This window comes from Phascolarctos cinereus, unplaced genomic scaffold, assembly GCF_003287225.1.
Source record: "Phascolarctos cinereus isolate Bilbo 61053 unplaced genomic scaffold, phaCin_HiC Scaffold_5;HRSCAF=322, whole genome shotgun sequence".
NCBI lineage: Eukaryota > Metazoa > Chordata > Mammalia > Diprotodontia > Phascolarctidae > Phascolarctos > Phascolarctos cinereus.
The window spans coordinates 58765625-58909803 of NW_027555958.1; the positions used below are offsets into that span (position 1 = coordinate 58765625).

The 144179-nt window shown below is 41.3% G+C and overlaps 1 long non-coding RNA gene across 2 annotated transcripts; it reads right to left on the reverse strand.

The window, feature by feature from the left end:
* Positions 1-11724: 11724 nt before the first annotated feature.
* LOC110218489 (uncharacterized) lies at positions 11725-68641 on the reverse strand. 2 transcript variants are annotated; one of them, XR_002327314.2, is made up of 4 exons: positions 68568-68641; positions 68372-68448; positions 18988-19144; positions 11725-12139 (listed from the first exon to the last, which is right to left on the reverse strand). It is a non-coding gene; the product is annotated as an uncharacterized LOC110218489 (long non-coding RNA). The 2 variants fall into 2 exon arrangements; XR_013487490.1 differs by having other exon boundaries at positions 68372-68632.
* Between the last annotated feature and the right edge of the window lie 75538 nt (positions 68642-144179).

Sequence of the window (144179 nt, forward strand, 5' to 3'; positions counted from 1 at the left end):
TCAGCAATAAACGTTAAGCAGCCACCATGAAGCTGGTACTAGACTGGGCAGCAATTGGAAGGGTAGAGGTATATATGATTTTGAGATACAATGCTTTTCAGAACTAGTTTGCAAGACAAGATGCATATTCATATACATACATACATATATATGATATATATATATGATATATATATATATATATATATATATATATATATGCAGGGCAGTGAATAAAAAAAGTACAAAATTAGGTATAATCAAGGACCAAAATTCATGAGACAAATGGTAAGTACTACAAGTTTATCAGTTAAGTGTGGGTTTAAGATTTAACCCAAATGGGCACATTGAGGTGTACCTCACGAGGGAGGCAGCATGGATGGGATAGTGGAAGGAGTCCTGGATCTGTAGTCAGAGAACCTGAGCTTGAATCCTGTCTTTGCTACTTGCTACTCAACTGATAAATTTGATCACCTTTTCTCAGGCTCCTCAGCATCGTTTGACATTGCTGACTACTCTCTGTACCCAGATACCTATTCTCTCCCCTCTGGGTTTTTGAAACATTGCTCTTCCTTGGTTCTCCTCCTGTCTATCTGACCACTCTGCCTCATTCTCCTAACTGTGGATATGCTCCAAAGTTCTGTCCTGGGCTTCCTTCTCTCCTCTCTCCGAACACTCTCTCAGTGATCTCATCAACCCTCATGGATCTAATTATCACTTCTAAGTAGATGGTTCCCAGATCTATATAAACAGCCCCAATTTCTCCCCTGAGTTCCAATCTCGAATCAAGAACTGCCGACTGGACCTTTTGAAGCGCATGGCCCCTTGACATCTCTAACTCAACATATCCTAAAAGGAGTTCATCTTTCCCCTCTTCCCTCCAGGCATACAGGTTCCTGAGCTCAGTCATTCTCTGCCATTTACTCATCGAACATACGAATCAGTTGAAAAATCTTGCTGGTTCTACCTCCACAACATTTCTCTCATCCATCTCCTTCCCTCCATTCACCCAGACACCACTCTGGCTCAGGTGCTCATCCACACTATAGCAATCAGTAAATTATTATACCTGACACAAGTCTCTCTCCTCTCCAATCTCTTCTCTACACAACTATCAAAGTGATTTTCTTTCTTTCTTTCTTTTTTAGTTTTTAGGCAATTGGGGTTAAGTTACTTGCCCAGGGGCACACAGCTAATAAGCATCAAGTGTTTGGACGGTTTTGAACTCAGGTCCTCCTGACTCCAGGGCCGGTGCTCTAACCACTGCACCACCTAGCTGCCCCTCAAAGTGATTTTCCTAATGCACTGATCTTACTCTGCCATGCCCCTTCTCATTAAATTTTGGTGGCCCTATAACTATTACCTATGTTACCTGTAGGATCAAATACATCCTTCTCTGTATGTAGACAACAAGTGTGTATACCTACTTGCATATATCACTCTGGACCCTCCTTACCTCCAATCACCTTATGTACATTCTATCTATCTCTATTTATCTCTCCATCTGTTTATCTATCTATCTAATCTATCTATATCTATCTATCTATCCATCTGATACAAGGTGATTGGAGGTGGGGAAGGCCCAAGGTTATATGTATACACAAATGTTGTCTTGCTTGATTGGGAGTAGGGTAGGGAGCAAGCATTTATTAAGTGCCTACTGTATGCCAGGCACTATGCAAAGCACTTTACAAATGTTATTTCATAAACTTCCTTGAGGGGTGGGGTCATTTCACTTTTGTATATCTACCTTCATGACTTTGGCAAGTGACTTCACCAACCTGGGTCTCATTTTCCTCTTCTGTAAAATGAGGGAGTCAGACTAGATTCTACATCTATGATCCTATGATACTGTGATATGCTGTGACTGGGTCCTGTGGTCTCACCACCAATTTCTGCCTGACTAGCCCTGTGATCTTAGCTGAGTAGGTTTGGGTAGCTCTTAGCTGAGTAACTGGAACTTTGTGTCTTGTGGCAGAATGGGCTTTCATGAGTCATGTATACATATGTCCTGGGGTTTTCATGTGTGTATGTTTGTTTGTTGTGTTGCACTCACCAATGCATACATACAAATCAATTGTCAATAAACACTTATTAAGCACCTACTATGTGCCAAGCACTGGGAATACAAATGCAAAAAATAGAAAAAAAAACCAGTCCCTGCCCTCAATGAGCTTACAATCTAATGGAGTAAGACCACACAAAGAGAAGCTGAAGGATGTGTGTTGGGGTGGGGGTGGGGGAGTCTGTGTTCATATGGGAGTGAAGAAATCTTAAAGTCATTGAATTGTAGAGCAGGAAGGGCTCCTCCAACTTCTGTGGTTGGTCCGTTAGTCAACACAAATGTATAAGGCACTAAGAGCTGTGGATTTAAAGAAAGGTAAAAATATAGTAGCCCAACCCTACTCATACAGATAAGGAAAATGGGGCCCAGAGAAGCAAAAACGTTTTTCCAGGGTCACATAGCTAACTAGTGTCAGGGATGGGATTAAGAACCTAGGTGTCCTGATTCCCCAGTGCAGTCAACCATCGTTTGTTCCCTGGCCTCCTGAGTTGGGGGGGTGGGGAGGGGACTTGCAAATGTTGGAAATGAGGTTCCAGGTCCTCCCGTAGCTGCCAGTTTAGTTGCCCTCCTTTCCTGACACAACCAGCTTGCAACATTCCATACCTTGTCATATCAGGAGTCTGGGGAAGGGGAATTTGCAATTGGCAGGGTATGTGGGAGGAATTTTAAATGGCTAAAGGCTTGGGGATTTTCAAAGGCACAGTCAATAAGAAAGGAAAGGTTCAGTTGACCCAGGAGGAGGGAACATACCATAGAAATGGGGGGGGGGTGAGAAAGGTAGGATGGGAAGATGAAGAGAGAGAGAGAGAGAGATTGAAATAGATGGCAGGAAGTGGGAAGAAAACCTCCTGTGACTGCTGTCGAAATGCCATTTCCTTGAAATAATTTGACAGGCAATTTCCCTAGAGTGGGCTCTCTTCTAGAATCTTGGCTTCTGCTGAGGAAGATTTTTTTTTTTTTTTTGCGACAGAGTCTCGGTCATCTCAGTCCTCCATTTGAGCGTGGCAGCTGGGGTGAGGAGCAGGACCTCTTAAGAGAGGTTGGGGCCATGTGCAGAGTTGTCCCCAAGGTAGAGGAAATCAAGATAATTGCCTTCAGTAGCTCTGTGTGTGTGTGTGTGTGTGTGTGTGTGTGTGTGAGAGAGAGAGAGAGAGAGAGAGAGAGAGAGATTGATATACTCATGGGCCAGGAGGGAAGGTTGAGGCTAACTGCCTGGAAACCACAACCATTCCTCAACATGTCCTCAGATGGCATGCTGTCCTTCTGTAACACCTCTCCATGTCCCCTTCAAGAGGATGTTCTTTTTAACAGGGTTTCACTGAGACAAAAATGTTAAGGAGCCCGGATGGGGGAATGGGGAAGGGTCACACCATATGATTACCCAACACCCTTCTTAGACATAGCTCCGGCAACAAGTCTAGCCTGAGGGAGTCAGGCCTCCTAATGAAGCAATTCCCTCCCCAGCACCCGGAAGCTGCGCTGTGTGGGCCACCCTGCCTAGGAGAGTCACTCGCTCCCTTCCCTGTGGTTCTTGTACAGTGGATAGAGAGCTGAATTTGGAGATAGAAAGGCCTGAGTTCAAATTCTGTCTCAGACACCTACGAGTTGATTAACCTGAGTCTAATCACGTAACCTCTCCCAGCCTCAGTTCCTCATCTGTAAAATGGGGATTATAATAGTACCTACTTCCCAGAGTTGTTGTGAGGATCAGCTGAGATAAATCACTTTGGAAACCTTAGAGTGCTAAACAGGGTGCCCTTAAAGGCTTTTCCATTCTGCTAGCTATTTTATTATTATTATTATTATTATTATTATTATTATTATTATTATTCCTGTGCCCACCTTCCCCCACCCCTCATCCTCTCCATCCCTCCACTGCCTCCTTCCTGCTGTTACCACGGCTCTGGCTGCTGGCGCACAAAGTGTCCATGTTTAAACATGGCTGTGGTCCAAACAGCGTCTGCTGAGTTTGGGTTCTTAGGAGGATGCTAGGGGCTGTTCAGAAACCTAACCCAAAAATCAAGAAATAAATATAGCTATCACAAAGTCCTTTGTGGTCAATTTTGCCCTGAGAGTGGTCAGTTCCCCTTCCCCCAGCCAACTTTGACTTCAGAGGAGTATACTCAGAGAATAAAAATAATTTTAGCTTTAGCCTGAGCAAAATATAATTAGAAAGGCAAATTTTCTTTGGGGGTGAGGGGGAGGTTTAAAAAAACAGACAAAATTCTAATAGAAATTACTTTAGGGTTATGCATACATGCAAATACCAGGATAACTAAAAATTGACTTTAAAATTTTAGACAACTGAGGGTGGATTGGAAGGAAAAAGGAGGAAAATCCAGAATCTGAGGACTTTACCTGGAGGGAACCCGAAGAGAAGTATGTGTTCATGGAGGAGGCAAGGGGGAAGGGAGGTTGTTTAAGGTTTTGAGGCCAGAGTGAGGGAAGTAAGTCAAGAGGGACCAGAAGTCATCTAGCCAAGCAGCCGAATTGGTGGACTCAAAATTTGATTTTCTCTCACTCTAGTTACTTCTTTTAACTCAGATTGGGAGGGTCAGGGGAAGAACTGAGAAAAGCAAGAGAGTTGAATGGGGATGGAAAGGAAGAGGGCGATCAGGTGAGAGGGAGAGCCTTACAGATTGGGGGTCAGGTCATTTGGGGGTAAGAGGGGGAAACTTTAGCTAAGGAGAATGACATGTAGTCAAGGAAACTGAAGCCTCAATCCCTAGCAGTGGCATGACTAGGGAAGTGGGGTGAAGAGCGCTTAGCAGAGTCACCCTAGGTGCAGCCCTAGAGGGGATGGGAGTACCCTATAGGAGCCATCAACCTCTCCATGAGGGCCTGGATTGAATGATGCTTCCTGGGGAATTCCACCTCTACACAAGTCAGCTGAAAGTTGTTGTTGTTTGACCTTCGCTCTGGAAGAGGACAGTGACATCAGGAAGATGATGCCATGACTTGCAAGGGAGTTGGATTTAAGTGAAGGAGGGCTGTGCAAGGTCCTTTCTCCTCTGAAGCCATCTGGGTGTAGTGGTAAGACATAGATAAGGATGACTAGAGGTGGCCACGCCAGCTAAAAGTGCTAGCTGTATCACTGTCCTAAAGTCCCTGGCCTGAACCAATCACGTGGCATGGGGTTACCAATCTTGTCCTAGGGTCTGGAAATCATCAATTCTCACCACGGGATGGGAGTGTCAGGATGGTCCTCAGGGATGATAATGACTCACATTAAATAAAAACCTCCTATTACATGTTTACATAGTGTCTCCCTCGTATAACTGTGGAGTAGGCAGTGCAAGTAATATCTGCTCCACTTTTTAGATGAGGAATGTGAGGCTCAGAGAGGCTAATAATTTGCCCATAGTCACACAGCCAGTGTGTATCTGAGCTGGGGTGTGAACTATGTCCCCTTTCTTCATGTCTAACACACTTTTCCATGGAATAAACCAGCCAGATCTAGGACCCATGAAAGTTATAGAATGTGCCAATTTCAACTCAACCATAGGAAAAAAGTGGAAGGGGCTCTTATCACACTAGGGAGTAGAAGCCAAATGGCCTCTTGTTGGGGATATTGTGGACAGGATTTGTGATTTGAGTAAAAGCTGGGAGAGATGACCCTTCCAATTCTAGCAACCTATGATACTGTGCTTTCTTTTCCAAGCTCTGTCTTTGGTTTTGCGAACCCTGGCTGTTCCACTTTTGATTATAACAAGGTTGGGCAAAGGGAATCCACTGTAACTTGGGATCAAGTTGGGAACTCTAGCTGGGTGACATCTGACCTCTGTTCTCAGTCTTTGTTTCTATTATTCTGAGAACTCAGGAACCAGGGCCTTAGAAAGATCACCAGTCTCAATGGCCTCACAGCAGACTGAACTAAAAGAGTCAGAGATCTACTGCACTGAGAAACCTCCATGTGAAAGAGAAAGAGCCCAGGGAGGGAAACAGATCGTTTGTACTAAGGAAGTCTTAGCCAGCATCTATTCCTCAGTGTGAATACATCAACATCCTCTTTATTACAGATAACAGGCTCTTGGAAGCCCTAGTACAATATAATCTGTCTCCCTCCACCTACACACCCACTCTACCCTTTATCCTGAAGTGCCAAACAATGAAATCTAACAAACAATGGAAAAGAATCTTGGCCTATGGCCTATGCTCTTACCAGGGGGTACAGAGTGGCTCATGAGAGAGAGAGAGAGTCTGGACACTGCCAGGACCTTGTCATAGCACCTTTGGAAAATCCCCAACCCTCTTTTGGACCTCATAGTCTCCACTTTCTCATCTATAAAATGAGGGCCAATCTTTAAAGTCCCTTGCTGCTCTCTATGATTCCTCACTTCAAATTACAGATGATCTCCCCTTGAAGGGTCAGGAAGAATAATGGAGGGACAAGAAGTGTTCTCAGAAAATATAGATGGAGTGTTCTGAGTACTAAGACCAGGAAGGTGAAGAGCTTTCTGGATTACCTGCTTTCTACCCCAAGTTAGTATCTCCAAGTTCTCACTTCTATAAAGAGGAAATATTCTCTAAGAAGCTTCCCAGCCAGGTTTTGAGAAGTCCTTATATATAACTTCCTCATAATCTTCAGTCAACTGGAAATTAGAAAACCTTTACATGGCCTCCCCAGCCATGATTCATCCCAGATTCTACCCTTCCTCCCCCATTCACCTCTACTACTTTATTCCCACATTGTCTTTGGAGGAATAATCTGAAGAAAGAAGCTATGAGAACTCATGAACTCATGCTGAGTTCAGAACTCTGCAGAATCCAACCCAAAAGTTATTTGTTGTGTAAGATTGGACCCTTTGGCCTGGCTCACCATGGTCAGCTTAGAAGGATCTTGCCCTTCACCCCATGGCCTTCTCCTTTTCACTCTTTTCTAAATTTTACTGATCTCTGAACCCAAGTTCCACAAATGACCAAAGTCTCCTGGCTCCCTGGGCTCAGAGATCTGTCACAGCTGATCACCAACGATCTTTAGCTTTTTCAGCTGATGCTACTTCAAGAGGATGCCCACTTCAAGCACTTGCTTCCTTTTTCCTTTTTTTTTTTATCACTGCTGCTATGTACGTTAGACCACAGAAGTGTATTTTCTAGATAACTAGAAGTAGATAAAACAGTAAAGCTAGAGTCACTAGACCTAGAGTGTCAGCCAACTGCCTTTTTCAGCTTTCATTAGCTGTGGGACCTCAAGCAAACGATTTTACCTCCCTTTTTATATCTGCAAAATGGGGATAATACTTAATACAACCAACCTCATGGGACCGATGGGAGAAAGTGATCTGTATACTTTAAGGCTGTAGAGATGTGAATCATTAGGCTTTGTGTAGAAAAGGAAGAATAATAGACAGAAATAACAAAAATAGTTTTGCTAGGTAAATAAGACTTAAATCTTATAAAAGATTTCTTCTCAGACTAACTAGGTGTGCCTAGGCTTTTCAGCTAATTTAATTTTTAAATTAATTCAATTGTTTCCTATGAATTTCTCTGGTGCTGGAGCCCACATCCCAGCCTGATGCTTGCTTGTGGCTTCTCCCTCCTTACTCATCCCCTCTCCCAAACAAATGTTGGCCCACATTCCAGAGCAATCTCTTTATACACACACACATACACATGGAACATAAGCTTGGTATTTGTCCAGACACTTTACCAGATTTACTCATCTATTCTTTAATTCTAGGCTTACTCTCAATCAGGAAGCTTACTGATAATTGGCAGGTCCACCCTTTTGGAGTTCTGCTCACATTTACATATAGTAGGGAGCAGAATTCTTCTGATTAATTCATTTCCTACCAGCCCAGCTGACGAAACCACAGAATATGAGATAAACAACAGAGACAGTGATGTGCTAGGGTTGTGTTTTTTTTTTCATTCTCTATTGACCGCCATCCCACATTCCCAGCAGTACATCTTTATTTTTCTCAGGGGACTCAGTCTCCAAGGTCAGTAGGTTCTCTTGCTTATGAGCCCTTCAGTCAAAGTCTGCTGGGCCTATGTCATTCACACTGAATGGGGACGAGGTCAGACAGCAGCTCTTGGAGCTGAAAACAAGGCTAGAAAGATCCTTAATAAACATCATTCTTTTTCCTTTTTTTCTGTCTTGCTGATGTTGAGGCAGGAGGTTAAGGCTTAGGACTCCCAGTTACTGTTTCCTGGAGGGGATAGAGTTCTCATCTCCCTCACATTTAAGGAATAGAGAGGCCCAGACAGATGAGTAAAAAAAGGAGAGTGTATATATTTATAAATGCCAAATAAATATCAGAAGCTGCCTGGCATCTGCCTCCCAAGCAGAGCTGCCTGCTTCCCCTGACCCCCAACTAAAGAGCCATTGGCTCTAGGGCCTAGAGGCAGCATGTCCCCAGCTTGCCCTCCCCTGTCAGGCCTAGCCACAATGTTCTAGGCACAGCTGCTGGTCTGGGTTACAAAGGACCTCCTACCCCTTCCAAGCAGAGTGAATCTATCCAGCTGGTTAAAGGTCTGCCATATGTCTGATGTACCCATGTGTCCAGATGGGTTTTGGGGAAAGTGAAGGGCAAGGGGTGCCAGGCTCAAGGGGAGAAGGTGGTCATGTCAGGTGATACACGGTACCACAGCATCTTGGTCAGCTTGCCGTGTTTGAGATTCTGCAGGACATTGTTGGACTGCATCATGCCCATAGGGGTCAGGTAAAAAGCACTGTGATTGCATTGACAAAGTCATAACAGTTGGCAGGGGTCAAATAGATCAGCTGGTGGTAGATGTGCTGGTGTATGCCTGCTGGCGTTGCTGGGCCAATTGATGGAAAGCTGAGGTGCACAGGCGGGTGTGCACATGAGTAGGATTCAGCCACTACATGTCTTTGTAATGATCTTCTGTAGCACAAAGGAGCTCAACACCCCTTTGGCTGCCTCCATACAGAACTGGTGTGTATTAAGGCATTCAAGGGAGTGCAAAGGTATGTCTACCCCCTGCTACTCCTTTACAAGATACAAAGAAGTTCTCCAATTTAAACTGATGGAATTCAAGGACAGCTAGCCATTGGATGGCCAAGGATCAGCCACCTTCCTGGTGACCCTTTAAAAAGCATGGCACACTCTCTAGAGAGTCCATTGAGAGTCCAAGGAAGAAAGAGTTCTGAGAAATGCAGGCTGTGTGAATTGAGAAAAGAAAACCTAGCCCTTGAGATTTCTCTTCCTCTATCCCTCAATCATTAGCTATAGGGATTTGCAACAGAACTACTCACCTGGTTGGAAGCCACCACATCTAACAGGCAGCAGGCCCAGTCAAGGCATGAGACTAGAGTTGAGACTGTTTGAGAATACAGAATAGAGATTATCTGAGTTCAGAGAGTTGTTAATTCTTTTTTCTTTTTTTTTTAGGCAATTGGGGTTAAGTGACTTGCCCAGGGTCACACAGCTAGTAAGTGTCAAGTGTTTGGTCTGAGGCCAGATTTGAACTCAGGTTCTCCTGACTTCAGAGCCAGTGCTCTATCCACTGCACCACTTAGCTGCCCCGAGAGTGTTAATTCTTGCCTGTCAAGAGTTAGGCTGTGGAGAGGAAGATGCCCAGATAAGCAACCTGCCCATCAGAGATGCTGCACTGGGAGGGACACCATAAGAATACTATGAAAAGAGAAAAGACATTGGGACCTTGAAGTCCTGGAGGTGTGAGCTGATTTGTCCACATATTCCCTAAGTCTGCACCTTTCTACTACCATAGCCTCTGTGGGTACTTACTCTTCCCATTGACAATGTAAGCATTTGTGGGAGACTGTGCTCCAGATTGATGGGGGAATGTTTTGTTGCTATTGTTCATCCTATGTTATTTTGGTGAATCTCTTTGCTTTAAGACAATTATGTCAATTGGCTGATTATTGAAGGCAAGTGCACCAGTTGGGGCTCATGAGCTGCATAGTTTTAAAAGTATGGACCCACAGAGTACCTTAAAGCTGAGGTAGCTATTCTTTGGGGAACCCAATCCAGGAATGAGGGTACTCCAGAGGGGCTGCTACATATGGATATTTACTTTTCTAACTAGATATCTCCCTTCCTCTACCCAATGGAGCCTGGGGATAAATACAACTCAGATACTATTAAAATGTTCCTCTTACCTAGGAAACAGGGCAATTCAATATACTACCCACTTTGCCCACTAAAGACAACTTTTTGTTAACTCTAGAAATGCTCTCCCACTCTTCTCCTCTCTGTTCTCTTATTCCTAGCTATTTGGGGGACTCACTCTGAGGCCTCGGATGTTTTTACTCCTCCCTTTTCTTACAAGAGTCCCCTTGGTAGTCCCCATGAGTTCATCTGAGGCCCTGATTCAGAAAGGAAGATCCCAGCAAACCTCTCTGACTCTTCTTCATTGTCAGGATTTAAAAGTCAGTTGAAAGGGTATACTTTGAGGTACCATCTTTTACTCATCAAGTCAATCACATAGATAAAAAAAGAATTAAAAAGATATGCTGTTGGAGGAGCTATAAACTGGTGCCATCTTTTTTGCAGGGCTACCATATCAGATATATTTTTGGAGGGAGTGGTTTCAAAGGAATGAGAGCCTGCCTTCCATGGCATGAAATCTCTTTCCCCTCATGCAGATCAGCAACATATCTGTAAATTGTAATCCTAGAGGTATTCCTGAGGCACTGACAGGTTAAATAGCTTGACCGTGGTCCTCGCGCTAGTACGGGTCAGAGGAGGGATCTGAATATGGGTCTCCTTACTCTTAGGCTAGGCCCTTATCCATGACTCCACCCTACCTCTCAAAATAACTTTTATGAGGCCAGAAGCAATAAGAGTTTTAAAATTGGCCCCAGTATAATAATACTCACATAACCTAACCCACAGGCCTCCTATGGGGAATGAAAATGCTTTGTAAACATTAGAGAACTATAGAAATGCCAGTTATTATTAGGATTGATTCAATGATCTCACAATTATGACTAAATAGCAAGGAATCTATTTAAAAGGAAAAAGTTGTACAGAAATGTGCATCACGTAACACACACCCTAAGGCGTACTCTCACAGCTTAAATTGGACCAGCAGGTTAGGTTCCCAGTTGAGGGGTTTACTGCTGCTCCCCCTCAGGATCCTAGGGATAATTCTGAGAAGACAGGGCTGGTTTCTAGAACCTGGAGTTATGTTGGACTTTGAAAGGCCAGCTTGGACACCATTTAGCTTGTACTGTACTCAATCAGCCATCTTTCCTGTTTCCTTCCCACCTGAGAATGGGATTCTATCCTAGAGACTCACTGAGCTTTCATAGCCAGTGTTGGCCTTATCTTGCTCAGTTCTAGGCCTCTATGTCACATTCAAGATATCTCCAAAAATGCTACCAGCCTCTTAACCCTACCCCAACTTTCAGATCCCCCTTATGTATTGTGGTCCTTATTTGAATTTAAGCTCCTTGAGAGCAAGAATTGTTTTGTTTGCTTTTATTTGCACCCCTAATGCTTAGTACAGTACTTAATAAATCAATCAATCTATCTATCTATCTATCTATCTATCTATCTATCTATCTGTCTTTCTTCATCTCTCTATCATCTCTCTATCTATCTATTAATCTCTATCATCTCCCTATCTATATGTCAAATTATCAATCCTCTACTATTATTCATGAGTCCCCAATCTGGTATATTCCCCCAATGTCTTGTAACCAGTAGATTATTCCCCAATTCACTAATTAACACCAATTAGCCTTCACAAAGGGATATTTAGTGAGAAGGTATAGCAAGGATCAAAGAACAAAACCCAAGGGGTACACTTTTCTATACACCCACACAGTTCCTGAGGAGAGTGGATTCAAACTTACAGTGAGTTCTACAAAACATTCCCTGTTCCAACCTGGGGTTGGGGGTGGGGTGACCATGGAAGTCCTTTTCCCCTTTCTCAGAGTCCTCAGGGAGTTCATTTCTGGCTGTGGCACAGCTGATGGCTCAGTTCCTTGCTGGGCTGGGTCGAAGACTTCACTCCTCAGAGCTGACTCCTTACCAAACTCAGCTGCTATCATCAGTCTCTGCTACCAATTACATTTACTGGACCTCTGATGGCTTTTTCCATCTTTTGAAGTTCACAAGGTTATGATCTGATCTGTCCCATTTGCAGATACTCATTCACCTAAGATCAAGAAAGGTTAGATACATAAAAGTCAATATAAACAGAATGCTAAATGCATTCATGGACACACAGCAACCAAGTCAGGGAGAGGGACTGATATCCCTTTCCCATTCAGAGTTCTTCCTCCTCTTTCAAAATCTACCAAAGAGAACAAAAGATTGTTTGCTTGAACCCTCTGTATGAACACTCAATCCTGTCTCAGCAATAAATTAAAAGACTTTTCACCACCAGGAAGCAGCCAGAGGAAACATACTCTTGCCCAAAAGAGAGGGGAAGGGTCTCTCCATTATACATGCCCAGAAGTATGTTCACCAAGCCTTGCCACTGACCATTCCCCACATTAATTGCTCCCCTCTGTTATTAAAAATTTTGGCAAAAAATTTGGCAAATCAACCAGGGTGCATTTTTAACACATTGTCTATAGTGTTAATCTAGAAGAGTTTTCTGGGGTCCCAGAGAAGCATAAGCATTGTCTTCTTACTAGTTTCCTTAATGCCATATAGGAAAAAAGTCTCAAAATGGTCAACCTGGCATAAATCATACAGTTACACACATACACACAAAACACTTTTCACACTAATACAAACAAATCTAAACAATTAGTGAAATATTCATTGTCCATGGGTAAGCCCAGCCAACATAATGAAAATGATAGAAATCATAATTTCTCTACCACAGAGCCGTGCAGATTCAATAAATAACATTTTGCAATGTTTATCAGAGGCTACTGATTGTTGAGTACTTAACAACATACTCTAAAATTCCTTCCCAGAGTCAAAGGTAAAGAAAAGACAAAGAATATCAAGTGTCCTATCTCAAAAGGAAACCTAATCCCTTTAGAGCTTCCTAGGTCATGTGAGGCTCTTCCTGCAGAGATTTAGGACATGGGGTTGACTGGTCATCCCCTCACCCTTAAGTGAAAATCCAGCTGATTTGGCTTGATGCCTGCGCAACAACACTTAGATACCAAGAGCTACAACATACAAACACAGAGTCCAAAGGTGAAATTGGGATGCCTCTTTTCACAAATGGCCCACGCGCACAAACTGGGTTTAATCCTATAAAATTCTTTTGAATCTCTGCAACTACTTAGAACACTCTTTTTTTTTTTCCTCTGGGGATCTCTGTGACACATAGGGAATCCGACTGGGAGTCCAGTTGAAATCTCTAGGTGTCTCTTTCTACACAGGACACACCTTTGGAATTGTCATGGGTCATTATACTGATTAGAGTAGCTAATTTTTTTTTTACAATTGATTATCATTACAATATTACTATTACTGTGTACAATGTTCTGGTTCTGCTGACTTCACTTTGCATCAGTTTACATAAGTATTCCCAGGTTTTTCTGAAACCATTCTCCTTGTCATTTCTTCTAGCTCCACAGTATTCTATCACATTCATATACTACAACTTGTTCAGCCATTCCCCAATTGATGGACATCCTCTCAATGTCCAAATCTTTGCCGCCACAGAAAAATGCGCTGTAAATATTTTAGTGCACATAAGTCCTTTTTTTTTTCTTTGATCTCTTTGGGATAGAGACCTTATAGTGGTGTTGCTGGGTATGCACCATTTTAAAGCCCTTTGGACATAGTTCCAAATTGCTCTTCAGAATGTTTGGATCAGTTCGCAACTCTACCAACTGCACATAAATGTCCCAATTTTTCCACATTCCCTTTGGCATATGTAATTTTCCTTTCTTTTCACGTTAGTCAATCTGTTAGGTGTGAGACAGTACCTCAGAATTATTTTAATTTGCATTACTCTAGTAATTTAGAGCATTTTTTTTCACATGACTATTGGTAGCTTTGATTTCTTCTTCTGAAAATGGCCTGTTCATGGCTCTAATTTTTATAAATTAGGTTCAGTTTCCTATATATTTGAGAAATGAAGGCCTTTGTCAGAGGAACTTTCTATAAAAAATATTTTCCAGTTTCCTGCTTTCCTTGTACTTTTGGCAGCATTGATTTTGTTTGTACAAAACCTTTTTTAATTTCATGAAATCAGAATTATCCATTTTACTTTCTGTGATCCTCTCTATTTCTTATTTGATCATAAACTCTTCCCTTATCCATAAATCTGATAGGTAAAATTTCCCATCCTCCCCTAACTTGCTTATGGTATCACCCTTTATGTCTCAATCATGTGCCCATTTTGACCTTATCTTGGTATATTGTGTGATATTGTAATCTATGCCAAGTTTCTGCCACACTGCTTTCCATTTTTCTCAGCAGTTTTTGTCAAATATTGAATTATTGCCGCCAAAGCTTAGATCTCTGGGTTTATTAAACATAAGATCACAATGGTTTTTTTGCTACTGTATATTATGTAACTAATCTATCCTGTGATCTACCCCTCTTTCTTAGCCAGTATTAGGCTGTTTCGATGATTACTGATTTCTAATATAGTTTGGGATCTGGTACTGCTAGGCCCCCTTCCTTTACATTATTTCCCATTGATCCTCATGATATCCTTGACCCTCTGTTTTCCCATTATACTATTCTTTTTTTTTTCTAGCTGTACTACAAAATTCTTTGGTAATTTGATTTTATCGAACTGAAAAAGTAAACTAGTTTAGGTTGAATTATCGTTTTCATTATGTTGGCTGGACTTACCCATGGACAATGAATGTTCCACCAGTTGTTTAGAACTGTTTTTATGTGAAAAGTGTTTTATAATTGTGTTTATATATATCTTCCCAAATATTTTATACTGTCTGAAGTGATTTTAAATGGAATTCTCTATCTCTTTCTGCTTGGTTTTGTTAGTAATATGTAGAAAAGCTGATATTTTATGTGGGTTTATTTTAAATCCTGCAACTTTCCTAAAGTTGTTAATTATTTAAACTAGTTGTTTTTAGTTTTTGCTGCTAAGGTTCTCTAGGTATACCATCATATCATCTACAAAGAGTGATAGGTTTTTTTTTCATTGCCTATTCTTATTCCTTCAATGTATTTGTTTTTCTCTTATGACCATAGCTAGCATTTCTAGTACAATATTGAATGACAATGGTGATAGCAGACATCCTTGCTTAACCTATCTGATCTTATTAGGAAGGCTTCCAGTTTATCCCCATTATAGATAATGCTTACTGATGGTAGAATACTATTTATATAGATAGATACTACTTATCATTTTAAGGAAAGCTCCATTTTTTCCCTATGCTTTCTTGTGTTTTTAATAAAAATGGGTGCTGTATTTTGTCAAAAGTTTTTTCTGCATCTATTGATATAATCTTATGGTTTTTGTTGTTTTTTTAATTGGCAGGTTCAACTAAGCTTATAGTTTTCCTAATATTGAATTCAGCCTGGCATAAATCCCACCTGGTCATAGTGTATGATCTTTGTGATATACTGCTGTAATTTAAACTTTTGGTATCGATATTCATTAGGGAAACTGGTCCATAGTTTTCTAACTCTGTTTTTGTTCTCCTTGGTTTAGGTATCAAAGCCATATTTGTGTCTGTATTAAAATTGTAGCTTGTTCTGGTCCCCCTGTCCACCACCCTTCCCCTTCTAGACAGTAAAGTAAGCTTATAAGTAGCCAGTATAAAGAGGCAATAGCAGGAAATAAGATTGCAAAGGAGAATTCATGTACAAACCACTGCAAAGATCAAATAAGCATAATTTACAAATTTTATCAGATAGTAACCAAAATTCACATGCTGATAATATGTTATGAATCAGCAAAAGCCTTCCATGTGTTGCTTATCAAGGTTTCTGGTCCTATGTTATGGAGATTTCAAACAAAATCTAGTCCTCCACAGTTCCAAGTCAACGGAACATCAAAAAGGTGCTGATAACTTTGAGATGTAACTTTGAAGTTTTACTTATAACTTTGAGATGATATGGATATGTTAATGAACTAACTCCAAGGTGGCACAGGTAGGAGTTGGTCTATTTCTCCCCCACAAAAAAAAAACCCCTAGAAAAGTGAGACCTCAAACTCCTGCTTCTCAGCACTTTTCCATCCCCATCAGGTCCATGCTGCCTAGTGCTCCCAACTTTAATCCATGGTAACATGAATGATATTCTCTGCCTCTCCCCCCTCCATCCTCTTCCCCATGCTGCCTATCTTACTTCATCATTCTGTCCCATGTTCCCACAGTTCCATCTGCCTCTGTATCCCTCCCCACTTTTTGTCAGTTGTCTCTGTGCTTTATCAAAGTGTGATCACAGCCCTGTTTCCCCATGCCAATTGTGGTCTTTCATAATAAGTACCCACAGAACTGGGTATGCCTGTCCCCATTTCATAGTTTCATAAATTATCAATTCAGTGTTATGGAAAGAATTTGCTAGGACTCCTTCTTTGCCTGTTTTCCCAAGTAATTTATATAGTATTGGAATTAATTATTCTTTATGTATTTAGTAGAATTCATTTATAAATCCTTCTGGTCCTAGGGATTTTTTTCTTAGGGAACTCATTTATATCTTGTTCATTTTTTTAAAAGATGTGGTTATTTAAGCATTGCGTTTTCTCTCCTGTTAATCTAGGCAATTTATATTTTTGTAACTATTCATCCATTTCACTTGGATTGTCAGTTTTATTTGCATATAATTGGGCAAAATAGCTCCTAATCATTGCCTTAATTTCATATTCATTAGAAGTAAATATAACCTTTTCCATTTTGATCCAATTTGTTTTTCTTCTTTCCTTTTTAAAATCAAATTAACCAATGGTTCATCTATTTTATTTTATTTTTCATAAAGCCAGCTCCTAGCTTTATTTATTAGTTTAATGGGGTTTTTTTGTAATTTCAATTTTATAAACCTATCCCTATGATTTTTCAGGATTTCTATTTTGTTATTAAATTGGGGTTTTTTAAGTTGTTCTTTTTTTTTAGTTTCTTTTTTTCAGTTGCATGCCCAGTTCATTGATCTGTCTTTTCTCTCTTTTATTGATGTAAGCATTTAGAGATATAAATATTCCCCTGGTTCCCCTAAATAATTCTTACTGCTTTGGTCAAATCCCACAAATTTTGGTATGTTGTCTCATTGTTGTCATTGTCTTTAATGTAATTATTGATTGTTTTCTATGGTTTGTTCTTTGACTCACTCATTCTTTTGGATTCAATCATTTAGTTTCTGGTGGATTTTAGTCTATACTTCCAAGGCCCTTTATTGAATGTAGTTTTTATTCCATTATGCTTTGAAAAGGGTGCACTTAATATTTCTGCTTTTCTGCATTTGGTTGTGAGATTTTTGTGCCCTAATGCATCATCAATTTTTGTGAATATGCCATGTACAGCTAAGAAAATGATATATTCCTTTCTATTCCCATTCAGTTTTCTTCAGAGATCTATCATATTTAACTTTTCTAAAATTCTACTCATCTCCTTAACTTCTTTCTTATTTTATGGTTAGATTTATCTAGTTCTGAAACAGGTAAGCTGAGGTCCCCTCACTAGTATAGTTTTACTGTCTATTTCCTCCTGTGATTCATTTAACTCTTCATTTAAGAATTTGGATGCTATGCCATTTAGTGCATATATGTTTAGCACTGATATTATTTCATTATTTATAATGCCTTTTGGAGGCAGTTAGGTGGCTCAGTGAGCACTGAGCCTGGAGTCAAAAAGACTTGAATTCAAATCCAGACTCAGACACTTACTAGCTGTATGACCGTAGGCAAGTGACTTAACCTCTGTTTGCCTTAATCAACTAGAGAAGGAAATGGCAAACTGCTCCAGCATCTTTACCAAGAAAAGCCCATAGCCAGTAGTGGTGTGCTACAGTCCACAGGGTCACAAAGAATTGAACATGACTGAATAACAACAACAACAATGGTACCTTTCAGCAAAAAATAGTTTCCCTGATTATCTCTTTTAATTAGACCTATTTTTCCTTTTGCTCTGTTTGAGATCATGATTGCTATACCTGCCTTTTTTACTTCAGCTGAAGTATAACAGATTCTGCTCTGGTCCCTTATTTTCACTCTGTATGTGTCTTTCTGTTTCAAGTGTATTTCTTGTAAACAACATATTCTTGGATTCTGGTTTCTAATCTATTCTGCTATCTGCTTCCATTTTATGGGTGAGTTCATTCATCCTATTCACTGTTATGATATTAACTATGTATTTCCCTCAATCATATTTTCTTCTATTTATCTGTCTCTCTCTGTCAGTCTGTCTCTCTGTCTCCCCTAACCTTCTTCAAAAGTCTATTTGTTTTTGACCTCTCTTAATCTATCCTCCCTCTTATCCATTTCCCTTCCTTTCTGTTAGATCCTTCTCCTACTTTCCTATTGGTAAAATAGATTTCTATACCCACCTGAGTGTGTATATGTATATGTATATGTATATGTATATGTATATGTATATGTATATGTATATGTATATGTATATGTATATGTATATGTATATGTATATGTATATGTATATGTATATGTATATGTATATGTATATGTATATGTATATGTATATGTATATGTATATGTATATGTATGTGTATATGTATGTGTATATATATGTATATGTATATGTATATATGTTCTTACCTCTTTGAACCAGTTCAAATGAGAATGAGGTTCCAGCATTGCCCACCCCACTCGCATTTTCCTCTTCACTGTAAAACTTCTTCCTTTTGAGCCTCTTTTATGTGAGATTATTTTCCCCATTCTTCCTCTCTCTTTCTCCTTCTCCCAGTGAATTCCTCTTTCTCACCTCTCTATTTTTTGAAGATCATCCCAGTATAATCAACTCATACCAGCGACCTCTGTGTACATAGACTCCTTCTAACCACCCTAATAATGACAACATTCTTAGGAGTTACATGTATCATTTTCCCATATAGGAACGTGAACAGTTTAATCTTATTCATCACTTATGATTTCTCTTTCATGTTTACCTTTTTAATAGTCTTCTTTCTTTCTCCCAGGGCGTCTTGTCTTTTCAGCTATGCTATTTTCTTATCTTATAGGTGACAACACAGCTTTCTACTGCTAAGATTTGAAGATGCATCTGAATACATACTCCATAGAGATTGTCCAATAGAAGGTGTAGCTCTAACAGACAGTATAAATGGACAATGAGTTAGACCCAGAGTTGAAAAGGAAGAGGATAGTGATTGAATTACTTTGGGAAAATTTGTAAAGGCCACTATCTCTTTTTTGGTTAAGCATTCATCCCTTAGCTATATCTGTGAACAGCATATGATCTGCTTCTTTTCCATTTTTTAATGGTGTGAGTTTTAATATTTGGGTCACAAATCAATTTTGAATTTTTTGAAGAATATGGTATAAGATGTTGGTCTAGGGCTTGCCAGATTGCTATCCCATTTTCCCATTAGTACTTATCAGGTAAGGAATTCTTTCCTAAGTATTTATGTTTTAGAGTTTTTCAAACACTGGGGTTATAAATTTCATTTTTCATTCTTCATTATATATCTATCTTCCTTATCTAGTCCATTGATTTTTCTGTTTTTTAGCTAGTGCCAAATGGTTTTGATGATGCTGGTCTGTAACAATAGTTTGAAGTCTGGAAGTTCTGCCTGCTTTCTAAGGAACAAACTATCTTTAAGTCTTTTCCTTTTTTGCTGTCATCATCTTGTACTCATCAAGACTTGGCTCCTATCTGATGAAACGGCATCCCTGGCCACCCTTGCATCACTGATTACATTTTCCCTTGTGTCCCAGCCTCTAACTCACTGGTCATGAGAAGGGAGTTGGAATACCCCTTCCTTTCTATTGCCACTTCCAAACTCTATCTCTAATATCATCACTCAGTAACTTCTTCTTTTCTGAGGTTCATTCAATCCATATTTATCACCCAATCAAGATTCTGGTAGCTATTATCTACTGAACCCAAGATGCTCTCCTTCCTTGTTTGATGAATTCAGTGCCTGGCTCAGTCTTTCTCTCCTTCCCATCTCCTGTGCTCATAATAGGAGATTAAAACATATAATACTTCCTCAAACACTCTAATCTCCCAGTTCCTCAATGTACTCATTTCCCATGACCTCCTCTTTCTCCACCCCACACCAACTATATCCAGAGATGGTCATGTCCTTGATCTTACCATCACCCACAAGTATTAAACTTCCTTTTTAATGAACTCTGAAATTCCTTTTTCTGATCATAATCTTTTGTAATTTCATCTTTCTTTTTGTCTTATAATGTCTATGTTCTTTGTCCTCACTATAGTTGTCTAACTACATTCTCCTCCTTTCCCCAAAAAGACCTCTTGGTGAACCAGTTCAACACTATCCAGTGTTCTCAGGTCCTTTGCCCCATTAGTCTATCACTGATCTTATTTTGCAAATCTTTAGCTTTGGATCCTTTCTACCATTTGCTGCCTTCAGTCCTTCACATGTGCTGCTGAATGAAGCTGGAGAAAATCATGAAACATGCTCATTGCACCCATTACAAATTTATGTTATATTATCTCAAATGGGCCCTTACTGCTGCAAAATAATCCTTTTGCATCTCCCTAATTAACTCACTATCCCACTTACCACAGCAGCTTTTCCAAACTTTTTCACCCCACCTCAACCCCACCTCCATTGTACCCCCTCATTGAACTCACCTCATATTTCACTGAAATAACAGAGGCCATTCAGTGAGAGCTTCTTCTTCTCCCCTCTTCCTCACTCAGCTACCCTCAACTACTCTCTCCTCCTTCACCCTCTTTTCACATGAGAAGTGGACCCTCCATATGTACATGTGATTCTATTCTACCCCATCTTCTTCAGAAGACTGTGACCTCAGTTATCTTCACTCTGTCAATTATCTTCCATCTCTCCTGGCTACTGGCTGCTTGCCTACTGTCTTCAAAAAGGTCCATCTTCAAAAAGCCCTCAGCTGATTCACCTATCCCTGATAGCTATTATCCTACATCTCTCCTCCCTTCCGTAGTTAACTTCCTTGAGAAAGCCATCCACTTCATACCTCTCTGTCCTTGCCTCTTACTTTTTTCCTAACTCTTTGTAGTCTGCCTTATGTAGTCATCATTTGACCAAAATGGCTGTCTCCAGAGTCATCTGTGGTCTCTTAATCTACAAATCTAATGGCTTTTTTCAATCCTCATCCTTCTGGACCTCTTTGCAGACTTTAACACTATTGATCCACCCCCTTTTCCTTGATTTGAGCTTTTCTCTAGGTTTTCTAGACAGTACTATGCCCTAGTTCTCCTCCTACTTGTCTGACCATTCCTTCTCAGCTTCTTTCAATGACTCTTCATCCAGGTCACTCCCACTAACTGTGGCTGTCCCCCAAGACTCTGACTTGGGCCCTGTTCTCTTATCCCTCTATACTATTTCATGTGATAATCTAGTAAGTGCCCATGGAGTCAATTGTGTTTTATGTAGATGATTCCAAGATAAATTTATCCAGCCTTAACCTCTGAATTGACCTCTAGTCTTGCATGTCCAAGTGTGTATTGAATATTTAAACTGCAAGTCCCATAGACCTCTTAAACTCAACATGTCCAGAACTGAATTCATTATCTTTCCTCCAAAATCCTTCCCTCTTCCTAACTTCCCTATTAATATTAAGGGTACCACTATCTCCCAATTACCTGGACTCATAAACTAGGTTTCATCTTAGCCTCTTGATTCTTAACTGCCTTGAAGGATTTGGAATATCTCTTTTTTCTGTTATCAGCTTCAACTCCCACAGGCTATAGTCTCCCTATTTTCAGGGAGCCAGAAGCTAGCTCTCAAGTCCCCTAACTATTTAACATCATTTGGCTTTTACAAGGGGATATTTATTTCCGAGATTTAGCAAGAACAAACATACAGAATTTCTTCCAACACCTCAGGAACATGATACCACACTATGCAACTTTGGTGGTTGGAAGAGGAATTAATTAGGCTCACAGCTTAGATCCATTCCTGCATGACATTTGGTCCCATCAAGTTCATGCCTAATATTGGCATCACGTTGGCTGGCTACAACACTCAGTTTGCATTCATGGGTCCCCGTGACTCACATTCCTGGCTCAGATTGGAGACTCCACCATCTGTACCTAGATTATAAAAGAATAAAGGCAAAGACCAAAGACCTGGGCCCATTTTGGGGAAGGGAGAAGGGTACCAGGTGGGAGGTGGTATAAAGCCTGGGAGGGAGGGAAAGACCTGACCAGTTAGTTCCATAGAAGCCACTAGTAAAGGAATCACCTTGTTTCCTCAGACACAAATGCAGCAAAAGCCTTAGCCACTGCTGACTTGGGACCTTTGAAGATTCTCAGTTCCAAAAATACCACCAATGTCTACGTGATAGGCTAATCAGAAACTGTTACCAAATGTCTACACATATTCCGGTCCTCATTATTCTCTCAGAGGCAGCTTCCTGGCAGCCTCCACATGGATGATGCCATTTGAGCAAACTGATGGGTCCTAAGAATATATTTGACCCCTATTACATATATAGCGGTAGTAATAGCAGCAGCAGCAGCAGTAGAAAGAGCTAGCACTTATATAATACTTTAAGGTTTGCAAAGCAGTTTACAAATATGATCTCATTTGATCCTCACAACAATTCTGTGCAGTAGGTGGTATTATTATCCCCATTTTCCAGATGAGCAAACAGGCTGAGAGAGGTGAAGTGACTCTCCCAGAGTCACACAGCCAATAAGTATCTGAGGCAAGATTTGAACTCAGATCTTCCTAACTCCAAGTCCAACATTCTATCTATTGTGCCATCCATCTGCCTTTCGCACATAGGTATAGACACACACTTATATATGTGCTTATATGTATTAAATGTATATGTATACGTGTGTAGGCATATACAAAATGAGTATGAGGTAGTTTGGGCAAGGGGTGTACTAACATCTAGGGGGATCAGGAAATGCTTCTTGTAGAAGATGGCTCTGAGGCCACACCTCAGAGGTATTTTAATTTGCATTTCCCTTATTATTAGTGATTTGACACTATCATTCTTATGTTTGTTAATTCTTTGGGAACTATTTAGTCATATCCTTTGACTACTTATCTCTCCCCTGGGGAATGGCATAGCCAAGGAGGAGAATGTCTGGGGGAGTCACATGGAGGTGGAGTTGGTCAGCTGGGTAGTCAAGTGATACTCCCTTTCCAGGAGCAATGGCGATTTGATTACTGATCCCAGAGTAAGAGGGGGAAAGGAGGCCTGGGGGAGGGGGGGAAGGCTGGAAGAGATGTGAAGCACAGTCTGGAGCTGGCTAAATAATGTGAGCTAGCTGAGTGGGCCCTCATTCATCAGCAAAGACAGTTCAGTTCGGGGCTAGAATTTAAAAATGAGTCAGTCAATTCCTCTGGGGATTGGGAGCATTTTTTTGGAAGACCCATAGAATTATATTGTGGTTATGCTTACTAAATCATGATGTTCAAGGATCTCTCTCCAGCCACTGATACTTTGCTTGTACTCATTCTTCAACAGTTAGCTCTCTCGCTCTCTCTCCCTCTCTCTCTCTCTCTCTCTCTCTCTCTCTCTCTCTCTCTCTCTCTCTCCCTCCCTCCCTCTCTCTCTCTCTCTTTCTCTCTCTCTCTCTCTCTCTCCCTCTCTCTCCCTCTCTCTCCCTCTCTCTCCCTCTCTCTCCCTCTCTCTCTCTCTCTTTCTCTCTCTTTCTCTCTCTCCCTCTCTCTCCCTCTCTCTCTCTCTCTCTCTCTCTCTCTCTCTCTCTCTCTCTCTCTCTCTCTCTCTCTCTCTCTCTCTCTCCCTCTCTCTCTCTCTCTCTCTCTCTCTCTCTCTCTCTCTCTCTCTCTCTCTCTCTCTCTCTCTCTCTCTCTCTCTCTCTCTCTCTCTCTCTCCCCATATTCCTCCCACACCAGTAATTCTGAAGCCCTGACTACTGCTGTACAAACCCTGCTGTACCCCATCCCCACCTGTCCTGTCTCATACTTCCATCCACCTTATCTCTTCACCTTTGGCTTATTCTTGCCTACTTCTCCTAACAGTAATAACAATAGTAATGACAGCTAACATTTATATAGCACCTACTAAGTTTCAGGCGCTGTGCTAAGCACTTCGCAGTTATTTCATCTGATCCTCATAATAACCCTGGGAGGTAGGCGCTATTATTATCCCCACTTTACAGTTGAGGAAGCTGAAGCAAACAAAGGTGAAGTGACCTTCCCAGAGTAGCACAGCTAGTAAGTATGGGAGGCTGGATTCGAACTCAGGTCATCCTGACTGCAGGCCCCTCACTCTCTCCACCTGCCACCTGGAAGATCTGATTCACAATGGACAAACTTCCTTTTGTCTTATACCTCTTTCTCTCTGTGCTTCCATCTTCTGGCACTCCCTGAGACCTGGCTCTCTCCTGATGACACCCTTTCCATCACTGTTTGAACTTTCACTCGTTCCTCTCCCTTTCCCACCCCAAACTCGATGATCATGATTGGGGAGTCAGAATATCCTCATGCTCTCCTCTGTCCTCTACCAACATTGCTCAGCCTACTAGGCTATTCCTGGCCCACAATATTCCATAGTCTCTGTATGGCTGTTCTCTATGCCTGGGACCTCCTCATCTCTGTCTCTTGGAATCACAGAATTTGTGATTTTGAAGGGGCTTCAACAGATATCTAATCCAATCCACAGGTGAAAGGAATTCCCTTTGTAACAACTTTCACAAGTAAATGTCCAAACTTTGTTTGGAGACCTTCAAGTTAGGGAATATACCACTTCTCTAGGCAGTCCATTCAATTTTTTGAAAGTTCTAATTGTTAGGAATTTTCCCCCTGATATTGAGGCAAAATTTTTTTTTCCAACTTCTACCCCTTGCTCCTGATTCTATCCTCTGGGGTCCAGTGGAACAGGTCCAGCCCCTCCATATCACAGATTTTCAAATACTTGAAGATAACTGTCATATTCCCCCTAAGTCTAATCTAAGCTGAGCGTTATGGGTTCTCTGAAGTGATCCTCAAAGAACTATGGTCTCCTAGACTTTCACTGTCCTGTTTGATCTCCTCTGACCACTCACCAGTTTACGACTGTCCTCTTAAACTGTGGTGCTCAGAATTGAACATAATACTAAAGATGAGTTCTGGGGAGAGCAGAGCACGCTGGTGTTCCTTTCTAACCTTACCTGTATGTATCGTGTATGTATGAATTTATTCACATGTTATATTGCAAGTTCCTTGAGGACAGGAATGATTTTTTTTTTTGCCTTCCTTTGTATGCCCAGGGGTCCAGTAGAACCCAGTGCTTACCACTATACCTGGCACATAGTAGGCACTTAATTGATATTTTTTGATGCATTAATTGATAATAATTTTTCAATCTTATTACACCAACTATGCAATTTTTTGGTTGAAATTTGACTAGTCAATTTCTTTCTTTCATGATGTCTATCAGTTCATAAAAGTTGACTGCAAGGTGTTTGTATTATCTGTCACCAGGTACGAAGCATGTTTCATCACCGGTTCTTTGGCCATTTCATTAATCAGAGTTTGTAAGTCTTGCTTAGTTGTTTTTTCCTCACCATGCTGTAATTCATATATTGTTCTTTGGGTTCTGCTCACTTTACTCTGCACTAGTCAACATAGTCTTCCACAGTTTTTCTTATTTTCTTTTTTTTTTGCTCTTCTATCATTTCTTATGATGCAGTAATATTATATTACTTCCATATACCATACTTTGTTTAACCATCTCCAGCTGACAGGCATATTCTTAGTTTCCAGTTCTTCGTCACCACAAAAAGAGCTGCTTGCGTTGCTTTTGTACATATGGACCTTTTGATTTTTCTTTGAATTCTTTTGGCTATTAAGCTTGTTTTCTCAACAGTTTTTGTCAAATTGTGAGTTCCTACTCAGTCAAATTGTGATTTTTACCCTAGTCACTAGGGCCTTTGGGGTTATCAACATGAGACTACTAGTTACCTTTGCTTCCATATGTTGTATACTTAATCTGTTTCACTGATCAACTTTTTTCTATTTCTTAACCAGAACCAAATAGTTTTGATGATTACAGCTTTTTAGTAGGATTGGCGATCTGGTGCTTGTTAGTCCCCTGCCCTTTCCACTTTTTTTCACCATTTCCCTTTATATTCTTCGTCTTGTCTTCCTCTGGATGAATTTCATTATTATTTTATCTGTCTCTGTAATATAATCCTTTTGGAAGTTTGAGTGGTGTGATACTGAATAAATACATTAAATTAGGTAGTGTTGTCATTTTTATTATATCGGCCCAGCTCAACAATGAGCAATTAATATCTTTCCAATTATTCAATCTGTCTTTATTTATATTGAGTGTCTTGCAGTTGTATTCCTGAGGTTCATGTATATTCAGTGATAGGTAGACTTCCAAATATTTTATAAATTTTTTAGTTTATTTTGAATGGAATTTCTCTTTCTATTTCTTCTTGCTGGGTTTATTGGTAATAAATAGACAGGCTAATGATTTGTGTGGGTTTACTTTATATCTGACTGCTTTGCTGAATTTATTATTTCAATTAATGTTTGGGTTTATTCTCTATTGTACCCTAAGTAGACTATCACATCATCTATAAAAGTCATCATTTTGTTTTCTCTTTACCTATGTTTATTCTCTTCAACTTATTTTCCTTTCCCTATTGAGACAGCTAGCATTTCTAGACAAATGCCAAATAATATTGGTGGTAATGGATATATTTGCTTTTACCTTGATCTATTTGGGAAGGCCTTAAATTTATCTCCATTATGTATAATACTGGCTTTTAGTTTTATATAGATATTGATTACCATATTAAGGAAAGGTCCACCTATTCATATAGTTTTTGTGTTGTTGTTTGATAGAATTTGCTTGTAAATCAGTTCAGTCTTGGGGTTTTTTCTTTAGGAGTTCATTTGTGATTTAATATTTTCCCCTGAGATTGGATTATTTAAGTCTTCCATTTCTTTTTCTATTAATCTGTGCACTTCATGTTTATGTAAATATTTACCCATTTCATTTAGGCAATCAGTTTTGTTTGGCATATAATTGAGCAAAATAATTTTTAGGGGGGAAGCGACTTGCCCAGGGTCACAGCTAGTGTCTAAGGCAGTATCTGAACTCAGATCCTCCTGATTCCAAAGGTAGTGCTCTTTCTACTGCACCCCCTAGCTACTCCTCCCCTTGCTTTTTAATCAAACTGACTGAAGACTTATCTATTTTATTGTTTCTTTAAAGAACCAACTTAAAATTTTATTTGTCAATTCAATTATTTTTTTTCAATTTTGTTAATACGTTCTTTGATTTTTAGAATTTCTATTTTGCGTTCAGTTTTTATTGGTTCTTTTTCTACTTTGTTGCTTTTTTAGGTTTTGTTGTTGTTGTTGTTACATGCCCAATTCATTGATATGTTCTTTCTATTTTTTATTAATTAAAGTGCTTAGAGATTTTCCCTTATGACTCCTTTGGCTGCTTCCCAAATATTTTTGCCATTTTCTTTGATAAAAGCATTTATTGATTCTGTATTTTGTTCTTTGACTCACTGATTCTTTGGGATTAAATTGGTCTTCAGTGAATTTTTCTTCAAATATCCTTTATTAAATATAAATATTAATTTCTTATAAGTAAAGGATATATGTGATTTCAGTGCATTTGTTTGCAAAGTTTCTATGTTTCAATGTTTGGCCAGGTTTTATAAATACGCAACATACTACTGAGAAATATGTACATTTTTTTCCATTCCCATTCAGTAGATAATATATCATATTCAGCAAAAATACATCCAGCTTTTCTAAAAATTCTATTCTTTATTCTATTTGTTAGATTTGTCTAGATCTGAAAGAGATGCATGAGCTCTCTATTTTAGTTTTACTGTCTATCCTGCCCTGTAAATTGTTTAGCTTTTCCCATGTATTTAGATGCTTCATCATCAGTGAATATATATTAAGTATTTACTAAGTAATCATTTGTGAGGCCTTTCAACATAATGTGGTTTCCCTGTTTATTTATTTTAATGAAGTTTATTTTTACCGTTGTTTTGTCCAAGACCATAGTTGGTAATCGCTGTTATTAGATCACCTGAAGCATTATGTTTCATATAAACAAGATGCTGCTGAATTTTAGTTTCTTATCCATCCTGCTATCCTCTTCCATTTTTATTAGGTTTCTGAAGGGACACTTGTTTCTTCTCTCCCTGTTAGAGTATAAACACTTCATCCTTGTTTAGCCTAAATTGCTCTAAGGTATTCACCTTTTTAATGTTCTTTTGACTCCTGTATCTATGTTTCATAGCTTTTGCTCAGCTCTACTCTTTTCATTAGGAATGCTTAGAAGCTAATGAAAGAGAATTTTGCTAAAGGTCCGTTTTTTCTCCCTGTAGGATTATACTCATTTTTCATGGATAAATTATTCTCAGTTGTAAGCCGAGAATCTTTTGCCTTTTGGAATATTTTATTCCAAGTTTTCTTCTTTTTTCAGATTAGTGACTGTCAAATCTTGGGTAATCCTCACTATGGCTCCTTGAAAATTGAACTCTGCCTTTCTGGATGCCTTTTTTTTTAATCTTTGACCTTGAACCTCTGGATTTTTGCTATGACATTTCTGGGAGTTTTCATTTTGGAGTGTCTTTCAGGAGGTGACCAGTGGAGCATTTCTTTTTTTCACTTTGTCCTTTGATTCTAATAAGCCTGGATAATTTTCACTCATAATTTCTTGAAATATGGTATCCAGGCTTTTGTTGCTGTTTATTGTTGTTGCTGTCGTCGTCATTTTCAGGTAACCTGATGATTCTTTGATTTTACTCCCCTTGTCTGGCTTTCCAAGGTGAGCTGTTTTTAATAGGGGATATTTCACACTTTTATGTTGCCAGTCTTTTGATTTTGTCCCATTGTCTCATGGAGTCACTGGTTTGTCTTGTCCATTTTTATTTTCAAGGATTCTATTATTGGGTAAGGTTTTGTGCCACCTGTATTAATCATCCTATTCTCCTTCCAAGTCTTTCTTCTAGAGCTCTGATTCAACTTACATAATTTTTTAAATCTTGCTTTATTTTTTCTAGGAGTTCTAGCTAACTTTGTGGCCAAGCCATATTTTTGCTTGAGTCTTTGCTTATAGATGTTGTCGAGTTATTCTCTTCTTCTGGGTTGTATGTTAGGTGTCCCTAGAGCCATAATATTTCTTTATTATTTGTGTCTTCTTTTGTTTGTTCTTTTTCCAGCCTTACTTCCTGAACTGGACCTTGATATCAGGGCAAGGCTCTGCATACTTCTGAAGGGAATAGTGGGCCTTCTTTGGTTCTCATTTGTAATAATAATAATAATAATAATAATAATAATAATAATGATAGCAATAATAGATAGTACTTTAAGGTTTTCAAAGGGCCTTACATATGCTATCTCCTTTGATACTCACAACAACTTTTTGAGGTATTTGAGGCATTATCTTTATTTTGCCAATAAGGAAACTGAGGCTGGGAGGGGTTAAGTGACTTTTCCAGGGTCATACAGCTAGTAAGTGTCTGAGGCAGGAATTCAACTGGGTCTTACTGACTCCAAGTCTCTAACTCTAGCCCCCATGCCACTTTGCTGCCTCAAATTACCTGGCATGGCTTCTTCCCAGTATCAAGTACTCTATTCTTCAAGGATCTCAGGAGTGGATCAGGCCACTGATTTTCTAACTTTCAGTGCCCTAGGCAAGCTGACTTAGGGCTTGATCTGATTACTACCCTCCCAAGTCTAACTTTGCAGGCACCAACTTGGGTCTGCATGACATAGCTGCAGGCTGGACTGTGGTCAGTGCACCAAGAGAGAGCTGTTGGCCCCAGCCTCTGCCAGCATCTTGAAAGCCTGCCCTGGTTAAAAGAAATAGAAATGCAGGCTTAGTCTAGGTTGATACTTTCTGTGCTGGGTACATAGCTGCAGGCTTCAGTCCCATTCTGTCTCTTAAAAGGCTCAGTAACCCCAATTTGGGGTCAGAGTAGAACAGTTTCAGGCTTGCCCCTGGAAATATTTTTCCTGTTCTTTCCTGGCTGAACCCTCTCTCCTGCGCCCACAAGCCTCCAGATGTTTCTCTCTACTGCCATGGACCTTTTTCCAGAATCTGCTGGCTTCGCCCTGAATTTCTCAACCACCGTTGTATCTAGTGTCTTCCTCATCTTTGCTGAATTAGTTATATGAGAGAGCTGGGCTTCACTGCTTCCTCTTACTTTACCATTCTTGCTGGCCACTCTATTTGGAAGATTTTTTTTTAATAAGTTAGAAAAGTTTATTTCTACTTTTTTTTTATGTGCAGTTGTAAGCATTTTTTATAGGTGACACATCATTCTTGGGAGTAAAAATTTAGTTTTAAAATTTCTTACTAATCATGATGAGAGGCAGCATGAAATAAAGGATAGAGAACTGGCCTGGAAGCCAGGATGACCTTTGTTGAAGTCTTGCCATTGATAGTGGTATGACCCTGGGCAACTCATTTATTTCCCAGGGTTCTAAGCAACTCAGTAAGACTATACATTCCAGGGGGCAGCTAGGTGGCACAGTGGATAGAGCACTGGCCCTGGATTCAGGAGGACCTGAGTTCAAATCTGGCCTCAGACACATAACACTTACTAGCTGTGTGACCCTGAGCAAGTCACTTAACCCCATTGCCTAGCCAAAGGGAAAAAAAAAAAAGACTATACATTCCAAAGAAGGTGCCAGCCCAAATTTATAGAGGAAGTTTTCTCTGCTGAATTCCCTATACCTATGAAATTACAAATTTGGTACTTAACCCTAGCCTGCTTTTCATGATGACTTCATGCCACCATTAGTCAGTATCTTCAGGTACAATTTACAATTATGGTGAGGTTCATTGTTAATGAATTAAGTGTTGATTAAGCACGTATGATGTGCAAAGCTCTGTGTATAGTGACAGTAGCTATAAATCTATATTTTAAATAATTTCTTGATCATTTTGAAATTCTTTTCTTTCTAATCAGATTTGATTAGATCATCGTTGGTCTTATAATGTGGATGACCTAAGATTCCTAACAGGATTTATGTGTTGTCCCTGCCATTTTCTTGTTGTTTGCTTGTGCTCACATTATTAGCATTATCTTCAATCTCCAGTTTCTTTCCAGGAATTTTTAAAATCCAGTTGTCCATTTTTGTGATGGTTAGTTTAATTAAAATTAGATGATATAGCCCAGGGGTGGGGAAATTGTGGCCTCGAGGCCACATATGGTCCTGTAGGTCCTCAAGTACGGCCCTTAAGGACCTAAAAGGCCACATGTGGCCTTAAGGCCGAAGGTTCCCCACCCTTGGTATAGCCTGTCAATCCTCCTAATTGGACACATATAAGCTGCAGTTCATATGTTATCATGAAAGAAAACAAACAAGTGAAGACATCATTGTCAACCTCTCAATACTTTGTAACTCCCACTCTCCTCCCATGATAAAATATCATACGCGATACATGATTGGCATACAGATGAAGTGAAGGCACCAACATCAATGTATATACAAAATATAAGTAAAGCTTCATTTTTCTTATGTTTTTTTTTTATTAAAAAATAGAAGTTTTAGGTTTTCCTTTCCACACCCCAATGGATCATCTTGCACTCTCATCTGGGTGTACATACCTCACTTTGGAGACCATTGTAAGAAAACATACAAAACTCCACCAAAGACCTACTCGGATGCATCATCTTGATGTATACCCTGGCGTCTAAAGGGCTATATGCCAGTAGGGTATACAACCCCTGGTAAATCCTACACTAATCTCGAAATAGTTTATATAGAAGCCTGGTGATGGGCTATGTATCTGTCATCTAAAAACTGGCATAAGTTCCCACAGGCTCATCACCAGATTTTCACAGAGCTATGAGTTTTTTGGCCATGGCAACTCTCAAAAATTATAGAATCATAGATTTAGAGTTGGGAGGGGCCTTAAAGGTCTTTGAGCCCAACTTCTCTTCTTATAGATGAGAAAGTTTAAGTGGTTAAGCTCAGGGTCACATAGCCAGTAAGTATCTAAGACAGGACCCATTTCTTTCTGGTGCCAAGTCCAGTGGTCTCTATGACATGCTGCTTCTCAATAATCTACTAAATTAAAGACAGTTAGTGTGGGACTGAGTTAAAGAGAGTTGAGTTGTGATCTCCTGTCTATAGGAAGAATGCCCACACTAGTGAAATCACATCTTCACAAAGAATTGAAGTAATAGAAGTTTCTGTCCTTGAGGCTTGCAACAGGAGCTAAATGATGGGTACCCATGATAGATGTTATAGAAGTTCATAGGAGGAAACGTCTCTATGGATTCAGATGTTCAATAAAATCTTCATGGGGACAGTAGGGTCAACTGACCAAATGAGGTCATTTACATAAAAAGGGATTTCTAAGCTTTAAAATTCTATAGAAAAATGCCAGCTATTGGAGGATTTAATGCTGGGATTTCAAGGGTGGGCTTTATGCGCAGGAGAGAGAATGATTCATGTGGAGAATGAAAGCTTTGATCCAACACTGCATTGAATAACAATGTATATGGTACATTTAAGGGACAGTAAGTGATCATGTTTGGCTAGAGCAGAGAGAGTAAGAAGAGAAAAGTTTAGGAAGGTAGATTGGGACCATATTGTAGAAAGCCTTGAATGCCATGCAAAAGTCTAAACTTTTTTTCTGTAGGAAATGGGGAGCCGTTGAATGTTTTTGAGCCAAGGATTGACATGAAGGCTATATTTTGGAAAGAGTAACTTTGTAGTGGTACACAGGATGAATTGGATGTGCTGGACATAGGGAATGAGAATAGAAGCAGGGAAATTAATACTTGTCCAGGAAGCGGAAGGAAAAACAGTGGCCTGAGCTTTACTGATCTAATTGTAGGATCATACATCCAAAGCTGGAAGGAAAATTTAAAGGTCATCCAGTCCAACTGCCTTGTCATTTCACAGAAAAGGAAACTGAGACCCGGAGAAGATGAGGTCACAAAGGCAGCCGAGCTAGCTTTGGAACCTTGGTCAGTGTTCATTTGCTCACTCCTTTCTTTGATTATCTATTGTGGGTTTCTGGGTAACCCCACTGCTATTCTTCCAATACTGTATGCAACTCATCTCTACTTTTTAAACTTGATCTTAGGTGGGTTTCTCTCTCCTTTTCCCTTTTCCTTTCAAAACCTTTTTGATCAGATTTGTGAGATCCCACTCAAATACTTTAACAGTAGTTATTAAGAGTCCTCCAGCCCTAGCCAAAAGCTACAGTTTAAGCCATGACCCAGAAATCCAAAACTAAATTCTCAGACACCAACTTAACTAACTGTTAACCTCACAAATCTACCTGTCTTAGGAAGCACCTGCCTTCCATTGCCAATGGCTTGGTATCCTGGGCATTTGGCTAAATTGCCTAGGAATACTATCTGACCATGGTTGAAGGACATGAGTTAGCAGGGCCTAGCCTACTGAATGGTGGTACAGTGGATAGAGCGCCATACCTGGAGTCAGGAAGACTCACCTTCATGAGTTCAAATCTGATCTCAGACACTCACTAACTACATGACCCTGGGCAAGTCACTTAACCCTGTTAGTCTCAGTTTCCCCATCTGTAAAATGAGCTGGAGAAGGAAATGGCAAACCACTCCAGTTTCTTTGCCAAAAAAATAAAAACAACAGCAACCACCCCAATAGTTTGACACAACAGAAACGACTGAACGAGAACAACAAAAGCCTAGAGACAGTTAGTCGACAAGCAGTCCTGAGGCACCTACTATGTGCTAAGTGCTGGGGAGAGAAAGAAAAGCAAACTGCAGTTCTTGCCCTCAAGGAGCTCATAAACTAGTGGGGGAGACACTGGGCATATATAAGATATGTACAAAGTATGTGTAAGGTAATCTCAGAGGGAAAGACAGAAGTAAGTCAGAGGCCAGGACAGCAATCCTTCCAAGTGTCTGCTGTTAATCAAAGGGAAGCCCTAGATCCCAAGGCTAAAGAGTTTCCTATTTGTGAAGAGGCTGATTTCCTTCAGGTGGTGACTCATTCTAAAGGGGTCAGGCTGCAAACTGAGAGCCATTGTTGACAGGAAAAGGGGTCAGACTTTCCCTTCTTCAACCCTGCTCCCCGGGCACCCAGGCAGCAACACATACCAACAAATAACCAGGATGAGCTCTCCTGAACCTCATAAGAGACACGCCCCACCCTTACCCCGCCACCGAGCTGGACGAGTCACATGACAACGTGAGCCTGAAATCACCAGTTGGGTGGTGAGTCAACAGAGTACTCTGCTGGAGAAGGGCTCAGACGTGAGGGTGGTGGGGGCCTGCAGAGGAAGGAGACCTCCCCCTTCCTATGACAAACAGCCTAACTGAATACAAAAGACAAACACAAACGTTACAAATATATGAACGTCCCAGTGCCGCCTGCGACATCTAGAATGGGGTGTGTGTGTATGAGTGAGTGTAGATGGGTAGGTGTGAAGTAGTGAATGAAGAGATAAGAGCTGAGCAGTCTTTCTGGAGAAAGTATTTTTAGAACAATTTTAGGAAAAAAAAAAAGGGGGGGAGGCATCTCCAATCATCCTGATCTATATCTCACCACTGGACCCAGATGGCTCTGGAGGAGAAAGTGAGGCTGGGGATTTTGCACAGCCCTCCCTCACTCAAATCCAATTCACTTGCAAGTCAGGGCATCACCTGCCTGATGCCATGGTCCTCTTCAAGAATGAAGGACAAACAACAAGAAAAAATGAAGGAGGTAGGTTACAGGGTCCCCAATGAGCCATACCCTAGAATTTGAGGATAAAGTAAAAATATTCATCCTCGGCATTTGAAGCCAACGATAGCCAACACAAAATGGATGGGAGTAGAGTCAAAACATTACCTTGTGACCTTGGGCAAGTTCCTTAATTTCTATGGGCCTCAGTTTCCTCACCTGTAAATATGCAGATAACTATCCCCAAAAGTCCTGTCGTAAATTAGTTGTTTGAAACTGTAAGTGAATTGTCCCATTGAAACATTCTATAAATTGTGGTAAGGGTTAGCCAACAAAAGCCTACATAAAGCAGTAGTGTAGGATCATAGATTTAAAGCTGGAGAAAGTCAACAGCTTTATTTTACAAAAGAGGAAACTGAGGCAAGAGGGGTCAAGTGAAACTTGTCACAATACTGATGATAGCATAAGCCTGATCACATTACACAGCAGTGTTTTTATGGGAAAATGTTCTGACATCTGCTTTAGGATGCCAAGAACATACCTCTTCCCACCTCCCACACCCAGGCCATGGGATCCAGACTACTTCCTCTCTGTCCCATCCTTCTTATCTGCTAGCCAATGAGAGTGGAAACATCGCTGTCTCCAGGGTATATAGGTGGTGGTTGTTAGCCTGGTCTGGGAGTACTCCTACAGGAACCAGCTAGACTGGTAAGTAGAGGAGATGGGGTGTGTGCGGAGGAAAGGAGGTGGAGAAAGCATGGTTTGGTGAATGGAAAAGCTAACACAGGCTAGATGACTGTCTTCTACTCCCAGGTGTCTCAGTGGTTAGACTGCCAGGCCTGGCATCAGGAAGAGCTGAGTTCAAATCTGGCTTCAGACATTTACTAGCTATGTGACCCTGGGCAAGTCAGTTCACTACTGTCTGCCTTAGTTTTCTCACCTGTAAAAAAAGAGGAAATAATAGCATCTACCTCCCAGGGTTTTTGTGAGGATCAAAGGAGTTGCTAGCTGGAAAGCACTTAGCGCAGTTCTTGGTAAATAATAAGTGCTACATAAATGTTAGTTATTATTATAATTAATTATGATTCCCTCCCTTCCTCTCACCATTACCACTTGCTCCTGGTGGTAGGAGAGGGACAAGCTGCTGTTTGTCTCTAGTGGTAGCAGAACAGGTTTTTGCTTTCCTCCCCTTCCCTGCCCCCTTGTCTTCTTTTCACTAGATCAGAACCAGCTTTGATGATTGGCCCTGGTCAGAAGGTAAGAAGCTGGAGTGAGAGGCTGAGGGAGGAAGAAGGATATTGGTCAAAAGCTCCTACAGGGTCTGCCATGCCAAGAGGAAAGAAATGGGAAATCCCCAGGGGCAGGTAGCTGGAGGAAAATCATGGCCATTTTTATGGGGCAATCAAAAGCAAAGGGATTGCTTGTGGTTGTAATCACTTTGAGAGTAATCCAACAATCCAATTCTTTTATGTACAAAGCACTACTTTAGATAAGGAAGATGGGAGTAGGTAGGGTGGAGAGGGAGTGAATGCAAAGTTAAAAAAAAGAATACTGGTCCTTAACCCTCAAATGAGATTATATCTGCCAGGAAGGGATCTCAGATGAGTATAATTTAACATAGAAAAGGATGGGATAAAGACCCAAAGTGCACTAGAAAAATTGGAAATGGGAGAGAATGATTTCAGCTGAATGTAGAAAAGCAGAGGTGATACCTAAATTGAATTTCAAAGGAAGAGAGCAATTCTAAAAGCAAGAGAAAGAAATGAAATCCTCTAGGATCAAGTAAGATAATGTATATTTTTTAAAAATGCTTTGCAACCCTTACTTTATAAATGCTAGCTACTCTTCCAGGCATTGGGGTTATCTACTCCAATTTGGGGGGGGGCAGAAGGCAGCATGTCTAATTTAGGAAATGACTATTAGTTGGGTAAACCTGGAATATCTAGCGTGTGGAGAGTAATTTGAAAGATAGTGGTTTGAAGTCAGATTAGAAGGGTCTTCAAAAGCCAGTATGAGGAATTTGCATTTTATTCCAGAGGCAATAGGGGAATACTGCAGGTTTGTTATTATTATTTTGGCATCTCTGGGCAACAAGGACTGGAGAAGGGAAAAACTCGAGATAGCAAAGCCATTTGGGAGGCTAGATTAGGTGAAAGGTAATGGAGAGCCCTACGCTTTATTGCATCAACTCTCTTTTCTTGGTCTCCCACTTCCTCAATGACTTCTAGCATAGTCTAGTCAAAAGATATGTTTTCTGTAGCTGAGATCAGCTGCTCAGAACCTGTGTGACTGTAGGCAAATCCCATATAACTTTTCTGAGCTTTAGTCTCCTGATGTGTGAGATCATAAGGGGTTAGACTAAACTATGTAGTAAGTGGTTACTCTACGTCTGTCACCAAGCTTGGTAAGGCATGCAAATACAAAAAGTGCAACCGTCCAGGTCTCCAGAAGCTTAGATAAGAAGAGTCAGCACATACAGAAGGGGAGTCAGGAAGAAGGGGTGTTTTGGTCAGGGAAGTCACAGGGGCGGTATGGAGTCACAAGATAATCGATAATAGTAATAATAATAATCAACACACAGTAATAATAGTAATAGCTAACACTTCTATAGCACTTACTATGTGGCAGGCACTGTGTTAAGTACTTTATAAATATTAACTCATTTGATCCTTACAACTGGAAGATAGGTGCTACTGTTAGCCCCATTTTACTGAAACAAAGGCATTCTTTGTGGCTCCCATTCCTTCTCTGGCTCATTGAACAGATGAGGAAACTGAGGCAAACAGGGTGGAGTCACTTGCCCAGGATGACCCAGCTAGTAACTGCCTGAAGCCAGATTTGAACTCATGAAGGTGAGTCTCCCTAATTTCAAGGCCAGTGCTGTATCCACTGTGCCACAGGTCTTCCTGTTCCAGGCCCAGCACTCTGTACACTATGGCACCATCTAACTACATAGTAGCCGCTTCATAAATGCTTATTTTCTTGCCCTTCTTCCCATCTCCTCCTTACATTGAGCTCTGGGCAGCTGCCTTCCTTGACTGCCCCTAGTCCCAGCCTTCATCATATCAATGTCATCATTCTGGCATTAGTCAGTATCTTGTAAAGATTGTAATGATGAATCAGTCCCCAAGAGTTTAATTTCCCCTGAAAGAATTAATAAAATGCAGCTTCTGATCATGGGAAGCTGAGGACCAGGTACTGGGCCACACGGATTCTACTGAGGTGTAGAGATCCCTGAAGAGCCTGCCTGCAGCCATAGTTTGTTTTGGCCTTAGCTTCAGGTTACGGTAGAGAAGGAGAGAGCTGTGGAAAGGGAGGGGTGGCATTCCAAGCTGGGGGACTGGCCTGGGTAAAGTATTAGGAGGTAGGAAGAGCAAGCCCTGTCTAAGGGAGACAAGAAGCCAGCTTGTCCATTTCTAACTCTGTAATCATGGACAAATCATTTCCCTTTTTGAAACCTTGTTTTCTTCTGCTATAAAACAAAGATAATGATCCTTTCACCGCCTCCTTTACAAGAAAATACCTTATAAATCTTTTTTTGTTGTTTTCTCCAGACCTGTGATCTCATTGACCCAGGAAATTCCCTTTCCCAATGCCGATTTGCAATGAGCTTGCAATTTATCATCTTAGAAAGTTCCCTGGGGCGATGAAAGCTTCAGCGACTTCCCAGAGCAATCTGATCTATTTATCAGAGGTGGGACTGGAACCCAGATCTTCCTGACCTTGAAGCTGGCTTTCTAGCTCCCCACTGCCAATACTGCCTCTCACTTTATAGATCTTAATGCACACACATATATACATGAGTTATGAATAATCTCTCTGCCTCCAGACTCTCCCCTTTCTATCCATCCTGCACACACCTACCACATTAACCTTCCTGAAGTACAATTCTGACCATATCCCATTTGTGCTCACATACCTCCTACTGCCTCTAGGAAACTTCGCATTTGCGTTATTATTGTTCAGTCATTTCTGTTGTATCCGACTCTTCGTGATCCCATCTGGGGCCTTCTTGGCAAAGATACTGGAGTGATTTTCCATTCCTTCTCCAGCTTATTTGACAGATGAGGAAACTAAGGCAAACAGGGTTAAGTGACTTGCCCAGAGTCACACAGCTAGTGATAGTCTAAGGCTGGATATAAACTCAGGATTTCCTGGCTCTGGGTCCAGAGCTCTACCTGCTAGATGCCTAATTTCATATTCTTTCTTCCATGTCTCCAACTATTCCCCTCATTTGGAATCTCCTTGCCTCAACCTCTCCACTTTACTGAATTTTACCCACCTTTCAAAATCTCCCGGAAATCTCATCACCTCCTTGAAGATTCTCTGAACATCCTAGCCTTCGGTGATCTCTTCTTCTTCTGAACTCCTATGGCACTGATCATGCTCCCTCATTTTTTTTATCAGAGTATAAGCTCCCTGAGGACAGGGACTGTTTTATTTTTTATATCTGTATCCCTGGTATTTAGAACAGTGCCTGACAGCTGTTAGGTAGTGCAGTGGATAGAGTGCTGGGCTTGAAGTCAGGAAGACCTGAGTTCAAATGCAGCTTAGATTCTTACTAGTTGTGAAACCCTGGGTAAACCACTTAATTTCATATGCTTCAGCAAAATGGAGATAATAGTAGTACCTATCAACCAAAGATGTTGGGAGGATCAAATGAGATAAAGCACTTAGCTCAATACCTGACACATAGTAGGTACTATATAAAGGATAGCTATTATCAGTTCATTCATGCATTCATTAATTCATTGGGCACTTAACATATATGGCCTTGAACTATTAGTTGTCTTTTTCTATACACATGCTTCATCTTCCCATCTAGCCTACAGGTTCTTTGAGGTCAATTACTGTCTTTGTATCCTCAACAGTAGGAAGCACACACGCACAGTGCCTTCTATATACCAGGGACTCCAAAAATGTCAGCTGATCAAACAAGCAAGTCCTGTTATCCCTTCCACATCTCAACTTTCCCCGTTGTGGTTTCGATATATTGCAAGTTGGCATAAGAAATTAAATGGGAATTTTGGGGGAGTTTTGCAAAAGCCACAAACAACACTTGAGGGCCAGCAGATGACACGGAAAAAGTTTAGAGACTCAGAATGCATAAAATATATGTATACTACTGTATAATATCAACATATTTTATCTTTTAGTACCATAATAACTCAGACTTCTTCTCTGGTATGAAGAAAGGGCCAAAATATTATGGGGGGGGGAGCCACACCCATAATTCCCACCATGTGGAAGGTATAACTGTATCAGTGTGCGTCCTGGATGCTACAGGACATTATAGAGGAAAGGTAAGGCTTAGGGAGAGCCCATATCACCCATATATGACACAAACAATTTTTAGAAAAGAGAAGCTAAAGCAATCTTGGACTGCATGGAGAGAGAAATAAAATGTCCAGGACTAAGCAGGTGATAGGTCCCATTGTACCCTGCCCTGATAAAACCACACCTGAAGGATTGTGTTCAGTTCTGGACATGACATTTTAGGAAGGACATTGATTAGCCAGAGTGTCCAGAAAACTAGAATGGTGAAGGGCCTTGAAATCAGGTCACATAAGGATGAATTGAAGGAAGGGGGGGGGTTGTTGGGCCTCCCTTCCCCCCCTCCCCCCCCAGGTGTTTAGTTTGAAGGAGAGAAGGCTCAGGGGCACCCAATAAATGTTTTCAAGTATCTGAAGGAAGCAGGATTGGGTATAATCTATTTGGCCCCAAAGAGCGGAGCTAGGAACAGGAGCAGTGGGTGAAAGGTTCAGATTTAGATATCCCATTAAGAGAATCTTCCCCTCCATTAGAGCTGGACAAAAGTGGAATGGAATCCCCCAGGAAAGAATGGTTTCTTTCTTACCAGAGGTCTTCAAGCAAAAGTTAGAGGGCCCTTTGTTGGGTTTGCTGTAGAAAGACTCTTGTCCAGCTATAGTTGGACTGATTTGCCTCTGAGTTCTGAGGTACCTTCCAATTCTGAGAGTCCCGTGAAAATTATGACAGAGTAGTCCCTGCTAGGCTGCAAAGTGCGTCAGTCAATAAGCATTTATTAAGTACCTGCTATATACCAAGCATTGTGTTAAGTGCCGGGATACAAAGAAAGGAAAAAAGCAGCTCACATCTAATGGGAGAGACAATAAGAAAACAGCTGTACACCAAGCTAAATTGGAGATAATCAACAGAGGGAAGGCACTAGCATTGAGGGGGATTTGGGAAAGGCTTCTTGTAGAAGGTAGGATTTTAGCTGGGACTTGTAGGAAGCTGGGGAAAGTAGGAGGTGGAGATGAGGAGGACGCAGGGGACAGCCAGCGAAAATGCCCGAAATTAGGAGCCTTCCAATATGGGCCATTGATGGATTATCCATGAATGTTGCTTACGAACACGTGTGCCTGCACACATACGTGTACATACACACAACCCAGATAATAGATACATTGAAACAAAAAAAAAGTGACAAGTGACTACACATATAGATACACACATGCATATACATACACAGTGAAATGTGCTACAGATACATGTGTATACCTACACATACACGTATGTATATATAGCACGCATACATAGATATGTATATGTGCATGCACACATGGTATGTATTTTTGTGCACATATACCCATGCGTGTGGGCATACATAGGAATAGCTGCTTCCCAAGTAAGGCTTAGGGAACTCAAAGGCTAAAGAGACAGTAGAAGGTCAGCTTAGAAGTTACCCCATCCGGACCGTGATGTTTGACTAATGAGGTGCCTCTAAAAGGCCGGTACCAATGTTCGATTTCCATTCTCAGCGCCTTCTAGAGCGTCGTGCCCTCTAAACCATACAGCACTATATCTCCACAAGTGAAGAAAACACTCTAATCATCATAATAGCAATAGCTAGCGTGTGTGTAGTACCTGCTATGGGCCGGGCATAGTGCCGAGTGCTTTACAACTGTCGTCTCCTTTGATCCTCACCACAGCCCTAGGAGGTAGGTGCTATTATTATCCCCATTTTACAGAGGAGGAAACTGAGGCAAACAGAGGTTAAGGGACTTGCCCAGGGTCACACAGCTCATACATGTCAGAGGCTACCTAGAGTTGACTTCAGGTCTCCGTGACTCCAGGCCCAGCTCTCTATCCACTGCACCATCTTACAACCCATAAAGGAGAATTCTAAAGAGGAAAAGGACAAAAAGTTATTCAGTACTCATCCAGCAGGTATTACTGAATACCTAGTATATCATTCATTCAACATTTAGCAAGCATTTATTAAGCACCGTTACTTACCAGACACAGTGCTAGGTGTCAGCAGATATAAAGACAAAACTAAATGGCCCTTGCACTTAAGTAGCTCACTTTCTTTCTTTCTATCTTTTTTTTTTTTTGGCAAGGCAATTGGGGTTAAGTGATTTGCCCAGGGTCACACAGCTGCTAAGTGTCTATGTCAAGTGTCTGGTCTAAGAGTGGATTTGAACTCAGGTCCTTCTGACTTCATAGCTGGTGGTTATCTACTGCGCCACCTAGCTGCCACAATAGCTTACTTTTTAGGGGCAGCTAGGCAGTGCCATGGATAGAGCACAGGGCTCAGAGTCAGGAGGGCCTGAGAGCAAAACAGTCTCAGACACTTACTACTCTGTGTGACCTTGGGCAAGTGACTTAACCCTGTTTGCCTCAGTTTCCTCATCTGTAAAATGGGCTGGAGAAAGAAATGGCAAACTACTCCAGTATCTTTGCTAATTAAGCCCCAAAAGGGGTCATGAAGGGTCAGACATGACTGAACAACAATTATGTACCAGGCACAATGCTAGGTGCTAGGGAAAGGCAACACGTCCACAGAGAAATAAATCCAGAAAGTAATTTGAGGGGAGAAGAGTAGAGGTACTCCCAAAAGGGGGAGGAGGGGTAAGAATAATCCTTATGTAAGAGTCAGTACTTGAGCTAAGTCTTGAAGGAAGCTACAAAATTTAAGAGGTGGCGGGAAGGAGGGATCAGAGACAACCTCTGCAAAAACATGGAAGGGGATGATGGGATGCTGTGTATGGCGAACAGCAGTAACCATACAGTGGGGTGCAATATGACTGAAAGAAGTTGGAATATCCCACGTGGAAAATGCCATTCTAGGAAAAATTGGGAGCAATTGAGATGATTAATACCCTGTCCTTGGTTAACCAGGTTGATAACACATGCACACGTATGACTCTGATGTAAGGGAATGTGTTGGGACTTCCACAGCACAAATGATTCAAGCCCCAGTCCAGGGATAGGATCAAGAAGGCTAATAAGTTGGACTTCAAGGGGATACTAATGATGATGCAGTCTCTTTCATTTTACAAAGAAAGTAATTGATGCTTGGAGAGATGTAGTCACTTGCCAAGCTAATTCATTGTAGAGGTAGGACTAGAACGCAGCTTTCTTCTTGCCATTATAGACCTTCCAAACTGGGCTCCCAGAGACCTCATCCTGAGGGCTGGAGGAGCTAAGCAATCCAGTTTTGGAATTCCCACCTTGGTTCTCCTGGTTGGTGAGGGCCAACATATGCAGCTGATCCAGACTGACCATGGACCTTGACTTCTGCTCTGATTCCACATACATAGCACCACTCCCCTCACTCCTCCCCCTTCTATCTTTCATTCTGGGATAAGTCATCAAGTCAAACCATTGCTTCTGAAAAGAGCATGCCAATGGAGTGTCCTATTGCTTCCCTCACTTCCTATGACTTCTCACACCAAAACACCTTCCTCTGGCCACCACTACCCTGGATGTGCCTCCTTGCAATGAAAATGTACACCCTTTGAAGGCCAAGACTATCTCAACTTTTTATTTGTCTCCCCAGTGCTCAGCACAGACATTGGCACCTCGTAGGTACTTAAATAAATGACTTTCCATCCTGCATTTGTTAATTTATCCACAAGCATCATATAATGGAAAGAACATTAGAGGTGTGATCAGAGGACCTGAGTTCAAATACTGGCTTTGCTACTAACAAATAGTATGGGACCTTAGGCAAGTCATTACTCCCTCTGGGCTTCCATTTTGTCCTTTATAAAAGGAGGGGGTTGGACTAGATCTAGTTCCTAAGAGCCCTTCCATTGCTAAATCTTATGAAAGTCTGCTCCCCTACCCCTAGCCTCCTGTTGCTCCTCTTCCTATTTACGTGACCCTTCCTCACCCTTCAGAATGAGCCTTCACTACTTCTAAGTCTTCAAGAAGCAGCACTTGACCGAGCATGTGACTTCTGCATCTGACAGTCCACTCCAGCCCGGAAGTGGTCACTTAGATCAAAAAGGTCAGCTTGCAACTGGAGGAAGGAAATGGGGACTTGCCAAGGGGCAGGAAGGGCCCCATTAGTGAAGGCTGACCCCTTCTCCCCCTTTTCAGCCCCCCATCAGGAGCTGCTGGGAATTTCCCAATTCCTAGGCACTTCCTGAAGGGCCTTATTAATCCTGGTCCTCTAAGGACGGTGGAGCTGTGAGGGGATTTTTACACAGCCCAGGAATTTGGAATGTCTCCCTATGCTTTCCTTTTCCAGATTCCTTTATCCTCAACATGCCCACTTCCTTCCTCCACCTCCTGCTAATACAACCCAGGTGGAATCTCTCCTCACTGCTGGGGTGACAAAGAGGAAGTTGCCCGAGTTTGCCCAGGACAGCACAGTTTGGAGACGCTGTCCCTTCCATCTTCTTTCCACTGGTTCATGACTCAGGAGCTGAGGACAAAAGCCAGGCCTGGCAGCTGCCAGAGCCCCACGGCTCCAAAACAATGAGACCACAATTCACAGCTTTGTGAGAGGAGAGAGGCAGCAGGCAGAGAAAGGCAGGGCTGGCCAGATGTAGTTTTCACTAGTCCATCTCAGAGGATATACAAACACATTCCCCAGCCCCTTCCCAATGAGCTATTTCCAGCTTTGCCTCATTCTGCTTAACGTTGCCTTCTATCACCTCCCTCCTATAGGCCTTTGGGGGGATGATGGTGGGGAAGAAGAGCGTTGGTTAGCCAGCTGGCCCTCAGGAAGCCCAGTCAAGAGGGAAGAATGCTCTGCTGTAGAGTTGAGTGGGTAGATCTGGCGCCTCTGGGATGCACATGGCCTAGGGCCCAGACGCTGGTCACTACTTGCTAACTGTGACTGCCTGACTGTATCTGAGAGGCCTCTAGTTCTGGCTGTTTTCTAACAGGTCCCCCCACCTGCTACTTACTAGGAATATAGTCATAGAGTCTGTGGTTTGGAAGGGACCTCTGAAGCCATGCAGTCCAAGTGGGACCCAGAGAAGAATCCCTCTAGAATATACTCAACAAGGGTGACATCCAGCCTTAGCTTGAAGACTTCCAGTGAAGGAGAGTCTCACTCAGATAGCTGGAAGCTCTAAAACCTCCTGCTCAGCCCAGCAGGGCCTAACAGTTCCATGACAAGAGAGATCATTGGAGAACATGCCCAAGGGCGAGTGTGATGACATCACCAGAAGATGGCAGTAATTTTGCAGCCTGAAGATATGAGTTGCCCCCTCCATGCATATGCCTGGGATACATATATTCCTTTTATCTTTGTCCCTACACATAAGTTCTTTATTGTTTTTTTGTTTTGTTTTGTTTGTTTTTTTTAGAGAGGCGACTGGGGTTAAGTGACTTGCCCAGGGTCACACAGCTAGTAAGTGTTAAGTGTCTGAGGCTGGATTTGAACTCAGGTCCTCCTGACTCCAAGGCCAGAGCTCTATTCATTGTGCCACCTAGCTTCCCCCACATAAGTTCATTAACCACACATTTTCCCTTGACCACCTGTATTCCCTACACGTGCCCACTCTTCCCGTGGCTGAAGGGGAAGGTTCCATTGCTACTTTCCTTCCTATGCTAAGTTATTAAATGCCTTTCCTGTCAACCAATTATATCCTTTCACTGAATAGTAAAAGTAAACATATTACAGGGGGTTATGAGTTACATTTTATGAAAAGGTATGAATTCACATTTGAGTAAGGGTGTTGCCCCATACGTCCTAGCTATAATTTCTGAATTTGCACTTTTCCCTTGTTAAGTAATGCCTGTGAAAAGCATAGAGAGTATCCCTCAGGCATCAACAACGAGTTAGCAAGCTCCTATTAAGCACTAATTAGGATGTGCTTGGAACATACATACAGGCAGAAAGAAATATGGTTCCTGCCCTCAGGAAGTTTACACTGTAATTGGGGAAGATACTGCATGAAGAGCTGGGGGAGGAGAAGGTACTCAAGCTGGGGTGTGGTAGAGTCAAGAGCCAAACCCAAGAAGAATGAAGACATGGCTAGCCTGCCTTTCCTCAAAAGAAAAAGAGACAAAGAAGGGAAAGGAAAATATGGTTTTTAGACTTAAGTCCTTGACAGATGAGGGGAGGAAGAGAGGACATGCTTCTACCAGGTAATCTTTTGAAACTGGCTACTTTCATCACATGATTTCTATACTCAAAAACCTTCTGGCCTCAACTTTGCAAAAAGCAGAAGCCAGCAGCAACCTTTCAAAGATAGGGCTCTTCACTATTTTGCTCAGAACTGACCATATCATTACAGCCCATTAAAATTGAACCTTTTGACCCATATTCCATAGGTTTCTGACCAAACACATCAATTTCACATTCAAGGTCAAATCTATAATCAAATAAAAATCTGGTCCTAACCTACCTTTCCAAACATCTCCCACTACACAAATGTTTGAGTCCAACCAAGCTAGTATAGATGCCTAATTTTAGTAAAACTGAAAATATTAAGAGAGAGAATATGTTTTTTCAAAGTCCTTTATAGACTCCTGGGAAGGACAAAAGGGAGAAAGGCCCTTCATTAATTTAATTTAATTCTAATCTCATTTCACTTCTTTGCCTCCCTACTCACTGGAATCATTCTGCTAAGAGCCACCCTTCTGTTTTGAGAAAGGATTAAAGAAGCAATGGAAGGGAGAGAAGGTCCCTTTGTTTTAATTTTAGGGTGGGCCAGCATGAGTATAGGGTAATGACTTGATTACTCAATAAATTCTGGAATTTTAACCCAGACTATTTTCTGATATCTTTTCCTTGTTCAAGATTCCTATGTTACCCAAAATTGTCTTGGGGCAGAGCATCATGTTGGAGGACATGAAGAATTATACCATTTGGGGAAGTCTCGCCAGGCTAGAAATTATTTGGATATAGATTCATGTTAAATAAAATTGTTTCTGGCAGACTTGAGCCTAAATTGCAGAGTATGGGATCAGTACTAATGACTTGTTTTCCAACACCAGTCTTCTCACTGTCTATCCAGCACCATAACATGGCTGTCACCATCTCTACTCCGAAAGACTGTTCATGCTCTTCTCCCTGCCTAGAATGACTTTCTTTGCTGCTTTCCATTTAACCAAAAAATTACTCATCTATTGGTCCAGGTCAAGGCCTACTACCTCTCCAAGAAGCCAGACAGAATATCTCCCAGCCTACAAACATCTCTCTCTCCTCTGAATTCCTTATAGGATTGTTGACCAGGTCCTATGCTGGAAACTTAAGAGATCTCAGAAAAACTGGAGAGCCTTTCTAGCTCTCACATTTTCTGGTTCTACGGTTCAAGATCACTTAATCCAATTCCCTTATTTTACAAGTGAATAAACTGAGGTTCGTGAAAGTTATTTTTTAATCATATTACTTTGTATTCCTATTTAGGGAACAGATAGAGTGCTGAGCCTGGAGTCAGGAAGACGAGTCTTCCTGAGTTCAAATCTGGTCTCAGACTAAATACTAGTTTGATGATCCTGGGCAAATCACTGAATCTCGTTGGCCTCAGTTTCTTTAACTGTCAAATGAGCTGAAGAAGGAAATGGCAAGCCACTCCAGTATCTTTGCCAAGAAAACCCCAAATGGAGTCATCGAGAGAGCGGATGAAACGACTGATTGACAGCAACTACTATTTAGTAATTTATTTGGAGGCAGAAAATCTGAGTCTAAATCTGGGCCTGTGTGATTTTTGGATGACTCCCTTACCTTTTCTGGCCCTCAGGTTTCCTCATTTGTAAAAATAGAGTTTTCAACTAGATGGCCTCTGAAATCTCTTTTAGCTTTAAAATGCAACTTCTTCTGTATTATCCATAGGGCTTGGCACAATTCTGAACACTAAATACATTTAATCACTAAATTAAAAATTGAGTCGAAAGCTTACTCATACATCCATGAGAAAAATATAAGATTGGAAACAGAAAGCTATAGCCAGGGCCACTGAATTCTGAGCTATTTCCAAAAGTATTGGGGAGATTCCTGAATGTGGCAAAATGAAAGTCATGCTTTAGGAAAATTTCTTGGAAAAATTAAATTTTGAAAGAGGGATGGGCCTCTTCATGGAAAGTGGAGTTGGGGAAGTTCTAAGTATGGAGAATGGCCAATGTGAAGATTCAATAACAGGAATCTCTTAACTCTTCCATCTTGCTATGAAAAACTTCATTGAATGTCAGTTTCCGTTCCTTTCCTCTAAATAAATTCATTAGCTTTTCTTGAATCTCCTCTCACAGCTGTTTCTTGCCCACGTATCACCCTTCCCCACATCATATTTGTGTGAGGGTTAAAATTGTCTAGCCTATAATAAAAGAGAGGGCTCTGAGCCAATGACATTTTGTGAAAGGGTCTGTTGTCCCCTTTAATGAAGTGGACCTCAGAGCTTCCTCATAATCCCCCTTCTTCCAGTACCTTGTTTTTGTAGGGTTTCCAAATATGCAAAAGAGGCACGGTGAAGTACAGAATCTCACTGGTTGATAGACCTCACTCTTGTGTGCCAAAAATGACATATTAGCAGGTGGGGTCACAGGTTAGGAGAAGCATAGGGCATCTCTACTAAGTGGTCACAAAATGATCATCTGCTCATGTTGGACAAGGCAGAATGGTCTGGAGCAGCAGTGGGGAACCTGTGGCCTTCTAGATCCTTAAGTGTGGACTTTTGACTGAACCCAAATTTTACAGAACAAATCCTTTCAATAAAAGGATTTTATTACCTCCAGACTTTGGATGTTAAAAAAAAAAATAAATTGGGGAACTTTCCAAAGCATCGAGGCATCCCACCCATGCTGAGTTTGGACATGGAATTTGAGTAAAACAGGATGGAGATATCTTTGTCAGAATTCTCGTGGTTGCACAAGTGAGCTTCATAACTTGGTGAGAAAGTAGGGAACATTAAATTAAAGTTTGAGGCCAGCTATAAGAACCTATCATCCCTATATGATCAGTACTGATTGGAATAGAGTAGGGGTCCAAATGAACTACTTCTCACATTCATTGACACTGGTACATCGTTGGTTAGTTAATAAATAAAGTAAAAGTGAAATTTAAAAAACAAATAAATATATATGGAGGGTACTAGGGAGGGAACAGTGTGCTAGTGTATCGGGTACAAAATGTTAAGCACCATCCCTGCCCTCAGGGAGCTTATGCTGTCATGGTTCACATTCCCCTAAGGAGCCCCCCTATTTGCTACTACCAGGTTTGTAATATTCAAGGGCTAATCATCATTCTCCATTTGAGGGCTCATGAATCCTCATATTCAACTAATCTCCTCTGACCTGGTCAGAATAATTCATGTGATATGATTTAGCAAAGCATTTACTTTAAAAGAATACAAGGTAAATAACAATTTAAATCCAGGGCTCCCCATCTCCATTTCCCAAAGCTCATTATACGTGTCTGGAAAGGAGAAGAAAAGGGGAAACTGGTCTCCGCTCCTGTTTAGAAAGCCTAGCCTCATCCTGCTGCATCCCAGACCCAGCAGGTGCTGTATCCATCAGGTCAGTCTCAGCAGGATACTAGCAGAAGGCTTGCAGCCACTAAGATGCAATTTCAATATGAGCATGGCCAGGCCTGTGTCCAGACCCATGCCCATTTCAGATAAGTAATAAAAACTCACCATTTAACTGCTGAGTGTGGAATATTGTACTAAGCACTTAAGGGACATAAAAGACATGATCTCTACACTTTCAGGGTAGTGGACAAGATGAATGACAGGAATCAGTGAAAACATATAATTACACAATTAGGGAGATGGTGGATTGAAGTTTATGTAGCTGATTCTCTAGCTCAAGAATGAATAAAAACGATAGTGATAATAATAATAGCAAGCATTTAGACAGCATTTTAAGATCTGCAAAGTCCTTTAATTTATTTGATTCTCACAATAGCCTTGGAGGTAGGTGCTATTATTATCCCTCTTTTATATGGAGAAGAAACTGAGGCAGGCAGAGGTTAAGTGATTTGCCCAGAGTCATATGGCTATAGCAAGTGTCAGGCATGATCTGAACTCAGGTCTTCCTGACGCAAAGTGCTATATCCACTGCACCACCTGACTGCGTCAATCAAATCCACTAGAAAGTCTTATTTTAAAATCCATCTATAATCTGGACCTAACCATCCATCTAACCTTACTTCCCACTGCTTACCAACTGCCAGCTGGTATTCTATTCAGGCTAGATAGTAAACAACAGGTATTTACTAAGTGCTTACCATATATCAGCCATCATGTTCAGTGTGAGAGATACAAAGATAGCAAAAAAAAAACCAACTAATGTCAAGGAGCACAACGGTGGAGACAATTTTGTACAAACAAGACATATGTTGGACAAATTACAGATAATTAACAGAGGGAAGACACTAACATTAAGAGAGACCCAGAAAGACTTCTTAGGGAAGGTACCATTTTATCCAGGACCCGAAGGAAGTCAGCTAAGTCATGAGATGGAGATGACAAAGGAGAAAATTCCAGGCACAAGGGATGCATTTTTTGTCGTTGTTCAATTGTGTTTGATTCTTCTTGACCCCATTTGGGGTTTTCTCGACAAAGATACTGGAGTAGTTTGCCATTTCCTTCTCTGGCTCATTTTACAGATGAGGAAACTGAGGCAAATGGTTAAGTGACTTACCCAGGGTCACACAACTGGGAAGTGTCTGAGGATTTGAACTCAGGAAGATGAGTCTTCCTGACTTCAGGCATGGTGCTCTATGCGCTATGGCACCACCTAGCTCTTGCGAGATGGAGTATCTAGTCTCAGCAACAGCAAGGAAGCCACTGTCAGTGAATGGATGGGTGACTGGAAGGAGGGTAAGTTGTAAGGAGACTAGAAATGTAGGGAAAGGCTAGCAATTAAAAAGGAAGGAAAAGTCAAAAGAAGGTAGAAGAACCTCCTAAAATGTCACAGGTTCTAGTGGAAAGAGCACTGACTCTTGAGTCAGAGGAGCTGGGTTCAAGTCTTCCCTCTTGTGCTTTCCATCTGTGTGACTTTCAACAAGTCACTTAACTTCCTAGGCCTTCCATTTTCTCATCTACAAAAAAGAGAGGATTGTAGTAGGGGGCCTCTGAGGACCCTTCTTGTTTTAGGTCTGTGCATTCTCTTCTCCCTATTTGTTCTCACCCCTAATGCTGCGTCTTCTCCTCACCCTTCTGCCCATCCCCTATCATACCCACTAAACTCCAGGTCAAATCCTATCATACATCTCCCCCATGAAGTTTCTCCTGCTAGCTTATGCCGATCTTTCCCTCCCTTCTCAGAATTCTTATACTGCAAAACTTGACCCTTTTTTCTCTTTTTAAATGAATTTTCTTCAAGAATTTATTTTCTCTGCCTCCTACCTCCCCAACACACACTTAAAGAGGAAGGGGAAGGGGAAGGGAAGAATAACAAAGCCCTTGTAACAAATATGCACAGCAAAGCCTATGCAAACAAAACATGGGGGCAGCCAGGTGGTGCAGTGGATAGAGAGCACAGACTGGAGTCAGGAAGACTCATCTTCTTGAGTTCAAATCTGGCCTCAGACACTCACTAGCTGTACGACCCTGGGCGAGTCGCTTCACCCTATTTGCCTCAGTTTCCTCATTTGTAAAATGAGCTGGAGAAGGAAATGTCAAACCACTCCAGTATCTTTGCTAAGAAAACCCCAAATAGGGTCATGAAGATTCAGATACAACTGAAAAACAACATCAAGGAAAATATATTCCTATATTTACCACATCCAAAAACGTATGTCTCATCCTGCACCTTAAGTCCATCCACTCTTCCATCAGGGAGCAGCCAGCATGTTATATCCTTAGTCCTATGGAATCGTGGTTGATCAAAGTTCTTAACCTTCCAAAGCTGTTCATTTTGCAGTGTTATTTTATATAGTATGCTTACTACATTTTTCTGGTTCTGCTCACTTCACTCTGCATCAGCTCGTACAGTCTTCCAAGGTTTCTCTGAAACAATTCCTTGTGCCGTGACTTTCAGCACATTAGTGTTCCATTTAGGGCTCAGGCAGATACAAATACCCAGTGAAGTAGAATCATGGCTGGGGAATTAGAAAGAACCTTAGAGATCACCTAGTCTAGCACCCTTATTTTACAAATGAGGACGAGACCCAGGAAAGTAGAACAACTTCCACAAGGCCACACAAGCAGCAAGACACAGCCCCGACCATCATGGAGCTTACAGCCTGGTAGGTAAGGGTTTGTGATTCACACACAAATAACTGTAATGTAAAATAATGTGTAAGTGCATGAGAAGTGCAAATGAGGAGCTCTGTAAGATCTGAAAGGGGCAAGGCCATTTCCTTACAGGGAAGGCTTCCTGGAAAAGGTGACATTCAAGTTAGACTTTAAAGTTTGGGTAAGAATTCAACAGGTAGAAAGGAAGGTCATTGCAGCTACAGGAAACAACATGGCCAAAGGCACAGGGTGGGAAAATGAGGGGCATGTACATGCTATAGAGTAAGTTGGTCCAGTTGGGATATAATGTAGAGCACAAGGAAATAAGTAGTAGAAGATGAGATTGGGCAAGCCAGATTGTGACTCCCTAGTTAATAGGGAGCCAATGAAAGTTTTTAACCAGAGTAACATTGGTCAGTCAGTAGACAAACTTTTTTTTTTGAGCGCCTGCTATGTGCCATGCCCTATGTGCAGGAGTTACAAAGAAAGATGAAAGACGGTCCCTATTCTTCAGGAGCTCACAGACTAATGGGGGAGATCTATGAACAACTATGCATAGAGGGGAAGGCATGAGCCCCTAGGGGAACCAGGAAAGCCCTCTTGCAGTAGGTTGGATTAAAATTTACATGACCAGCTCTAGGTAGGATTGTAGCTGTTGTTGTTAAGTCTAGACCAGTGATTTTATCCGTTTGGGAAAACCCAAGTGAGGTGATTCCTTCTGCCCATGCATATTGGCAATGAGTTTGTCCCTTCTAGTTTTAATTGCCTGGGGGATTAGAGATGGAGTGGCTAGCTCATGTTTGTACTGCTCATAGGTCAAAAGCACATGCACAGATAATCCTATCCTATCACAGGGTCAAAGATTTAGTGCTGCAAGGGATCTTAGAGATCAGTGAGTACAACTCCTTCATTTTAGGGAGGAGGAAACTGAGGCACAGAGAGTATCTTGCCTGAGATCCAAAGCTAGTACATATTTGAGACAGTATTTAAGTGCTGGTGAACTGGTGAGCCCAGTGCCCTATCTACTACCCCAAGCTGTCTTCCTGAGAAATCTTGTAAGAGTCTGAGGAATGGGTTGGGGAGGGGGAAGGAGAATGAAGATGGGAAGACCTGTTAGGAGATGGTTGTAATAATCCAGACAGGTGATAATGAGAACCAGAATTGGGTGGCACCATTCTAGATAGAGCGGAGGGGATAATAGGAGAAATATTGCATAGCTAGACTCACAGAGAGGCTCATGGACTGAGCCAGGTAGATGGACTTGGAGTCAGCATTGCTCGAGTTCAGATCTTACAAGCTGTGTAACTCTGAATAAGTCATTATACTGCTGTCTGCCTTGGCTTCCACATCTGTAAAAGAGGGACAGTAATAGCACCTCCTTCCCAGGATTGCTGTGAGAATCAAACAGATAAATACTTATAAAGTACTTAGCACATAGTAGGCACTTAACAAATAAATGCTTGTTTCCTTCCTTTCTAGAACTGAAAAGGATCTTAGAGATCATCTATTCTAACTCCTTCATTTTACAGATAAAGAAACTGAGGTCAAGAAAACCATCAGTCTCTGGTGGTTGAATGTATTTGAGAGGTGAGGCAGAGAAAGGGAAGATAATGCCGAAGTTTTGAATAGGGGAGGCTTAGGGAAGGGTGTCATAGATCCATTGGTCATTAGAGCTTAGTGATCTACCAGTGCAACTTCCTCATTTTTTGGAGGAGGAAACTGAGGTCCCAAAAGGGGAAATCACTTGCCTAAACACTCCAACACAGCTAGTTATTGGCAGGGCCATGTCTAAAACGAAGACTGCCAAATTCCTTATACAGGGAAGGATTCTTTCCACTTCGCCCTGCTGCCAGTGCTTCTGCCAGGTTTAGTCATTTATGCCACAGCTTGTCCGTAGGCTCTTCTAACTTCCTAGCACAGCCAGCCATCCCTGAGAGCTCCTGCTTCCTTTGGTTTAAAATATCTATTTGGCCTGGTGTCCCAGGGAGCAGGTCTGTATCCAAGCCAGGCTAAAATTGAATGAACTTAGCCAACTCCCTTTTTTATCAATCTCTTTCCAAAGGCCAAGCATATAAACACATCTTACATTCCAGCATTCTCTCATGACCTTATTCCAAAGAAGTGATAAGATTTCCCTGAAATTCTTTTCAGACTATCCACTCCCCAAGTATTTTCTGAGTACCTAGGTGCTTAGAGTGGTTCAAAAAAGCACCAGATACATGTTTTCCTGCCCTTTATATTCAGCTAGATGCAGTGGTGAAGAACCTGTGGTCTCGAGGTCACGTGTGGCCCTCTACGACCTCAAGTGCAGCCCTTTGACTGAATCCAATCTTCACCGAACAAATCCACTTAATAAAAAGATTTGTTCTGTAAAACTTGGACTCAGTCAAAAGGCCGCACCCAAGGACTTAGAAGGCCAAATGTGGCCTCAAGGCCGCAGGTTCTCCACCCCTGAACTGGTGAGTCAAGGTCAACCGTTTTAATGTGCAAGGCAAGATATTGCAGGAATCAAACTGGAGTGGGGTGGTATGGCCACATAGCTAATCTGGGCACTGCTCTACTGGATGGGATTTGTGTAGAGAATGGATGCTATCAGAAGATCCCTCCAGCTTATCCAGTAGCAGGTGAAATTAATATAGCTAGAGGGATCATTTTAAAGAATAGGCTGAAGCATGACTTCATCAATAATCTTTTGGACTTCCTTTTCCATTTGGCCAATTTTTCCTTTTTAGGGCATTTTTCTCCTCATTGGCTTTTTGGACCTCTTTTGCCATTTGGGTTAGGCTGTTTTTTAAGGTGTTATTTTCTTCAGTATTTTTTTGGGTCTCCTTTAGCAAGCTGTTGACTTGTTTTTCATGATTTTCTTGCATCACTCTCATTTCTCTTCCCAGTTTTTCCTCTGCTTCCCTTACTTGCTTCTCAAAATCCCTTTTGAGCTCTTCCAAGGCCTGGGACTGATCCATACTTTTCTTGGGGGCTTTGGATGTAGGAGCTTTGATTTTGTTGTCTTCTTCTGGTTGTATATTTTGATCTTCCTTGTCACCAAAGTAAGATAATATATCTGACTCTTTTTGCACTGCTTGCTCATGATCCCAGCCAATTACTTGAGTTTTAACCTCCTTGTTAAGGTAACAGTCTGCTTCCAATGTGGAGAGTGTACTGTCCCAAGCTTCAGGGATTTGTGTAGCTGTTTTCAGAGATACTTGTAGGGACCTATAAATTTTCAGTTCTTCCAAGGTGGTATGATAAGGGGCAAGATGTTTACTCCTTTCCTGGCCTGTGACCACAAGTATTCCTTTCTGTCCTGTACCTGTGAGGAAGGGTTCCTCTCTATAGCCACTACAAGTTCCACCACGCTAGCACTTCTCCTCACCCCAGCACTGCCACCCAGAACTGTGACCCAGATCCAAACAGGGGCAAAGCAAGAGATTCCTGCCTCAGCACTGGCAAAGAGATACCTGCAATCCCTCTCTGATCAGCCACTGGATTTCCCCTCAGTCTGTGGGCCGGAAGCTCGGGAAGCAGCTGTCCCGCCCAGGGCCAGAAGCAGACTTTTCCCACTGACCTTCTAAGTTGTCTTTGGCATTCATGGATTGAGGAGTCTGGAAACCTCCACAGCTGCCCGCGATTCAGTCCTCTGAGGCCTGCTCCAGGTTTGCTGCGGCCTGCGCACCCATGCTGCGCTCCCAGCCCGGCGCGATACACCTTTCTGATCAATCATCCAGGTTGTCTTGGGCTGGAAATTTGTTTCACTCTGTCTTTTTGTGGGTTCTGCTGCTTCAGAATATGTTTAGAGCCATTTTTTTTGAGTATTTGGAGGGGTTTGGGGGAGAGCTCAAGCAAGTCACTGCTTTCACTCCACCATCTTGGCTCCGCCCCCTGAAGCATAACTTCAGACCCAAAGGTAGACCTATGGACTGGAAGAACATCACAGCCACAGGTCAACCAACCTGGCAATCAGAAATTAAAGGCAAATTAAAGGGCATCTAAGTGGCACCATAGTGCATAGAGCAATTGGCTTGGAAATCAGGAAGATTTATCTCCCTGAGTTCAAATCTGGCCTTAGACACTTGACCCTAGGAAGTCACTTCACCCTGTTTTTCTCAGTTTCCTTATCTGTAAAATGAGCGGGAGAAGTAAATGGCAAACTGCTCCAGTATCTTTGCCAAGAAAACCCCAAGTGGGGTCACCGAGAGTCAGACACAACTGAACAAAAACAATCTGGGGGGAAGGTCTGATTCCCAATAAGGCAGAGCTGCTTTGGAGAGAAGATCGAGGGATGAGGCTCTTTGTAGCCTATGCTCAGAGCAGGGAAGGTCCTCAGCCAAAGACAGTCTGTTCATATAGACAGAGGGAAGAATGGCTGACCACCTCAGACAGGAGAAGCAGCCACATTGAGATAGTGATCCACCATCCGCAGCAGTATCTTCTGAACTTGGGGACGAAGTTTGAATCTATCCATTTTGATAAGAAATTAGACGCCACCACTCGGTCTACAGAGAGGGGTTTTAGGGACGAAAGGGAACAGGCTCTGGGGAATCTAGAGAATGGGATGGGATGGGATAGGGAGCTGAAAACTAGGACTGGTTCAGTCTGATCTAAGACAAACAAAGATGGCCCGTTCTCTCCCCCAGTCCCTCTCCCGGTCCCAGCGTTGTTTATCTGCAAACAAGATTGCTTTCACTGGCCATCTGCCATGCTTCTGCCTTCTAGCCAACAGAGGCTGATCTGTGTGACTAAGCTGCTCTTCCCATCCCCCACCCTGCTTGTTCCCTATCTCTGGCCGCCACCAGAATCATCATGAGATGGGGGGCGGGGTGGGGGAGGGCACCAGGGAAATCATACTCTCCTCCTTCTCCATCTATACAAATGCCATCAATGTACATGTGAAATCAGGTTTAAGTTGATAGTAAAGACATCCTGGCGGATGGTGGTAAGGGAAGGCAGCCCCCTGCTTCTTGGCCTTGGTGACCAAATGGAATATTCTGGGACTCTTGGATCCCGTTGAGTGGACAGCACATAGAAAGTGTCTAATAAATGCTTGTTGACTTGACCTGCTTATCAAGTCAGGTACACTCTTTAATAAGATCCAGAGTCACTCAGAAGAGATCAGTTTAGCAATCCACAGAAGAAATACCAAGCAGATAAAAAATGCGTGTCACCCAAATTATTGTATGCCTTTGGTTGGGTACCCACTGAGTTAGCCAATTAGTATGCATATCATCTTCAGTTAGGGAATGTGCATAAGAATTAGGCTCAGAATGAAATAACAAGAGGAGATTCTGCTGAATCACATTTGAGAAACTGTTCAGTATTTCACTCTAAGATGATCCCTGAAAGAAAAGCCCACTTTAAAAAAACCATCATTATTGTCTGGCTAACACTGTCTATGGCTTTGAATCATGCAGCTCCAACAATTTCGGTTGACCCCAAAGCTTAACAGAATGATGTGTGGAAGGCTTAAATAGTCTGCAGCATACTACCTGTGCTAAAACGCACAGAAAATGGCCTAGAATATGTCATCTGGAGTCTACAAGAATGGAAAAGGAAATGAGCAAGTTAGGTAGTAAGAATGTCAATAACATGGCCAGCCTATATGGCGTTGCTGTTGCCCAAATACCAAACCTACCACAGGGAAGCCTCCAGCACATTGTGCAGATTTGCTCAGGAGAATTTGTGAGAAACCATAGAGAAAGGCTTCATAGATCTGTATGGGTTTCATTCTTTACCAAGGGGAGAAATACATCTTCAAGATCATGGAACCAAAAAATTGTCAGGTATGTATGAGACTCTGGCCTTTAACTTTAAAAAAAGTGATTATTGAGACACTTTGTTTTTTAACACTGAAGACTCTTTCTAACAAATGCTTAAATAAATCCCCGTACAAAAAGAAAAGATGTCTGCTTTACCTTTGATGGTATAGTCCTAACACTGACCTTTGCATTTGACCAGAATTCTTTTGCTTTTTAATGCTGACTGCATTTGTGTTATTGTAGACTGTGCAAATATTGCTGTTCAGCCCTGTTTTCTTTACCATGCATCGCTTCATACAAGCCTTCCCATATTTCTCTGAGTTCCTCGTATTTGTTGTTTTTCTAAGGCCCCCAAACATTCCATTACATTCATACATATGACTTGTTCAGTCATTCCCCAATCATCAGACACATATTTTGTTTCTAGTTTTTTGTCATCACAAATAATCTTCTGTTTTTTTTTTTAAGTAATGTAAGGCCACTGACTTCCCCCACGTCCCCACCAGTCCAACTCCAGTTTGCTGATTCTAGAAGGGCACTGCCTACCCTGCCCTGCCCCCCCACATACACACCTCCAGTTCCAGAGAGCTGATTTTTAAATCAGCTCAGTAAGAGCTGAAACTAGAAATGTTTCCACCTGAGGCAAGTCTCACAAACCAAACCTGGAGCTAATGACATGAAATAGATTCTCATTTGGGGGAACATTGCTCCAAGGGAGGGGAACAGAGGTTGCAAGCCATTAACTTGGCACATATTAGCTGCTGGGGAGGGAATAAGCATTTATTAGGTGCCAGGCACCATACTAAGTGCTTTACATATATTTCATTTGATCATCACAACAGCCCTGGGAAGTAGGTGCTGTTATGATCCCCATTTGACAGTTGAGGAAACTGAGGCAAACAGAGGTTAAGAAGTAAGGTCATGGGGCAGCTAGGTGGAGCAGTGGATAGAGCACCGACCCTGAGGTCAGGAGGACCTGAATTCAAATCCGGCCTCAGACCAAACACTTGACACTTACTAGCTGTGTGACCCTGGTCAAGTCACTTAACCCCAATTGCCAAGAAAGAAAGAAAGAAAGAAAGAGAGAAAGAGAGAGAGAGAGAGAGAGAGAGAGAGAAAGAGAGAAAGAGAGAAAGAGAGAAAGAAAGAAAGAAAGAGAGAGAGAGAGAGAGAGAGAGAGAGAGAGAGAAAAGAAAGAAAGAAAGAAAGAAAGAAAGAAAGAAAGAAAGAAAGAAAGAAAGAAAGAAAGAAAGAAAGAAAGAAAGAAAGAAAGAAAGAAAGAAAGAAAGAAGAAAGAAACAAGGTCACCCGGTAAATATCTGAAGCCAAATTTGAATTAGGTCTTTCTGATTCCAGATCCAGTACTCCTTTATTTACTGCACCATCCAGAGCAGTGGATTAAAGGTGGAAGAAGGTGCTCATATTATCTGGACACCTGGTAGCTTCCTGTTTTAGTAAATTATCCTTGCTAACTAGATGCTCTATTGTTTCTCTGCTGCAGAAGGACTGCAAAGGATAAGTTCCCTCTAAATTTGGCACCCTCTAAATTCATCACACTGGGATTAAGCCCCAGTCATGCCACCTTAGTTATGGCTCTGAGTTCAGTTCAACAAACTGAAGGGCTTGTGATTATCCGGACCCTGGGGGTGGCTACCATTAGTCCCGGGAAACTATTTTCTAAGGTCCTCTGCAAAGTTAGCCTCTTTGATTAGCCTCTTGGCTATATGGCTAGGGTACCAAAGTTTCCTGGTCATCTAGACTTGGGCTAATTAGTAGTTGGCACCAGAGCCCTCCAGCTAATTAGAAAGATGGTGGAGAAAAGGGGGACTCTAATTAGAAGATGGTGGAGAAAAGGCAGGGACTCACCTAAGCGCTGACAAATTACCCTCCAAACAACTTTAAATAATACCTCAAGATGAATTCTGGAGCAGCAGAGCCCACAAAAGGATGGGGTAAAATAATTTTTCCAGACCAAGACAACTTAAACTATTGACAGGAATGGTCTGTTGCACTGTGGTGAGAGTGGAACTCAGTCCAGTGCAGGCAATGCCCCAGCGAGACAGCATCAGGTCTTGGGGGCCACTGAATCAGCAGTAGCTTCCAGAGCTCTTAGCCCACAGACAGTAGAGGGATCAGACAACTGGTCAAAAGGAGATTACAGGGGGCAGTGAGATGGTGCAGTGGATAGTCAGGAGGACCTGAGTTCAAATCCAGCCTGAGACCAAACACTTGACACTTACTAGCTGTGTGACCCTGGGCAAGTCACTTAACCCCAATTGCCTAAAAAACAAACAAACAAACAAAAGGAGATTACAGGGATACTTTGCTGCCAGTAGGTGCAGGACTCTGTTGTAGTGCCCAAACAGAAATCCAGGTCATAGTCCTGGGTCACGATCCTAGGCAAAGAGGAGCATTGGCATACTGGGGACTCTGGTTGTAGTTATAGTTCAGAAAAGAATACTTATGGTCTCTCACAGACCACAGCATAGGCCAGGAGAGTAGTGACCACACCTCTCCTTAGATCATGTCACCTTGGAAGAGCTGAAAAGTTACAGACCCCCAGAACTAACTCTGAAAACAGTTGCATAAAAAACTTGAAACATGGGACAATTAATTATTCCTCCACCTCAGGAGCAGAGCCCAACTTTAGCATAAAGTTAAAAGTCAAGAATTAGGCTGGGAAAATGATCAAGCAACCGAAAAAGAACCTGACCATTGAATGTTACTAAGGTGAGAGAGGAGAGCAAAACACAAACTCAGAAGAAAACAAAAAAAAGTTAAAAACTGCTACATCCAAAGCCTTGAAGAAAAATGTGAATTGGTCTTAGGCCCAAAGAGAATTCTTAAAAGAGCTCAAAGAGAGGTTTAAAAATCAAATAAGAGAAGTAGAGGAAAAATTGGTAAAGGAATGATAGTGATGCAAGAAACTCATGAAAAAAGAGTCGACAGCTTGGTAGAGGAGGTGCAAAAATATTGAGGAAAAGAACACCTTATAAAACAAAACAGATGGGATAATTAGTAGTTAGCATCACAGTCATCTAGGTATAGTTCCCTGGTCATATAGACTTAGGCTAATTAGTAGTTATCAACAGAGTCTTCTAGGTAATTGGGACAAACCATAGATCATAATATTCAGAGCTAGGAAAGACCTTAGAGGTCATTCAGTCCAGTCTCCTCATTTTATTAAAATGAGTAAACTGGGGCAGGTAAGTGGTGCAGTGGATAGAGCACTGACTTTGGAGTCAGAAGGATCTGAGTTCAAATCTAGCCTCAGACACTTGACACTTACTAGCTGTGTGACCGTTGGCAAGTCACTTAACCCTGATTGCCTCACAAACAAATAAACTTCATTTTAGAAAAATAAATAAATAAAATGAGTGAACCAAGACCCAGACAGTAACTAGTTCAAGGTCTAACAAAACTAGAATTCAAGCCAAGGTCATCTAACTCCAAATTTGTTAAACTTACCACTACACAACCCTGCTTATGGCCACACCAGTGTGACTTAAGAAAGATGGAAAGGCCTTTCTGTTCTCAGAGATCATTCCCACTGAAGGCTGAAATGCCATTAGCCCTTAATTCCCTTGGACTAAGTATTATCCCTACCCTCTTCTAAAATATAATTATTCTTGGAAGAGGTGACATGGTAAGTTTCCAACAGTTCAATATGAATGAGCTTATCAAAATTTACCCCTGTATGGAACACAGCAGCTGTTAGCACCACAGCATTCTGGCTGGCTGGAAATATTTGCAGTATGCCTGGTAGGCAGCCTATTCTGAGATTTCTTTTTTAAAGTCATCATTTGAATTTTGTATTTTCAGTTGTTGTTCAGTGAAGCTATTTTGAGTATCAGGTCAAGCCGAGGTGATGTCCTCTGATGATTTAAGGGCCCATCGAATTTTTTTTCTTTTACATTTTTTCTCTAGGTTGTAATCAACAGCTAAAAAATATTTTCTCCTTCATTGAAACTCTTACCGATGGGACCAGATGTTTCACTCAGCCTGTTATAACGTTCTGCATCCAATTGGAATTTATTTTGGTATTATTGCTGAAGGTTAGGGGCGTGGGGTAGAATGTAGGGAGGGAACCATAGAGACAAGCTTTGACTGCTTCATTGACAGTGTTGCCAAAGGTCAGTTCCAATGAACATGCACAGTTGTTTTGGAGAGGTAGACCCTGTTCTCTTTGAAGTTAGGTGTTAAAATAGAAGAAGTGCCAGACTTGGAATCACAAGGGCTCTGAGTTCAAATCCTGACTCAGACCCTAGCCATCACCTCCCTGAGTTTTGGTTTCAGCGTCTATAAAATAAGGATAACATTTACGCTACTGTTTTGTAGAGTTTGGTAAACCTTAACGTACTCTAGAGGTCAACAAGCACTTATTAAGCACCTACTATATGCCAGGTACTGGGGATACAAAGAAAGACAAAAACCATAATGGCCCCTGCCCTCAAGGAGGTCACAGGCTAATGAGGAAGACAACATGTAAACAACTGTGACTGTGAGTTGGTATATGAATACAAGACTTGGACAGCTTCATCCAGGAGCATAATGAGTGGAGAAGGGTGGGAAAGAGGCCAGCTACCTGCCCCTCAGTAATAAGATAGATCCCTTTCAGACTCCTAGGGACCAAGAATGGAGAGGGCAGGCCTGGCTGGGCCAGTCTTCTTTCCAGTGACCATCCACGAAGAAGTCCTGTCAGAGGCTGAGCTCTTCAGAGACTATGGGCCCTGAATGGAGAAGAGGGAGGGTTCCTCCCTACCGCTACAATCCCAAAATAAGCTAGACAAATAGGGACCTTATAAGCAGGGCCGGTCCTAGGAAAATTAGGCAGTCTTCAAGCTCCATCCTACACTTCCTGCCACTGTCCACAGCCTCCTCCAAGACTGTCTTCTCTCTTCTTCCCAGAAGACAAAAATCACTCTCTTGAAATTCAATTTAACAAACAGGCTTTTAGGCATTAAGCTATAACTACATGCAAGGTGCCTTATGTCTGTACATAGCAGGTACCCCAGGGATTCAGAGAGAGATGTGGTAAGGATCTCAATCTCATGGAATTTATAACCTAATGGAGGGGGGAGGGGGGATAATTTGATATCACTTTACCTCTGGACTTTAGTTTCCTCATCTATGAAATTAGGGAAGTGAATTAGATTCTCTCTAAGGTCCTTCTAGCTCTGGATCCTGCTGTTCTAAGAGCATATATCCAAAACACATATTCAAAGAAAGAGTATAGTAAGTACAAAGGACTATGCTATGAGAAATATGAGGATGGAGTGATTACTTTCAGCTGGTGCAATGGTGTGTTAGTAAATATTTAACAACTGGGTCTCCAAAAAATTTGTAAGTAGGATATGCTTTTTTTTTAGGCAATTGGGGTTAAATGACTTACCCAGGGTCATACAGCTAGTAAGTGTCTATGGCTAGATTTGAACTCAGGTCCTCCTGACTCCAGGAGCTATTTACTGGATAGAACATGAGGGTTGGTACTCTACCTACTGCACTACTTAGCTGCCCCCCTAAAATGTAGGTAAGACGCATTTTAAGTTTAATCTGAATTATTACCATTTTCTCCATCACTTTCTTAAGTCTAAACAACTTAAAAACAATAAATCAAACCCTGATTTATAGCATCAGCTGACTTGTAAGGTGTAAATGCCCCCACTGAAAGCTTAATAATTGACTCACAGGAGTTAATCCAAGCCAGCTCCAGGACACCACTGGGAGCGGGTCAAGGAAGACTTCATGGATACATTAATACTTGAATTATGCCTTCAAAGAAGGAGGGAACCTCAACAGGCCAAGAATGAGGGTGAGGGGGGAGAATCCATTCTAGACAAGAGGCAAGTTGTGAGAAGAGAGCAGAGGACTGAGAGTAAGTCGCCTGAGTACTCTGAGAGTAGTTAATTAACTAGAACAGAGAAAAGGAATGGAAGCAGTACAAGAAAGGGCTGGAGTTTAGACTTTATTTCACAGGAACTGGTGAGCCTACGAAGGCTTTTGAAGAGAGGAGTAACACCATTAGAAGAACATATTAGAAATAATATGCAAGCAGCAATATGGAAGGTGAATTGGGAAGGACAGAGACTGTGGGCTGAGTTAGGAACCTATTAAAATAGCCCACGAAGGGAAGCAGCTAGGTGGTGCAGTAGCTAGAACACCTGCCCTGAAGTCAAGAGGACCTGAGTTCAAATTTGGCCTCAGACCAAACACTTGATACTAGCTGTGTGACCCTGAGCAAGTCACTTAACCCCAATTGCCTAAAAATAAATAAATAAAATAGTCCAGGAAGAACTTCATAGTAGCACACTGAGTGGCAAAGTAGGTAGCTATCTATGCAGTGTTTTTCCAGGCTTCATGAAGGCCCCCTAACTAAAATTGTACCTTTAGGAATAAATTCCTAAAATTCCATCATTGGAGTTTCATTTCTTTGGCTTCAGTAAAATAGGAGTTTGATCCTCCGTGAAAGAGTAAATCCTTCAGGTGGGGTCACATTAAATAATTTATACATCAGAGTAAATAGCCAGAAACAATCCTTTCCAAATGCCTGCTGAAAAATCCCCTAAGATGTCCCTTTGGAACTTCAAACTCAACATGACTGAAAAAAAGAACTCTTCTACCCCTAAACCTGCCCCTCCCCCCCAACTTCCCAACTTCTTAATAATCCTATCTCCTATTCCCTCAAAACCTCAAAAACCTGAGTCATCTTTGACACTTCCCGTTGCCTCATCCCATACTCCACACATGCAATCAGTTAACTAACATCTCCCCCAATATCAATCACATCTGTATGTTCTTTTACAACCACCTTCACCTTTCTATTTTCTTCTTTCCTTCTTTCTTTCTTTCTTCCTTTCTTTCTTTCCTGGCAGCTCTGTTCCTAGCTCCACTCTTCTCCCCATCCCACCTCTGTAGGTGAGGAGAGTGAGGCCCAGACAAGTAGATTGCCATGATCATAGGACCATTTTGTAGCACAGTAAAGAACAGAACCAGGTGTCTTATATCCCCAAGTTGTTGTTTGTTTGTTTTGCTGTATCAAAACTGAGAAGTATGGAGGTTATAGGTTCAAGGCCTAGGTTTCTGGGAGGACCACAAGGTAGATCCACCTTCAGTCAGTCCAAAAGTCAGCCAACTATAGGTCAAAAAGCATTTATTAAGTATTACTATGTGCTAGGCACAGTGCTAAACACTGAGAACACCAAAAAAGGCAAAAACATTGTTCCTGCCCTCACAGAGCCCACATTCTAATAGGAGAATCAATGTGCAGTCACTGTCTACATACATACATGACACAGACTGTAAATGTCATGTATCATGTAGATGATGATTTGCTCACTGGCTTCGCTATTAGAATGTGAACTCCTTAAAGGGGGGAGGGGAGGGATTAGGACTGCTGATACAGATCTAAGAATCATCTGCATAGAGATGATAATGAAGCCCTTGGCTGCTAATGAGATTAATAAGCAAGACAGTATAAAGCAGAGGTGTCAAACATGCCACCTATGAGCAGCATGTGACCCACAACACAAATGGGTGAAGCCCAAAGTAGAAATGTATTGGGAAAATATTTAGCAAAATAAATGAAAATTCATTAAAATATAGATAATTTTACATTTTAAAACTAAGTTAATGTGTGGCCTGTAGGGATGCTTATGTGTGGTTTAGTGGTCCCTGTTTCAATTTCAGTGTGATACCCCTGGTCTAGAGGGAGAAGAGAGCCCAGGACAGGCCTTTGGGGGACACCTGTGGTTAGTGGGCATGACCTGGAAGAAAGTCCAGCAAAGTATACTGAGAAGAAGCAGTCTGATAGGTTGGAGGAGAATGGTAACAGAAGAGTGTAGCCAGCGCAGACATGGCCTCAGAAAGAAATGAGCAGGGGGTGTAGGGGGAGAAGACTAGGCAGTCATGGTAAGAACAAAATACAGTTAGGAGTTATAAGGATTAGGAAAAGATGAAATTATAAAAATTGTGATCAGATAAAGGAATTTCAGCGTTTTTGAACAGGGAATACCTTGTACAGTCAAGGGAACCAAGTTGGAGATCGTGTTCTGTCCGATCAGCATTGAATCTTTATAGATTCAATAGATTTAAAATAGATTTAAAGTCCATGGACTTTAGGAAGAAGGATTGCATGCCCAAAGGCTTTCACTGGAAGACCAATCATGTTAGACACTCTTATCAACAAGTGGGACCCTGGACTAATCTAGCATCTTCATTGTACAGGTGAGGAAACCGAGGCACCAGGGAGGTCAGGTAATCAGAATAATACATAGCAAGTACCATACTATATGCCAGGCACCATGCTAAGCACTTCACAAATACTATCTCGTTTGTAACTCACAAAAGCCCTGAGAGGTATTGTCATTACCCGAATTTTACAGATGAAGAAACTCAAGCAAATAGAAGTTAAATGACTTGTCTAGGATCACACACAAATCTGAAGTCAGATTTGAACTGAGGTCTTCCTGACTCCAGGCCTTGAACTTTACCCACTGGACTACCTAGATGCCCCATTTGTTCAGCTTCAAAAGGCTGGTAAATACAATCTAAGTCTCCTTATTCCTAATCCAGGGATCCTTCTGGCAGAAACTGATTGCCTGGTCTTCTTTCAATTACAGGTTATACAAAGAAGTCCCTGCCTTCAGAAACTAGCAAGAAGACGGTCCATTAGATTCTTTTTCTGGGACCACTGCTAAGGGACCCCGTTTTCTTATCTCCTCACCCTCCATTGTTTGTTTCTTTCTGCTCTCATGTAACCCCCAAAGATACCAGCAGAAAAGGAAAGAGGAGAGGTCCCCTTTTCTCCTGTGGGCTTTCATTTCAAACACTAATTGTGAGACACTTAGAAAAGACACTCTCCTCCTCCCCCCACCCCCACTTCACCCCCCCAGTAAAGACTAAACAATCTGATCGATATAGGAGAAAGGGTTCAGGACTTCTGAGTTGGACAAACTGGATCACAGACATTCTCGACCCATGGGAGAGAGGCTAACAAAGAAAGCTGAGATTAGGGAGATACAAGTAAAGTTAACCAGAGGCTTTATCTTTGAGAGTCAAACTTGACAAAGGATTATTTGGTCCCATACAAATGGTAACCCCTGGCCCCGCCTGTGAGGAACCCGGGAGAAAGAGACCACCCAGCAAGTCAGGTCCCCACTGGTGCAGCACCTAGGAGGGACCAGACCCTAGCCATAGCCACTTCAGACATTCTGCCTTCTTCCGTTGCTTTGATTTTTTTCCCCTAAGGTTTGGGGAAACTGTCATGTGTTCAAGTCTCTCCCTAGTTTCCTTCACTCAAAACAAATTCCCTTCTTCCTAATAACCAAGTATCCTAGAACAGCATAGAGGGTGTGGTGCAGGCAGTGTGCACTATAACTCAGACATAGGGCCCCTATGGGGGCTCCCAGTGAGCTCTTGGCCAGAGAGGTGCTCAGGGAAGATGAGGAGAAGTAAAAAGTAGACAGACCTCCCATAGGCACCACGGTCCCCGAATTCCTTTCCCTCCACATCCCCTTAGCCCACCCCCACCACGGTATCTGGGCCATGAAGAGTCCAAAGCCTATGGGGCCCAGCTTTGCCTGGCTTAACCCAGCCAGGCCTCTGCTAGCAGTGAAGCTTTGGGGCAGGGCTTCCATGACCTCACTGCAATAGTGTCCTGCAGCCGGGCCAGGAGGAGGAGAAAACAAACACTGAAAAGCTCCCCCCCTACCCCCCACCCCCAGAAATCCCAGCTGCTGGCAGAAGGAGGCCCAGCCGGCTCCAGGCTCCAGGCTCCAGTCTCTAGGCTGGGTCTGGGCACTGAGCCCAGCTCAGGAGGCCTGAACAGAATTTAAAAGCATTCAATTTCCCCCTGGAATTCCAAGGATTGCTTAACATTCCTTTGACCCCCGGGGCTCCAGTTTGGCAGGAGGTGCTAGGGGGCTGGGGAGTCAGAGGCTGTGGGGGCTGCAGTCTGGACCAAGGGTTATCAGGGAACAACCCCTCCCCAATCACTTCCTTTGGTCTACAAAGGGAGAAGGGAGAGCAGGAGAAGTGGGTGACAACCTGCTGGCCAGAGTCAAAGAGCAGGGTCCCCAGGGATGGGGGGGAGGAGGGATTGACAACCCAATAGGTGATAGACCAGGACCTGATTGTAGGGTGGGTGGGCTTAGAGGGAATGGGGGAAGGGAACAAAAAAAGAGATCTCCACTGTTTCCATAGTAACTGGAGCTAGGTTGGAAAAGGGAGTGAAGGACTTCTGTCTTTAAGAGATGATTAATTATAAACCCGAGTTTAATTTTATTAATGAGTTTATACTAATATCTCTCTGAGCCTCACTTACCTCATACATAAAATGGGGACAATAGTACTTTCATTACCTACATTATGGGGTGAAAGAGGTTATTGTAAATACAAGCTATGACCTGAGTTTGAATCCTAGCTCTTTCACTTATGATCTGTGTGATCTTGAGCAAATCCTGTCTCTAGGCCTCAGTTCTCCCATCTGTAAAATGAAGGAGTAAGACCCAATGGCTTCTGAGGTTCCTTCTAGGTTCTCACTCTTTCTATCATCCCTGTGATCTCCCACTCCTCGGTCAGGTCCCAGGATTTAGTACTCACACTCTCCGGCTCAGTTCCCAAATCCTGTCTCAATGGGATCTGGGTCAGGTCACCACAGGCACTCTGTCTTTCCATTTCTATTTCAACAAAAACTCATTAAAATGAGATTAGGCAGCCCACTAGATAACATGCACACATTCCGTGTCAATTCTCAAGCATCCACTCTTATGGGCTATCTTCAGTGACTTCCTCCTACCTAGAATCCAGCTGGGTCTTATCCATAGCAGAGTTGATCTGAGGGGCCCCAGGGTCAGATACAAGGGATATGTGTACAGGATTGTGTATGTGTATCTGGGTGTGTCTCTATGTACTAAGTAGACATACAGTTTGGACTGTGATGAAACAATGCCTCTCATTCTCTTCTTGTCCATAGATGTTATCTGTGTTAATATCACTATATTGTAACATAAATAATGGAGTACTGTAAATTTGTAACATAACTTTTGGACAGCTTCTTCGATGGGGAATGAGTCATTAGCCTTTGAAGGTAGGAAAATTGGTAACTAGTCCAGCAGGTGAAGTAAGAAGGGCCAGGAGTTTTGAAGCTCCCAAAGAAGATGTGCAGAAGTGGTTCAGTCATTAAGAACTATTAAGACCTAGGTTAGGCTGCACCTAGTGATGGAGCAGCTTGGAATCTGGAGTCAGAGGTCCTTGGTTGGACTTCCTGCTCTGTTCCCTGCCAGTGAGTACTACCTTTGTGGTTGGGTCCTTTCCAGTTCTGTATTGGTGAACAAGACACTCCATCTCTTGGCTCCCAGAATTCTCTCTGGCTGTCCCCCATGCCTGGAGTGCTCCCCCTCCTCCCCTCTGCCTATTGACCTCCCTGGCTGCCTTGAAGTCCCAATGAGAATCTCATCTTTAACTGGAAGCCTTTCCTAACCCCTTGATATCCTTGCTTTTCCTTTGTTAATTATTATCCTATTTATCCTGTATATATTGCTTTGTATAGCTTACTTTGTATAAATTTGTTTGTATGTCTTCCCCATTAGATCCTTGAGGACAGGCACTGTCTTTTGCTTCTTTTTGCATCACTATCACTTAGCACCGTGCATAACACTCACCTAATTCATAGTAGGCACTTAGTAAACATTTACTGATTGATTGGCGATCCTAATACACTCTGATGTATAATTAGAAAGTAAGGTAGCCTAGACCTTGGAAGAGAAGGCTCAAGAGTGAGGAAAGAGTGGGTACAGCGCTGGGCCTTGGAGTCAGGAGGACCTGAGTTCAAATTCAGTCTCAAACACTTGACACTTACTAGCTCTGTGACCCTGAGCAAATCACTTAATCCCATTGCCTACCCCCCCAAAAAAAAAGTGAGGGAAGGTCCTTGTAGAAGTCAGGTAGGATTAACTGAAGAAGAGAGATTTGTAAATGTGAAAATTCCAAGTCTTCTGTATTGATTTATTTGATTTTGTTCTTGAGTCGTGTCTGACTCTCTGTGACCTCATTTTGGGGTTTTCTTGACAAAGATTTTGGAGTGGTTTGTCTTTTCCTTCTCCCAGCTCATTTTACAGAGAGGAAACTGAGGCAAACAAGGTTAAGTGGCTTGCCTTGGGTCACACAGCTAGTAAGTGTCTGAGGCTGGATTTGAACTTAGGTAGATGAATCTACCTGATTCCAAGCCCAGTGCCCTATCCACTGTGCCACCTAGCTGCCTCAATTTGATTTTACTTTTCTCCTTTAATCCTCTGTGGTGAATTCAGTAGAGAGGTTTCTTGACATCAGTCCCAGAGTCATGATGATAGTTTCAGTTCCCTCAGGGGGATTAATAATAAAAGCACTTTGCAAAATTTGAAGTACTAAATAAACGTTAGCTATTAATATAAAAATTGATTGTTAGTGAGATTTACAAAAGGAAGAAGAAATTCTTCAGGGAAGGCGCTTTAGAGTTAAGCTGTTCTAAGGAAAGTGTGGCCAGCCAGTGAGTAGTATTTCTGACTCTGCAATAGACCTCCCAGTGTAGTTTATTCTCACAGAGCTGTTGTTTAGAGATAATATATGCTTCTATTCCACCCCTCTCCCCCCTGCCCCTGTCATCTATTAGGCATATAATAAAAATGCTTTCCTACTCGAAGTCAGCCAACAAATATTTGTTGAGCACATAATGGCTGAGTTCTATGGAACATTTAAAGGGGACACATGGTGGAGCAGGAAGAATACTAGCCCAAGAGGCAGATCTCTCTGGCCTCGATTTCTTTATCTGTAAAATGAAGGGGACTGAAGCAAATGACATTAAAGGTCCCTTGTGTCTCTAAATTCTATCAATAAGAAGTATAAGAAAATTTTCCCTGTTCTCCAGAAGCTTTCGTTCTTGTCAGGGTGATGCATTGACACATGAGAAAAATAGCTCTGTCAGTCTGTGGCAAGGGCCCAATGAGTGATAGGAAGCTGTAGAAACAGTCAAGAGAGATCAGTCGCTAGGGGCTCAATTGCAAAGGAAAGGCTTCCATTAAAATCCAAGTGTATGATTCAATCTTGACAACTTCAGAATGAGGGGAAGGAAAGGGGCAGATGAGTAAACGGGATCAGATACTGTTTTATGTCATGAGAATTTCTTTTAAAAAGATTTCTTGTTACACTTCCCCTTTAAAGTCTCTATCTTATTCCTATCTTTAAAGTCTCTATTAAATGATACCTATCTTTTCTCTGAATGATTTGAAATCTCTCCTAAAGTCTGGGGTGCACATCTGACTTTGTCCAATGTCATCTCCTTTCGCTATTATGATTTCTCAGAAGACTTGATGACATTCCTCCAAGGTTCTCTTTACCACCCCTTCACCAGCCATTTCTTCCTTGTTGGTTAGAATTGTCCAGAATCTTCCAAATCCAAGTCATCCTTGTTGAATCTTTGATGTTGATTTTTTTCTTAAAGTATTTCCAAACTGGTCCACCAATAGAATGCTGCAGATATACTGCCTCTGGATAACTAGATGGCAAGTAACAGAATTTTTCATGGTACTGTTGTGGATGAGATGAGGAAATTGCATGCTGAAATATGGTAAATATTAAATGAATTTGTTTTTGATAAATAATCCTGACCCCAAAAGTCTTGATTAATGGAGAAATGTCAGCCTGGAGTAAGCTCTCTAGTGGTGTGCCACAGTGCTCAGGCCCTCTTCCACTTTGTATTTTTTTAATCACTTACTTAGATATTGTGACATGATATGACAGAGAAAGCCATGCTCAGCAAATTTCCAGATAACACAAAAGAGGGATAACTAGTGCAAGTCATAAAAATTAGTGTTGAAATTGTTATCTCAACAGGTTAGAATGATGCAATTTAACAGAGATAGATAAAGTATCCTGCATTCAAGTTCCCTAATTACATTGTCCACATACAAGATGGCAGACATGACAGCATTTCATGTTAAAACATCTAGAAGTCTTAGCCAACTCAGTACAAACTGGCAGTAGGACTTAACCACCCAATAAACCAGTTCAATCTTAACCTATATTAATGGAAGTAAACTTTCCAGATAAAATTATAAAATTGGTTGGCATTCATCTAACATTTTAAGGATTGCAAGGCACTTTTACAGACTCTCATTTCGTGCTCTTCACAATCTTGTGAGACAAGTACCATAAATATTATTATTATTCCCCTTTTACTGCTGAAGAAACTGAGTCTCGGAGAGTTTAAGTGACTTGCCCATCATGACAGAGCTATGTATTGTAGTTTTGGGAAGCAGGCTATAACCGCAGGGTATTTCTTGACTTGAAATACAGTGTTCTTTCCATCCTATCAGGCTGCCTCTCCTTACTGTAGGATGCTAGGTAGTGTAGTGGAGAGAACACTGAACCTGGAATCAGGTTCAGACTTTTACCAGCTGTTTAACTCTGGGCAACTCAATTAGAATGAGCTACCTGTGATCTGAGGGCTTCACTATGCTTTTTAAAAGTTTTTATTCTGAACTTAAACACCAAAACAAGAGAGAACATTTTCATATACATGACTCAATAAAAATTAGGAGTGTATTTTAAAATATGAATCTCTATTTCATACTCCTTACTTTAAAAAAAAAAGCCTAAAATAATGTTACTTTCAAAACAATTCTGCTTCTCTGTGCTTCTTTCTGCCCTTCCTTTTGTTCCCTTCTGTGCATTTAAAAGAAATGTTTCAATGACTGTTTTTTGGTTGTTTTTTTTTTTTGGCATTACTAATACTAACCACCCCCTTCCCCTAACTACCTAATTAAGAGCTAAAAATAAGGGAGGAAACCTCATAAGAGATAAGCATAATAAAACAAAACAAAACCACACAATGGCCATGTCAAGAACTGTATGTCTCTTTCTGTTCCTTGAATACATCTTCTCTCCATCGATAGGTAACAAGCTTCATCGCAGGTCCTCTGGAGAAATGTTTGATCATCTTATTGACCAAAATTCTCAAGTCTTTTATTCTATATGGGTATCCTTGTATAAATTGTTCTCCTTGTTCTTCTTACTTTCCCCTACATCAGTTCATATTACACATATTTGTCTGAAATTAATTTTCATCATAAAAACATTACATTATATTCATATGCCCCAATTTGTTCAGCCATTCTCCAAACTGATGGACACCCCTCACCTTTAGATTCTGGATGTCTGCTTTTCTTTATAAAGAATACATTTTAATAACAAGAGACAACATGCAGAAGGGTATGGTGGCCAGGGAGTGAGTTGGCAATTTAGATGTGGAATATCACAACCATAATCAGAGCATCCAAGAAAATGGCTTCATCATGTGTTCCACAAGTTTTATGCTCTGATTATTCTTGGAGCTGATTATTCAGAGAATATTCTGGAGGAATTCTGCCACCATCTTGTATCCCTCAAGCATATGTCTCTGAGAAGCTTGAAGCACTGTATTATCCAACCTACAACTATTTTGTGAGGGGGTCCTCAGGTTGTCTTATTGTGTTACACGTTACAGGGTCCAAATTCACTTAATATTGGATATACTAGAGTAGAAACAATATGACTCTTCATCAGGTTTTAGAAAAGATTTCTGCATTGGATAGAAAATTGGATTAAATAGATGCTGAGGTCCTTTCTGATTCTAGGAGGGGTGGGATCTGAACTGGGCCTGTAAAGAATTGATAGGATGTAGAGAGGTGGGATGGGTTGGTGGGAGGAGAATTTCAGGTAGCAGGAAAAAGGATGTGGGACCAGGACAGTGTGTATGTGTTAGGGGCAAAAGATGGGGGGGAAAGAGCAGAGGAGTTTGATTGTCATAAAATATTTGTTTTGGAGAGTAGTGGGAGATAAGATGGAAAAGGTAGTTTAGGGGAATCATGAAAAACTAGGCTGAGAGTAGGGAAGAGGGTATTCCAGGAGGATAATGGTGATTGATAACTATATTCCTTCAACCATTCATTCATTCATATAAGGGAGTGTTTTTTTGTGTTCAAGGTACAATGCTATGCACTATCTGAACTAAATTCATGGGTAAGGCATGGTTTCTGCCCTCACTAAGTATACAGTCTAGTCAGGAGGATAAGACACGTATAAAAATAACTATGACATAATATAAAGTAGGATGTAAAAATTCAATAAATGTTGTTAAATATGATAGAACTATATCAATGTAAGATAAGTCAATCAGGGAATACCCCAGTCAACTTGACGAGTTCCCCCATCGACTTCATACTATTACAAGATGTAGGCATTCAGAGGCATCTAAGAAGCACTTTCCTATGGAATATGGGTGTGCCCACCAGTGCTTTGCTGACAAAACACAGAGGACTCCATATGATTGGCTAACTGAGACTCATGAGGATGAACTTTTATTGAGGGTACTTCCCATGGTATATAAAAGTGATCTGTGAGACCAGCATGCAAGAGTTGGAGTTTTCGTTCTCCATGAACTGCCATCTTGACCTGAATGGGTCTACTTCTACCATGTACCTCTCCAGGCAATCTATCAGTGTTTCAGTTGCTACCCTATGTTGTGCTGGGAAAGTCCACTCTCAGGATCTTTCTTCTCAGACCAAGTTCCAGTATATGTCTACTTCTGCTGTATGTTTCTGGTACGTCACCATTGGCTGCTCCTGGGGGAGAAAACTAAGCACAGGTGTAATTAATTAGTCAGCAAGCATTTATTAAAAACCTACTGTATGCCTGGGCTAAATGCTGGTGATACAAAGACAGAAGGGAAATAGTTTCTGCCCTCAAGGACTATATATTCTAATGGAGGAGACAGTCTGCATAATATAGGTATGTTTGTATGTCCCTATGCAACCTATGTATGTCCACATGACTTGTCTAAATGTAAAAGAGACATGGATAGATATGTCCAAAGGTCTGGACTATCTCTGAGAAGAAGAGCTGAAGTTCTTGCATCCCCATTGCCAGAATGCTAGCTGAAGGGAGGTAGGGGCAGGCTGGCCCTGGGAATACCACAGGACTGGCCATTCTTTTCTTCAGGAGTACAGTATTAGAATTGTATCTATCTACATCCCCATACACACATAGATCTTTAAATGTTTCTGGTATAAGTGTATAATTTTGGTTCACAAAAGCCACTTCTCTGGTCACTCCTAAGGGGGAGGGTTGCCTCAAGCATAGATCTATTAACTTGACCACCAAATGCTGGTTATACCAAAGACAATCACAGTAGCAGGAGGTTGGGCCAGGAAAGGCCTCATGCAGAGAGCAGTACTTGGGCTGAATTTTCAAGGAAGCCAGGGGTTCCAAGAAGTGGAAGTAAGGATACAGAAGATAGTTGGTACAAAGACATGGAGGAAGGAGGTAGAGAGTCACATATGAGAAGCATCAAGATGGCCTTTTTGGATGGACATGAAGGGGAGTAATGTGGATTATGACTGGAATTATGGGATGGAGACAAGCTGCAAATAGCTGTAAATACCAAAGAAAGTTCATATTTTATATTGAAGGTAACAAGAGACTCCTGGAGTTTTTTGTTGTTTGTTTTGGTTTTGTTTTGGGTTTGTTTGTTTTTTTAGTAGGGGGGATGACATGGTCAGACCTGTACTTTTGGACACTTACTTGGCAGTTGTATCGAGTGTATTGAAGTGGGGTGATTTTTGAGGCAAGAAAACTAATTAAGAAGGTATATCTAAATTACAAGTGAAAGGTAATGAGAGGTAGTGAGAGCCCAACTCAGACTGCTTGCTACGTACTCACCAGAAAGAAGGAATTAGATACAAGAGATGTCATGGGGGTAGAATGAACAAGGCTGACAACCGATTGAATATGTGGAGTGAGTTAGGAGTTGAGGATGACACCCAGGCTGTGAACCTGGGGGACTAGCAAATATTTACACTCCCAGAACAGATCTGTTCTGTCTGTCTTCTCCAAGTAAGAGAGATGGACACACAGACACAGACAACGGACACAGACAGTCCTGCAGACCACAGTTGGTCTCATAGCTTGCTTTTAGGTACCATGGGCAGGGCTGGCTTCCTCACTGTCCTATCAACAAGGTGTCCACAATGAGAAGATGATCTAAGCATGTTTCCGAGACAAACACCTCATAATTTTAGCAAAATGATTATATAACTCCTTTTGTCAATATTTACAAATACATACATTGAAGCTGAAAACCAAACACAGGTTAATGTTAATTGGGAAAGTAATTAGGAAGCTAAAAAAAAGCAGAATTTGAATTACCATTCAGATAGTAATATAAAGAGAGCCCTCATTTAATAATAGATTAATTATTCACACTTTCAAAGCACTACCCTGTGGTGGACACCAAAGATCACCATCACCACGTGTTTGGAGGATGGGGTTGGAGACAGAAGCAGATGTACTGGCCCTCATAAGGGGGAAACTCTGCAACCTTTCAAGGCTAATGCTGAAGAAACACCATGGGTGGGGTAGGGTTGGGGAAAGATGAGAAAGGATCAGAGAGCAGAACCGGACCAAACTAGGGAAGGGCTCATGGTGAGGCACACCTGGAAAGAGACCAACTGGTGGTTTCTTTTTTTTAACTAATTGTTTGCTAGTTAGGCACTAAACTTAGTTGTTGTGATGCTGTTGAAGAAGTTCCTCTGCTATCAAAATTTAAATGTATCAAGTTACTAAATTATATAACCTTTTAAAAATCATTATTTAAAATTTCAGGAATACATTTTTTCATTTCAACTTTTTCTTGGTACACCCTGATGCTTTTATTAGTTTAGGACTTGGAACTCCCTCTCCCAATTAGTGACTGTCCTGCTTCTTATGGTTTTAGATAGCTACCTGGGATATCGAGATATTAAGTCACTAGTTTAGTTGCTAAAGGTGATACGATGGATAGAGAGCTAGACCTGGAGTCAGGAAATGTGTTCAGTCTTGTTCAACTCTCTTTGACCCCATTTTTTGGTTTTTCTTGGCAAAGATGCTGGAGTGGTTTCCCATTTCCTTCCTTATTTTACAGATGAGGAACAAAGGCAGACAAGGTTGCATGACTTGCTCAAGATCACACAGCTAGTAAGTGTCTGAGGCCAAATTTGAACTCAGGAAGATGAGTCTTCCTGATTCCAAGCCCAGTGCTCTGTGCACTGTGCCACCTGGCTGCCCAGAGTCAGGAAGACCTGAGTTCAAATCTGGCCTTAGACACTTACTAGCCATGTGACTCTGGGAAAGTCACTTAACTTCTGTTTACTCTGGTTTCCTAAAATAGGAATAATAACAGGGTTGTTGTGAGAACCAAATGAGGTGATATTTATAAAGCATTTAATTAGCACAGTGCCTGGCACATAGTAGGCAGTATACAAATGCTTATTCCCTTCCCCTTAGAGTCACAGGATCAATATGTGCTTGAATTTCATTCATCCTGACTCTGAGGCTAGCGCCCTATCCACCACTCCATCGGCTTCCTCTTTCAACATCTTTTATTTTAAATTTTGTCCTGGAGCAAAGGTTCACCCCATTTTTGCGGCTGCGAGCACATCCTCCATTGCCACAGCCTGTACGCTAAAATGTGCAGGGGTTGCTATAGGCATTAGAAGAGGAAAACCCACATCCACAAAATCATAGCACTTTGGCAGGTTGAAATATTGCCAATTATAGCAGTAACTGCAGTATGAGCATACTCGGAAGAAGACCAGGAGTCATATAAATGTCAAGTTGCTTCTAAGTTGAACTAATCGTTAGTCTAATGAGAGCCAGAACCCGTCGTCTTCTGCTTTTCATGGGCATCTCAGCAAAGCTGTTAAAGCTAGGGCAGGTGTTGCACAAGCATCTTCTCTGGAATTTATGACTTGTTTGTATATTTCCCTTTGCTCTAATCAGGAACAAAGTGACATTTTTCAAATGAATAGTACTTGAATGGTTCTTTAAACTTGAAAAGGGTGCCTCTGTCTATTCCTGGTGAGAATGGATTTCTGTATGGCAACCCCAAAAAACATATGGGATGTATCAACCGTTCTAGAATGCTGTGTTTCCCATGTAACAATATCAAGCCGGGATCCAAGCTGGACAGAAAGAAACCAAAACAAAGAAATCAATGATAACCTTTCCTTAACATAAACTAACACTTCACCCCTAGTGTATACTAAGCAAAGCAGCCATTGCCTGTGGCTAAAGAAGGCCAAAATGGTGACCTTAAACACTCTCCCCAATGTAATCAGATACAATCAACAGGAAGTAGAAATGGGGACAAGCTGCAGTGTCAAGGTGAGAATGTAGGGAACGAGAAAGAGTAAATGAAGTAATTCAGAAATAGTTTGGGGAAGGCGGTAACCATAGAAATCTCAAGGCAGAGTACTTGGAGTGGAAAAAAGAAGCTGAGAGGGTGTGTTGGGAGTGGGGGTAGGGGTGGGGCAAGGATCTAGTTATCTGACACCGTCCTCTGGCAAACTCTGAGAGTGGCTTTGGTTTAAGTTAGGCAGAAATCTCTCTCCTTGTCTCAGATTCCTTACTCACCCAGTAACACTTTGGTGATTAATTAGATAGATCCGGTGGCCATTCTGCCTGGAAACGTGTTGCATTTGGCTATGATTAACCTGCCATCAGACAGGTGTAGTCGTGGTGATAAATTAGGCTGAGTCAGACTCAGAAGTCAGAATGTGGAGCTTTACATGAGTAAGTTGTTGGTCAGGGAGGACCTAACTATCTTTGATGTGATTAACAAAGGAGTTCTCAGGCCAGGAGAGACAAATGACTTGATCTTGAGCCAGTGTAGACCTCTTGGAGCAACTGTCCACAGAGAGACACCAGTCTATTTGCAAATGGTTTGACAAAACTTATCCAAACATGGGAAGGAATTTGGTTAATGGGTTATAAACTGGTTGATTTTTTTGAAATCCCCTAATATAATTATAGCAAGGACACTATCCTTAGAGAAAGACTGGCTACATATTCCCTTCAAGGTTTTAGGAGAATTTGTAAGGGGTTAGGGTAGCTTTCTCTGATAATATCCTCTTAAGCCACGATTTTGAGATATAGGTATCCCATGCCTCACACAGAGGCAGCTAGATGGTGAAGTGGATAGAGCACTGGGCCTGGAGTCAGGAAGGCCTGTATTCAAATCTGACCTCAGACACTCACTAGCTGTATGACCCCGGGCAAGTCACTTGACCTCTGTTTGCTTTAATCCACTAGAGAAGGAAATCTCTTTGCTAGTCTCTTTGCCAGGAAAACTCCATGGACAGTATGGTCCACTAGGCCACAGAGTCAGACACCACTGAACAGCAAAAACCTCGTACTTACTGATAACTGCCAGTGCTTAATGGTAGACTTCCATTTAACCAAACAACATGAACTAACTTTTATAAAGAGATATTTACTTTGCAGATGGAAAAAGAATGAAAATCCAAGCATTTCCCCCACATCCCCCAGCACCTAGGAAGCCCACTTTCTCCCATACTACTTCAGTCCCTTGGGAAAATGGGCTTAGGAATTTCTACATAGTTTTGGTCCCACCAGGTTCATATCCAAATGAGTCATAGCTACTGGATGAGTTCTCATCTCCATTACTGAGAGGCTGGTTCCAGGAGGTCTATCAGGGCTCCTCCTGGCCTCCATGCTGGACTGACTGGCTGCAAAACCTGGCTTGGACTCCTCTATCAGACCTCCTGGTGCCTCGTTTGGTTGACTTATCACAGGTTACAAAGTCAAAGCCACCTCCAACCTTTCTCCTAAAGGCAAGAAGACGCAACACCTAACAAAGCATTAGCAAGGCTGTTGCCTACATGCCAGCTTGAAATAAGCGAGAGCTCATTAGATTGGGGCCTCTCACCCATTCAGAGACTCTCAGTAACATGAGACTTTTCTCCAATGCCAACAAATCTAGAAAGATCCTTCACTAAAGGGACTATAGCCTTCTGGGGTACACCCCAATTCTGGTTCCATAGACAGTCAAAGAGATTCCTCTTCATCACATGAAACACAAGCTCCAAAGTTCATGTGGGCATTGCACTGGCCAAACACCCTCCACGTGATCATAAGGACTGGAATATGGGCCAATCTCATCACAAAAAAAGTAATGTTGGCTATTTTTAATTTAGTAAAGGTATCTATAATTAATTAATGTGAGGTAATATATTAATCAGCTTGAGGCATTATTAATCATTATTTATTATAAAATTTTACTTTTGTTTATCATCATTCATTATTAACCAATTATACATTAATTATGAATTATTTATTATTAAATATTAACTATGAATTAATTAATATGAGACTATAATCAATACATATAATTTTAATTAGCACATAATATTAGCTATATATATATTTATATTTATATTTATATATATATATATATATTTATATATGTCCCTGCCACAAAGTGGGATTGGTGGTCCCTATGTGGATATCCCTGTGACACTCACATGTGTAGAAAAATGTAACACCTACTTGGTTGAGAGATTGCTGGGAGAAAGAAGCAGATAGGATGACAGAAGACAAGGCACAAACTTTCAATGATGAAAAAGAGACTCCTGGTACTTTAATAATTTGGAGTAAAACTATTCCCTCATGTGTCCATTCATTCCCAGTGGCTGCAACCCAAAAGACTACTACAAAGGGACTCATAAGATGAGATCATTCTCTTCCCAATTGAGCTAAGATCTGATCTCATTCCAGGGTTATAGAACCCTCTGATCTCTGTGCATTCTATTGCCTAAATTAATCTATATGACCTTCCTGAAAACTATTTTGCTGCTTGCTTTGATGAACTTGTCTGCTTACTATCCATGGTTTTCTTTTGTGTAATAAGTGAATAAGTGTTTTTGGTGGGAAAGGAGCTAAGCTGGTCAAGATTGAACTCACCATTAACCTTCCAGGTTTAATGCTTCCTTATCTATATACTGCTGTTTGAATTCATGTGGACATCATCCATGGAGGGTCTCTCAATTCCCCTCTTGGAATTCCCCTCTTAGCCATTTCATAGGTTCCATCCAGAGGTAAAGCATTATCAGTTACATTCTATAAGTTCAATGTCATGAATCTATTGTCAGCCTTTTACTGTAAGGTGGTGTCTTTTTGTTCCAGAAGTATTTCTGTAAGTTTTTAACCTGTTTGTCATGTGATCTGAGGAAATCTACCCGTTTTCTTCCTCCTTTTGGTGAGGAAGTGTTAATATTTCTAAAGCTGTGTTTTGTAATATTACATGGGCTCTTTTTTTTGTTTGGATTCTTTATGAATTCTTCATAGTCCATTTTACTGTTGAATCCACGTTACACCAAAGTGTATACTAAGACTGGTCTTGTACAGTTGTTAACTTCTCTGATGCATTCTTCCCATTGAGATCTAACTTCAAGATGTCAATAAGTCACGAGGTACAAACTCAAGTGACCCATTAATGGGATGGAGTAAGTATATAATATAAGAAACAAAAGAACCTAGTAGCCAAATGTTCAAAGGACCCAATGTTGGAGTAATAACAAATTATTCAACAAAACCTTCTGGGAAAACTGGAAAGAAGCCTAGCAGAAATTGTATTTAGACAATACTTAACACCATATACCAAGATAAATTCCAAATGCATATATGATTTAGACATAAAAGGTCGTATCATAAATAAATTAGAGGAGCAAGAAAGATATTACTTTTTAGATCCATGAATAAGGAAGGAGTTCATGTGATAGAAAGGATCATAAAGGGTATAATGCACAATATCTATTACATATATTTAAAAGGTTTTTTTGCATAAACAAAACTAAAATTACCCAAAAAAATTACTGAACAAAACAGAAAAGAAACTAGAAAAGAAACAGCTAACTTGGGGAGGGGTCTTTGTAGCAAGTTTTTCTGATGAAGATCTCATTTCCAAGATAAATAAGGAACTGATTCATTTTTATAGATTAAGAGCCATTTCTGTTGAACCATAAATGGTCAAAGGACAGGAACAAACAGTTTTCAAAAGCAGAAATCCAAGCCAACAGCTACTTGAAAAAATGCTCCAAATTCCTAATAATTACAGAAATGCAAATAAAAACAACTCAGAGGTTCAATCATATACGCATCAGATTGGCAAAGTTGACCAAAAAAGTTGATAAATATTGGGAAAGCAGGCACCATTGATGCATTGTTGGTGGAACTGTGAATTGGTGTAGCCATTCTGAGAAGCAATTTGGAACTATGGCCCAAAAGTCACTAAAATACCCTTTGATCCAGCTATGCCACTATTGGACCTATGCCCAAAAAAGATCAAAGAAAGAAGAAAAGGTCCTATGTGTATGGAAGTGACAATAGCAACTCTGTATAACAGCAAAGAACTGGAAACTACATAGATGCCTTTCATTTGGGAGCTGGCTGAACAAATTGTGCATGAATGTAATGGAGGACTTGCTCTAAGAAATTATAAAAAGAAAAAAAATACAAAAGAAATTATAATACTTTCAGGGGAACCTGGGAGGACTTGTGTGAACTGATACAAAGCGAAGTAAGCAGAACCAGGAAAACAATTTATACCACTACAACAGCATAATAAGGACAAACAGCTTAGAAAGACTTAAGAACTCTGATGAATTCAATGACCAACCATGATTCCAGAGGACCAATGATGAAGAGTGCTACCTGCCTCCTGACAGAGAGATGATGGGCTCAGAATAAGACGTACATTTTTGGACATGAGTTACAGTTTCAGGCACTGCCAATAGGAGCATTTGTTTTGCTTCACTATGCACATTTGTGACAAGTGTTTTCTTTTTTATTGGGGGGGGCGACAGATGGAAAGAAAATAAATTCTTGTTAATTTAAAAAATAAAATTTATTTTTAAAAAAGTATTGTATTTGTTCTATTTGACATCTATATTATTATCATTACTATCATTCATCTTGTTCTTCCTGTATTTTTTGATATAGATCAGTTTGAATCAGTCCTGTGACAATCACTATCTAGCTATTATGCATTTACATTCAGTGTTCTAGAAGCAATTGCATAAGTGGATAAACTAACTTCCTTTTGTAATTGAATGAAAGCTATCTTCTGCAGGACAATTTCAATAACAAACAGGATAATGGGGATGACATTTAGCTCATCCTCTTCCCACCTGGTTTTAACTTTGACTAGGTCTCTATATTTTGAAAGCTTCTCATTCTATGTAGCTTAGAGATTATGGGTATTTGACATGGCAACGTCTATTTAAAATGTTCTAGCGTTTTTAGAAATCAATGTTGTGCCTGGATGACTGTGGTCAACACTTCTGCCCATTATAATGCTTCACTTCCAGTAAAGTTTGTTAAATTATTTGTCATCAACATTATCAACCACAGTGCCCCTCCCTTGTTCCCTCCCTCATATTACCTCAAATTTGAGCTAAGCATTAGCTTAGGGGGAACTAGTTCCAACTGCTTTTCTCTGCCATTTCAAAGCCTTATTGGTAAAGCTCTTAAAGCCTGACTAGCTCCCCAAATATATTCTATGCACATAAACCCATCTGTTCTCTGTATTATATCATCATGCTTCTGAGGATTCAATGACTTCCTCATGGTCCCAAAGCTACTTCATAGTTGATCTAGGACTAGAATTCGGGTCTGAATAAAACTAATTGTGTATAAATGCATCTTCTACAGCCTCACAATGAGCATCCTCAGGACAAATCCAGCAGACTACAGGACAATAGGGATGATATGGATCCCAGGTGACTCTGTCACACTGCCTACCAATAACAATAATGGACCTCATGCTTGCTTCATCAAAGGCCAGAAAAATCATTCATTGTGTGTGCAGCCAACCATGGATTAAATGACCAAAGCACAACCTACAATCCCTTCTCTACAAGAGACTCAGGGTAGCTGAGCTTTGGTCCTTGGTTTTGAGAACCAGTATTTACAGAGCCTCACTCAACATGTTAGCATCCCACCACCTGGACAACTAGTCAACCTGCAGATTTTTCACAGAACACTGGCAAGCTTCCTCCCCACCTTGCTGTCTATCAGACCCCATCCACTGTCTCCTAGGGTTTTCCAGTTGCCTGAATCTAAGTTGCATCTTTTAAAAACTGTATCTTTGATAAGGTTATTCAATAATACAAAGTATTCCAATTTAAGATCAGCTTTCCTTGGCTCCTGACAGTGTCAACAAATTAGACTATTATTATGGAGGGGGCAGGGTGGCTGCCTGTGGTGGGATTTCTGGGGCATTGGAATGACCTCTGCTGCACCCCACACATCACCACATAACAACTCTTCCCCTTTGTCTGGTGACTGAAATTTCCCAGTTGGAACTTAATTCCTTTGACTTAACTTTATTCCTTGTTAAAATGCATTGCACACTGGAAAGAACTAAAACACTAAGACTGTATCAATCATTTACACCTAATTTTGAATGCATATGTATATCCATTTCTGACATCAGATTAGAGAGAGGGGTAGAGTACAGGAAATGGTGACAAAGAATATAGAAGGCATGTTTTACCTCAATAATAACATTTGGAAGTTTACAAAGTACTTACGCTATTCAGGCCTTATTAGCCCCATCTACATATAGGGAAACTGAAGCACAGAGGTTTTTTCCCCCATGCTGATACAGTTAATGTCAAACCTAAGTACCTCTGACCAAGTTCAGGGCTCTAGCCACTCTATCAAGCCTCTTTTCTCTATCTTTACCATGCCCTCCTTCCTATCAAGCCCCAACCCTTACATAAGCTGGAGCTAAGGTTTCCACCATTGGCTATTCTAGACAGAAAAAAAGAAAGGCTGAGAAAACAAAACACGGGAAGAACCACCCAACCCCCCTGCAGTTCCCATAGGGACCCTAGACCTCTCCCAGGGCTAGCTGGGGGACTAATGCAATAGGAAGAGAAGTTACTCAAAGTCCTAGACTTCAGTCCTTCAATCCAAACCCCTCTCTTCTCTTACTCCTCCCAAACAACATTTCCCAGCCTGGCTAACTGCCAGAGGGCATTTGGTTTGACCTCAGTGAAAGGAGCTTGGGGAGTCCTCCCCCCCCCACCCGAGGGCTTGGGAAATCTATTGAGCCAAGTCCATCCTTTTAGGGCCCTCCCCACAATTAGAATAGGAGTGGACAGGGCTCATGGCGCCAGGCTTGGAAGAGGGGGAGGAGTAGTTCCTGGCTTTAAGATAGATGGAGAGAAACTGCCAGAGAGGGCATTTCAACATGTGCCCATTGACCTAAACAGCACTCCTACATCCTCCCATTAGTGACACTACCACTAATCCTCAGAAGCCCTGGTTCGTTCCCTCCCTTGTTCCCTCCTCCTTTATTTCCTGCCCCCAGCCACCCATTTGGCCTGGATTTCGGGAATTTGCTAGTTCTGCTAGGGGATGTTGTCTCATTCTTGCTGACTCTGCCATTCTTTCATGGAAAATAAAAATGAAAGGGGTAAGAAGGAAATTCAGGCCCCTATCGTCCCAACTGTTACCCACCCCTCATAGGCCTGCCCCAGGCTAAAGCCCTGTATCTATTCAGCAAGGCCTTAGGGATGGCTTTCCATAAGCCATGTTCAGTGTCAGGAATGTCTCAGGCAGTCAGTGGTCAGCACTAGCCCAAGGTCCTAGACTGCTGAGTCAAAGGTGGAATCATCCTGCTCTAAGAGGATCTGGAGCACACAAATGCCAGAGGTGTAAAGAGCAGCATATAAATGGGCACCCTAAGACAGTTATGCAATCCATTCATTACTTCATTTGGTTATTCAATATAATAACTAAGAGGCAGAATGGTGTAGTGGGTAGAATGTTTGGCTTGGAGTCAGGAAGACCTGGCACTCATATTCCCCCTTGGGACCCTTATTAACTGAGTGACCTCAGCAAGGTCAGTTAACCTTTCAGTGACTCTGGAAATTTCCTAAGACTTATCTAGTAATGACTATTATCTGCATTGGTAGAAGGAGTTCTCACTAAGGAAGTTCCATGTCCTTCATATGTATCTGTGGAGTTCTCTCTCACGTACATCTAATAGTGGCTAACATTTTTTTAATTTATTTTTTAGGCAATTGGGGTTAAGTGATTTGCCCAGGGTCACACAGCTACTAAGTGCTGTGTTTGGTCTGAGGCGAAATTTGAACTCAGGTCCTCCTGACTTCAGGGCCGGTGCTCTATCCACTACGCCACCTAGCTGCCCCAGTAGCTAACATTTATAAAGGGCTTTAAGTGTATTGACTTATTGGAGTCTCACAACAGCTACATGGTATAGCTATTATTAGCCCATTTTACAGATGAAGAAACGCTCAGGGAGGTTAAGTAGTTTGCGCCTTAGTTACACAAGCTAGTAAGCATCAAAGGCAGGATCAGGAACCATCTCTCCCCTAGTTCTTGGTGAGGCACTTTCCACTGTATTTCTTCTGCCTCTCTGAGCACTAGGGAAGATACAAAATAACAAATGTGAATGATAAAGGGGATGTAGAAGTGGCTAATAATAAGAATGGCTGATATGTATATCCTGCTTCATGTTTCCCAAAGTACTTTACATACATTATCTCCTTTGCTCATCACCACAACCTTACTTCAGTAGGTACTATAGGCGTTAGAGTATTATCCCCATTTTAGAGCAAAGCAGTTTGAGGCTCAGAGGCGCTTCTGAGGATTAGTGGTAGTGTCACTAATGGGAGGATGTAGGAGTGCTGTTTAGGTCAATGGGCACATGTTGAAATGTCCTCTGTGGTAATTTCTCTCCATCTACCTTAAAGCCAGGAACTGCTCCTCCCCCTCCCCCAATAGGCATTTCCTTCCTAACATCTCTTCTATGTTTCTCCTCCTCTCCATTCACCCAGCCACTATCTTGGTGCAGACCCTCACTCCTTGAGTATTGCCAAGAGCCTGCTGTTTGGTCTCCCAGCCTCAAGTGTCTCCCCACTCCAGTCCATTCTCCACTCACCTTCCAAAGTGATCTTCCTAACATGCAGGTCTGGCCATGTCATGCCTATCCCTGCCTCTTGGTTCAATAAACTCCAGTGGCTCACTATGGCCACCAGGATCAAATGTAAAATCCTCTGAATTTTAAAGCCCTTCATCTTACCTAGCCTTAATCATTGAATGGGTGTTGCCTCAGTCAAACTGAGACCTGGGAAAGACCTTAGCTTAAAAAGGCACAGGTCTCCCAGTGCATCCAGAGCCATCTTCAGTCCTCCTGATCTATGTCTGGTCACTGGACCCAGATGGCTTTGTAGGAGAAAGTGAGGCTGATGGCTTTGCACAGCCTTGCCTCACTTAAATCCAATTCACTGGCAAGTCTTGGTACCACCTTCCTGATGTCACAAACCACTTTGAGAGCAAAGGACAAATAACAACAACAACAATCTTTCTACCTTTCCAGTCTTCTTATACTTTGCTGTACTCTCTGAATTCTACAATCCAGTAACACTGGCTTTCTTGCTGTTACTGGAACACAAACACTGGCCCTCTCCTTGCCTTTCTTACCCCTACACCCAAATCCAACTTCCCTCACATCAAGAGTATACTGATCTAAACATATTCATTTGGGCTGAACACACATCCTACTTTGCATTTCTTCATTAGATTGTAAACTCCCTGAAGAAAGAGATCCAGCCTCCCCACTAGATTGTGAACATCCAGGAATCTGGGGCCTACTCTCCTTCCAAACAACGTGAACTCCCCGGAGGAATCAAGCTGGTTTCCAGATAGATTGGGAGGTAGATCCCTGGGGCCAGCTACCTGGCTTCACCATCTAGAATATTAGCTACAAGACAGCAAAGATTGTCCTTCCTATTAGAATAAAGAATTCTTTGAAAATAGCGATTTAATGTCCTCATTAGACTGAGAATTCCTCCGGGACAGATTCCAGGTCTCCACAAGAAGAAAAGCCAGTCAGTCCTGCAGTCATCGAAACCTTTAGGGGATATAGGGTATCCAGGCAGATCAGAGGCTTCCTCTTGCCTCCAGGACAAAGACAAATGCTATTTGACATCAGAAGCCCTTCATAAGTCAGTTCCCTCCTACCTTTCCAGTCTTCTTAGACCTTACTCTCTAACCTGTACTCTTAGGTACAGAGACACTGGCCTCCTGGCTGTCCCTCATACAAGACATTCTATCTCTTGGCTCCCTGTGCTTCAGGAATTCTTCCTGGCTGTGTCCTGTGCCTACAAGGCTCTCCCTTCTCCATTCTGCCTACTGACCTCCCTGGCTTCATTTAAGTCCCAACTAAAATCCCATCTTCTGTAGGAAGTCTTCCCTAACTCCTCTTAATTTCAGTGCCTTCCCTTTCTTAATTATTTCCTATTTACCCTGCATATATCTTGCTTTGTATATGATACACACACACACACACACACACACACATGTATATATGTATATAAAATTGTTGTACCTTGCTCCCCACCTCCATTAGATTATAAACTCCTTGAGGGCAGTAATTGTCCTTTGTCTCTTTTTGTATCCCCAGTGCTTAGCACAGTACCTGGCACATAGTAAGTACTTAATAAATGTTTATTAAGTTGAATTGTATATCGTATATTCCTCTCTCCATTTCCATTCTCAGTATTTCTATACAGGTCAATTCAGGTTCACATAAACATCAAGGACATTCTTGAAGGGAATAAGAAGTCACAGAAATGAGGCTCAGGAGAGGCAGTGGAGGGAATCAGTGGCATCAGCCTCAAGTCTTTTTCAATACCAGCAGAAGTCCCCATGACTATTTCACTGAGTAATTTACTAGTTGTCAGGGAAATTCAACAAACATTTATTAGGCACCAACTGTGCACCAGGTATTGTACTAGCTACCAGGAATGTAGAGACAAAAACCTGAACAGTCCTTGACCTCAAGGAGCTTACATTCTTCTGGAGAGAAATAAGTACATGGGTAAGTAAAGGTAAACAAATGGTTTCAGAGTAAACAAAATGGTGTCAGAGCATGAACAGCTGGGGGAATGGGGAAAGGCTTATCGCAGAAGATGACACTTGAGCTGAGCTGGGGATCGTAAGAGGCAACAGTATTCCAGGCATTAGAGATTCCATGCAAAAGTACCAAGGCTGAAGATGGACTATTATGTACAGGAAACAGCAATAGGCCAGTTTGGTTGGACCTAAAAATATATGAAGGGGAATAATGGGAAATCAGTCTGAAAAAATAGGTTGCAGCCAGATTGGAAGGGCTTTAAATGCCAAAGAGAATAAGTTTGTCTTTCCTCCTAAGGTAGGAAGGAGTTGCTGGAGCTTTTTGAGTCTGAGAGTGACAAGGTCAGAGTTTTGCTTTGGGGGATATCAGTATCAGCTTTGTATAGAACAGACTAGAAGGGAGACTTGAGGCAGGACAATTAATTAATATATTATTGTATTTATCCTAGTGAGAGATGATGTGGGCTTGAACTGGGGAAGGGGGTTGTGATGTACTTAGGAGGGAATGGATGCAAAAGATGTTGTGGCGACATAATTGCCAAGAACTGACAACTGCTTGAATAAGTGGGGGATGGGGAGTAGGGAGGGGAGAATGAAGAGTCAAAGATAACTCCAAGGTAGCCAACCAAAGTGAATGGAAGGATGATGGTGGGCTCAATAGAAATAGAGAAGTTAGGAGTCAAAGATCGGGGTACAAGGAGGGGGTTGGGAGAAAGATAATGAATTCTACCATGGGTATATTAGAAGACAAGGGATTAGGATAGTGGTGCATAGGATCCAAGACCTTCATTTTGCAAGTGAAGAAACTGAAGCCTGGTTAGGCTGTGTGACTTGCCTAAGACTACTATGACCCCCAAAATTAATCACCCGTACAAGCTCCCCAAAAGCTAATCCTGCCTATTGAAGAAGATTTGTTCTTGGATAGCATACACATACACACGAACCATCATTGAGACTGTCCTCAAAGCCTTTTCAGGTTGCTAAGACCTATTAGAACTGGCACTCTGCTGCTTAGCTGTCAAGAGCTCAGCTTTATTTCAGTGCCTCTAGGAGTCATCACAATCCTTTAGAAATGGATAAGAATATTATGAGGGCACAAATTATAGTCAAATCTAAAATTATAAGTTACTCTGTAGAGTAGTAACAGAGTCCTGCCTTGTACAGCTTAGGAGGTAAATCTCAGAAATGTCTTGGCTCCAGAAATCGCTGCCTAGCCAAATTAGTCAGTCCTTTCCCTTTCCCTTGTTATCCAAGAATTCTCTCTTTCCTCTTCTTCTCTCTTTCTAGGATTGAACAGGCTTGGTCCAGAACTAAGAATCTACGGTTATAATTCACATAGTAAGGAAAAGGGAGTCCCATGAGAAACAGACTACTACATTGTAAGAACCTGGGGTAGAGATAGAAGCAGGAGTATGCTGGAGCCACAGTCTATTGTTAAATTTTCAGTTTGAGCACTTACACCTTAGAAAGCAGCAGTCCCTACAAACCAAGTCTTGACTTATTGTCAGGACTTAAGAAAATGCTAACAATGCAGATTAAATTTAAAAGTGAGTGCAACATTCCGCACCCCCCCCAGATGATTGTTAAACATTTACCAGCATATTCCTGTATTACTCTATAAGTACTGCTTGAAGTCAAAGGGAGTGAAACAGAAGGCTTGAGGAATGACAGCATCACCAGGTTCAAAGCCTGGTGACCATAAGCTAACAATAACAGCAACAGCAGTAATATAATAACTGGCATTTATGTAGAGTTTTAAGGTTTGTCAAGTGCTTTACATCTATTATCTCCTGTGAGCCTCACAATTTCTTGGATAGAGGTGAAACATCTGGAAAAGACCTTCCAGATTTCTTCATAAATCTGTAGCAGAACTTAAATTCCTGGCCATGAATGGCCTGATGAAGAAGCTTCTAAAAGATGGAAAGTAGATGTGTTGTGGAGGGATATTAGAGGAGTGGCCTCAAGATCAGGTAGGAGGCCTTGTGTTATCAGGGGAGGAAGGATAGATGACTCAGAGAGAGTTGGAGGCCCCCTTAGGGTGGTTGGGATTAGGGCTTGGACTGAGCCCAGGGACTCTAGGATAAAAGGATGTGGCAGAGAAGCTGGTAAATCAATCAACAAACATTTACTAAGCACCAGCTGTGTGTCAAGCATTATTAGGACACCAGATGTAGTGGATACAATGACAAAAATGAAATATTCCTTCCCTTAAAAGAGTTTACATTCAATGAAAGGAGATGACATGTCCATATATACAGAGACCTATGGGTTGTGGAATATGATACAAGTGTGAGAAATGCCACTCAGGGGTTCTTCAGAATAACTGTACCAGTCCCTACTCCTGTGTCTGCTACTGGCTTATCACCTTGTAATTTTCTCTTTCCAAGTTCAAAGCCAATCTAGAGAATATATGCTGAAACATTCTCAGAAATAACAGGATTCAGAAATTCTCTCTCTTATTAGTGCAGGCCCCACTCTGGCGTAAACCAGAATAATCTCTTCATTCACAGGCTACTTTTGCCTCTCTTAAACTCAAAGCACCAGGTTATAAACTTGGACAAAATTTACAGACACCCATAATGTATTAGCAGTATCAAATAGTACAGAAACGTAGATAAACATTTAAACAAGACACAGAGAACTATGATGACGCTTGCAGCCAAAGTCAACTGTAGGAATACAGAAGAAATATGAGCTGTAGATTGGACTTCATTCTCATCAGCTTGCATAATGGCCACACTATGGGTTCTTCCTGGTCTCAGTTCCAATCCACTCTTGCTTGTCTTCTCTTGTTCGAGCATTCATCTGCTTGAATTTGTATTCACACCTCTCCACCTTACATGATTCCTCCAAACCTCGGAGGAAAGTCCCTTTCTCAAGGCTACTGGAACCCTCAAAATGAACTGAGCTTCTCTGAACGTAGGTGAACAGACTAGCCCATCCTGGAAAGCCCTCCAAAGCCTCAGTGATCCCACTGAAGGTACAACACCAGTATCCGAAGTCACTTTGACCTTTGATCTCAATATTCTGGGATTACACATATAAGTATATATGAAATAAGTACAAGGTAATTTGTAGGTAGAGGCAACAGCAGCTGGGGTGATCAAGAAAGGCTTCAAATAGGAGATGGCCTTGGGCCAATTTTGTAAGTAAATGAGGGATTCTGAAAAGTGTATTTCTGGTACCCTTTCTTCTCTCTCTCTGTCTCTCTGTCTCTCTGTATTTGTCTCTGTCCCTATCTCTCTCTCTCTCTCTCTCTCTCTCTCTCTCTCTCTCTCTCTCTCTCTCTCTCTCTGCCTCTCTCTGTCTCTCTGTTTCTCTGTATTTCTCTCTTTCCCTCTCTCTGTCTCTCTGTCTCTATCTCTATCTCTCTGTCTCTGTCTCTATGTCACTTTCTCTGTCTCTGTGTCTTTCTGTCTGTCTTTCTGTCTCTCTCTCTATCTCTCTCTCTGTTTCTCTTGTTTGTTGTCAGATCTTTTAAACTCACCATACTGAGTGAGGACCCAGGGAGGCCTGGCTCTTGAGGGGTCAGATGAGGGCTTTGCCATATGAAAGGCAGGGTGGTATGTACTGGCAAGAACCCAGAATTTGGGATGCCAAAAACCTAGGTTCAAGTTTCAGTTCTGCCATTCGCTAGGCATGTGATTAGGAGGAAGTCCCTTTGCCTCTCCTGGTTTCAGGGATTCACCTGCAGAAATGAAGAGTTTTTAGACTAGATGAACTCTAAAGTCCCCTGAAGCTCCAACATTCTACGATCCCTGGCCCTTAGGCCCTATGAGACCAATCACCTTAGTCTGTTCTTTCTCCATCACCTCTCTTTTTACAAGGAAACCCAGGCAGGAGACACTTTCTTGATAGCAAAGGAATATTCAGAGATAAATATGCAAAAGTTTTAACTGACATTTATAGGGCACTTTGAAGTCAGTAAAATACCTTACAAGCTTTATCTCATTTAATTCTTGTGACTACCTAGTAAGGTTGGTACTAAAGGAATTGTTAAACCCATTTTACAGATGAAGAGAGAGGCAGGAAAGAAAGCTTGACCTTGAAGTCTAGAAGGTCTGCATTCAAATCCTGCTAATAACACACAGTGACTGTGTAATCCTGGGCAAATCATTTTACTTCTCCGGGTCTTGGCAATTCATTAAGACTATGAATCACAGAGGGTAATTATGTAATTATATATATGATACTATACCAGAGAGAGTTACCTCCCTACACCAATGAAATCACAGCTCTGGTTTAATTCTTTTTCCTCACTCTCTATACCCCTTTATAGATGAAGAGGCTAAGTCACTTGTCTGTCCATGGTAACGCAGATGATAGGTGCTGGAGGCAGGCTTCAAATCTACTTCCGGCTGACCTAGAGTAACCTAGGGTTTTTCCTCAGGCTCTCCCCTTTCCATCTCCACCCCACCTCATTAGACCAGTATCTAAAATGGAGATGATGATATCCACCTCCCTGGGCTGTGGTGAAGATAAAATGAGATAATATTTTAAAGCTCTTTGTAAACTTAAAGTATTATTATTATTAATTATTCCCCCTGGGGTTGTGTATCGGTATATGGTTTCTTCCTTATCTTACCATAATGCTCAGCTGTGGTGGTCAGCCTATAGCATGCTGGGCAAACATTTAGGGATTCTACTATATACTCCAAACCCTCTGGAGCCAAATCTACAGGATATCTTTGTGATGTTGTCCAGGCAACTCAACATTGCCAATACAAACCAAGGCTTCTTGAATCATTTTTCAGAACTTGCTTCTGATTCAAGTTTAGAGGAAAAATTCATTACATAGTAAATGTGACATGTCATCTCATGGAGTGGGAGAGAGCTCAAGAACGGTGACTTAATAGATTTAAAAGTCCCTGCTTTGAAAACTCAGTTGGAGGGAGTGTGAGGAAGTGGCCCATTCTCCTATGTCTTCCTGCATAACAACACCCCCTTTCCACATGGCCCATTCAGTTTAATCACTGCTTCCTCCACACCCACTCACTCCTACAAATCCCACCCACCTTCTGGCCCTGGGTTTCAGATTACTTCACCCCAAAAAAGTATCACTAGGTCATTCTTCTGCCATCAGTTCTTTTTTCCATTGTTGGTAGAATCTCCCTAATATTATCTACCCCCTCATCTGGCTCCCTCAACCATTTTCCCCTGTCCTATGCAAAGAGACAGCTGCCCAGGGAACTTCCCTTAAATGTTTTGTTCTTGGATACCCTGGGAACACATCTGAATCTTGTGACTCCTATGTCATCCTTCCAAGGCTATGTGGCCTCCCTGGGACCTGAGTTTGTCCAAAAACCTTTAGAGGAGTCAGAAGGAACCAGGGGAAGGAAAAGATAGGGAGAGCCAGGTACTAGATTCTTGGGTGGTACAGCAGGCTTGTTCATACCAAAGAGAGTGTACATTTCTGCAGAAGATCATCCCTGCATGTTAGGGGCCAGTGAGGACAGAGGACTCCAAAGTGTGGCTGTTGGCATCAAGTGAGGTTAATCTGGGCTCTCTGCCCCAGCTTAGTAGTGAAGGGGAACCGAACCAGGTGCCTTCTGAAGTCCAATAAGAGATATAATGTGACGTTGGTTAGGGTAATGTGGATCCTACCCCTCCCCCCAGTACTAAAACAAGCACTCTTCTTTTTTCTCCTCTTTCCTACATCCTTTCTTTCTGAGACCTATGCTCAGCTCCAAGGGAGAACTGGCCAAGCCCACCCTGTCTCAGTACAGCAGTTGAAGAGGGGGAATGAATAGGTCTCCACTGCTGCACTGCTAGTCCTTGTTAAGCTGGGCTATATTTGGAGTGCTCTGGAAGTTTGATGGAATACATTTCTGGGAAGGGGAGCCAGGAGTTTCCCAATAACAATTTCCAATGGGTTTCTGTCCAGGTTGTACTTCTGTGCCTCTCCCAGCCAAAGAGAAAAGAATGCTTTCCCTAATCCTCTCTTTTGATCAAATTCTACACTTCTTTCTAGGCCTAGTTCCTGGCTCATCTCCTTCATAAAGTCTTCTTATGACTAACTCCAATGAAAGATAAGCTTTCCTTTCCTATGAATTCTTTGCAGGATGAAATGAGATGTTTTTAAAAACTTCCTCTAAACTGTAAAGACCCCTACCAGGTATTATTGTTATTATAATAACTTACGATCATAGATTTAGAGTTGGATGGGACTTCAGAAGTACAACCCCCTCATTTTACAAATAGCAGCCTCTCTGGCCTCACTCTCCAAACCCCTCTTCCCATTGGTTCCTTCCCAACAGGATGGCTGATATTTAACAACTAGCTTACAAAAAAAAAACCAAGTAAATAAATAAAAATGTATAGGTGACACCATTTTAATATTCTAAATTATTAACATTTTCCCCATTGCTTTAAGTCCAATCAATTAAACAACAAATCAAGCCCTGATTTATAGCATTTGCTGATTTCTAAGGTGTAAATACTTATATTTTAATAATCAGTCTTATGGTCCAGTTCCAGTTGGCTCCCAAACACTCCTGGGGTAACCCTGAAGGACTGTGCCTTCTAACGATATTTCTCATGAGCTACCACCCAGTGTGCACATATGCTTCTGATGTTAATCAATGAGTTGATATCAATTGACTTTTACAAAGAGATATTTCCAATAACAAGGTATAACAAAAATAAAGGTTACAAAAAATCCTTCAAACTGGGAATATACCCTCCCTGCTACCCACACTCAATCCACTAGGAAAACAGGTTTGAACTTTAAAGCACAAAAATAAATGAGGTATCCATGCAGGGAATGCAGGTGGCTCATGGGTACCTCTATTCCCTTGTTGGAATCTCCCCTAAGTTCACTTCTGGGTGTGGTATAGCTACAAGGGAGTTGCTCCCTTGCTCAGCTGAGCTAATTCCTTGCAGGACTCAATATCTTAGCTTCTGGGTTTCACAAGCAGGTCAACCCTCTAAGCTGGCTTCTCCCCAAACTCAGCTTCTGTTGCTACTGACTCCGATGACTATTTGCTATGATTCTAGTGGTCTAGCTACTCCTAGAGTGGTCACCAACTCTAATGATTAAGGACACCTCTGATGATTCTTCCAACCTTTTAAAGTTCTCATGCTTGTAACCTGATCCATTCTATCTCCAGAGAGTCATTTACCTAAAATCAGGGGAGGAAATAAACACAAAACAACCAGGCACCATGCACTTAGGGAGGAGTGGTAACTGAGTGGGGAGATAAGACAGCCTCCCTTCCACTCAGAGGCTCAAAGCAGTTTAGTGATGGTCTCCTGGGACCTTTTGTATGCACTCTCAGTTCTGTCTACTCAGCCAATTAGGAAACTCCTCATCAACATAGGTCTAGACCTGGAAGGCAGGTTCGCTAAACCTCCATGTGTTGAATTGAAACCATACAGGAAATGTTGAGTATATCCTAAGGACCAGGTGGTCCTTATTTACTTGTCCTCCATTAAAACAGATATGGATTGGGGAGTGGATAGAGCACTGGCTCTGGAGTCAGAAAGACTTGAGTTCAAATCTGGCCTCAGACACTAGCTGTATGATTCTGGGCAAGGCACTTAACCCCAATTGCCTTAAACACACACACACACACACAGAGGAAGTGAGGCTTAGGGAAAGGTGACATAGGTAGTAAGCTGGATTTAAACCTAGATGCTCTGATACCAGAGTTGTTATTAACAAGAATAAGGACCAGTGTCAATGAGCTTTGGAAGAAGACTGAGAAACACAAATACCAGATTTATTTGCAATTTGGCCTCAGCCCTGTAGAAATGAGTTCTGGCTGCCTTGGAAAATGGCGAAACAAAATGTATATGAAAGTAATGGAATATTACTGGCCTTTAAGAAATTATGAAGGCAATAAATATAGAGAAGTATGGGAAGATCTGCATGAACTGATACAGAGTGAGGTAAGAAGAGGCAAGAAAAAACCATACTCAATGTGCTTTGGTTTTCAAAATGACTTCATGATATTTTGAAAGGCTGTGTTTTACTCACATAAGATCACAAATCTAGAGTTGAAAAGGTCTGGTCATCTAACCTAAATACCTCTTTTTATGTATGAGAAAATGAAGGCTCAGAGAGGGTTTTACTTGACCACCTTCTACAGGGAGCCTTTGCTAACCCCCCCTCCCCCAGGCACCTCAGTCTTCTTCTCTAAGGTTATCCTCAGGACTTATCTATTTGTGTTTGTTTATTTGCAAACTATCTTCTTCATTACTGTGTAAACTCCTTGAGGATAGGAACTATATTTATGTTTCTACCTTTTTTGTGTGTGTATATCCTAGCATGTAGCAAAGTCCCTGGCACAAAGTAAATGCTTAATAAATGCATGTTAAACAAAGCAATGGACCTGAAGTGAGGAAAACCTGAGTTCAAATCCAGCCTTAGGCTGGGTCACCCTGGGCAAGTCATTTAACCTTGGTTTGCCTCAGTTTCCTCATCTGCAAAATGGGCTAATATTAGCTCTTACCTCCCAGGGTTGTTGTGAGAATCAAATGAGATAATATTTGTAATGCACTCTATAAATGATAGCTGTTATTGTTATTATTATCGTCATTATTATTGATTACTCAGAGTCATACACGTAATAAATGGCATAGCCAAGACCTGAACCCTGATTCCCTGTTTCCAAATCCAGTGCTCTTCTCACTGTACAACACTATTGTTGTTATTGTCTTTGAGTTGTATCCAACTCTTCATGACCCCGGTACCATACCGTCCATAGGGTTTTCTTGGCAAAGACACTGGAGTGGTTTGCCATTTCCTTTTCCAGTGGATTAAGGCAAACAGAGGTTAAATGATTTGCCCAAGGCCATACGGCTAGTGTCTGAGGTCAGATTTGAACTCAAAGTCTTCTTGACTCTAGGCCCAGAGCTCTATCCACTGAGCCACCTCACTGCATCCAACTATGTTCTATGGAGTCAATTTAGAAAATCAGGGGTATTCCTCTTATGAGTAGAAGAATTTGGGAAACATTCTTGGCCTATAAATTGACATTACCTGGCCCCCAACCCAGTGGTTGCTGGGTGACCTGCAGTAAGGTTACAGCCCACGAGAGGAAGAAACAGTCCATTGCAAAAGATCAACCACTTCCACCTCTTGGCCCTACACAGGGCACCTCATTCTTTTTTTCCCTGACTCATTTTTTCTGTTCTTCGTTCCTTTGTCTCCTTTGATGATTCACACAAGTAGAATGTACTTTCCTTGAAGGCAGTAGTTTTCATTTTTGTTCTGTTTTCCCAGGACCTAGCACAATGTCCAGAACATAGAAAACAGTGGAAAAAATCCTTGTTGAATTGAATTGAATTAAACTGAGCTGAATTTTGGTATCCACAGGTGACCTCTGGCTTCCTAGGCACTGCTGATGCCTGCCCTCATGAACTTTGCCCTCATGAACCAGCCAGGAATGATTGGCTGTCACTATGGAGTCTTGCTATGGATTTCCTAGCAGCTTCTTCTCTTCCTGGGTTTATTAATGTCTCTCCATGAAAATAAGTGGTGACGGGACTGAACTCCACGCATGTTTGTGAAGGACTAGGTAGTCATATTAGATGAAAAAACCTGGTCTATGTTGAGTAAATGAATGAATGAATAACAAACAGTCATTAAGCACTCTCTGTATGCTAAGCATTGTGCAAAGTGCTGGGGATGCAAATATAAAGATAAAGACAAGTCCTGAACTCAAGAAGCTTACACTCTAATAAAAAATATAGCATAGAGAGAAGAGTAGAAGCCAGGGAGCAATATTTGGCTTTGGGAGGGTTATAGGAATAGTGTACAGAGGTACAGGGGAGTAGAATGATACAGTCTTTCTAGAAGCAATGGCAATATTGATTGGATTATGGTTCTAGAAGGATACAATGGCAACACTGAAAAGATGAGATAAAGGTAAACTGAGGTGAAGAGAGGAGCACATATGAGTGAGCAGACACTTCTGAGTCTTGCCCAAGGGATTTGGATTTTCAGAATCTATGGGAAAAACTCTAGCCATTTTTCTTCCTCCTTAGAATGATTTGGCTACAATAGCTCCCACATCATCACTTCTTCTTTGTTCCTAATGCCCCCACCCTTACCAGGATTATGAGGGTGACCCTGACACCCTGGGGGTCACCCTCATGACAACCTGCTCACATGATTGCAACAACCATCCAACTTTCTGCCACTCCCTGCTCCAAACTCTCCTTCATAACTCTGCCAGAATCATCTTACTTGTGCCTAAGTACGGTCAAAGGTGGTTGTACCTCTTCTTCAGTCGTTTCAGTCATGTCCAACCCTTCAAGATCCCATTTGGGATTTTGTTGGCAAAGATCCTGGAGTGGTTTGCCATTTTCTTCTCCGGATCATTTTACAGATGAGGAAACTGAGGCAAACAGGATTAAGTGACTTGCCTAGGGTCAAGGTACTCTACTGAAAAAATAAATTCAATTAAATATTGATTAAATTGAAAACTCTGCCTGGCATTCAAGGCCTTCCGCATTCTGGTGCCAACCTTCTAGCCTTATCTCTTAAATCACTCCATGGATTCTATAATCCATCAAAACTAAACTCCTCAACTCCCTGAATACTCCCTCAAAGTTTCCCACCTCCAAGCCTTTGCTTAAGCTGCTCCTTATACCTGAGGATGTCTTCTCTCCCTCTCTTTGACTGTTGACTTCCTGCCCATCTTTTGAAGTCCAACTCAAAGTCACCTCTTCCAGGAAGCCTTCTGTAAGACCTTCCTATCAATAAGGATTTTCCCTCTCGGACTCAAATCATATTTTGTTCTGTACTTTACTAATGAAGTTGACACATTGATCTGTTTTTACCTTCTCCCCTGCTAAATTACTAGATATGAGATCAGGGAATATAGGTTATCTCAACTTTGTCTCTCTTCCAGTCCCTAGCATAGCACTCTGTACACAATAGGTGCTTAATACATGCTTGCCAAATGTATAAATTTTAAAAATGAATGTTTTCCTGAGAACAAATCGGCTAGCCTGTGGGATTCATTACAGAGAGTAGGCATGGCAGTCATACAAGTAAAGGACAACACTGTGGTCTATTGTCTTTTACTGCAAAGCCTAAAAGATACAATCTTTTAATTACAACTCTGGGTTTCATGGGTATCAGTCAGAAGAGGGAAACAAGAAAGAACCTTCTCTTCTCTTCCTAACTCACTCTTGTGAGGCCTTCAATGGGGGAACTTCCCCTCCACCTTCTGCTTTGGGCTTTGTCTCTGGGTAATTATGGCTTCCAGTAATAAGAATGCTAGGGGAATGGGAGGTAGCCCCAAAAGCCCTTTTCACGTCCTATTCCTTCCTCCTTTGGAGACGAGTGTTACGAGCTCAGAGGAGTTCCTCCATCATGGTTTTCTGAGAGTTACATTTGAAATGGTTTTAAATACATTCTGGGACAGCTGGGTGGTACGGTGGACAAAATGCTGGACTTGGAATCAGGAAGATTCATCTTCCTGAGTTCAAATCTGGCCTCAAACACTTACTAGCTCTATGACCCTGGACAAGTCAGTTAACCCCATTTGCCTCCATTTCTTCATCTATCAAATGAGCTGGAGAAAGGCAATAGCAAACCGCTCCAGTATCTTTGCCAAGAAAGCCCCAAATGGGGTCATGGAGAGTCGGACATCAGTAAACAACAATAAAATACATTGGAGTGCTCTAATGTAATGGAATACTAGAATGCCAGAAAGACTGACAAGCAAGAGGAGTACAAAGAAATATGGGAAGATCTTTATGAAATAATGCAAAAGTGAAAGGAAAATAAATCCGAAAGCAAGAGCATGCACTGACATAGAGAGAGGGGAAGTGAATGAGAATGAATTGACCAAGAATCCTATTGGGCAATTAGAAACTGGTTTGATACTTTAAGTCTTGGTATTAATTAATTTAATCATTTAAATTAATTAATTAAAATGTAAATAGTTACTAAGCAAGTTTAGATGGTTGTAATGATGTTCAATATTAAATTTTTGATGAGATATTTAATAAAAAATAAACTGGTGCCCAGGACTGAACCTGATACATTCCATTTGGGTTCTGAACTGGGGTAGCATACAAGAGGACTGTCACACACACACACACACACACACACACACACACACACACACACACACCCCTTCTCCAAATTCTGGACTCTACCTCTCTGAATTTGTGCCCTCCATCCAAGGGTCTGCTGGAGCTAGCCTGACTGCTCTCAAAGGCCAGTTGTTATATTTGTAGTGTAGTGTAAGCATTTGCACCTTGGAAATTGATTAACTATAAATGAAGGCTGGATTTATCATTCTGCTGTTTGGCTATATGTGAGAAAGTGACCAAAAATGTCAATAATGCAAGTTAAAGTTATAAGTGTGTCTAGCATCCTTTTTTCCCCCTGGAGAGTGAATAATTAAACATTTAACCAACCCTTGCCCCTGCTTCCATTGCTCTATGGTAGATTGGGAGAGTTCGACTTTTGTGACTCTGGGCAGTTACAGTCTCTCTGGGGCTCAGGAGCTACATCTCTCAACAGAAAAGGTTGAATTAGATGATCACCAAATTCTCTTCTGGCTTTTCTGATGTGTGAACCCAAGAAGATTTCTGAAATAAATTAATTCTCAAATTCAGCTGACTTTTTCCTGAGTAACAAAATACCATTTTATAACATTTTTACCAGTCCCACAAGTCTTACTACAAAGTAAAGATTGCATTAACTTTTTGGCTGCTTCCTTGTACTTCATTGCCTCACTGTTGAACAAAACTTCCAGAACTTTTCAGATGAACTACCGTCTAGTCACACTTTCTCCACCCTGTACTTAGGAAGTTGATTTTTTTTCTTAAGTTGTGTGAGATTTTCCATTTGTTTACTTCATCACACTTCCTCTTATTAGATTTAGCTCATCTTGCTAGCCTACTGACACCTCCTCGGGTCCCTGACCTTTTCATCCAATGTATTAAGGTGCCCCTCCCAGTCCCATGTCTTCTATAAGTGTGCTGTCTGGGTCTCTATGAATCAGGGAACCTGGGTTCCTGTAACTTTAGCCAAGTAGCAACCTCTCTGTGCAGGGGTGAGCTAGTAAATGTTTATCAACAACTTTCAGGGGCCAGGGGAAAATGCACATAAGAAAGACTCTTCAGATTAATCTACGTTATTAATATATTTCTTCATCACTTTCTTAAGTCTACAGACAACCAACAAAACAATAAACTAAGCCCTGATCTATAGTGTCTGCTGACTGCTGAGGCATCACTTTTCACACTGAGAATTTAACAATCAACTCTCATGAACCAATATTAGCCACCTCTGGCTAATATCATTCATCGTGAACCAATATCAGCCCCCTGCCTCTGGGCCTCAGTTTCTTCATTTATAAAAAGAATTTGGACTAGATAGTTACTCAGATCTCTTCCAGTTTTGAATGTCTATGGTCCTTTGTATCAAACTGAAGAATTTTAGCATAAATTAATTTTCAAAATTCAGTCAACACTTTCCAGAATATAAAAATGTTGTTCTATGAAACCGTACAGAGCCCATACAACTTCAAAGTGAAAAGCAGTAGTTAGACAATTTTCTTTTTAAAACAATAATGACAAAAATCTTGTCTTAATGTATCCTTGGGAAAACCACTAACTTATGGAGGGAGTCCTCCAGAGAAGGCTATCTCAGGTTCCAGATGATCTGTGGGTCCTTTGCAACCACTTAAAACTACGGCTTACGAGCTCCCACTGGCTTATCTACATTTGTAGTTAGCTAGAGGACACAATTAGTTCAAAACAAAGGCATTTTGTGAAATATCATGAGAAGAGAAGCAGTAAAATCTGGGGCATACTCTCCCACAAATACCCATTCCATCAGTGGAAAGAAGGGACATATGTAGGGAACATATGTGTTACATGCATAGAAAGCCCATCCATCCTTCAAAAACTGTAGGCTCAGCAGTGTCCACCACCAAAACTCTTCTGTTGTTGTTTTTGCTCAGTCATGTCCAACTCTTCGTGACCCCGTTCAGGTTTTCTTGGCAAAGATACTGGAGTGGTTTGCCATGTCCTTCTCCAACTCATTTGACAGATGAGGAAACTGAGGCAAACAGGATTAAGAGACTTGCCCAGGGTCATCACACAGCTAGTAAGTGTTTGAGGCCAGATTTGTACTCAGGAAGATGTGTCTTCCTGATTTCAGACCTGGCACTCCATCCACTGAGCCACCTAGCTGCTCACAAAAACCCTACATTGCTGTATTCTTTAAATTATTTGGGGAGATTCAACATGCTTTCTTTTGCTAAGCAGAAGAATCAAAGCCAAGTACAAAAGTTAAACCCAGGGCTCAAGGTTACTGCCTATCTCCTAACTAACTATATTCCTAGACTTTCATATGTATATCCTCCAGCAACACCTTTTCAGGCTTTGAGCTCACCCTACTTTATGTTAACAATATAGTATTTTCCTTCTTTCCAGAGTTACTATGAAAACGACATTTTATAGAAGGAAGGCCAGAGGGATGCACAGTAAAGCAGGACAACTTTGAAAGTTATATGTTCAATATGTTATATACCAAAAAGGAAAAGCAAATCTATGTAATATAGATTCATATTTTTCATGTACAATCTTTTTTCTGTTCTACTTTGTACATGAAAATGCTAATTGTATTTAGTAGTTAAATCCAGAATATATTTTTAAAAGGAATAAAACAAAATTCTTATAAAAAAAGAACTCCAAGTAGTGAGTTGTCTCTCACTGTGTGTACCCTAGCATAGGTAATCATGATTTTTGTCTTCTCTCCAAACCAAATAATTATATATGGCAAAAGATTATAGCCAATTGTTGTGAGCTAATGTTACTGGGGGGAAGGGGGAGCAGAACACTGGTCCTGGAGCCAGAAGGGCCAGAGTTCAAATCTGACCTCAAACACTTACTAGCTGTGTGATCCTGGACAAGTCACTGAACTTCTGCCAACATAAAACTGGAGAAGGAAATGGCAAACTACTCCAGTAACTTTGCCAAGAAAACCTCGTGGATAGCTGCTCTACAGAGTCACAGAGAGTCAGACATGACTGAACAAATGAACAAAAACAATATTATTGGAGGGGAGGAGAGAGAGAGAGAGAGAGAGAGAGAGAGAGAGAGAGAGAGAGAGAGAGAGAGAGAGAGAGAGAGAGAGAGAGAGAGAGAAGAGAGAGAGAGAGGGAGAGAGAGAGAGAGAGAAGACAGAAGAAAGAAGGAGGAGGAGGAGGACAGGAGAATAGAGAAGGGCTTGGAGATTTTAGGTAACATTAGACCACAGAACAAATTGGGCATCCAGTGAAAAGTAGAAGGTAATAAGAAAGCCAAGGAATTAAAAGAAAGCTAGGCAGCTGGAAAGACATGCTGCTCAGAGATCTAGAAAAACTCAGTCAAGGCTGAGTAGAAACTGGCTGAGTGGATGGGTAGGGGATCGGGGGATTCCTCCACTGGACTAGGGACTTCAAAGGCAATTCTGCATGCTTAGGGAATGGAAACAAAATGGAACTAAGGGAACTACAGGCCTCATAGGACAGAAGGGCCTAGGCTGGGTAGGAATAGGCTAGACTAGGGTGTCCAGACTAAGGATTCACTGAGACTTATCTTCTACCCTGGACTTGAGCCACTTGGCATTGATCAGCTAGTACTCAGTGGGGGTGAGATGTAAAATAGTTAATAGGCAGCAGTCACTTGATTAGAATCCACTTGCTAATGTCCCAGTGAGGGTTGAATACTATGATGTTTTATTGTTTAACATTCCCTTTTCTGTGCGCCCATTCCGTATCTGAATCATATACCCTTCTACTTCCTTCCCCTTACTAGGGAGGACCCCTTAGATTAGAGACAAAAATAGAATTGTTCCTCAGGAATCTGAGCCAAGTTCTGGGGAGCCAAGTAGCCCCAACAAGGAAACAAGCAACCTCATCACAATAAAATCAGGGCAAAATTTGAGGACAAGTAAAGGACAAGGATTGTCGGAAGTCACTAGCCCCACCTCCTTCTCTCCCTTTTTTTTCCCTACCCCCACCACTTCATCCTAACAAATACTAGCTAAGAAGCTTAGAGATCACCTGGTCCAATTCTTTTATTTTACATCTAAGGAAACTAAGTCTCAAAGCAGTGAGACCACATCCGTAACAAGTGGCTATTTGAATCCAAATCTTTTGACTCCAAATCCATTGTTCACTCCCCTACACATTCTATGCTGCATCTTCATTAAGTCATTTCTTGTCCAGAATAAACATTCTCTTCAAATGATCCATGTATAATATTGTTTCCAGTTCCTTCCCCATCTCAGTGACCACTCCAGCTTGTCCCACTCCATGCACTTTTCCTATTATCCTGTAGTTAATGAGTCCAAAGTCATGGGATCAGCTCTTGGTCTGAGTCAAATATCTTTAGAGGGAGGAAAAATAAAATATTTTCTATGACTACAAACTACATCTTCATCCCTAGCCAATCACCTCATAAATGGTCACAAGGGGTATCAGGAGAAAGAGTGCAGATGACTCATTTGTAGACATCCTTCTCCGTTCTTGGGAAGACAACTCAAAGCGGATGCTTGATCGAGGGCAGGGCAGGAACCATCCCTAGATAAGCACAATGCCCTGCGATGACCTAGGGAGGACAGGGCTGGGCAGAGAGCACATGTTCAGTTGACCAAATCTCATTGCCTCCAAACCACTGGGTGGAAAAGGATTCAGAGGCACAGTGGGGTGGCAGGAGATAGAGTCCAGTTGAGCAACTGGAAACATCACCCTTTCATGAGCAAGTTGCCTGCTGACTCAATAACATTCAAAGGAAATGGTAGCTAACAAAAGTTCCCTTTTTGTTCCGTATCTAGCCACATACATTGACGCATAAGTTAACATGGTGTTAGTGAAAGAGAATTTGATGAAGTGTTTCCATATTTGGAACACCAAGGAGTTATTTTCAGCCACAGGGAACTTTGTTTTGTTTTGTTTTGTCTTTTAATAGTCTCCACAATTGAGTAACACACACACACACACACACACACACACACACATAGACACACAAAGGTTGAGGCAAAAATCAGGGCACTAAAGGTAATCTTGCCATTCCCATAACTGTTCTTGTGAGGCCATTATAACTATATGGCATCTGTCCCCACTAGGGGGACAAGTAAAGGCCTTGAAGATATAGATACTATTTCTAGACAATTCTCAATTAAAGGTGGGGGGATGGGAAGGGAGGGAACAAGCATTTTTTAAGCACCTACTATACACCAAGCACTTTATAAATATCCCATCTAATCCTCACAACAACTACATAAGGTGGGTGATATTATCACCAATAATTTACATTTAAGGAAACATCAATCCATGGACAGATGTCCTGTGAGATATCCTCTTTACCGCAACCCAAGTGTACAATGGGAGAGAATGGAGGAAAGGGAAAGACGTCACGCAAGAAATGCAACCTTAGGGGCAGGTAGGTAGCTCAGTGGATAGAGCACTGGCTCTGGAGTCAGGAGGACCTGAGTTCAAATCTGGCTTCAGACACATAACACTTACTAGCTGTGTGACCCTGGGCAAGTCACTTAGCCCCATTGCCTAGCCAAGAAAAGAAAAATTAATTAGAAACTAAATAATTTGATCCTTAAAAAATGAGCAGATCAAAGAACAAACCACAAAAAAGCCAATTATTAAAGAAAAAGAAATGCAACCTTATTTTAACTTCAACTGTACAAGTAACCAGAAAGGCAACTATAATAAAGGGAAAAGATAAAATAAAATTAATTCAACATATAAATATGTTTCATTTTAAAGAAGAGATTTATTGTATACAGCAAAATTGCCTGTAAAGGGCTGTTAACACTGTTGGCTGTCATTCAATGAGTACTCTATTAACTGAACTAGATGACATAGCATATAGAGTATTAGACTTGGACTCAAAAAACCTGAGTACAAATCTTGCCTCCCACACTAACTAGCTATTTGACCCTGGGTAAGTCACTTAACTTTTCTCAGCTGCAGTTTCCTTGTGTGTTAAACGGGGGTGATTATGACTCCTACCCTTTCCCTGGGTCGTTAATGAGGATCGGATCAGTTTATATATATATATATACATATATATATATATATATATATATATATATATATATATATATGTGTGTGTGTGTGTGTGTGTGTATGTGTATTCACACGTATGGATGTGTATACATATATGTATACATAATATATATATATATACATAGACTTTGCATATCTTAAAATGCTATATAAATGCTAGTTGTCATCATTATTATTATTATTCATTACAATCTTGAGACCTGGCAGTGTTCTAAAATGTCTTCTGAATCATCAATTAAATATTACATTCTACATAAGCTTAATTTTCATATTAAGTGCATCTGTTTTATGTTTTTCAACTGGACCCATGATTTTATTGGTATAGGGAACTCCCAGTGTGGACCTTCTCTTCACAATTTGCAGTCTTGGAGAATTGCTTGGAGCACTGAAAAATTAAATGACTCACCTGGGGTCTGAGTCAGTATGGATTAGAGACTGGACGTGAACTTGGGTCTTCCTGATTCTAAAGTCAGTGCTCTATCCATGAGGGCCAATTGCTTCTCTAAGGGATATCATTACCTGGGAAATAGTTAAGCCATGCATATGTTAACTCTCAGTTGGTCACAGTGTTTTATAACTCCATTCTCTAAACTCACCAGATAACAGAGAGCATACTCTGAATTTTTGAAAAGTAGATCCTATTTTTCCTACTGATTTTTAATTCCAATTTAGAGATCTGTTCAGAGTGAGTGTGGGAAACCTTCCAATAAATCGACTTTGAAGGTGTTGAAATGATAATTGAGTGCATGATTGTGCTGGATCCTGAGTACACTAGCAGTGCTGGGTCTGGTAGGAATCCTCGGCACACTGGTTCCATGTTAGGAAGGAAGGTCGGATCTAATGACCTTTCCTCAGTCCTCATCCTTCTTGACCTCTGCGGCATTTGGTACTGACCACTCTCTTCTCCTAAATATTCTCTTCTCTCTGAGCTTTCATGATGTTGATCTCTCCTGGGTCTTCTCCTACCTTATTGACTGCTTCTTCTCCATCTTGTTTGCTGACATCAGGAGCCCTAAATGTGGGTGTCCCCTGTGTTCTATCCTAGGCTCTCTCCTCTTTTCTCTCTACACTTTCTTACTTGGCGACCTCATCAATATACTCCATTTAATTACCATCTTTATAAAGACAACTTCCAATCCCTGTCTGTCCCCTGAGCTGTAGACTGGCACTCAACCATCTGGAACACACTTAAGAAGCCAAGAAGTAGGTGGGGAAAAATCCCTGAGTAGCAAAGAGCTATGAGGACACCATACACACTTCTCCACAGGGGCAGAGGAGGCCAAGAGAACCTTAAGCCCTCTCCTAGACAATGGTGTATAAAATAAGTCACCAGGTTATAGAAGCACTCCACCAATAGTAATGAGAACCGAAAAAAGGATTAGGTAGGTAGCACAGTGTATAGGCCACTGGACCTGGAGTCAGGAAGACCTGAGTTCAAATCCAGCTTCAGACACTGACTAGCTGTGTGACCCTGGGCAAGTCACAATCTCCATTTTTCATCTGTAAAATATACTAAGAAGGTATAGCAAGAATAATAGTTACAACTCCTAATCCCTCCACTCTTCAGGCTGAGGTCCATCATTCCCTTGCACATACGAGGTCCCTGAGAAGAGTGGGCTCCAAGCTTAAAATATAGAATTAGTCAGGGACACACAGAAAACATATGTGTCCCAGGCAGCCATGTGCCAGTAATAAACATTTAATAACCAGCTCTCCAAGAAAAAAAATGAACGCATGGCACACTTTTAAAATTTTTTCTGACTTATTAACATTTTCTGTATCACTTCCTTAAGTCTAGACAATTAACAAAATAATAAGTCAAGCCTTTGATTGGCATCACTTGCTGATTTCCAAGGTGGAAGTGATCACCATGAAATTTTTTTTGGGGGGGGGCTAGGCAATGGGGTTAAGTGACTTGCCCAGGGTCACATAGCTAGTAAGTGTCAAGTGTTTGGTCTGAGGTCGAGATTTGAACTCAGGTCCTCCTGACTCCAGGGCTGCTGCTCTATCCACTGCGCCACCTAGCTGCCCTTCTCACAATGAAATTTTAACAATTGGCTCTTATGATCCCGATCAAGCTGGTTTTAGCATATCCCTGGTTGAGGCAGCTCCCAATTCCTGGCCCTAGAAGTCCTTCTCTGTCTTAATAGAAACCTCATAAGGTTCCTCTTAGGTATTGCTCTCGGTTGGGCTCTGAGGATTATTGGTTTTCATAAGCCTACAGCTAGCATTTCTCTCCACCAGGAAGGATCACAATCTCTGAAGCTAAAATAATTTTGGGAGAAACTGTCTTTCCACCTCTGTCTTGCAGGTGGTTCCTCTGTCACCAGCCACTTATGCTCCAGCAGACGCTTGCTACTGACTCTGGTTGGCGGTTGGACTTCTGATGGTTTTGATGTGTCTCCCAAATTCACCAGTCAACTGGGCACTCCCATCTCAGGATATTCATTCACCTATCAGGAAAGAAGAAACACAAAAGAAACAGAGATAATGCACGCTCAGACACACATGGTGGCCAGTGAGGAGGATGCAGCTAGCTTCTCTCATCCACTCAGTGACTTATTGAAGTCCTCCTTACTTAAAGGCCACCAGGGAAAAGAACAAGAGCTCATCTACTTGAATTTTTTACATGTATAAAAGTCATCAGTCCTTCAATCTCTGAAGCTCATGATGAGGGTCATTCTCATCATATGGCACAAGCCCCTCAGTTACTCGTGGACTAAAGTAGGCTGGGGCAGGTAGGTGGCACAGTGGATGGAATGCCAGGCCTGGAATCAGGAGTTCAAATCCAGCCCCAGACACTTACTAGCTGTGTGACCCTGGGTAAGTCGCTTAAACCCTGCTTGCCTGAGTTTCTTTATCTGTAAAAGGAGCTGGAGAAGGAAATGGCAAACCACTCCAGTATCTCTGCCAGGAAAATTCCAAATGGGGTGCCGAAGAGTCAGACACAACTGAACAATGACCAAAGAAACCTCACCAGGTCTCCGTGTGCTGGCTTGGAATCAGGCAGACACATATGCGTGTATGCTATGTACAGCTCGTCAGGATGGGAAAATCCAAGCATACGTTCAAGACTGTGTTCTCTATGACCTAAGTTTTGAGTTTATCTGAAAAAATTAATAAAATCATTTGAACCCAAAGGGGCCTCAGAAGGCACCCTGTCTAAACCCTACCCAGAGCATGTATTGTCTCCAAAATACCCCAGTCAAAGGGGCAGCTAGGTGGCGCTGTGGATAGAGCACTGACCTTGGAGTCAGGAGGACCTGAGGTCAAATCTGGCCTCAGACATTTGACACTCACTAGCTATGTGACCCTGGGCAAGTCACTTAACTCCAATTGCCTCAAAAAAAAAATCCCAGTCAGGGTGTGACCTGGATTCTTTCTCATAAAGAACTCATGTTCTTATGAAATAGCACATTCCATTTTCAAGTGGCTCTAATTATTACAGAATTTTCCTGCAAGGCCTAAAATGTGCCACTCTGCCGAAACACTTGGTTAACAATGTTATCTGCTAACCACTGATTTGAATCTCCTCTCTAGAACCCAAAGACCAGATTTAATTCCTCACAATAATTGTTTTAGTATTTAAAGAGAATTATTATGTGAAGCAGTATGGTGTGATACAGATAATACTAGCTTTGGACTCAACAGATCTGGGTTCAGATTCTGCTCTTGACTTATTATTCATATGATCATGGGCAAGCTACTTCCTGGGCCTCAGTTTCTTTATCTGTAAAGTGAGAGGCTTGGATTAAATAGCATCAGGTCCTTTGCAGCTCTTGTTCTAGGACCCCATGGTCTTTCCTCAATCTTCTCTTCAGCAGGCTAAATATCCCTAATCACTCTTCTGGTAAGGGGCAGAGGGAAGAAGGGGGAAAGAGGTTCCCTTGAGGCACTGTATTGTCCACAAGCCTGTAAAAAATTCAGAGTGCATTATCTCGTTACCTCTCCTTCATCAAATCTCTAGCTTTCTTCAAAACAGTCATCCTCAGACTTTACAGCCTCATGATCCCTAGGTGGTGGAATGCATAGAGTGGGTGGGCCTACGGTCAGGAAGACTCCAGGTCAAATCCAGCTTCAGACATTCACTAGCTGTGTGACCCTGGGCAAGTCACTTAACCTCTGCTTGCCTCAGTTTCCTGTAAAATGGGGATAATAACATTACCTACCTTGCAAGGTTGTTGTGAAGATCAAAAGAGATATTTGTAAAGCACTTGGTACATAGCAGGCACTATAAAAAATGCTTATTCCCTTCCCCATGTGTGCTTAAAAATTACTGAGGTCTCCTTTCCATTTGTTAAAATTACTGAGCACCACTAAGAGCTTTTGTTGATGTGAACTATATTGATATTTGCCACATTAAAATTTTAAATGGATACAATTTTAAATAGTAATTGATTTTAAAATAACAATAATAAACCCCTTAGACAATAACACAAATAACCTTTTTAATGAAAATACCTATATTTTCCAAAACAAAAATAAATCAGTAGAAGAGTGGCATTGTTTTACATATTTTTATAAATTAATGATTGGCTTAGTTCTCATATCAGTTTCTATATTAAATCTGCTGCGATACAGATTTTTGGCTGAAGTATGTGAACAAAATCTGGCTTCACATGGATATGTAGTTGGAAATGTAGTATTTTAATAGGTAAATAACATCTTAGTATTATTTTGAAAGTAGTTTTGACCTTATAAACCCTTGAAAGGGTCTGGGACTGAGGGAGCCCAGGGGTTCAAAGGATCCCATTTGGAGAATCAGGCTTCAAAATATAGTTCAGGTGGCTCCTCCTACAAAAGGCCTTTCTTTAATCTCATGAAATTGCTTTGTATTACTTTATGTACAGTCTATATTCATTTGCACACATTCTCCACACCTCAATAAAATGTAATATCTTTGAGGGAAAGGACTATTTTGTTCTTGTCTTTGAACCCAAACACCTAACACAGTATTTCCTGGAAAGGACATATCCACCAACTGTCCTATGAATCCATTAGCCATTCCTATGACTTCCATACTCAAACATCCATTCATGACCACCACTCCCTTCTATGGGCAGCAGTCCCCTTTTAGAGTACAAAATCCTTGAAGACTGTCTTACTTTTTCTTCTTGTATTCCCAGTCATTTAGTGCAGCGCCTGGAATATAGTAAGCACTTAATAAATACTTTTTTCACTCATTCATTCATCCATAAATGTTTGTTAACTTTAACTGAATTGATCATACTCCCTGCCTCAGAGAAGACTGGTTAGGTTTCTAGCTTGCCTTATTAGAGTCTGGGTAGAAAGGTCAGAGATCAGAGATAGGAAGGTCAGAGACAGAGATCAGAGACAGGAAGGTCTGAGTGGTAGGAATGGAAGAGAGAGCCAAAGAAAAGCTGAAAGAGAGCAAGAAAGGGAGAAGGTGAACAAGGAGCCAAGAGGCTTCTGTTAGTTGTACCTAATTCCTGCCACTCTTAACCAGAGGCTTCCCTTCAAACATGTCAGCAATGCCTTCTGTACTAGAAAGCACTGTTGGCAGATTTCTCCTTATATGCAATTCTTATTCCAAGAAGTCTTACAAGTATCAGTGTTTCCCAGATCCAAGGCTGAGATTCTACACTTTTCAAACATTGAGATCTCACTGTCAGATCTTAAGCCACTTGTCTTCGCCTGATGGATGACAAGCCGGAATATCTTGTGTATTCCCTGAATTTCAAAGTGATGAGGGGCAGCTAGGTGGTGCAGTGGATAGAACACTGGCCCTGAAGTCAAGAGGACCTGAGTTCAAATCTAGCCTCAGACCAAACATTTGACACTAGCTGTGTGACCCTGGGCAAGTCACTTAACCCAATTGCCTAAAAAAAAAAAAGTGATGCCAATAAGGAAATATAGGCTTCCTTAGAGATGAATAGGCTTGCCCTGGATTGGAAAGTAGGAGAAGATATAGAGGGGAGGGAGGGAAGGAAGGAGTAGTGAGAACATTTGCCACTTGATTTGAATTCTTTGGTTTTTCATAGGATGATAGACTTAAAACCAGAAGGCATCCCAGAGGCCATCTCTCATTTTCTAGATGAAGAAACTGAGTCACAGAGTTTGTGATTTGCCCATGGTTATACAGACAGAGGGGGAAAAAAAATTAAATCCAGGTTCTCTGACTCCAAATCCATTGCTATTTCCACTAGGCCATATGGCTTCCTAGCCATTAGTGCTAACTCAAATAGAAAGAATGGCCTTCTTTAGGAGGTAGCTGGTACCCTCTCACTAGAGGTGGTCACAGGCTGAATGACTGACCATCCATCAGAAACATTGTAAAGGGGATTCAAACTATTGGTTTGAATCTCTCTTCTAGTACACAAAAGAGTAAATCTACTTCTTATTAGTTGTTCCAATATATGAAAACAGTTTTCAGGGGAAGCAACATGTTCCATGGAGAGATCCCTAGTTTTGAACTCAAAGAATATGGGTTCAGATTCTGCCTCCAATGTGATAATAATACTGACCTAAGTTGTTTTACATGGTCTCTAAGATCCTTTCCAGGGGCAACTAGGTGTGGGAACAGACAGAGTACCAGGCCTAGAGTCAGGATGACTCATCTTCTGAGTTCAAGTCTGACTATAGACACTTACTAGCTGTGTGACCCTGGGCAAGTCACTTCACCCTGTTTGCTTCGGTTTCTTCATCTATAAAATAAACTGGAGAAGGAAATAGCAAACTACTCCTGCACCTTTGCCAAGAAAACTCCACGTGGGATCACAGAGAGTCTGACACAACTAAAATGACTGAACAGCAGCAGCGAGGTTCTTTGCAACTAAGATTTCCTAATTCTGGTCTAACCAGGGCAGAAGACGGTGGAATTGTCACCTGCCTTAAAAGGACCACACTTCTATGAAAGCAGTCTGAGATCACAAGAGTGCTTCTGGCAGCTGCTTTACCCTGCTGACTCACACTTCACATGTGGTTAAGCCAAACCCCCAAGTTTATGTTGATCCCTGTACTGTGGGATACAAAGTGTTAATGGGTTATAACTTGTGTGACTTCCTCCACCTTTCGCGGAAGATCTCAAAGTCCTTGGCTAAGAATAGAAGCTGACATTTATATAGCCTTTAAGGCTTATCCCCTCCTCCTCCTCAAAAAAAGAAATCATTTGAATATCATAACAACACTACGAGGTAGGTAATTCCTGTACCATCTAGCTTTCAGGGAAAGGAAACCAAAGGATTTGGTTCCTGGTGAGTAGGAAGTGATAGCTGAATCTTGGTTCCTCCTGATTCTTTCTGATACACTATACTATGCATTCACAGCTCATCCTCACCACTTCCAAGAAGGCCAAGGGAACACTAGTGCAAACTGAAGCCTATCCTCACCTTAGCTATCATCCTATACAATTATTTTCAGTTGCTTTCTATAAACTCCCATAGAGTTTTAGCCCAATGCACTGGAGACTTTTCTTAAATTCTTTAGTTCACAGATACCAGTTGTTTCTGGCTGCTTCTGCTCAGGACATGGCCCCTTTTTTCTGCCTAACACCCTTTGTTAGAAACTTCTGTGCCCCATGATTTACAGCCAGGACAGGGAGAGAAAGGGGGAGGGGGAGGTGAAAGGGAAAATTCCATGGCCATTTCTTAGCATCTACCTTCCTGTGACATCAGGGGTGGAAAACGATTCAGACAAACCTGACTGAGATTCTAGCCACCCTTATAAAAACCTGTGGAAGGAAGATGGGAAGAGAGGGAGGAAAGAAGGAAGGGAGGGAAGGAGAAAGGAAAGAAGGAAGGAAGGAAAAAAGGAAGGAAGAAAGGGAGGGAGGAAGGGAGGGAAGCAGAAAGGAAAGAAGGAAGAAAGGAAGGGAGGGAGGGAGGAAAGAAAGTAGGAAGGAAATAAGCATTTATTAAGCACTTACTACATGCCAGGCACTATACTAAGCACTGGGATATAAATACAAGCAAAAAGACAGTCTCTGACCTCAAAGAGCTTACATTCTAATGGGAAAAGACCAAAGGGAACTGGAAAAGACGGGCTTGGGCCCCCCTTACCTGTTTCATTGTTGTCTTAGTAGGTGGGCTATCCTGGGCTGCCCTTGTATGGGTGTGGTTTTGGGCCATTGTCGCAGATTTGGAGATGCCAATGCCTGGGCCCAGTGTGGGAGATGGCATGTTGCCCTGGTGGAGGAGACGATGAGATTACAGTCATCTTTCACACCAATTTTGAAAAGTGAACAGAAAGCTACAAGTGGATGTGCCTAGGCTATAGAGAAGCCTCTCTGTAACCCCCTTTTTCCTCTTACTATAGCTCAAAGACCATTGTGTGGATCTCTAATGACAGCTCTAATTGTATCTTTTTGTGACAGATGCCCCACTGTCACTCAAATATAATAATGCAGCTCTACGAATCTAAGCCTGGTGCCCCCTCGACATGTGGAGCCCCAAAAATGCTAACCCAGAACTGATGTACTTTGTGAGTCACCCTATTTCAACACAGACCCTATCTCTGAGGCTATCTGTCAACCATTGGCTGAGCTCACGCCCATCTGGCAGCAACTCCTCTCAGGCAGACCCTAGTCTGTGAACATTCACTCAGACCTCCAGTTCATAGTTAAACAGTTTATTTAGATCAGTAAAAGCAGGGCAAAATAAAGTATTAGACATATCATTGAATGCAACATTCTACTCACTTCTCAGTCCCAACCCCTTTGCCCTCCCTACCCCCTCCCAAGGCTACCTTTCAGATTGGAATTTATTTCCTCTTTCTTCCTTCACCCAAATGGAAGGAAAGCCAGCCAAGAAGTCCAATGTCTTATCATATTTCTCACATCACGTGGCTGAGTGAGAACAGGACACAGAACATTTAACTTATGATAGGTTGCCACCAAAAAATGGAAGATACGGTAGGAACTTGTAATAATTCTCTTGGCTTCAGCAGCACAGGTGACTGGGGAAGCAGCATTATCAGTTCAAATGCCCAGAAAATGTAACTCTAACCCTAAAAAGATGGAAAGGAAGGACTGACTCTATGCCTGAAACACTAGCATGGAAAGGAGACACTGATTAGATACCCTAAAGGTTACTGACATAGGGAGCCCTGCTTGACTGTCACAGATAGAAGGCCAGCAAGGAACAGGGGGTAGGTATAATCATGGTATAGCCCCTGCTGCCATTTCTTTTTCTTCCTTCCCCTTGAATCCTCACCTGTCACTCCTATGTCTTGTTCTACATTCTCTAGCCAAACCAGTCTAGTCTAGGCTGACACCAAAGGCACATTATGCCCAGCATTGGCAATTTTTGTGCAGATGCTTATCTCTGAGGACCTGATATCATGTCCCAATAGAAGCAAGCCCTGAATCCTCCTCTCAGTAGCAATTTGGTATCCCTTGAAATTATATGGAGTACACAGGAATATCAGAAAGCATACATAATATATTTAATGAATGCATGTATAACAATCATTGGTTATTATCCAAACTACAAAGTACACGTACAGGTTCCTCAAACAATGGATCATAAGATTATAGATCCAGATCTGGAAAGGACCATGGAGGTCATTGAGTCCAACCCCTTCATTTTACCAATGAGAAAACTGAGGTGATTCGCTCAAGCTTACACAATTAGTGAGTGTCAGAGGTAGGATTCAAACCTAGGTCTTTCTAACACCAGATCTAATGCTCAGTCCACTACTCCATGCTACCTCTGAGAATTATACTCAGCAAGCACGAACAGCATATGCAAAAACATGATGTATAGCATACAATCAAGAGATAACTCTAAGAACTCAATATATAGTATCATATAACAATATTATATGTAGTAACCAAACACGTAAGACATTAAGAACCTTGATGCATATACATTTAGAATTAGCATGTATAACATTAGCATTTTAGCGTATATACCCAGGAAGAATCATGCAACAAAAATACAATACATGAAATACTACATTTTAGTTGCATATAAAACATATCATATAAATCCTAATAGTGGATGTCATCTGGCTACATGGGTATTCACTGTAACTATTACACCCTGAGCATTTTAAATCAACTTGGTCACTGGATAGAATTTCTAATCTATCCTATTTTCAGTTCTCTTTCCTTGGTATAGTTCAGAGGTGGGGAACCTGAGGCCTGGAGGCCACATGTGACCTTCTAGGTCTTTGGATGCGGCCTTTTGACTGAGTTCAAATTTTACAGAACAGATTATTTTATTAAGGGGCTTTGTTCTGTGAAGTTTGTTCTCAGTCAAAGGGCCACACTTGAGGACTTAGAGGGCCACAGGTTCCCCCCCTTCTTCCCCCCCATATAATTAAATTTCTTAGACATCTGAATGTTCTAGATTGACTGTCAGGATCCTCTAGCGCTACCAATGGCCTCCCTTTTTAGGAGCCCCCACAGCTGAAATATTAACCAGGGAAAGGATAGCCTGGATCCAGCCCCACTCCTGCGCTGTGCAAAGACCTCTGTGGTTTTCTCTTACCCTCTGGAGTGTACCAACATTTTCTAAGAGTCTGTCTGCAGCTGGCAGCTAGGAAGTGTTGTGGATAGAGTGCTAAGCATGTAATCAGGAAGACCTGAGTTCAAATCCACCCTCAGATCCTTACTAACTATGTGACTCTGGGCAAGTCAGCTAACCTCTGCCTATATCAATTTCTTCAGCCATAAAATGGAAATAATAATAGCTCCTACCTCCCAGGGTCGTTGTGAGGATCAAATGAGATGATGTTTGTAAAGTACCTGGCACATAATAGATGCTTTAAAAATACCTTCCCAGTGGAGTGAGTCCTTCTTCTTGGAAGCCATTTAGCTAACTCTCCATGGTTCTTTTCCTCCTGGTCCCCAAGGATGTGACCAACTCCTTGGCGGACAATAGGTAATTGTAATGAACTGTCTTTGAAAGGCCATGATCTGTGGCTAGATGATAAACTATCCTTTGCTCAATCTTTCAACCTCTTGGTATGGGATGGCTTCTCATCAGTTTGCTGTCTTGTGTCTTCCCTGCACACAAGACTTTTAAGTATAACTCTATCCCCTTGGTGGAGTTCTTGACAGTGAACATGAACATTATACCATTGCTTGGTCTTATATCAGAGTTTTCTGCAACTGAAGCCATAGATGGGCAACAAATTTCTTTCAGGTGATCTCTCACCCAAGAGATGAACAGACTTAAGTTTCCACAGCATCCCCATCTTCTGCAATTCTAAAGCATAATCAGTGGGCAAACATAGATCTCTCCCAAACATCAACATGCATGTGGCAAAATCTGTCGTATTCTTGTTGGCATCCTATGTGTGCACTAAAAGCACCACATGTTGGCTTCATTAAACCTTATGTTCAGGCCTTAGACCCCAGCATGGTCAGTAATCTGATTAAAGTGCTTAGGCAGCAGAACTCCTGTCCTCAAGTAGCTTATTCTCAGAGTCTCCACCTTGGGCTTCCAGAATACATCCTTGCAAGGAAAATGGACTTCTCCCACAATGACTTGGTTACTGTAAAAGGTTTCCATTTCCTGGTTGGATATAACTGCATATGCCTGGTGAAATGATCTATCGGCCCTAAGCTAATGCATGTATACAAAGGACACCTGCAGAAACTTAATACCTATACAGTTAGTTTTGACATGGTTAGTATTAGCATTTTAACTTATTTACCCAAGAAGCATTACACCACGAAAATACACCATGCAACATCATATGTATGGGTCATACGCATCTTCCTATTTCATATTATTTCAGTCTCCTGCTAGACGTAAAAGGTCTATCCACACGAGATCAAAGGGTTTTCAAGTACCTAAGATCTCTGGATAAATTATATAAGTCAGTAGAGTTTCTCTTTGAACACACACCTTGAGGATAGCTGCTGCCAGCTTGGACTAGTAGAGGGTGCTCTATTTGGCCCAAGAGTCACCTCAGAATCCAAAATCATCAGCTAGTGCTTTCCTGGCTATAGAACTAAATAACTTGGGCAGCTTCCTCATACCATGTGTGGGATTGGTTTCAGTCTGGCACAGCCCTGCTTTGTGAAGCACCAACTTCTACCATTCTCTCGACTGTGGGGTGCCCTCTGGTGAAGGAAGCTTGAATCCTCATAGATCACGCCCTCCTTCTTGGCATGCATCACTTCTTATAGTTCTTCATCATTCAGTGGCTCCCATCATCAGTTATCCAAGGACAGCTGAGGCATGGAAGGTTGGTTCAACACTAGAAAGTTCAACTGATGGCACATTCTGCCTGCTGCCCCTGAATTTCAGCACTGTGTCAGTGGTCTGGCTCCCTGAAGGCTCCATATTGTCTTCATCCCTTCTATGAGTGTCTTCTCATGAAGCACCTACTACATGCCAGGTGCTAAGAGCTGGAGATACAAATACAGAAAAAGACAACCCCTCCCCTCAAGGAACTTACAATCTAATGAGGAAAGTCAGTAAATGAAAGAAGGCTGAAAAGAGGGGAAGGAGATAACGCCATATCACCAGAGCATCAGATTCATGAAGCCTATGAATAGGTCACCTGTCCCTACGATAACATTCTCAGGACAGTAGCACTTGCTGAAAGAATCGGAAATCGAAGGGTTGCCCATCAATTGCAGAATGGCTGAACAAGTTGTGGTACATGATTGTGATATAATACTATTGTGCTATAATAAATGACAAAAGGATGGTTTCAGAAAAACCCGGGGGGAGGGCAGCTAGGTGGCGCAGTGGATAGAGCACTAGCCCTTGAGTCAGGAGGACCTGAGTTCAAATCCGGCCTCATATATATAAAACACTCACTAGCTGTATGACTCTGGGCAAGTCACTTAACCCCTATTGCCCTCACCAAAAAAAAAAAAGGTAAACGCAGAAAAACCTGGGAAGATTTATATGAACTAATGCAAAGTGAAGTAGGCAGAACCAGAAGAACCTGCACACAGTAAAAGCAATAGTGTAAGGATGATGAACTGTGAAAGACTTAGCTACTCTGATCAAGACAATGATCCAAGGTAATTCAAAGGCCCCACGTTTAAAAATGCTATCTACCACCAAAGAAAGAGAGCTGATGAACTCCAGAGAAAGATCAAAGCATACCTTTTTTATTGTCTTTATGTTTATTGTTTTATTTTGTTTGTGTTTTCTTTTGTAACATGACTAATAGGGAAATACATTTGGCATGACCTCACATGTATAAACAAAATCAAAGTACTTGCCTTCTCAAGGAGGGGGGAGAGGAGGATGGAGAGAGAGAAGTTGGAACTCAAAATTTTTAAAGAGACAGTTTTCAAATTTACATGTAATTGGGACATATTTAACAACAAAAAATTTTAAATAAGAGAAATTTTACTTGCTAAAATCAGAGTGAGCTAGAGCCAGTCTCCATCCCTGGCAGGCATCACCCAAATTGACATCAATGGATTGTTTCTGTCTACACTTAAATTGGGCTCCATATATACAGTCTCAGAACTTATTAATGGCAGACCAGCTCAAAACTAAGGACTCCAATTTGTGGGTGGGATAATGGGCTTCATTGTCAATAAATTGTCTATTGGCAAAGGCATTTGGTTTCTGGTGGCTTCCAGCTCTCCTGGAAGAAAATTGTGCCTACACGTTTAAGGCTTACCTCAATATACAACACAAAAGATTTGCTTGGATCTGTCTAAGCCAAAAAAGGTTCTTTTTTTTTTTTTTTTTGGTTTTGTTTTGCTTTTTTTTTCTTTGCTAGGCAACGGGGTTAAGTGACTTGCCCAAGGTCATACAGCTAGTAAGTGTTATGTGTCTGAGGCCAGATTTGAACTCAGGTCCTCCTGAATCCAGGGCCGGTGCTCTATCCACTGCCCCACCTAGCTGCCCTGCCACACAGGGTTCTCGAATGAGGCAATTGACCAAGTCCTTAAAAGACTCATGCCAATGATCTCCAATTGGTGACAGTTCATGCCAAATTGTCACTTCTTCCCTGCTGCCTTTGATTATTCTCAGCCACATATCCGTAAGCAAGATCATTAATCCTTCACATATGGTTGAAAGTAGTTACCAATTGGTTTAGTTCATGAAGATTCTTTGTAGGTGGCCAGCTGACAAGCACTTCTATCTTCTTAGGGGTTAACCCCTAATCAACCAGACCAAAATTATTAAGTGCCTGCCATGTTAATCAGGTTCTATGTCAGGTCTGGGGAGACAAAGACAAAAGTTAGACTGTCCCTTCCCTCAAAGAGCTTATACGCTATCTGGAGACTCAATATGTACATATATGTAGATACTATATACACATATATGTGTGTGAGAGATATCTATATCATCTATGTGATGTATACAAGGTAATTTTTGGAGGGAGAAGAGAAAACTATTAGCAAATGGAAGGATCAGGAAAGGCTTTATGCAGAAGACAGCAGTTGAGCCTGGCCTTGAAGAAAACTAGAGATTCTAAGAGGTTAGAAGTACATGGGGGAAGTGCACTGGGATGTGAAATGGAGTGTCATGCACGAAGAGCGATAAGAAGGCTAATTTGTCTGGATTGATGTATGTGTGAAGTGGAGTGGTGTGGAATCATTATTCCACATCAGAAAGGTAGTATGTGGTCAGATTATCAGAAGCTGTAAATGCCAAACAGAACTTTATATTTGACCATGAAGGTAATAGGGAATCACAAACATTTTTAAAGTATGGAATTACACAATCATACACCCTTTTGGAAAATCAGTTTTGTGAAGGATGGACAAGAATGGGAGAGAGACTTGAGGCAGAGTTCAATTCAGAAATTATTCCAATAGTCCAGAAGAGAGACAGTAAGAGTCTAGACTAGAGCAGTCACATCAGGAGTGGAAAAGAAAAAAAAATGCAAGAGATGTCATGGAGGCAGAAAAAGCAAATTTTGGCAAGTCACTAGATACGTAGAGTGAGTGAGAGCAAGGACTGGAGAATGCCACTAAGGGCAAGAGCTTGGATGACTTTAAGCATAGTGGTTCTCTCAACAGAAAAAGAGAAGTCTGGGGGGTGGAGCCAAGATGGCGGCATGAAAGCAGTGACTTGCTTGAGCTCTCTCCCAAACCCCTCCAAATACCCATAAAAAAATGGCTCTAAACAAATTCTGAAGCAGCAGAACCCACAAAAAGACAGAGTAAAACAAATTTCCAGCCCAAGACAACCTAGATGGTTGATCGGAAAGGCATATCACACCATGTGGGTAGAAGAGCATAGTTTGGCGTGGGCACGCAGGCCGCAGCAAACCTAGAGCAGGCCTCAGAGGACTGAATCACGGGCAGCTGTGACGGCTTCCAGACTCCTCAATCTGCAAATGTCAAAGACAACTTAGAAGGTCAGTGGGAAAAGTCTGTTTTTGTGGTGAGAGAAGAGCTAGGTCAGAGCCAGTTCCAGAGCGCAGAGCGAGGGTGCCAGGGCGGTGGCTGTGTCCTGAGCTTCTGGCCCACAGACTGAGGAGGACTCAAGTGGCCGATCAGAGGGGGACTGCAGGGATCTCTTTGCTGGTGCTGAGGCAGGAATCTCTTGCTTTGCCCTTGCTTGGATCTGGGTCACAGCTCTGGGTGGCGGTCCTGGGGTAAGGAGGAGCACTGGCGCCGTGGAGCTTGTAGTGGTGATGTAGAGGAAACCCTCCTCACAGTTCCAAAAGAGAAAAGACTGCTCGTGGCCGATCACTCAAAGACCAGAGCTCAGGCCAGGAAAAGAGTAAATACCTCGACCCTTATCATACCACCTTGGAAGAACTTAAAATTTACACGTCCCTAGAAGTATCTCTGAAAACAGCTATACAAACCCCCAAAGCTTGGGACAGTACATTCTCCACATTGGAAGAAGACTTTTACCTTAACAAAGAATTTAAAACTCAAGTAGTTGGCTGGGATCATGAGCAAACCTCGCAAAAAGAGTCAGACTATATTATCTTACTTTGATGACAAAGAAGATCGAAACATACAACCAGAAGAAGACAACAAAGTCAAAGCTCCCACATCCAAAGCCTCCAAGAAAAATATGAATCCTCCCAGGCCTTGGAAGAGCTCAAAAGGGATTTTGAGAAACAAGTAAGGAAGTAAGGAAAAACTGGGAAGAGAAATGAAAGTGATGCAAGAAAATCATGAAAAACAAGTCAACAGCTTGCTAAAGGAGACCCAAAAAAATACTGAAGAAAATAACACCTTAAAAAATAGCCTAACCCAAATGGCAAAAGAGGTCCAAAAAGCCAATGAGGAGAAGAAATGCCCTAAAAAGAAAAATTGGCCAAATGGAAAAGGAAGTCCAAAAGATTACTGAAGAAAATACTTCCTTAAAAATTAGAATAGAGCAATTGGAAGATAGTGACTTTATGAGAAATCATGACACAGTAGAACAAATCCAAAAGAATGAAAAATTAGAAAACAATGTGAAATATCTCATTGGAAAAACAACTGACCTGGAAAATAGATCCAGGAGAGAGAATTTAAAAATTATTGGACTATCTGAAAGCCATGATCAAAAAAAGAGCCTAGACATCATCTTTCAAGAAATTATCAAGGAAAACTGCCCTGATATTTTAGAACCAGAGGCAAAATAGAAATTGAAAGAATCCACTGATCCCCCTGAAAGAGATCCCCAAAGGAAAACTCCTAGGAATATTGTAGCCAAATTCCAGAGTTCCCAGGTCAAGGAGAAAATATTGCAAGCAGCCAGAAAGAAACAATTCAAGTATGGTGGAAACACAATCAGGATAACACAAGATTTAGCAGCTTCTACATTAAGGACCGGAGGGCATGGAATATAATATTCTGGAGGGCAAAGGAGATAGGATTATAACCAAGAATGACCTACCCAGCAAAATCGAGTATAATCCTTCAGGGGAAAAAATGGTCATTCAGTGAAATAGAGGACTTTCAAGCATTCTGGATGAAAAGACCAGAGCTGAATAGAAAATTTGACTTTCAAATACAAGACTCAAGTGGAACATGAAGAGGTAAACAGGAAAGAGAAATCATAAGAGACTTATTAAGGCTGAACTGTTTACATTCCTGCATGGAAAGATGATATTTATAACTCATGAGACCTTTGTCAGTATTAGGGTAGTGAGAGGGGAAAAAGCATATGTATATATGGATAGATAGATAGATAGACAGACAGACAGATAGATAGATAGATAGAGGCACAGGGTGAGTTGAAGATGAAGGGGTGATATCTGGAGAATAAAATTAAGGGTGAGAGAGGATTATACTAGGAGAAGGAGAAAGGGAGAGGTAGAATGGGGTACATTATCTTGCACAAAACAGACAAGAAAAGGTTCTTACAGTGGAGGGGAAACAGGAAGGTGAGAGGAAATGAGGGAATCTTATTCTCATAGGATTTGGCTTAAGGAGGGAATAACATACACACTCAATTGGGTATGGAAATCTGTCTTACCCTACAGGAAAATAGGGGAAGAAGAGGACAAGAGAGCAGGGGGGTGATAGAGAGAAGGGCAGATTGGGAAAGGGGTAATCAGAAGGAAGTACTTCTGAGGAGGGACAGGGTCAAAAGAAAGAATAGAATAAAGGGGGGCAGGATAGGATTAAGGGAAATAGAGTTAGTTTTTCACAACATGTCTGCTATGGAAGTGTTTTGCATAACTGCACATGTATGGCCTGTATTGACTTGCTTGCCTTTTCAGTGAGGGTGGGAGGAAGGGAGAAAATTTGAAACCCAAAGTTTAAAAAAAAATGTTTCCACATGTAACTGGGAAATAAGAAATACAGGAAATGAGGTACAGAAATCTATCCTGCCCTACAGGAAAATAGAAGGGGAAGGGGATAAGAGAAGGGGGGGAGAGATAGAAGGGAGGGCAGACTAGGGGAAGGGTATTCAGAATGCATGCCATCTGGGGGGGGAGGGGCAAGATGGGGTGAAAATATGGAATTCAAAATCTTGTGGAAGTAAATGTTGAAAACTAAAAATAAATAAATTTATATAAAAAAAGAGAAGTCTGATAGAGGGGCAGGTTTTAGGGGGAAATTCTGTTTTGGACATGTTAAATTTGAGATGCCTGTGGGAAATCCAGTTAAAAATGTCCAAAAAGAGCAGTTGGTGATTTGGGAATAAAGCTGAAGAGGGAAATTAAAGCTAGCTGTATACATCTGGCAACCATTTATCCAGAGATGATCATTCAACCAGGGAAGACCACCAAGACAGGATGTATAAAGAGAAGACCCAGGACTATGCTTTGGGATATACTCACAATTTGAGAATGTGATCATTTAGCAAAGGCAACTGAGGAGGAGTGGTCAGAGGAGCAGGAGGAAAACTAGTTTCAGAAAAGCCTGGATGTGAAAGAGGCAGTGTGTAGGAGGAGAGAATGGTTGTTGTTATTATTATTCAGTCATTTCAGTCAACTGCCGTCTTCAGTATAAAGTCTTTTCCAATCCTTCCATTTGCTAGTGGTTTTCTCCTCTCCTTCCAAAAATTACCCTGTATATATCACATATATGGTATAGATATCTCTCATATGTGTATGTGTATATAGTATCTACCCATATGTCCATCCACTGACTCTTCATGACCCCATTTGGGGTTTTCTTGGCAAAGATACTGGAGTAGTTCACCATTTCCTTCTGCAGCTCATTTTACACATGAGAAAACTGAAGCAAATGGGGTTGAATGGCTAGGTTACACAGATAGTAAGTGTCTGAAGCCATATTTGAGCTCATGAAGATGAGTCTTCCTGACTCAGGACAGGCACTCTATCCACTGTACCACCTAGAAAAATGGGTAAACAGCAAAATTCCCCCTTACTATCAAGGGCACCACCATCTTCCTAGTCTCCAAGGTCTAAGTGTCATCCTCAAGACCTCTTTTGCACTGACTTTACATATTCAATCCATTGTCAAATCTTATCATTGCTACCTTTATGACATCTCTCATATGTGTTCCTTTATCTCTGTACTTACGCAATTACCACCCTAGTTCATCCTCTCATCACTTATCCTACTTCTCTGTGTTTCCTTCTGAACTTCTTTTTGTTCTATTCTGTGCACAAAACACACACACAAACACACAAGTAACTTTTCTTCATTGATCTTCTAGAGTTTTGTATGTCAGAGTTAAGTGTAGGTAATTTTTTTTAAAAGGAGTTTGGTTAAGAAAGGATGGACAATCAGGCAGCCTACATTTTCAGTACTCACTATCACAGATACAAGAGGTCCTATTAGGCCAAGTGGAAAGGATACAAGAGAAATTGTTAAGCAAGGCACAGCTTGGGTGTCTCAGGGTCTGGAACAACCCTCATTCCTGACTCCAGACTTGTTTCCCAATGCTAGTCTCGAGCATTCAGCTTCTAGTGCACCAACTCTACACTCCTCTCCTGAGTGTGCCCAGTCAATCAACAGAATTGCTCTGTCATTCTAACTGTGTTCTGTTAGTGGTTTGAGCACCAGGCTGCTGTAGCCACTGATTCTACAATTCTCTGTCTCTCTAAGAGGAAAGGTTCTGCCAATGTTCTATTTCTCAGTAGATTTGCCATGAGTTCCTGCTTCTGAATCTTGTCAACCAAGGGTGGCATCTCACTTTGTCTCCATGGCCCCTGCATGAGTCAGGGCCATCATGGAGTCAGATGAAAGAAGCCTTCTTCATCATAGACCCTCACTTCCTTCTCCCTCCTTTCTAAACTTTGCTCAAAGAATTTCATTCTCTAAAGCAAATCTGACATAACCTGCTCTCCAGCTTCTTTAAGTATAGTCAAGTGTGCCCACTCAGAGGTTCCTTTTGCCCAGCAACCCAGTGGGAGCTGAGTCCCACTTGGGAATGTCCAGCTCTTCTGCCCTTACCGATTCTTTGGCAACCAATGTTTGGAACAACCTTGCCCCACAAAGTTTCAGAGGGTTTCTTTCACTCCTACTGAGAGCTATGAATAGACCATATCTAGGTTTACTACAGGGACTCTACTTCAACAAGTACTTTGTTTGCAAGCATTCACAAGCAGCAGGCAACAAGCATTTATTAAGCTATAACAGGCACTATGCTAAAAAACAGTCCCTGACCTCAAGAAGCTTATCTTCTAATAGGGGAAGACAATACATAAAAGGAAGCTGAAAAGGAGAGAAGGTATCTGCAAAGTTCAGAGAGTCAGGAGGCCCACTGGGAGGGAAGGAAGGAAGGAAGGAAGGAAGGAAGGAAGGAAGGAAGGAAGGAAGGAAGGAAGGAAGGAAAGAAACAAACATTTATTAAGCATTTAGTATGTGCCAGGCACTGTACTAAATGCTTTACAAATATAAATTTGATCTTCTCAACAATCCTGGGTGGTAAATGCCATTATCATCCCATTTTACAGGATGGGAAACTGAGGCAGGTGGGGGTGAAATGACTTACCCAGGGACACACAGCTAGGGTCTGAGGCTGCATTTGAACTCAGATCTCCTTTAATTCCAGGGCCAGTGCTCTATCCACCACACGACCTAGCTACCACTGGATAGGTGGCTTTATTCCTAGGGAAATAGAACATGGCAAGCCTGAGCCTGTCCTCAAAAAGGAGATTAACATGGCTTCCCATCAGCCACCACCCTTCTTCTATATCAGCCTCTTGCCTCTGCTATGGCATTTCAGTGGTCTATAGTAACCAGAATGCAAACATCTCTCCTGCAGGGGGATGAGGATGCTCCTCTGAACAGGTCCTTGGTTCTTTGAATTTGCACTAGCAGGCTTACAGTCTAACCTCAGGCTGGCCTTCTGCTGCCAGAACTGTGTTAAGCCTCCTTGATATCTCCTCATCCTCAGTGGGAGGTCTAATAACTAGTTTCCAGACTCCCTACACACACACACACACACACACACACACACACTTCACCCCTGACTTTTATCTCTCCAGGGATGCTGGAATGTACCACTAATTCAGATGGTTTACATAAGACAGAAGCTTCTTTGTGGGACTTTTTGTACACTTTTAAAACTACCTCACATCTCCTCCAAGCTGTCCATGGCATCACAAGCCATTTTCAATATCTTTTTGCCCTAGTCAACAGGCACCCCTAAAACTAGGTGTCCCTGGTGAGGATTCAATCCCACGGATGGGCATCAGTATTCCAATGACTAAACAGCCCCAGCGCACACTGCACAATGTCAGTACTTCATCATTCAACAAAGCAATAATGTTAACACTTACACAAAAATGCGATAATGTAAACCCACAAGACACAAAACACTCAAGCCTGGGTGACATCAGAGTGGTATTTTACTGCTGTGAGAGGACTAGGAAGTCACAGCTGGTCTGTTCAGACCAAACCAGATCCAGGTGTGGTCTTGGCCACTATGTAAGCCAGGTAGAACATGGCCTAGTACTGATATTCACCCCACAGACACATTCCTTACACTCTCCTTGTTTCCTCTGGCTCCCCTGTCAGAGCTCCCCACCTCTGGGAGTTGTTTTAACCCTCAAGCTCTGTTTGGTATGAGTTAAAGCACCATTAATAAAGGTTTCTTGCTTTGAGCATCTCTGGAAGGACTGCTTGTTTTGTGAAAGCCTCTTTTAAGTCTAAAGATTTCTGTGGCAACATAAAAAAATAATGCACCAGTCAGGCTTTCCCTCTGGTATCTTTCATCTTCTACATGAACAAATCGTGTGTGTGTGTGTGTGTGTGTGTGTGTGTGTGTGTGTATTTCCAAAATGCAACCCATTCCACTTTCTTGCTCTTTTTAAGTTCTAGGTCCAGATCATTTTCCATTTGTTCTTCCTGTCAAAGATAGATGGATGGATAAATACATACATACATACACACATATACATACATACATATATACATGATTGAGATAAAGACAGAGAAATATAGAGATACATAGAGACAGATACACACCTGCATGCAAGCATGCATACATCCATCTTAACTCAGTGAGATGCCCATCCAATTATCTATTATAGTCTGGACAATAGGCATTCTTATCCACGTAGTTTTTCCTGTGTGAATTATTAGGCCGATCTCTCGTAAATGGTCACGGATCTCACTTGAAAAGGTACTGTAGTAGGGCTTAAGCAAATAGAACAATATCATTTACAAACTACAGAGAATTTCATTATCTGTGGACAACCTCATCTTCCATTTGGATTTATCCACCGCCTTTTCACTATCTTCCATGACAATGGCAAATGCCTTTGGTGCATATCCATTTACCTACTTCATGCCTCACTTGATATTGATTTTCAATGACTGAAAGATCATTAAACAAAATGATATTAATGGTTCTGTTTTTCATGGGATTTTGTATGATCTTAACAAATGCACAGGAGATATGTTTTTGGAGAAGCCTTCAAGGTCACATTTTGCTTTACTGAGCCAAATGCTTTTTTGTCATAAACAAGAGGAAACAGTGGGCTCTTATGTTTCTTTTCACTTTTCATTCAATTGTGTGACTGAAAATGTAGATAGAGGGGGCAGCTAGGTGGTGCAGTGGATAGAGCACTGGCCCTGGATTCAGTAGGACCTGAGTTCAAATCTGACCTCAGACACATAACACTAGCTGTGTGACCCTGGGCAAGTCACTTAACTCCATTGCCTAACCCCCCCCCAAAAAAAAGTTTAAAATAAAATGTAGATAGATATAGAAAATGTCCGGCAAGCCTGTTTTACACTTATGCTTTAATGCCTTCCATGTGTATATAGACCATTCTCATGAAGATTTTGTAAAGACGAAAAAAAGGAATATTGATTGATAGCTGCTGATGTCTTCTCAGTTGCCTTCTTTGTTGATGTGATTATCTGTAATCTTTTCAATCCTTTTGGAAGCTTTCCTCCTTTAAGATATCTTGAAATCCAATCCCTGGCTGCCTTTAAAATTCTGTCACGTCTAGGACAGAGTTTTTGTGTAAATATTTAACCAGATCCAGCCATTCTTCCCAGTTTCATATTCTGAAAAGCTATTTCCACATCCTAATAAGAGTATACCAGGTGAGATAGTCCACATATGGCAGTTAGATTGCCTCAATGATGAAAATCAATAATTGTACAAACATTGAGGGATCAATCCCATTTCACATTTATTTGTTGGCCTTTCCGTTTTGCTTACAAATGCTCTTGAAGGCAACATGATCTATGCAAACTCATTTCCTTCTCTTTGACATTTGATTCATAATCTTACGCCATCCCTCCCTATAATGTTTTGCAATTGGGCTTCCATTCCAACTTAATTTCTCTTCATTTCTCCTTGCTAGCTGTCTTCTCACTCTGGAGAAACTTCTGTGCTCAGGGCCCACTCTCCTGATCAGAGGCTGCCTGCCCAGACCCACTATTTCAGGAGGAAACTTATCTATGTTTTATTTCCACTCAACTTTCTGGACTTTCTCAACAGCCACCTCATCCCCTTATCCAGCTCATTTTCACTATTAGAATGTAAGCTCCTTGAGGGGAAGGACTATTTTGCTTCTTATATTCTATCACCACCACTTAGTACGATGCACAGAATATTGTTAAGTGCTTAATAAATGCGCTTTCCCTGTTGCCTGCAAACAAGTCCGTGTCTTTCCCATCCTTAAAATATCTTCACTTGATCCTATTACACACTCTCCTTAGCTATACTCTATATGTATGTGTGTATATATACATATATAGAGAGATCTAAACTATACTCAATATCTATATCTATACACATGTATATACATATATACATATATGTATGAACACATATTTATATACACATATATGAATATACATATTTACACATGTATGTACATATATGTATGAATATACAGATTTACACATGTATGTACATATATGTGTGAATATACATATTTACATACATATTTACACATATATACATGCATATATATATATATGGCCAAGGTCCCCGCACTGTATCCATGGCCATCTCTAGTCCTCCTGATCTACATTTTGCCACTGGACCCAGATGGCTCTAGAGGAAAAAGTGAGGCTGGTGACTTTGCACAGTCCTCCTTCACTTAAATCCAATTCACTTCCACATCTTGGCATCATCTCCCTGATGTCATGGTCCTCTTCAAGAACGAAGGACAAAAAACAACAACAATCTATACTGCTCTTCCCAGCTAATCTCCTTGAAGTGGCCATCTACACTTGCTGTCTCTACTTCCTTTTCTCTTACCCTATTCTAAACACTCTGCAGTCTGGCTTCTAACCTTATCGTACAAATGGAACAGCTCTCTCATAAGTTACCAATGACTTCTTAATTTCCAAATCGAATAGACTTTTCTCAGTTCTCATCCTCCTTGGCCTCTCTGCAGTCTTGGTGGCTATCAATCCCCCTCTTCTCTTGAATACTTTCTCTGCTTGGATTTTTGTGACATTGCTCTCTTCTCGTTTTCCTACTTATCATACCACTCTTTCTCACTCTTCTTTGCTGGCTTATCATTCTTATCATGGCTCTTAAATATGAGTTTTCCTCAAGGCTCTATCCTAAGTCCCCTTCTCTTCTTCCTCTGTATAATCTCTCTTGGTGAGCTCATCAGTGGTCATTCAATTATCATCATAGTGAGTTCAACTATCATCTACATATAGATGACTCCTAAATCTACATATCCAACCCTAGTCTTTCTCTTGACCTCCAGGCCTACATCACCAACTGGCATTAGGATATCTCAAACTAGATTTTCCCAAGCGTCTCAAACTCAACATGTCCAAAACAGATTTCATTATCTTTTCTCCAAAACCTTTCCGTCTTTCAAAATTCCTTGTTACTGTTAAGGGTGCCACCATTAAGGCATCTCATTATACTGGAAGCTCCTTGAAGGCAGAAACTGTCTTTTGCCTCTTTTTGTATCTGCAGCATTTGGCAAGGTGCCTGGCACATAGTAGGCACTTAATAAATTGCTCAATTGATCCTCCTAGTCTCTAAGTCTTGAAATCTTATTGTCATCCTTAATTCCTCTCTTGCACTCACTCCACATGTTCAATCCATTGCCAAGTCTTGTCATTGCTACCTTAACAATATCTCTGAAATACGTCCCCTTCTCTCTACTCACACAGCTACCGCTGTGGTGCAGGCCTTCATCAGGTCACACATGGACTATTGAAGTATCCTGCTGGTTGGTTTCCCCTCAAGTCTCTCCAATCCACCCTCCACTCAGCTGCCAAAGAGATTTTCCCAAAATCAGATCCAATCATGTCACTTTCCTATTCAACATATTCCACTGGTTCCCTAATACCTCCATGACCAAATATAAAATCCTCTAGCATTCAGTGCCCTTCACAACCTGACCCTTTCCTATCTTTCCAATCTGCATATATTTTAACTCTCCTTTATTCTCCTAGTACTCTTATTTAGTGACACTGGCTTTCTTTCTGTCCCACATGCACTCCATCTTCCAGCTGCATGTCTTTTCATTGGCTGTCCTCCATGCCAAGTATCCTCTCCCTCCTTATCTCTGCCTCCTAGCTTCCTGGAATTCCTTTAAGATACAACACAAATTTCATCTTCTGAAGGAGGCTTTTCCCGCTTATTTCTCCACTCCTCACCTCATCCCTGCTAATGCTTTGCCTCAGAGATTCCCTTTCCTTTTCACTGTACATATCTTTTTGTGTATTTGTACATTATCTCTCCCATTAGAATGAGAGCTCATTGAGGGTAGAGATCATGTTTTTGCCTCTCTTTGTATCCTCAAAACTTAGCACAGCACTAGTCCCACATTACCAGCTAACAATAAATGCTTGCTGACTGAGTGACTCTGTTTTCAAAGCCAGCCAGCCCGCTGTACCATGCCGCTTCTCTAAAATCTAACCAAGCTGGTATCGTGACCAGAAGCCACCCTTTCACTTAGCAACCACTTCGACCTGCCTATTTATTTCAAACACAGCAAGAACATCAATATAGGCGTGATTCATTTCCTCCAGAAGTCTACCAAAGGATTGGTTGTTGGACCAAGAGCTCACAGGATCCCAAATGTTGAGTTCGTGTATTGGGGTAGTCTAAAACTTGTGTGAGTCTTCATGCCTCTTGTCCCATTGCTTAAATACTTCATTACTATCATAATAGAAGCACAGAAGAGAGGGATATTTTATGTTTTCATCTGCTCCACAACTAAGTGGAGTGACTACAACTGAAACCCATCATGTGGCCTTTGATCTTCAGGAGACGAGCCTGAGATCAGCCTCTTAACTGGCCCTCAGATCAATCAATCAACCAATGGGAAGGACAGTTTGGGGCCAGGTTGTGTAGGGAAGAAAGGAAAGGAAGGAGGGAGGGAGGGAGGGAGGGAGGGAGGAAGGAAGGAAGGAAAGAAAGGAGGAAGGAAGGAAGGAAGGAAAGGAAGGGGGAGGTCTAAAGAAGAGAGGGAGAGGAGGAAACATTTATTAAGTGCCTACTATGTGCACTTTTCCATGTGCTTTACAATAGAGTTTTAAAAGCCAAATGCAGAAGTTTATTTTTTCCCTAAAAACAAAATGAAGTCACCAAAATGCATAGAGTTGGGGAGTGATGTGGTCAAATATGAGATTAAGAAAAATTATTTTGGGGGCAGCTAGGTGGTCCAGTGGATAGAGTGCCAGCCCTGAAGTCAGGAAGACCTGAGTTCAAATCCGGCCTCAGACCAAACACTTGACACTTACTAGCTGTGTGACCCTTGGCAAGTCACTTAACCCCAATTGCCTAAAAATTAAAAAAAAAATTTTTTAAAAGAAAAATTATTTTGGTAGCAGTATTTAAGGTGAACCGGAGAAATGAGAGGTTTAAGTCAGGGGAAGCAGGGGGGCTGCTTCAGTAATCCAGGAGTCACAGATCTGTATTTAAGGAACATCTTTCCAGCAGTAGTGTGTATAATGGACTGGAGTGGTGAGAGATCTGAGGCAGGGAGACAAACCAGTTAGAGGCTAAGGGCCTGTTGTGATAATCTAGGCAAGAGGGGATCAGTGTCTGAACTGAGCTGTAGCTGTGTGAGTGCAGAGAATGAGCCGTACATGAGAGATGGGAACGTGGAATTGACAAGGTCTGGCAACTGATTGGATATGTGGGGTGGAGAGTGAGGAGTCTAGGATAATGCTGAGGTTATGAATCTGGGAGACTAGAAGGGTAGTGAGACCTTTGATGAAGATGGGGAAGTTTGGAAGAATGAGGGTTTAGCGAGGTGGGGTGGGGAGGAGAAGATGAGTTCTGTTTTAGACACATTGTATTTAAAATGGGATAATGGTTTATTACTTGGGCCATGCTCAAAAAAACATTTTTCCAGTTTGCAGAAGCTGTTGGAGCTTGTGATCTATTGGCATAGCTTTCAAGACTTCAGAGTCACTACCATGTCACAGTGAGGCATGCTAACATCACCATCATCATCATGATTACAGCCATTGACGTTCTATCAAACCTGGGTTAATTCCCCTTCTTCCCTCGCTCCAAGGTCAATTCCTTGGTTTTCTCTACATTATGTGAACTCAAGGGGATGGCTAAGGCCTCAGGAAACAGGGGATGCCATAGGCTGGCTGGCTCCTTGGTTCTAGGAAAACTCCCTTCTATGCAGGTCAAGCTGCTCACCCACCCAGCAGTTTGCATTTCCCAAATCTTTTCCTTCTGACTCATGTATAGTCCTGGCTGCCTGTACTGCTACTCCTGCCAGCCCCTCCCCTGCTGATCAGGGCCCAGGAATGCTCTCGCCTCCATGGGGGATGTGGCCAGCTCCCAGCTCAGCTTTCCATAAGGATTACCAATTGGGGTCTAACTAGGAAATTAGCCACTTCACATGCCTGTGTTTATAGGTACACAAACAAGGCAGCTGCTGAACTTCTGCTGGCTCGGATTTCACTAAGCTCCTTCCTACCTCAGGACATGTTCTCGGTGACCCAAGAGCCCTTGACACAATGTGCAGCCAACATGCTTGCTGCTGCACACAGCAACATGTGTGTCCCACACACACACCGAACTAGGTCTAGATGCCCACAATTGATTCTGATTCTGCTCAGAAACAAGCTGCCATTAGTCTTAAATTAATGTTGACATATCATAGATATTCTCTGGGTCTGGACATATCGGAGCCACTTACCTCTGTTGCTACCAATAACTTCATTAGCAAAGTTTGAGTTCATTCTGATGGAAAGGAGGCATTATGATAAGGACTTTTTGTTTTTTTATAAAAATTTCATTTGATCTTCACCACAACACTGTGGAGCTATTAGTATCCTCATTTTACTACTGAGGAAACTGAGGCAAACAGAGTTGCCCAGAGTCACACAGCCAATTAAGTGTCTGAGACTAGATTTGAACTGGGGTCTTCCTGACTAGAGCCAGTGTTCTATATACACTTTACAATCAGCTGCCTCATACAGTCCAGACATACAGTCCTTGTCACTCAGGCTGAAGTCCCACCTAGCCCTTTCACAGACTATGAAGGAATTTTTTTTTCAAATGTTTCTCATAGAACGACTGGAACATAATGGTCATTTGATTTAATTCACATTTCTAAAATTACTAGTGATATGGAGTAATTTTTTTCTTATAGCTGTTGAGAGCTTGAATTTCTTCTTTTGAAAACTGTCTTTGTAGTCTTTGACTATTTCTTAATTGGTGAATAATTCTAATTCTTATATATCTCAGAAATAAGACTTTTATCAGAGAAACTTGCTTCAAATAATCATTCTCAATTAACTGTTTCCATTCTCTTTTTAACTATATTGGTTCTGTTTAGACAAAAACTTTATTTTTTTCCTTTTTCTTTTTTAGAGTCAGCTAGGCAGCATAGTGGATAGAGTGCTAGCTAGGCCTGGAGTCAAAAAGATGTGTGTTCAAATCCAGTCTCAGACACTTACTAGCTATGTGATCCTGGGCAAATCACTTAACTTATGTCCATTTCAGTTTCATTAACTATAAAATAGAGATAATAATAACACCTACCTCACAGGGTTGTTTTAAGGATCAAAGAAGATAACATTTATAAAGTGCTTAGAATAGTGCCTGGCATGTAGGTGGAGCTTAATAAATGCTTGTGATCCTCCTTTATAATTTTTCATAATTGAAATTGTCCATTTTATCTTCTGTAACTATGTCTATCTCTTGTTTGGTGATGTACTCCTCCCCTATCCTTAGATCTGGGAGATCATTTCTTTCTTGTTCCTCTTATTTGTTTATGATGTGACTTCTTATATCTAAGTCATTAGACCCGTGCTATTTGGTATATGTTGTAATCTACTGGTCTAAACCTAATTCGTGCCAGACTTCAAATTCAGTATTTTATCTACAACACATCTCTTCTGGAATGATTCATAATTTTAGGCCTATGCTCCTTCTGTTGTGCAGGAGATCCTGGGCCAGGACTATTCACTGAGAAGTACAGAAGTCTATTAGTATCCCTAGCTGCTTCCGGGCCCAAAATGTCTTCTTCTGATTGTCAGTCATGATAATATGTCTCGCAATACCCCCTCTTTGATTAAGGTAGAAGACAGAGTCAATAGGAAGTTCTACAGAAGCTGGGTATCTGCATAGACCTGCCCTGAAGAGAGTGAGACAAACTAGACCAGGAACATAGCTTAATCAGCATAGAAGTCATGGAAGGAGCTTTGCGAATTCTTCCTCCTTGAATAGCCAGAAAGCAAGAGTCCTGGACTTGGGATAGGAGCCCAGAAACAGAGGCTTCTTAGGGACCCAGGGAGACAAGGACCTGGGTAGGAAATTGCACGGACTCAGAATTATACAGGTGGCAACAACAACAACTTATATAGTATCTTTCAGCCTTGTGAAGGAAGTAGAGCAAGTATTATCCCCATTTTACAGCAGAGGAAACTGAGGCACACTGATGTTACTTGACTTGCTTAAAATCATATAGCCACCAAGGAGCAGATCCAGGACCCAGTCTCAGGTGTTATTCTAAGTTCAGGGCTCTTTCCCCTATTTCTTGCTCCTTATCTAAGCCTTGTTTATCCCTAGTATAAAGCTGGATTTTATAGCTACTTGGGTTCCTACCCTCATACACAAGGAATTATAGGGTTAAATAATCACTGTACCTCAGAGTTGAAAGTACCTCTGAGGTCATCTAGTACAACCCCTAATGCATAAACTTTTGAAAAATTGTATTTTGAAAACTATATTTCAATCAATAGTCAACAGACTTTTATTAGTGCCTGATATGTGCCAAGCAGTGTGCTAAGCACTAGGATTACAAAAAGAGGCAAAAGACAGTCCCTGCCCTCAAGGAGCTCACTATCTATTTAATGGTATGCACTTAGAGACATTCTCCTGTGAAAAGATCCATAGGCTTCACCAGACTGCTGAAGAAGCCCATGACACACAAAGATTAAGAACACCTATCCAAATAGGGCAGGAATCACCAATGACTTCCACTGGAAATAGTCATCCCAAGCCCTAACAGAGCACCTCCAGGGCTGGGGAAGCTGCTACCTCCCAAGGCAGCCCAACATGCCTTTTCCACAGCTGTTAGGAAGTTTTCCCTTCTATTAAGGCCAAACAGGTCAGCCTTTGTTCCTACTTATACCCTCTAGGGCCAAATAGCAGTCTTATCTCCCCTCCGTAGATTAGACGTTCAAATACCCTGAAAACCAGTAGCATCCCCAAGGCTGCTGCAGCTGATAACAATAGCAACAATAATGAGAACCTTGAAGTCCAATCCTTCATCATTATCCTGGGGATGGGAGTAAAACAACAGAAAAGTTAAGGGAATGCCAACCAGCCTGATATACAGGGAAAGCTCTGTGTATCCTGAGCCCAATATGGTAGCTGTGAAGGCAGAAACATCCAACGTAGGCCAGTTAGGCTCTGACGATAACTTTAATTAGGTTAGCAACCCAGCCAGTGTGAAACGATTGCTTCTATGAATCTAAGAAGTAGAAAGGGTGGCAAAGGTTTAGATTAGCCCTACTCACAAACTGTCTTAATGATCAATTTCAAAAGGAGAACAGTGCAGTGGGTGGCACGACAATAGCCATAGAAACGTCAGAACAAGCCAGAAATACCAACACCACACCGGCTAGAAATGCTTTGGTCCAGATAGGACTGACCACTAAAGCAGGCAAATCACTTGAGCCCATGAAATGGCTTAAAGATACAAATGTTTTTATTATGTGCCTGCACAGTATCATAATAAAATTTGAACCAGATTTTACTAGTTGTAGGCAAGTCCTTGCCTTTCGTTGATGATAACTCAGCTCCAAGTTATGCAATAATGTATTGTGCATTAATGAAGGATAATTATAAAACAATTTCATTTCATTTTAGATGAAATCATGTCATTCAATTGTGTCTGATTCTTTGTGACCCCATGGATCACCCCGTCCATGGAGTTTTCTTAGCAAAGATACTGGAGTGGTTTGCTATTTCCTTCTCCAGTGGATTAAGGCAAACAGAGGTTAAGTGACTTGCCCAGGGTCGCACAGCTAGTGATGTCTAAGGTTGGATTTGAACTCAGAAAGATGAGCCTTCCTCACTCCAGGCTGGGCACTTTAGTGCTTCACTACCTAGCTGCCCTGGGAAGACTTATATAAACTGATACAAAGTGAAGTGAGCAGAACCAAGAAAACATTGTACACAATGATAGCAATATTGTAACAATGATCAACTGTGAAAGACTTAACTGTTCTCAACAATAATGATTCAAGACAATTCTGAAAGATTAATGATGAAAGATGCTGTCCAGTTCCAGAGTGGACTGAAGTATAATTTTTTTCAGTTTGTTTACTTTTTTTTTTGTTTTTTTTTTGCAACATGGCTAACATGAAAATGTTTTTATGACATGATTCCACACGTATAATTGATACCATATTGCCTGCCTTTTCAATGAATGAGAGAGGGAGAGAATTTGAAACTCAAAAAAATTTTTAATGAATGTTAAAAATAAATGATAAGTTTATTTAAAAAAAACAAAAAAGCAGTTATCTTCTATAACTATCATGAATGAACACAATTGTCTATAACATTTGACAGAGCTTATAAAAATACCTCAGTACTTGTACATAATAGTATATGGTGTGGCCATTACTATGGTAAGGACCTTAGGAGGAAAAGTGGAACTATCTAGGAATATACCTAAAAATAGACATCAAATATCATCGTGGCAGAAATGAGTTGAGAAAACTACTGAAGCCCTGTGGAAATACACTGGAAAATTAAATTAATAGCTAACCAGCATGCATTGTAGAAAATTTGAACACCATATTGCCCAATTAAAGCCAAGAAAAAAAAGAAAGATTCAGGATGAAATCTGGAAAATAAAAAAGCGTATCATAAGTTCTTGATAACCTTAATCAGACACTGAAAGCAAACCCCAAAAAGTTAAGGTGATACAAGGAGTCAAAGCAGTTGAAATTTAAAAAAAAATAATTAAATAATTCAACATCAATTAAAATTATACTGTGGAGGCTTGAAAAGTAAAGTAATTGGAGGAGAGAGAAAACCCTTTAAGGAGAATGCATAAAACTTAGCAAAAGTTGGGCCAAATGTGAATAAAAAAGTTTATGTATCATTAATATAAGAAGTGACGGAATGATCACATCAAAGGAGATCACTGAACTTCCTTCCAGCTACTCTGCAAAAGCAGAAATCAACAGGCCCCCAGATAAGATACATAATCTCCAAAGCTTCACAGTAGCATATAAATTACTTGCAAATCACTTTAACAGAGCCTTCTCTGATAAAAGTTTGATCTTGTCTTTCTTCACAAAAGGTATTATATATTTATTACCAAAAGATGAAATACTAGTGACTCCTCCAAGTACAGGCCAATTATAAGTTTATGTACTTTGTACAAAGCAGTCACAGCTTTTATCACTCAAAAAAAAAGTATGAATGCCTTTTTTTTTTACAAGAAAACAATATGTTGGCTGAAGAGCAAAAAAAAAAAAAAAATCCTGGGGCATGAAGAGCCACTCATTTGTGATTTAATGATTATCAAACAAGCCATCCGAAAGTGCCAAGACATCTATAACACCTTTACTGATTACCTCAAAACCTTCAACTCACTTAAGTTCCACAGTCATCGTTTAGTCATGTACTGAAAATATGTAAAATAGATCCAAGAATAGTAAAAAACATCAGGATAGTTGATGTCTGCATGAAAAATTATTCTCTACTTAAAATGTGCCACCAATACAATCTTGTCAAGAACAATTGATACAAGGCACAGCATCTTGCCAGGGTAGAATTTAAGATTGTCATGGTTCTTCCTAGCCTTAGATTCATTACCCTCACTCCTGCATAGACTTAAATATGACTTTCAAGTCAAAGACGGATTCATACCAGAATATCATATTAATCACTTGATGTACTTGGATGACATAAAGTTATCCAGCTCTGCTGAAAAATACATTCGACACCTACTTTTCCTCATGGAATTTTCTCCAAGGATATCAAAATATCAGTTTGATTCAATGAGTATAAAATTCCTAATGGATGCTAAGGAAAAATAATGTCAGATGGCTTTGGTCTTGCATTTAGAAGCCAAATTGAACTAACTGATGAAGACAATACTTACGAATAGTTTGGTCTTCTCAAGGTAAGACATTTGAGCATGAAATTATCAAAGAGAATGCTAAGGCTGTGAATGGGTTTTTTTTATTAATTTATTTTGATTTATCAACAATCACTTCCATATGCTTCTGAGTTGAAAATTCTTCTCCCCCTTCCTCCCCCCCACCCTCCCCAAGATGGCGCACAATCTGATATAGGCTTTACATTTACATACCCATTAAACATATTTTCACATTAGTGAAGTTGTAAGTAAAAATTAAAACCAATAGGAGGAACCATCAGAAAGATGAAACAAAACTCAACAGAAGGTAAAATTAAGTGAGAGCGATTTGACTTCCATAGTTCTTTCTTTGGATGTGGACAGCATTTTCCATCCCGAGGCCTCTGGAGATGTCTTAGGTCCTCGTAATGCTGAGAAGGGTTCAGTTTAACAATCTTAGCCATTTCATAACGTGGCTGTTATTGTGTACAAAGTCCTCTTGGTTCTGCTCACTTCACTCAGCATCAGACCATATAAGTCTTTCCAAGTTTTTCTGAAGTCAGGAAGGCTATAAATGTTAAGAAACTGTCAGGTATCCAGAAGTCAAAGCTTAATGGGAACAACCTACAGTCTAATTAATATCTATGCAATACCCACAGTAACATACTTTTGGCATGGTCATATGGAAGACAATCAATTTAGAAAGTGGGCAAAAAAAATCCACATAGCATGAATGAAACATCCCAAAGCAACCATAGAAAGAATAATACTTAATCATCAAAAAAGAGGAAGAAGATTAATAGATGGTCTCAAAGCACCAAAAATTATAAATAGATTGAAAATGTATTTTAAAAATACTTTTAAAACAAACATACTTTATGTCACAAAGCAATAATAAAACCTGACAACAGGTATAAATCATTGGATTTTTCAAATGTAACCAAAAGTGCTTTATCTCCAGACAGATTCCACAAAACTGCTAATATCCAAGATTGAAATCAAAATGAAGGAAACAAGTATTTATTAAGTGAAGTACCTACTATATGCCAAACATGGGGCTAAGTACTTTATAAATATTATCTTGTTTTTTCAAATCTGGTAGGTAAGTGCTATTATTCCCATTTTACAGTTGAGGAAACTGAGACAAACAGGGTTAAGTGACTTGCCCAAGGTCACACAGCTAGTATGTGTCAGAGGTTGGATTTTAATTCAGGTCTTAGTGACTCCAGGCCTAGTGATCTATCCAATGCACCACCCAACTGCCTGGGTGAAATCCACATGAACTCAACCAATAATATGCCAACAAACAATGTTCAACAAATGACTGAGTCATAAGGGTTTGTTTATAGCAGTGCTTCTCAAACTTTTTGGTCTCAGAACTCCTTTACACTTTTAAAAGTTATTGAGAACAAAAAAGGACTTTTGTTTTTATGGTTTACATACAAGCAAGCATATTACATGTGCTAGAGCTAGCTCCTACAGCTATAAAGAACCAACTGTTAAATTTTCAATGTGAGCATTTATACCTCAAAAACTTGCAAATGATACAAACCATAGCTTGATTTGTTGTTTTGTTGATTGTCTAGATTTAAGAAAATGAGGAGAAAATATTAATAATATAGATTAAGCTTAAAAGTATGCCCTACCTACTCTTTTTTTTTGGAGAGCTGGTTGTTAAACATTTATTAGCATACCCCTGGTTATATCTCTCAATATTAACCATATTAGAAATTAAAACAAATAAAATTCAAAAATATTCATTAATTCACTTTTAAATATCAATAATAAACCAGTACATCTTAACATAAATATTTTTATTTTTAAAAACCTATTTTCCAAAACAAAAAAAAATTAGTAAGAGGAGTGGTATTGTTTTACATACTTTTGCAATTTTCTTTTATGTCTGGCTTAATAGAAGACAGCTGAATTCTGATATCTGCTTCTGCATTTAGTCTGATGCAATATGTTGTTTTGGTTGAAATATATGAAGAAAATCAGATATATAATTGGAAAAGGGAGTATCTTAATAGTAAAACAACAACTTAGTATTTTTATGAAAATAGTTTTGACCTCACAGACCCCTTGAAAGCATCCTGGGATCCCCAAGGGTCATTGGTCCACATTTGAAAACTTAGTTTATCGAAATGGAGATGTTTTGATAGAAATTCAGGACCAAGTCACTGCCATAATACATTACAGAAAGGATTTCCTTATGGAACCCATACTTATTAGAGCCATGAAAATGTGGATTCATGTCCCCTTGGCTGAGTGAACATAGGCAAATCACTTCACGTCTCAGTGTTCTAGGCAACTTTCTAAGACTATAAAGTCACAGAGAAGATGCCAATCTACAATGTAGAGAGAATTTCCTCAGTAGAGTATTCCCTATGCTTATATGATAACAGGACCAATCCTTTTCCTTTAAGAGTTCATGTGTATCCTCTAGGCCCAAGCCTTTTGTTAGGGATAGCCAGGTTCATGTTTCCCCTTTCCTCTTTCACCCACCTTCCCCTTTGCAGACATATCTCCCCTTTGCACACTTCCTTCCAGTCATGGGTAAATACTTATCCACTACTTACCTCAATATGAAATAAGTGCCCAGCATAGCTAGGGACTGAGCAAGCATTAACCAGCATAATGACAGCAAGTGATGAATTTAGTGATAGGGAAGCCCATCCCTGTTGATTACTGGCCATGACTGAGCTGCTGACGAGTGTCTCTGAGAAAGAAAGAAAGAAAGAAAGGGTCCCTCTGGGGAAGGTTTCTGGGGAGAGTTGGATTGGTGGATTTTCCTCCCAAAACCCTTTTTTGTCACAGGGGAGGCACTTTGGGGCTTTGTGAGCCAAAACTATATCCTGTTTTTCAGCATCTAGAATTTGAATCTAGAATTTGAGCAAGATCGAATTTTGTCAAGTTCCTTTCTTATCATAGGTCAGTGACTCCTCCTGTCCCCCAGGACACATTCCCCGCCCCCACCCCATACTGGGCCAACCTCCAATGTACTGGTTGCATCATGGATGACATCTGCAATGATGGCTGGTGTGCCACTCATTACCCAAGCATTTCCCATTCTCCTCCCAATAAATGACTACTGTTGCTCCTAAGATGGCAGCAGCCATTGTACCATAGCACTCAGCCTCTCCTTGGCATTTTCTTTCCTATTTCTTAGGTGCTCCTGGCCCTCCACTTTCCTGGAACACCTTGATTGTCTTCCAGAAGAAAAGGAATCTCTGAGAATTGGGGAGAATAGATTGATATAGTCATAGGTCTAGAGTTAGAGCTAAAAGAAGTTTCAGAAACTCTAGCCCAGCCACTGTATTTTAGAGGGGTAGAAGCTACGGCCCAGAAATGATTTGACCAAGGTCACAAAAGTAGTGAGGAACAAAGCCTGAATTTGAACCAGGCCTGTGCTTTTTCCTCCCCAATGTACCAATGTTTCTTCCGTCACAAGATGTTTTATAGGGATAGAGAATCGGCCCTGGAGTAAGGAGGACCTGAGTTCAAATCCAGCCTCAGACACATAACACTTACTAGCTGTGTGACCCTGGGCAAGTCACTTAACCCCATGGCCTAGCCAAAAAAAAAAAAAACCTTTTTTAAAAAAGATGTCTTACAGGATCATAGAATAAGAGCCAGAAGGAACCTCAGAGCTAGAATCCTAGAGTTAGAGGTGGAAGAGACCTCAGAGGCTTTCTCATCCAACCCTCTCATTTTACAGATGAAAAAACTGAGGCCCAGAGACATTAAATGACTAGCTTGTGATCATATGGGTAGTAAACAGCAAAGCTGGAATTTTGAAATCAGGCTCTTTGACCCCAAATCCAGCATTCTTACAAGTGCATGTTGCAGCTGGGGAGAAGGAGGCCCAAAGCAGGAAGTGACACAGAGCTTAAGCATCTCCCCCGTAACAAAATTAGAACCTGCGATTCTTCTCCTCTTCCCCCTTCCTGGAATGTCCTATGGACATTTAAGTAAGGGTAGGAGAGGTTATAGGGGGAATTATAACCCCAATCTGACATTCCTATCTTCTGCCCTTAAGAAGAGTGCCAAGATGTTATATGGGGAATTACTTTTGTGCATGGGTTGGAGTAGATGACCACTGAGGTGCTTTCTAGCTCATATTCTGGAATTCTATAAAAATACCCAGGATGCTAGGCCACTAAGTCCTCTACAGGGACTCCTTTCCCTGATGTCGAGTAAGAGGACATGTGTTCAAATCCCAGATCAGATACTGTCTGTCTGTGTGAGTCTGAACAAGTCACTTAATCAACTCATCACCTCCCCAC